The 139,435-nt window shown below is 47.9% G+C and overlaps 9 protein-coding genes and 1 pseudogene across 10 annotated transcripts; all 10 read left to right on the top strand.

Annotated features, from left to right (window-relative positions):
* The first annotated feature begins 4,748 nt into the window (after positions 1–4,748).
* Hoxd13 (homeobox D13) lies at positions 4,749–6,563 on the top strand. Its single transcript, XM_038338154.1, has 2 exons — positions 4,749–5,517; positions 6,313–6,563. The coding sequence occupies exons 1-2, from the start codon at positions 4,749–4,751 to the stop codon at positions 6,561–6,563; spliced, it is 1,020 nt and encodes a 339-aa protein (XP_038194082.1).
* A 5,007-nt stretch (positions 6,564–11,570) lies between these two features.
* On the top strand, positions 11,571–12,535 carry Hoxd12 (homeobox D12). The gene is made up of 2 exons (XM_038335638.1): positions 11,571–12,138; positions 12,297–12,535. Exons 1-2 carry the CDS (start codon positions 11,571–11,573, stop codon positions 12,533–12,535), a joined length of 807 nt encoding a protein of 268 aa, XP_038191566.1.
* A 6,400-nt stretch (positions 12,536–18,935) lies between these two features.
* On the top strand, positions 18,936–20,781 carry Hoxd11 (homeobox D11). Its single transcript, XM_038336793.1, has 2 exons — positions 18,936–19,710; positions 20,546–20,781. Exons 1-2 carry the CDS (start codon positions 18,936–18,938, stop codon positions 20,779–20,781), a joined length of 1,011 nt encoding a protein of 336 aa, XP_038192721.1.
* Positions 20,782–28,481: 7,700 nt separating this feature from the next.
* On the top strand, positions 28,482–30,903 carry Hoxd10 (homeobox D10). Its single transcript, XM_038336792.1, has 2 exons — positions 28,482–29,226; positions 30,626–30,903. Exons 1-2 carry the CDS (start codon positions 28,482–28,484, stop codon positions 30,901–30,903), a joined length of 1,023 nt encoding a protein of 340 aa, XP_038192720.1.
* Positions 30,904–34,648: 3,745 nt separating this feature from the next.
* On the top strand, positions 34,649–36,028 carry Hoxd9 (homeobox D9). The gene is made up of 2 exons (XM_038336791.1): positions 34,649–35,441; positions 35,787–36,028. The coding sequence occupies exons 1-2, from the start codon at positions 34,649–34,651 to the stop codon at positions 36,026–36,028; spliced, it is 1,035 nt and encodes a 344-aa protein (XP_038192719.1).
* A 6,064-nt stretch (positions 36,029–42,092) lies between these two features.
* Positions 42,093–43,339, top strand: Hoxd8 (homeobox D8). 2 transcript variants are annotated; one of them, XM_038336795.1, is made up of 2 exons: positions 42,093–42,663; positions 43,047–43,339. In XM_038336795.1, exons 1-2 carry the CDS (start codon positions 42,093–42,095, stop codon positions 43,337–43,339), a joined length of 864 nt encoding a protein of 287 aa, XP_038192723.1. The 2 variants fall into 2 exon arrangements, with proteins under 2 accessions (XP_038192723.1, XP_038192722.1); XM_038336794.1 differs by having other exon boundaries at positions 43,044–43,339.
* A 20,187-nt stretch (positions 43,340–63,526) lies between these two features.
* On the top strand, positions 63,527–64,837 carry Hoxd4 (homeobox D4). The gene is made up of 2 exons (XM_038336796.1): positions 63,527–63,953; positions 64,503–64,837. The coding sequence occupies exons 1-2, from the start codon at positions 63,527–63,529 to the stop codon at positions 64,835–64,837; spliced, it is 762 nt and encodes a 253-aa protein (XP_038192724.1).
* A 15,271-nt stretch (positions 64,838–80,108) lies between these two features.
* Positions 80,109–83,194, top strand: Hoxd3 (homeobox D3). The gene is made up of 2 exons (XM_038336790.1): positions 80,109–80,649; positions 82,437–83,194. Exons 1-2 carry the CDS (start codon positions 80,109–80,111, stop codon positions 83,192–83,194), a joined length of 1,299 nt encoding a protein of 432 aa, XP_038192718.1.
* A 17,287-nt stretch (positions 83,195–100,481) lies between these two features.
* Hoxd1 (homeobox D1) lies at positions 100,482–101,776 on the top strand. The gene is made up of 2 exons (XM_038335632.1): positions 100,482–101,136; positions 101,442–101,776. The coding sequence occupies exons 1-2, from the start codon at positions 100,482–100,484 to the stop codon at positions 101,774–101,776; spliced, it is 990 nt and encodes a 329-aa protein (XP_038191560.1).
* Positions 101,777–109,925: 8,149 nt separating this feature from the next.
* On the top strand, positions 109,926–112,498 carry LOC121677245 (annotated as a pseudogene).
* The last annotated feature ends 26,937 nt before the right edge of the window (positions 112,499–139,435 follow it).

Genomic DNA, 139,435 nt, shown 5'->3' with positions numbered 1-139,435 from the left:
AGGTTTCGATTTTTAGGAGAGAGTGAGGGAGGGTTGGAGTAACCAAGCCTGCCTTTGCTAGAGCGACTTCATTTTCCCATTGCTTCGCTATCAAGCCCTAGCACTGTGCCTCATCTGGTCAGCCCAGTTGCATCCGTTTTCCTTCTCTCCCCCATCCCCTGCAATTCCAGGCTACCCTAGGAAGGTTGCAGGTGAGGATTTGGGTGGGTACTCTCTTTCTAGACCCGTAGGCGGCTCAGATTTGCCGCCTGCCTGGAGTTTGTGTACAGGCAGACGAGACCCAAGAACTTGCAGAGACATCTAGCGCCAGGCGTGGGGAATTGCGGGCGCCTTTCAGGGATCCCAAGTCCCTCCACCGGCATCCTTCATCAGCCTCTCAAGCTCCTCCTACATGTTTAGGCGGTTTCCAACGTTGCCTTGCTGCTACCCATAACGTGGGTTGCCCATAGAGAACGTGAATGATTTGAAGCGGTGATAGGCTTCTATTTGACCTCATTGCTGACAGTTAGAAAAGTATGTTGCTAGAAACTCACACTTTCAAACGTGAGACAAAACAGCAAATTACAATCTGCTTCTGTTTAGAAAGAAAGCAGAAAGTTATTCGGTCCTCCAGCTCTGGCCCTATCTTCCCAGAGCCTCCATTGCAGTAAAACTCAGTGTTTCTTTGGCAGGGAAGAAGCTCCCCTCTGTTTCCTACCGTCCAAGGCTAGAGGAGTTCTCTCCATCTCAAATAAGGGCCTGCTGTACTATGGGAGGCAACCTTGGAATTTTTAAAGAATCACGTGGTATATGGAGAAGGTCTTTGTTGTTGCATGAGATTTTCCTTTAATAGAGACTAATTCTGTTTCTAAACCCAAAAGGATTCCACCTCGAGATACAGCTAATGCCCCAAACACAGGATTCTATTTTCTAATTGTTCCTAAAACCCCTTTTCTACATCAGAGGTTTTTTGTTTGGGTTTTACTTCCTACTTTGTTTGCTCTTTTGTTTTTCCCCCAGCCTGAGTGAAGTGGGTTATTAGCTGGAGAGGGGAAATAAGGTACAGCGCCAGCAGACAGGCATGGTTAAGAACACTAAGCAACCAATTCTAATCAACTTAAGACTTTGTTTCTGAATTGAGACTTTTTTTTCTACTAAATCTTTGGTTTCTCAAAAGTTAACTTACAGAGTATCCTGTATTTCCTGGTTGTGACCATCAAGGTAAACACTTTCAAAGGTAAACACTCTCCCACAACCCCATTCTGACAAGACCCTGCCATCCTGGTTGAAATAGGCAATTATGTGGTTAATTGCGCTCATTGCTACCTTGGTAAGCAGAACGCTTAAATAAGTCTAAATGCTAGTCTCTGTCCACCCATTTTCCATCCTTAAATAGACGTACAAATTAGTAAGATCTTCAAGAAAGAATAGAGGCTATGACTCCAGAACAGATTAAAATTCTCTAAAGGAATTGTTGAAATTTCCTCTTCAGGAGGGAAAGAAGGGTTAGGAACAACTGAAAGAGAAAGAAGAGTAAAGGAGCACTTGAAGCAACAAAAAACAGCACGAGTTTTTCACTAAAATCAGGAAACATATCGAAAACTTTTCACAGAGCAGTCGGTATTTGGAGACACTTGTCATTGCAAAACTCTTTTGCTTAACAAAACCTGCTTCTTGTGTTAAATTTTCACTGTGGTACACCCACACATAAATATAGGACTCACCCTGTGCTCTTGGACATCTGATGAAAATGATTATAAAGCCGGCATAGTGGCTCATACCTGTAACCCACCCCCTTTGGAATTTTGAGCCAGTCTAGACTAAAGAGTGGATCTGTGTCTCAAAAATAAAAGAAAATAAAGAATTGCAATTAAATTTTAACTTGAATAGAATTTGGACACAAGATACACAAGCTAAATTGAAAATATTTCTCCCCATTTAACCTCAGAATCCTCTCCATACCTGTCTATCATCTTATAAACTAAGAACCTTACTAGTTCACCTACAAAGCAATCCCAGCATCGTCTAGCAGCAAAACCTCAGCATGGCCCAAAAGCAGAAACTTTTCTGGAGTGCTGGGGATTTGGGGTTCTACCTATGCGACTTCTCAGAGCCTTTTCCGGGTGTAACCTGCTCCTCCTGCATACTTAACACTTAACTTGGTGGAAGTCACAGAAAACCCCAGGATAGCAAAAAGCAAAGTGCATTAATCAAAACTTCCTCTATTTCTAAATAACCTTTGAAATTGGCAGAGAAACCCCAAGTTCTATAATGGCACCACAGAGCATTATTGGGAATAAGGCCATATTGAGAGTTTCAACCTGGGTATTAATCCCAATTTTCCTCCCAGTTGAGTGCAACTTAATTTCTTGCAAGAAAAAATAAGCCAAGGTTGATGTGTGAACTGGAATCACAGAATGTGACAAACTCTTCTTTCTATCTTTTTATCTTTGTTTTAAAGATAAAATGTTTATTAAATGTATTAGCCAGAGTATATGCAGATAGTACTGAAGCCCAAAGAGCACAAAATCACTAAAATATTGAGTTTTAGGAGACCAAAAGATTGTTGGTTCCAGTTATTTCTGTTTATTCTGTTGTGTTTTTAAAATATTTCAGCAAATGTTTGAAGCCATGGGGAGAAATATCAAGATCTCCCATGTTGTTTTCTCTCTGAATAACAGAAAGGAAAACAAGGGAAAGTAAAACATTTAATTGCTAATCTCTTTTTAAAACTCAGCAACTCCACTACCTGACCCTTTAAATGCAATCTAGCTTCCATTACTAACTTTTACCTTCTCTCAAGTAATCAAAACTATCCCGATTAACAAATGGCTGCTCATCACAGATCCGCAAAGCCCTGGAGAGACTCTCCGGATTTGAATTTGACCATGAACGAGTCTAGGACTTTTAAAAGTCAAACAAATTCTCTTACTTCTCTCTTCTAGTACCTCTCTCATAACTTTCCCCCTTTATTTGAGCCTTTTATGGTTACTGTGTTTTTCGTGTCAACAGTCCCAAAGCCATCAGCCCACCCTGCAAGGTCAGACCAGACCGGGCCCAGGAAGACCAGCTCACTCTTCCTCTTCTTCTTTCTCAGAGCCTATTTTCAATCAGAGGGCAGTAGTACTGGGTGAGGAGCTAGCCCCAGTACCACACGTTTAAAGGAGTGATTTTCTTAACAGGTAAACTGGTCTGGAAGGTCGATAGAACAATACCCCAGTGGCTCACTTTGAGGCTCTTACACCCACACAGCACTTTTGACTCACCAAGTCTAGTATTGTTCCCAGGAGACCTAGATTCAACCCAGGACTCACAAGGGCGACCCGTAAGTGGTTAAGATCCCAGGATAGTTATGCTGGGACTCTGGGGCAGAAGAATGACTGGGTTGGGGTGGGAATACAGAAGGATTGGAGCTGTAGCAGATACACCCCCAAAGTTGGATTAGCTGCTCCGGTGCTGCCAGGAGAGCAAACGCTATCCCTGTGAAGTCGGACCTAGGCGTTCTGGGTGGCTTCTATCGCCAGCCCCGACTTTACTTGGGGGAAAAAAAATCCTTTTAACTTGGCACAGTCAATTCTCTGCAGTTGGCAGCCTGGAAAAGGAAGCGAAACAAAGGTCCCTGGGAAAGTGAAGTTTTCAATTAATTGGTATGAGTAACGGGCGGGGGTGGGTGGTGGCTGCAAAATGCTGGAGGCCGGTAGGCTGTGGGCAAGGCGCAGAGGATTTGTGGCAGTCTGAGTGGCTTTCTCCTCCCGCTCTGGTCACGAAGTCTTCTGCGGGTCCGGGAAGAGGCCAGCCTTCTTAGTGACTCCCGGCTGCCGGGAGGTAAGAGATGTGGAGCTGGCATCCGTAAACTTCCTAGCTGCGCAGACTGTCCAGCTTGCGACTCTGAGGTGAGTTGTAAGTCTCTGGTGCGCCTCAAGGGCGTTTTGAGAATGGTTTGTGGCCTGATGGTGTCTGTATAGCAAGTTTCTGCTCGGACTGATCTTTGTGAGAATTGCTTTTACCCCGTAGGTAAGTTCAAGGTAAGAAAACTGGGCTGTCTCGAATTTAGGGTATAGAGGTAGACTAACGAAAGATTAAGTAAGCAACAGGTTTTTTTTTTTTAAAAAAAAAATAAACAACAATAAACAGGATTGCTCTGTCTTCACATCATCTGACCACCTCTGTCCTCCACCCTCATTTTGGTGTGCAGCTCGAGGAGCCAAAGAGAGGTGGCAAAAACCGCGGTTGTGGAGATGAAGCGCAGGCCTTGGCGCCCGCCTTGCAGACAGGCCTGAGATGGGCCGCCGCGCAATCAACTCGAGGGGGTGGCTGCAGAGTAAACTCCTGGGTCGGGGGCGGGGAGGGGGAGGGCGGGAATGGGAGGTGGGCCTCCCAAAGGGCTGAGAAGGGGTGGGGGCCCTGTGGGTGGGTCCAGCCAGATCCCGGCTGGGAGCCTGGCTCGCCCGCGCCCCCACCCCCACGTGGCCGGGAGCAGCCAATGGCACAGTCCTCGGCCGGCGCCCTCGGGGCGGGAGGCGGCCCCCCGACCGGCCCAGGCCCCCTCCCAACCTGAACTTCGTTTTTATAAACGTCCCGCGATGAGCTAACCTGTTGGAGGGCGGGCGGGCGGACAGGAGGCGGGAGGCTCGCGGAGGGAGAGAGGACGGGAGGGAGAGGGCGGGTGCGAGCGCGGCGCCGAGTACAGCAAGGAGGGAGGAGGCGCGGTGCGCCATGGTGTCCTGCGCCGGGCCGAGGCCGGGGCCTGGGCCGGGCCAGGCCGGGCCATGAGCCGCTCGGGGACTTGGGACATGGACGGGCTGCGGGCGGACGGCGGGGCCGCTGGGGCGGCGCCGGCCTCCTCCTCGTCCTCTGTGGCGGCGCCGGGCCAGTGTCGCGGCTTCCTGTCGGCGCCGGTGTTCGCGGGAACACATTCCGGACGCGCGGCGGCGGCAGCGGCGGCAGCAGCTGCAGCGGCGGCAGCGGCCTCCAGCTTCGCGTACCCGGGGACCTCAGAGCGCACAGGCTCCTCCTCGTCGTCGTCATCCTCGGCTGTGATCGCCACTCGCCCCGAGGCTCCTGTGGCTAAAGAGTGTCCTGCGCCAGCGGCCGCCGCGACCGCTGCAGCACCCCCGGGCGCTCCGGCGCTGGGCTATGGCTACCACTTCGGCAACGGCTACTACAGCTGCCGCATGTCGCACGGGGTGGGCTTACAACAGAACGCTCTCAAATCGTCGCCGCACGCCTCTCTCGGAGGTTTCCCGGTGGAGAAGTACATGGACGTGTCGGGCCTGGCGAGCAGCAGCGTACCGACCAACGAGGTGCCCGCGCGAGCCAAGGAAGTGTCCTTCTACCAGGGCTACACAAGTCCCTATCAGCACGTGCCTGGGTATATCGACATGGTGTCCACTTTTGGATCCGGGGAACCCCGGCACGAGGCGTACATCTCCATGGAGGGCTATCAGTCCTGGACGCTAGCCAACGGGTGGAACAGCCAGGTGTACTGTGCCAAGGACCAGCCACAGGGGTCCCATTTTTGGAAATCGTCCTTTCCAGGTAGGAGCAACGTAGAAAAGAGAGCAACACTACGGGGGTCGGGGGCGGGGAAGAAGGAAGAAAAGAAAAGCCCCTACGGACCCGACCGGGTTTAACACACGAGAAAAGTTTGTGTCGTTTCTGTAATCTGTAACTTTCCCAATTAAAACCGCCTCTGCAATTTTTCCCTTCCCCGTGCAGCAAGGTGCATAGCCCTTTAGTTCACGATTTTTAGTTACCTTTGCTTCTCTCTCTCTCCTTTCTCCCTCCCTCCCTTCCTTCCCTCCCTCCCTCCCCCTCTCCTCCCTTTCTCAACCTCCTTACTTAAGAGGCTTTTTTTCCTAAAAGGTGTCAAAGTTGAGCCCCCAGTTTTTCAAGTGGGGTTCCAATGACCACTAAAGCTTAGAGCCCATAAATCCTCAAACACAGGAACAGAAATTAAAGCTTGAGTAAAAGATCTGAAGTGTGTGTGTGTGTGTGTGTGTGTGTGTGTGTGTAACTGGCAATTGCAGAAACTGCCCTTATGAGCTTTCCCCAATAACCAGACCATAAAATCCCAGGCTTGTTAAAATGCCGGTTTGAAAAACCGTGATGATCCATCAAATTAGCCTTTGTCTTGAAGTGCAAATAGTCTTCCTTTAATAATGTGTAAATAATATGTCTATGTAAATAATAATAAAGTATAAACAATCTAATTTTCTGTATTCTCTGCCCCTGCCCAGTACTAATGCACACACCACAGATACAGTCACTAACTCAATTTGAAGCTTTACTGGTATCTCAGTCTAATTTTTCCCACGCTGTTGTTTGTGCCAGGGGATGTGGCTTTAAATCAGCCCGACATGTGTGTCTACAGACGGGGAAGGAAGAAAAGGGTACCTTACACCAAACTGCAGCTCAAAGAACTGGAGAACGAGTACGCCATTAACAAGTTCATTAACAAGGACAAGAGGCGGCGGATCTCGGCTGCCACGAACCTATCGGAGAGACAAGTAACCATTTGGTTTCAGAATCGAAGAGTGAAAGACAAGAAAATCGTCTCCAAGCTCAAAGACACTGTCTCCTGATATGGGCCACAGACAGTTTAAAGGCTTTCAGTTGTCTCCAAAAATACCTTTGGAAAGACTTGAAAATGTATTTAATTTCCCCTTTCCCTGCCTAGGATGACAAACATTGTGAATCGGTTCTCTCTCTCTCTCTCTCTCTCTCTCTCTCTCTCTCTCTCTCTCTCTCTCTCTCTCTCTCTCTCTCTCTCTCTCTCTCTCTCTCTCTCTCTCTCTCTCTCTCTCTCTCTCTCCCTTCATCTGGCTCTAAAACTTTTTGATGCAATCTCACTTTGTAATTCTGCTTCTTTCTTGCTTATTGGTTTTGTTCTTGTCTAGGCTTGTTTTTAGGATTTTTTTTTAAAACATTGTTTCTCCCTCCAGGCCAGTATAAAAAGAAAACTTGAAGTATTTTTTCAATAATCCCCCAAAATGAATTTAAGAAGTGCCCATTGAATTTAGGGGTTTATTTTTTAATAGGATTTTATATGCATTTCCAGCACTGCCTATGCTCATAATCCATTAAGCCAGAATTGTTTTCAGCCTTTCGTACCCTGTGATTGTGTAATTGAATCATTAGCTCTCAGAAGTTGCCCCCAGGCAAGTGGAAACAGCTCCAGGCACTCAGTGAAGTAGGATCACCAGTAGAGACTGAAGCCTGGAGATTGAAGGTGCCTGGTGGCTTTAAAAGCAGCTACCTTATTAATATTGAGATGAAGACAGTCTTCCCTATCTTTGGCAATCTCATTTGGTGTTTTGTGTGTTTGTAGCGTGCCTTGTAGCTGTAATCTTTTAATCTGGAAACAGTACGCCCTCTTGAATGCCTTCATTTCTCCAACTAAAAAAGCAGCTATTTAAATACCTATAGTTGGCAACGTGTCTCCTAGATGGTATAAATTCACCGCTTTCCTTGGGCCTGTGGGAGTGGAACTGAGGCCATCTCCTCAATCCTTGGAAAGAGATTGAGCCAGGGAGGCCATGGGTGGGAACTTCTACCCAGATTCTAATGAAGAAGTTAATTGTCTGAATGCATGGGTCTCCCAGAGCTTTAAAACATCTAACGCATTTTTAAAATATGGAGCTCTAAGGACCAGCAAGAAAAAAGGTACTTCTGAAAGTGATGCTGAACTACTTTCAAAATGTTGTATGTTTATGCGACTGAGAAATTATTTTTGTAGATGCGATGTGTGTGAGCCGTGCTTCGAGCATTTAAAAAAATCACTTTTTACTCCTAGGGAGATATAAATAAAAAGAACTCTCTGTTTCCACTGAGTCTTCATACATTTGTGGTTTTCAAGGCTCTGAAGTCTCTCAAAACTGTTCTTATTTATTATAAAACCGTGCTCTGCTCGGCTTCTGTAGATGAAGGAAACACCACCGATTCTGGTCTCTGAAACTTCCATGTTCTATTTCTGCCCACCTCCCTCTAACACAAATAGTGATGTTTTAAAATGAGGATATCATCTGTCTAAAATGATCATTTTTTAATCAGACCAACTCATTAAAATCAATAAATTTTATTTCTTTCAATATTATCAGTTCATTTACCAATTTTATTTATTTTTTAATCGATGTGAATGTGGGAGCTTGGAGCAAACTCACTAGGACGTTTGAGACCTGAAAGAGGGTCCATTATAAATATCTTCACTAGAAAGATCTAGAAATATGAGAAAGCCATATCCATTTTTGGCAATCAAAACAGAAACATTTCTGACATCCCATACTGCAGGCAGCAATTGACACCTGAAATCACTATTGTACATCTTAACAGCTAGACACAAGTTTTAGGTATTGAGAACTTTTTCAAGTTCTCTTTGCCACCCAGGGCAATGGTCACAGAAACACGGGGTTCCTTCTTTTTACCACTACAGTCTAGCAGGAACTAACTTTCTGAGGCGAAAGTTAGTTAAACAAATTTCTGAAAGCTCACACAGTATGTAAAGTTTTGTGGTAGGAAGGCTCTCAGGGCTGTGGGGAGAAAACACAGGGGCTTAAGGTTGGGAAGTACTTTCGTTTTCTCAGATCCAACTTGGCTTGTTTCACATTTTACTACGAACTGCAGGGGCCAACTTCGTTTATAGAGGAGGAGATACTGGCAGAGATAGATAAGTATAAATACAGAGTGTCGTTCAATCCATGGAGGACAGACCTCTGCAAAGGGGGGAGGGGGTCCCATCATCCCGAGGTCACACTTAGGGAAGCATCACTCAATATCTTTGCTATTTTGCTCACAAGATGTGTTTCATCAAGAAAATAAGCGGCGGGGGGCGGGGGTGGACATTTGCTTTCTTCCAACCACCGTTCTCCTGGCCCCCTAGTTTCTTTTTTGTAGGTTCTAGTCTCCCACGCCACACTTCATCTCTCAGGTCCGTTTCTCAGGTTTCCTGTATCGGGTCGAGGGGATTGCCTGGAGGTTTCCCTTTCATCTGCAGTTACCCGTCAGTTTCGCTGAGCCTCAGAGAAATGGGGTTTGCTGAAGATTAAAACTGCGCTCAAATGCTCTCTGGTGGTATTTGGATTGATGGCTAAATGAGGAACAGATGAAGGCTTTGTTATTTATATGTGTGCCTTTTATATTCGGGATTGCGGGAGGAGAGCAAGGGGTAAGTGGCTGAGGCCCTGGAAGCGAGGCCCGTGGGGAGCCCGGAAGACCAAGGAAATTTGGAGAAAGGCTTTTTCTTCAGTTAGAGTCTTAGAGTTGCTCAGAAACTTGGCATATTATTAGCGATTGGGGTGGGGACCAAGATGGGCAGATGATTCGTGATTCAAGGGGTGAAAAGGGCGTTGGGACGGAGGCTGAAGGTTAAACAAAAAAACGCGGCCACAAGGCTTCCTCGCGTCAGGTCCCTTGATTTGGCTGTCTGGGTCAACTGCTGCTACAAGGCTTTCCAAGACTGTCCGTAGCGCCTTGGCAGCGGGCCGTGACAGCCAGCGCTGGCGACCCCAAGCCGGCCCTACCGCCCTTCACTGTTGATCTTGACCGTGCGGCGGCGCCTCTGCAGGCGTGGAGCACGCTCGCCATCTCCTGGGCGTTCGGCGACATTGGCAGAGTTTGCCATTCGGGTCCTCAGCCAGATGCTTTTTTTTTCCACATTCACAGTAAAGCCTCTTTCCCACCGTGCACCTTCCCTCCGGGTCTCCAGTTTTCAGCTTCAGTCACCAGCTACTCGAAAAGCCCTTTCCCTACAAGACCTGGAAAGTTATAAACTCGGGGGATGAAGTGGGGAAGGAGAAGGAGATGGAGAAGAGATGGAGAAGGAGGAGGAAATGGAGAAGGAGGAGAGAGGAGAGAGAGAGAGAGAGAGAGAGAGAGAGAGAGAGAGAGAGAGAGAGAGAGAGAGAGAGAGAGAGAGAGAGAGAGAGAGAGAGAGAGAGAGAGAGAGACAGAGAGACAGAGAGAGAGAGAGAGAATCGAACTTTCTTATCTTTCCTGGCTCACCACTTAGCCCCTTTCTGTATTTAGTTTTGAGAGGCAGACAGAACTCTAGGGCAGCCAGAGTCTAAAGATGCACTCTAAGACCTATAACTACCTAGGAATCTCTCTGTGCATAAGGCAGAGGCGCTGAGACGGCTGGGATTCTTAAAACCGAAATTTCAACCCAAGGACTCTCCAGTAAAGAAAGGAGAACTATCGGATACCTAGGGCTTGGGTTCCCCTGGGCCTCTAAAATCGGAGTTGAAATTTATGCCTTCTCCCACCTCCCAGGAAAGAACAGAGAGTCCAATGCTTGAGGGAATTAATAGTGCCCTGAAGAGCCCTAGACTTCCCCCACCCCCACCCTATCGCCCCCACACACCCACCCCACCCCCGCTCGCGCCCCAGAGCCGGAGGAAGAGGCCGATTGCGTCCTGAGAGCCACCCAATTGGTCGCCATAACTCACACAATAAAGTCTCAGCGAGGTGGTCAGTCTTGCCCTCCGGCGGCGCCTGTGTGGTCTCCTTGCCAGAGATGAGGGCCTAACTAATTCCAGCTTGGCTCAGGGACCGAGGGTCCTGCTGCAGGCTAGCGCGGGCATCCATCCCACAGTCTGGGGGAGTGGAGGGGGGAAGAAAAGGCTTAGTCCCAGAAGGGCCTGCCTCGGGGGAGTTAGACACACTACTGCACCGAAGAAGCAGCTACTCTTCCGGCTTCCCTGTTTGCCCAGCTAGTGTACCCGCAGCCTCCCGCGTGCCTGGAGGCACCGACGCATGGAACGCAGCTAGCTGGTTTTCTGGACATCTAGGAGTTCTGGCTTATGAGTTGTCACCTAGGTGAATCCCGGAGATGCAAGGAATGTACCTTTTGCACAAGTTTGGCTCCTCAAAGTATTGAATTACCTGAGGGTCCTGGATAACACCACTAAAGGCACAGTGACTGAGGACAAACACGCGGAATGGTTTGTGTCGCCTTCCTCCACTGTTTTCCTCAACCTCCTGTATTGTCTGCGACCTGGGACTCCAGGCTCATGCACTGAATGGGTCCTTGCTGCCAAACGCCTTGGGCAGAGGCCTCCTGAGAGGTTCTTTCTACTAAAGGGATTGTTGGTCTTTGGAGTGGCATTGCTCAGATCCAGGGACAGTCAGTGGCCCTGCCAGACCTTCTCCAGTCAAGTCCAGAGGTATCCTTACTGGAAAATGTATGAATTGCAACTTAAAGTTGAAAGAGGCAATTCCGGCCCAGGCTGCTGGTGGGAAATGAGCTGGCAAACCCAATCCAGGACAGGAAAACTCCCAAGAGACCTTGGGCAAAGGTACCCCCATCCCAATGTCATGGGCTTTCCTAAACAGGCCTGGAAACTCTCAAGGGCTTCGCCTTCCCTCAGCAGGCTTTGGTTCTGCTAGCAGCCTAGTCCTTCACAGTCCAACATTGCGGGTGTTATCATAATACCCTGAAGGGGGGGTGGGGACGGGTCGGGGGATGTAGGCGGTGCTGAAATGACCGGCTTTGAAGAACCTGCAGGCAAAGTTTCATCCAATCCTCTGAGCCGGGCCTCTTATTCCGGGTTGTAACTAAATACTGTTGCAAGCACAGCCCAGGCCCTTTGTCGGAGATGTGTGAGCGCAGTCTCTACAGAACTGGCTATGTGGGCTCTCTTCTGAATTTGCAGTCCCCGGACTCGTTCTACTTTTCCAACCTGCGGCCCAATGGCAGTCAGCTGGCCGCGCTTCCCCCCATTTCGTACCCTCGCGGTGCGCTGCCCTGGGCTGCTACGCCTGCTTCGTGCACCCCTGCGCAGCCTGCCACCGCCTCTGCCTTTGGGGGTTTCTCTCAACCCTACTTGACCGGCTCTGGGCCTCTTGGCCTGCAGTCTCCAGGCACCAAGGATGGACCCGAAGAACAAGTCAAGTTCTATACGTCCGATGCCGCCACCGGATCAGAGGAACGCAGCCGAACTAGGCCTCCCTTCTCCCCCGAGTCTAGTCTGGCTCACTCGGCTCTCAAAGGCACCAAGTATGACTACGCGAATGTGGGCCGGGTCGTTCCAGGCTCTGCAACCCTGCTCCAGGGGGCCCCCTGCGCCTCCAGCTTCAAGGAAGACACCAAGGGCCCACTCAACTTGAACATGACAGTGCAAGTGGCCGGGGTGGCCTCTTGCCTGCGATCTTCGCTGCCCGACGGTAAACGGTGCCCACGCTCCCCAAGCCAGTTTGGGCAGGGACGGGAGGTGGGGTGCCAGGGACAGTTGTACCGGGAGGAGAATCGCCAGCAGTGGCAAACCTCTGTGGGGCGGGAAGTTGATTTGAGCGGGCTGACATGGGTTGGGGCTCTGTTTCAGGCCTGCCGTGGGGGGCGGCCCCGGGGAGGGCCCGCAAGAAGAGGAAACCTTATACAAAGCAGCAGATTGCGGAGCTGGAGAACGAATTCCTGGTCAATGAATTCATCAATCGGCAGAAGCGTAAGGAATTGTCCAACAGGCTGAACCTCAGCGACCAGCAGGTCAAAATCTGGTTCCAGAACCGGCGCATGAAGAAGAAGCGCGTGGTGCAGCGCGAGCAGGCTCTGGCGCTCTACTAGCCGCTCAGGGGGCGGCGGCCATGCCAAGTCTGCCCTTTTGGATCTAGGCCTGGCCGTGGAGGAGGTGCTGGGGCTGGGGCTGAGGATTTTCCTACCGCTCTTCCGCTGGTCCTTGCCCTCCTCTGGCTCAGTCTGAAGCCCTAGAGGCAGGAGGAGATTTGGAGATGAGGCCAGTGGGGCACTCTTCGCCTTCAGCTCTCTTTGAGACCCTCCTAAGAGGTGTTTGGGAATTGTAATCTAACACTGGCTTTAAGCATTCAGCGTGGGGCTGTCACCTGCCCTTGTCTGTGGTGTTTACATCCAGGGCTTACTATTGAATCCTTGTATTTGGGATTTTGTCAGTTTTCTTTTTCCTTCTTTATCCAGCTCTTTCTACGTCTAACAGGAGCTAGCTAGAGCCCTGACTAGAAGAGCACACAGAAAGGCCCTGAGACACCCCCCCCCCATTGCAGAGGCTAGGGCTGCGGAGAACTCCCGCCTCTTGGCGCCTCTTTGCTGCGAGGCCTTTTGTGACTGAGCCAGGAGAGAGGAAAGGGCCTGATTCCACTACAACCCGCATCTGCCCTGAAGGATGGGAGGGGAGGGGATACCTTTGGAATCTCAGCTCTACAAAGGCTCTCCGGCTGAGTAGAATATACTAGAAGGTTTCCTTCTCAGAGACAGGATAGAGAAACTAGGATACCAGAACAAATTACAATATCCAGACAAGACTGGCAGAATTCGCCTACCCCAAGTTCACCTATCCCTGAACCAAGGCCATGCACTCTGTAACTGGACCCCTAGAACTGAGCTGTGGCAGGAAGGGAGATGCTGGCCTGTTTTGAGGCTTGGCTGCACAGGGAAGGAAGAGGAGCAAGCTAGTGCGGAGGAGATTCTGTTCTTATGCTGTAACTATGACTTTCTTCTTGAATGGATGAAAATGTCCACACATCTTTCTATCTTGAGTTACCTTAATGGGTCACCACAAGAAAAGACAAACAAGCAAACAAAACACCTCCTTGTGGAGTCTCGGGTGGGAGAAGAGACCTCAGATCCTCAGCCTGTAGCTGCTGCTCTTGAAAGGCAGAAGGAATCAGAACTTTCCTCCACCCTCTCCAGCACCCAGCAATTCCATCAAAGCTCAGCCCTTGTACCCTTTCTCTGAGACACTTGTGACCAGCTCTGGAAAAGCTTTTAAGGCCCTGAGTCCTGCCAGGTTTACCTTGAGGAGCTAGGTTTCCTGAATGGAAATTCTGATGGAATTGTTCTACATTTGTTACAGAATCCATCTAGCCGTATTCTCAGTGAATACATCCCATGCCTCCCACCACACACACACACACACACACACACAGAGAGAGAGAGAGAGAGAGAGAGAGAGAGAGAGAGAGAGAGAGATTTTGCCTCTTCTTCTATGCCTTAAGCCCCACCCCCAACCCCTAGCAAGATCCACAACACCCTAAAGGCCCAGGATTCCTCCCCAAGGTCCAAAACTTTTCTTTAGAGGTCCAGGACCACGGCCTTGCAGGCCACCTCACAAGGAGCCTTGAGCCTCACCCCAACTGACCTCAGTTGGTGTTTTAAATAATATTATTTTCTATGCTAGCTGTTGTCATGGATATTTTGTTTTGATTTTGTAAAATAACATTCCTTGTATATACTAGCTGCATAGTGAAAATAAATACCCAGGTCCCAGCCACATTGTTAGAGGGCTGTTGTTCATTTTAAAGGATGCTTTAGATTCTTTTGAAATGTTTTTCAGGCCTCCAAATTTATTTTTGTTTTTCTCTGCTTGTTGTTTCACCTCTGGTGTTTGCTGATCATTAAAGGAGAAAATGGCTTCCGAGGCAGTCAGGGAACATACACACACACACACACACACACACACACACACATCACACACATATGTGTGTGTGATGTGTGTGTGTGTAAAAGCAACTATGGACAGAATATGTGTGAACTATCTAAAAGAGGAACGTCCTTGGGCAGATGTGAGTGTATCTCAAACACAAAGAAAACTCTGAGTTTGTAGATTGAGGATTCTCCATTTTACCTAAATTCTCAAATTTGAAAGCTTGATATTATTTGGTGGGGGAAGGGGGTAGAATCATGATCTGAGACTCCTCAGATTTCAAAACAAATCCTCCCTCTGCCAAATTTTGGTCAGTCTTTTCAGGACCAAGCTAAGACTTAGGAAGATCCCCTAGGCGGTTGCACCAGGAGTTCTGCAGGCTTCCTTGGGAATTCCACCCTATGCCTCTGGAGCCTAGAGCCCAGTCAAGTAAAGCCAGGGCCTGTTTGATACTAATAGTTTTGAATCTGGGCTCCTAACTCACGGAGGTATAAAATAGCTTCTAACTAGAGAAAGAACAACCAACACCAGTCCTGTGCTGATACCGAATAGTCAACTTCCAATCCCCTTTCTGGGAAACAGATTTGATTTATACATAAAATATTTTTCAATTAAAAAATGTTGCACACAACAATTGAAATATAAGAAAGAAGAGGTTAAGGTCCTGTAGACTATTTCCCCATCTGGCTGGGCAGGGAGGGAGTGGTACTGAGCCAGATTTCTGGAGTTGAAGTCTGTATTGAGAGGTTTTCTCTTCGGAAACAACTGAACAAAGGCAGACCCCCATACTGAGACCTTGGGTCCAGAGGGCTGAGAAAGGAAGAAGAAACCAGACTTACTCATACCCAGGCCTTAAAACAAAACGTGCAGGCTTATTTTCTAGATGAATAGACATTAAAGCATCACAATTCTTCTCTGTAGCCTGGGATGGAGGAGAATATTCCTAGAAGCCAGTCCCAGAAGAAAATTAGCCTAAATACAAAATTTATCTGTTGGTCCAGCGGTGTTTTCCAAATGCATCTCCTTTACTGATCCACACAAAATCAAAGCCCACGGTGTCTCCTTCCCTAGTTGAAGTACTGGCAGAAATTTGGAACGAAGATGAGAAATAAATGCCAAAGAAGAATGATACCGAAATCTGATTACTCAGTATTCCCTCGTAGAAAGATAAATGCTTCTTCTGCAACGCGGCAGTACACGCGGCCTCTTGACTAAGAACGAGGTTTTAAAATGAACGGTTTATCCTGCTATTCAATCCGTTGAGAGCTCTGAAGGCCGAAGGGGGAAAGCTTTTAAGGCCCCAGGGTTCTCCCGTTGGTAGGCAGGCTAAGGAGGCTTCCTGGACGCGCGCTAGTGGAGGAGAAATCCAGAATCATTGTAAATATTCATGTCTGGTGGTGGGGGAGGGAGGTGTGCCCCATCCCTGGCTTCTCCCAGCTGCATCCACTCCCCTCAGTGGTGGTGGGGGGCACAGCACCCGCCCGTCTGACCGTTCTTGGACAAAGGTGATCTCCCCACGTTATTTTGTTTTCCAGCCTCCACTCAAGAAATCTTTTCCTAGGCTCTGCAGGGAAGGGACTGGCTCTGGGTGTTCCCCCCACCTCCCCTGCTTTTCTCTTCTTTCGTTTCCTAAAAGAGCATAAATAATTAAAGTTTGGCAGGGAGGAAAAGCTTTCTTGCAGAACTGTAGTGGTAATAAACGAAATGACTCAGAATCCCTTCCCCAGTCAGCTTTTACGAGAGCTGCCAGACAGTGTCTGTTCACGTTCTCCAGATACCAGGGGCGCCCTGACAAAGTTAAGGTCAAGTTAGTGTCTTATCTTGGGTGGCTCAAAATTACCGCATCGCGTCTACGCGCTGCGCAGAAAGCTGTCGTTCTCGGAGCTGCTGGCCGAGCCCCGAAGGCCGCGTGTGCTCCCTGTGTTTCGGGTAGGACTGCGTAAGCAAGGACAAGGACACAACGCCCGGGTCTTCACGGTAGGTTCTCTGGCGGAACGCGAGGGTCCAAAGGCTGTGGATTTTCCTGGTTTTTCGGGGGTGAGGACCAAGGTAGAGAGCTGGAGCTAAACAGTAAAGCGGTCTGGGCCAGGAATGTATGCACTGGGTGCTGTGTGGGGGCGACTTGCACGCTAAGGCGCGTGGGGGGGGGGGCGTCGTCCCTTCCCCAATGCGCCAGCGCGCCGCTGCAGATGGCGCACCCTCCCCTGCCTAAGAACGGCTCCCGCCGCCAGAGCTGCCGTCGCCATGTCGTTGAACTTGAATGGTTCGTCCTTTCCATTTTCCTTTTCGGCGGCCAGCCGACTTCACTTTAGGAGTAACGACGTGCCTTGCAAGCCACTCGGTGGGGTGAGCAGAGGGAAGATGCGGATTTTTTTTTTTTTTTTGCATCCCAAGATATGTGAAGGTCAGGGGCCCCGCCGCTGCCTTCCGTCCTAAGCGACCCCAGGAACAGTGTGTAGTGTCTGGGGAGCCATTTTAAGAGACAGATCCAGGGGCGTCGACCAGGAAGGGAGAGACTTGGGGCTAGGATGGAGATAGGGAGGCAGATAAAAATAGAGGGGGGCTCTGGGCTGGGAGAATGGTGCCAGCAGGAATCTAGGCGGGGGGTTGGAAGATGCAGGGAGGGGTCACATAGGACGCACAGCTAGGTGAGAGAAAGCTTGGTGAGCTTCAGCCCTCACTGCCACAGACCTGTTTGCGCAATGTGGAAGGGAGGGAAGCTGCCGTGGGAGGGGGCGGAGGAAAGAGAGGAATGGAGAAAGGAGGGAGGAGAAAAAGAGGAAGGGGCAGCGTCGACTAGAAAATAGATATTAACTCAGATCACCCGCCTTTTCTCTGTCAGTCAGCTCGGTGCGCAGAAAGCACTGGACCCGAACTGCAGCGGCCTGGGGAAGGGAGGGAACCAGCACACAGCCAGAGCTGCCTAGCCAGGGCACAGGGCTGAAGCTCGGCCTCTAAGCGGGGTTTTCCTGGGGAGAGGATTACTGAGGAACCAGACAGGCTGCTGCCTTTTGGTGCTGGGATTTGGATTTGGGGGAAAGGCTAAGGGCCTGGTAAACTGGAAGTGGGAGCCCAGGCCTCTTCTGGACTCCAGGACTCGGAGGGTTGCTGCAGCCCAAAGAGAGCGAGGCCTTAGATCAAGTAAATGGGGCCCTGAAAAGTCTAAGTCGGAGCCAGGTGATAGACTCCGGCGGGGATGGAGGGAGAGGCAGTCGACCTCACAGGGAGTTGTGACCATCAAACCCAAAGGCTCCAGAGGAGTCTTGGGGGGTGCTCAGGCCTTAGTGGGGCTCCAATATAGTGAAAGGTCGGAGGGACCTGAACACTGAAGGGGTGAAGAAGGCTGGAGCACCAAGGGTTTGTCTGTGGGCGGTGAGTAGGAAGGGCCCTTGTGCCTGTGAGGGTAGGACTTCACTTCCTTTTGTTCATCAGCCCCCCCCCCCCAGCTTTAAGGAAAGCGAGAAAGCCGAGGGGGAGGAGAGAGAGAGGAAGAGAGAGAGAGAGAGAGAGAGAGAGAGAGAGAGAGAGAGAGAGAGAGAGAGAGAGAGAAGAGAGAGGGTCTAAAGAGGATGAGGGTACTGAAAAAAGACTGGGGAAAAGAGAGAAAGCGGGTCGAGACAGTGACGATGAAAGGAAAAAAAGAGGAAGACAGGAGAGAGAAAGGAGACAAGTGAAGATTGAGAAAGAAAGAAGGGACAAGAACGGAGCGGGGTGGGGGGGGGAATCTGGAAGAGAAAGGGTAGGCACCGAGGCCCAGGCCAAGGCTAGCGCCCGGGAGTCGTTTTGCCAGGGTCTGAACACTTGTCCCTGGTGTCAGAACCCAAGAGAGTCGAATCTCTACCAGCCGGAACGCACTCCTCAGAGAAATATGTAAATCAGGGCTCTCAGCGCCCTGGAGAGTGTCGCTATTACGCCCCTTGAACAAGAAGCAACAAGCTCCCAGCCGGTGAGCTACAGAGGGTGGCTGCGTCGCGGGGGAGGGAGCGGTTGCAGGAAAGGTGGGGGGTGGGAACCTCACACCCTCACACCTAGTCCCCTGTGCCAGGGCCGGGGCTCCCCCCCCCCACCTCTCTCCGCTGCTCTCCCTTCCCCCTTCCTCCCCCTCCTTCTCCCTCCCTCCTCCTCCCCTCCGGCCTAGGTCCGGGTACTTAAAGCAGCGCGGGCGGGCTAAGGCGGGCGGGCGGCCCAGTCCGGTGGCAGCAGATGCGCCCAGCGGTGGCAGCCGCCGGCGGCGCGCAGGTGACCGGCCTGCAGCGCAGCCTGGTCAGGGAGTGCCCTGGGAGAGTTGGCAGGAGCTGGAGGCCGATCCGCCCCCAGTGTGCGCGCGTCTCGGCGCCAGGAGCCGTCCCGGGGCGTGTTGGCGAGTGCTGATATAGATATAAGGACATTTCTCTCCATGGCGTCACGTGACATAATTACCACCAGAATCAATCAAGATGAATTGCACGTCAGCGCCCGGTGGGGATTTTTGCTTAGTTGATCCTGGCCCAAGCCTCTTGTGCAATCGATGGCTCAGGTTGGAGGCGCGGGGAGCGGCCCGAGGCTTGCCGGCGTGCACGCCGCGCAGCCATGAACGACTTTGACGAGTGCGGCCCGAGCGCAGCCAGCATGTACCTGCCGGGCTGCGCCTACTACGTGGCCCCGTCGGACTTCGCCAGCAAGCCGTCGTTCCTTTCGCAGCCGTCCTCCTGCCAGATGACTTTCCCTTACTCGTCCAACCTGGCGCCGCACGTTCAGCCTGTGCGGGAGGTGGCCTTTCGCGACTATGGCCTGGAGCGCGCCAAGTGGCCATACCGAGGCGGCGGCGGTGGCGGCGCGGGGGGCGGCGGCGGGGGCGGCCCCGGCGGGGGTGGCGGTGGCTCCGGGGGATACGCTCCCTACTACGCCGCGGCGGCGGCGGCAGCGGCGGCGGCAGCAGCGGCCGAGGAAGCGGCCATGCAGCGGGATCTGCTCCCGCCAGGCGGCCGCCGGCCAGACGTGCTCTTCAAGGCTCCCGAGCCGGTGTGTGGCGCTCCCGGGCCGCCGCACGGTCCCGCGACAGCCGCCTCCAACTTCTACAGCGCCGTGGGTCGCAACGGCATCCTGCCCCAGGGCTTTGATCAGTTCTACGAGGCGGCACCAGGTCCCCCCTTCGCCGGCCCGCAGTCCCAGCCTGCGCCCGCGCCGCCTCAGCCCGAGGGCGCCGCTGACAAGGGCGACCCCAAGGCCGGGGCTGGTGGTGGCGGGGGCAGTCCCTGCGCCAAGGCGACTCCCGGTCCGGAGCCTAAGGGGGCAGCTGAAGGCGGCGGTGGCGAAGTCGAGGGCCCCCCGGGGGAGGCGGGGGCCGAGAAGAGCGGTGGCACAGGTAGGCGCCAGGCGCGGGCCGAGGGGCTGGCCCGGGGCGGTGGCGGGGGAGGGGGGTGCGGCGGGGACCTCCCTCTGCTTGCGCCGTTTTATGTGCTACTTTATAAGCATTTGAGGGGGTTTATACATCCTATAAGATTTCCCGGGTCGTTGTAAAGCGTGTTTATGATAGGAAACCAATTTAGGTGGGCTTAAGGTAGACTTCGAAGAGGACATTAATCGCTGTAGAGAGCTTTCCCTCTATTTGGGTGTGCGTGTGTGTGTGTGTGTGTGTGTGTGTGTGTGTGTGCGCGCGCGCGCGCGCGCGGGGGGGGGTGGTGGTGTTGAGGACCTTAGAGAAGAGAGTGGGAACAGGGAAGTCTCCTGCCTTTCAGGGAGGGGGTAGGTGATCTTCAAACTGGACTTAATCCAAGTGTCTGTCTGACTTTCAGCTTGGAGTTGAGCAGATGCCCCCGTGGGCGCGCTCCTGTCTCTCTTCCCTCGGGTTCCAATTTGGAGTCTGCCTTGCCCTCTTTTTCCTATCTCAATACCAGGCTGAAGTGTGTGTGTGTGTGTGTGTGTGTGTGTGTGTGTGTGTGTGTGTGTGTGGTGTATGTGTGTGGTGTGCGTATGTGGGGTGTGTGTGTGTGTGTGTGTGTGTGTCCGGGCGTGAACACATGTCCACGCCCGCACTCTCCTGTGCCCGCCCATATATCATCCCCCACGACGCAGGCAGGGCCTTTCAACGGCTGCAGGGGACGTCCCTAACCCGGCCAAGGCCTGGCCCTAGCTCAGTGGCCAGAGCGGGTGGGGGCAAGCAGCAGCCTTTCTCACCCCTTGGTCTCTTTGCCTTGCAGTGGCCCCCCAGAGGTCCCGGAAAAAGCGCTGTCCCTACACCAAGTACCAGATTCGCGAACTGGAACGCGAGTTTTTCTTTAATGTATACATAAACAAAGAGAAAAGACTCCAACTCTCTCGGATGCTCAACCTCACTGACCGGCAAGTCAAAATCTGGTTCCAGAATCGCAGGATGAAAGAAAAGAAACTGAACAGAGACCGTCTGCAGTATTTCACTGGAAACCCCTTATTTTGAGAGCTCCAAGAAGCGCCCCCTCCCCAGAGCCCCACTCACCCACCCTCCTCCCCACCAGCCTGCCCTCCGCAGGTCCAATGTCCTTGGGTTCAATGACGCCTCTTCTCTGTGGAACTTCACGATTCCTTCTCGCGGTCAACTCGGGACCTCCCAGCGACCACTGCAGCCTGAGGACGAGGCCGGGGACTTGGCCGAGCGGATCCTAATAAGGGGAAAATGGTAAATGCAATCGTCCCTTTACAATTTTACCGCCAATGTGCTCTTGTCCCTGTCTCCTGGTGGATGCGGCGGGATCTGTAGGGAGTTAGGCCAAGGGGCTGGAAGGAGTGGTGTTTGTGTTGAGTTTAAGAAATCCCTTTCTTCCCCCTCAGTGAACACTGAGATTATTTAAACTCTGGGAAATGTACCTTTGGGCATGAGTCACTGTCTTTTTGTGTGTGAATAAATGGTTTCTAGCAAAATGGAGGTTACAGCTTCAATACACTGCATGGATTTTTACTGTTTGACAAAGTTTAGTAGCTTCACAGGTTATCTCAGTGATCAGAACCCTGTTCCCCATGCAACTGAATACCCGCTGGAGCACTTTTCAGTCTCTCTGTGATAGGAGTTGTTCCTTCATACCCCCTGCAGGCTACACTGGCTTTAAAAACCAAGGTAGTGTTACATTTCTGAACTGGAGATGAGATCCAGCAATGCTGGTTGCCTTTTTTCTCCCAGGCAACAAGGTTTAAGCAGTAGGAGTCTGAGGAGCAAATTCTCACTCCACCCCCACCCCTAGTCTAATGAACTTGGAATTTTTGGAAAGACAAAAAAAGTTAAATTAATTTGAAGATCCAAATTATCTCTTAAGAAGGTCAAAGAGCCAGAGTTCCTTAAAAGAAGAAAAGCCCTCTGTGTGAGGCAAGAAGTTTTGTTAAAACGGAGTTAAGAGGTACAGGGAGCATGGGGTCCTTCTGCTGTCACAGTGAGCTTGAAGCAGAGAATAAAGCCCCCCCCCACCCCCAGCTAAGGCCAGGACTGCTCAACTGCTTCTCACCACATTTACCACTTTAAGTTAAAGAATGTGGTGAGGGTTGCACTGCACTTTATGCCACAGGACCAAGCCAGGCTGTTTACAAAACCTTGAACTGTCTAGACAACACCATAAAAGCCAAAGTTCTAAACAGCTTAATTGGGTTCTATTATACACCTTCTGGTGGGCCCAAAAGAGATTTCCGCACTGTGTAATAAACTGGAGAAGTGAGAAAAGCTTCTCCTTCTCTGAAAAGAGTGCAGTGGGTCTTATGACTCTCAACCCCTCAGAAACCCAAAGGCAAAATATAAATCCCTAAGGTGCACAGCACCCCATGCCTCCCTCACCTGAGGAAGTGTGCTTTTTGAATTATAAATTTTTTAATTGCTGAAGCTTTTGGGGGGTAAAGAAAAACATAAGTGCATAAGTGTATGCCTTTGAACTTCCAAAATGTCAAGGTCATCACCTTTAACCTCTCTGAATAATTAGGCGCCTTAAAGTTCTTCTGTGATTTCCAACCACCACCCACTCTCATAATACATGCTCACACATCCAGACCCTTGCACATATTTATGGCCATACAGCATCATACTGGGGGTTCACCATAAATCTAAGAAAATTCCTAATTTCAGGATCAATAACCTTAATTTTCCCCCCAAACACTAGAATAATTCAATAACAATTGACTTCTTAGGAAAAAAATTAAAAACACTTGTTAGATCAAAATGCCTATGAACTATTAGTAGAGTTACGATGTACTGAGAATTGAGACGCTCTTAGAAAGAGTTTCTCTTTGCTGTCATGAAGAACCGCAGTTTTTTAAAAGGCGGTTGAGAGAGTAAGTTCTCATCAGACTTACACCAACCCTTAGCATTTGAAAGCAATTTGCCATCCTGTTAAATAAACTCTGGCACTTTCTAAGATATAGAATAAAATAAAATATATTTGTACTGTTTTTAACAAATTTCTCAATTTTTGATAAAGGATACAATAGAAAAAAAGCAGATAATCAAATTATTTCGCTCAGAAAAGGATTATTTTGTTTACAATCTGAGCAGTGGTTTACATGTAAATGCCCTAATAGTAAGATATTCCTGGGAGATTAAAACTGGTTGGTTTTTTCTTCATCTTTCTATTTTTAACTGCGGCTAAATGAGCAAGCTGTGTGCCAGCCAGCATACACCAGGCGAACGCGAGAAATACTATTTTCGTTTGCAAGAACCTCTACAGCCACACGAGGGCGCGCTCACGTTCCAGAAACCTTAATTGCCAAGAGCCTGCGGTACCTTATTTTCCAATACTAGACTCTAATATGGGATCTTGGCCCACCCGTTAGAAACAGCCAGCAGTTAAGGTGTTTCTGTCTCCTTGTTCTAAGCATCCATGATTGCGAGAAGTGGTAGAAAGACAGAAAAAAGAGGCCATCAGTCTTCTGAAATAGGGGATCCCCTAATCCGTTGTCTCCTCAAAGATAAAGCCGTTGCAAAAAAAAAAAAAAATACCTTGGTACATAACCTTATGGTGTTGAGAAGATATTTTTAAAAGACAAATATCTGTGGTTTTAAATACGTCATAGCCACTGCGAGTTAATTAAATCGGAGAATGTCTATTTTCGTGTTGGTTTAAGTGTGGCCAGTGGTGACAAACGTAAGGTCCCTCCCATCTCCCCAAAACCGCACGTGTCTTGTGAGCTTTCAAAGGGCTGGGGTGATTAAAAGGCTTTTGTTTAAAACAGATTAGGGCGTTGGCAACTTAGCTAAGTGTGTGCTTAGAAAAAAAAATGGAAACTCCATGAGGACCGCGGCGTCGTTCTGGGCTGAAGATTCCAGTCCGTGCATGGCTTGGTGCTACCCCTGACTACCCAAGGGACAGAGAGGGCTAGAAGCTGGGGTGCGGGTGACAGGCTGGACTGATACGGTTTCTGGAGATAGGAGACTCTTTGCGAGGACGTTTGGATTTCAAAGTGTTGTGAACGGGAATGCATTTGGAGTAACCTGGCTTTGTACTTGACGGAACCCCGGCCACCTTTCCTGGTTGCCCGCCGACCTTGAGGTGCGCAGTTTGCTTTGGGCACAATCTCTCACAAACGGTTAAAATCGCTCCTGAGATTCACTGTCCCTGCAAAGCCCTGGGCATTGGGAAATGTCTGTGTCCCCTCCGCTTGCATCCTTTTCCGCGGTCCAAAAGTGTGAAGATGGGGATCCCGGGCGTGGGCAGCTCAAAGGGAGGATGGCAGATCCCTTTCACCCCCTAAGTTCCTTGAGAAGAGCTTGTAGGCCCCGGAATTTGCACTGACCTCTGTCTCCCTCCCTCCATTCGCCAGACCTCAGGCTTTAGGGTCCTCCTGTCCGCTAGTTCTCCAGGCCTCCAGGAGTTGGCTTTGGTTTGAGGGAGGCTGGGGCGCCGTGACTCCCGGGCTAGGCGCCAGCAAGAGGCGTGGGTGTTCCCCGCGCGGATACCCGGCTCCTCCTGTCCTGCTGCCGGTCCGGGTTAGCTCTTGTAAAGCGTCCTTTCTTAGGGCCTAACCCGGGTTTTAGTCTATGGGGGGGGGGAACCTCCCTCCCCAAATGTCGTTGTGTTCCTTTGTAGGCGGCCCCATCCACCGCGCATCTGGCTGTGCGGGGCCCCTTGGCCTTGGCTGGCGGCCGCCGCCGGCAGACCACGGCTGCTGAGCGGTGGGCAGTGTCATTTCTCCAGGCAGCGCCTGCCCAACGTGGGCCTAAAACAGGCCAGGGGGTGGGACCAGGAACCTTGGAGACTGAAAACCTCCCCTTCTTGAGCCGGCTAGGGTGTGTGGGACTCCTTGACATCGGCCACCGATCCGGAGGCGCCGAGTTCTCAGATTCTGAAGTAGAGAGAAAATGCGCCAAGTAGGAGTCTTTTGTGTCTGTAAATAGAAAGAGGCTCGGCCCTTCTCGATCCCTTTCGGTCATCTCTGTAGACCCCTTTACTGAGTCGGTGGTAGTCTCCCGGTTGCCCCTTCGATTTCTTTTCCCCTCGATGCGATGCACAGTGCAACCCAGAGGGGCGTCCTGGGGAGGCAGCTTTTAATTTGCCCGTATCCATCCCATCTCTAAAGAGTGACAGAGGCGGCTCATAGGTCTAATTTAGGGAGACTCTAGGAGCCCTTGGGTCCTCTTAGGCCCAGAGCCTCCACCCTACGCTCCCGAAGAAGACAAGAAAGTGCAAATGCAAACCACTTTATTATGATGATTATTAATTATTACAAATGCTAATTTCTTGCTAAGGCGACCTTTCAAATTTTTTTTTCTGGAAAGATCTGTGCCAGGGAGACAGGCATCTTGTTACAAATATGGGTCTACGTCTCCTTTACGATGCAATATTGACTTATTATTAATGCTAACTGCTCTAGATGATCTAAAGATGATTTTTTTTAAAATACCAGCCACTACATTAAACACTGAACAAAATAAAAGTTGCCCTTAAAGCTACTGCCTTTTCCTTCCGTTTGCTTTGTGTCGGTTCTAAGGTCTTAAGGCATAGTTTCTGTCCTCACTTATAATATTTTCATTTTGCTCAAGTATTTAAATTCTATAAATCTAACATATTGACAAATTTCCCTCTGAGGACTCAGTCTGAAGGCAGAAATTAGAAAGAGGAAAAAAATAGAATTTTGAGAGAATAGATTGCATTTTTAAATTAACATACACAATTTTTTTCTGTCTTTGAGTGGAGATCTATTTAAACCCTAATCCAATATGAGGTGACTTTGAGTTTGAAGCATTAGGGGCACTGAAACAGAAAGACCCACACACAGAGCAGGCAGATCTGCCTCTACAACTTCCCTGAAGACTTACCAGTTCAGGAAGGAATTGCTCGTTTTTTAGACTGGGTGTTTTCTTCGTGTATAAATAAAGATTATGAAAGGGCATTTGATGGGCATAAAATTCTTGATTAGATCGAACAGCCCTTCCTTGCTTGGGATTAGAAAAATTGGGCAGTTGAATTCAGTCAACTCTCCTGGCCGAGATACAAGGCAACACAATGCTAAAGCGCCAAGCTGGCGTCAGGGCGACTGCCGAGAACAGGGAGGGCAGCGGGCACTTTGTCCGACCCTGGGCACGTTTAGCTGTAGGTCAGGATTTGATCGCCACAATGTAAAAAGGGAATTTTTGAGGCGCTAATCAGTGGCTGTTAGGTTTGATCAGGATCTTAGCAACCTGGAGGCAAACGTTTCAATTTTTCCCCCTCTCCTATGCCTTACTTAACACCTCACACCCCTCCCCAGCTTAAACATAGCCACCCCGGTGGAAAGGTAACGTTTAAGTCTCCGGCTTCACCACCGGGGTGCAGCAGCCCGAGCAGTTGGAGGCGCCAGGCTTTTAACCTGACAATGATGTTGTATTTGAACAGCTGCGGAAAGGTTTAAAAGGTCTGTCTCATTGCCACCGTGGAGTTTTTTAAAAGGGGTTATTGTTTGGGCGAGGGCACTGAGAGGGGGCTAGCCAATCGGTCCCAAGGCCGAAAATAACGTTCAACGCCTGTTTTCATCAGGCCTGGAGAAATTCCTTTAGGGGAGGGAGGGGACAAAGGACTTTTAGGGGGGGAAGTGAAATGTTTTTGTGAAGGAGCAACTAGGTTTCCCCAGAATGGCTTATGCGCCTTAAGGAGCATCGAACCCCAAAGAAATTATCTGTTGAGGTGGAAACCAAATTTATCCACAAGTTCAGTCTCTGGGCCTGAAATCCAAGGCCAGTCCGTTCCTGGGTGAGTGGGAAAGAAGAGAACACAGATGTCTCCTCGGACTGAGAACTGGTTCACGGTCACAGTTTCTGGGTCCGTTTTACTTTCTTGACCGTCAGGGAAGGGGCCCCGGAAGGCCGAAGGATAGCTCCCACACACAGGCAGGGCCCCTGGTCCAGGGCAAGTCTTTGGAAATCAAGGTTAAAGTTCCCTGCTGCTGTCTTTAGGCCCCAGCTTCCGCAGGGCAGCTCGCCGCCTGCAACCAGAGAAAGAGGGAGGAAGTTGTTCAAGTTTCTCATAAAACTCTTGAGTTTCCATGGTGGTGGTGGCAGTGGTTGCTCTTTAATGAGCTGGACCACAACCCCAGACCATATCGTCGTTATAAAACTTTCCCTCGCCAGAGGAAACGGAAGACTAAGATTCTCCCATCTCATTCCCCCTCTCGTCCAAGCAAAACCTTGTCAAAGAATTTTAGGGATTGCCCAAAACTATAAAATTTAACTTGTGACAAAAGTATAGCTTTTAATATTTGACGATTTGTGTTAAAACAAAAATTGACCTTCTTGGTTAGTAGCGGAGGGGAAAAATCAATAGTATAATTTTCAATAATTCATAAAGCGAACGCCATTATGCTAAATCTTAACTATTAATCTTATCCTTTACAAAGTCTCGATTGATTTGTTAATAAAATATCTTCCCGTTTGTGGCAACAGTGGGTATAACTCTTTAAAAACCCTCAGAAGCAAGAAAATTACCAAGGAGCCCAAGAATGTAGATGAGAATTTTATTGATCGCCCTGATTCTTCTTAATATGTATTAATAAATTCCACAACCTTTTGTACCTTGCACTTGTCAGAAACCAATGCTTTTACAAAATCCATAAAAGGAAAACATATTTTTCCTTGCAGAAGCCTCAAATGACACCTTTGCTTTGCTCTCTTTTTGCTCTGGCCCGGCTTTCTAAAAACTTGTGGAGTCCGAGGGTCAGAGTTTTCCCCTTTCTTTTGAAAAAAAAATATTTTCTTTTATCCTTCCTTTCTCTCTGCCCTGTGTTATCAGGGAAAGGAAATCTCGGTTTAGCTGTCTCTGGGAGCCCGAGGAACACTTTCGCAGATAGGGAATGGCTGGCGAGGATTATCTCCATGCAACCCAGCAGCCGGCCCCTCAAAGGTCAGGGTGTGGTTACTCTGACAGTCTAGGCTCCAGGAGCTCCTGGGTGCCGAGGCGCCTCGAGTCCGGGTAGAATGGTCGAAGGAGATGGTAACTACGGGCTGGAATCTTTCTCCATGCTCCGGATTTGCCCAGCTGCGTGGCCTCTCGACCTTTCGCGGCCTTTTTCGCTAGTGTTTACCGCGACACCTTGGTGGTATCATCTTTGCAGCAGAGAGTTTTTTCCTTTGGATCCCTAGGGGGGATGTTTCAGAACCGAAGGAATCGGACTCACCTTCCCAACTGCCCAGTACTAAATTAACCAGCCCGCGCCCCTACCCCTTGCTCGGAACCGGCCCTCTTGGGAGCGTTCTGCCTGGGTGTGTGCAGGGTAAAACGCTTCTAAGAGCAGGCGCCACCGCGCTCTGACTTCCCTCAGCGCGCGTGTCCTCCCGGAGGGCCCTCGGATCAAGCCTTTCCTTCCGCCGGCGTGGCCCGGTGGCCGGGTGGGGGACTCGAGTGGGGGAGGCAGGCCGGCCAAACAAGCCCCGGGAGACCGGCTGGCTGGCCAGCAGCAGAGCCCTGGGCCGGTTGTTTCCAGCGCACTATCACCGGCGCTTAGTAGATGTCGCTGTTGTCCGTGCTTACGCGGCCGGCCAGCCGGGCTCTGAAACACGTGACCTGCAAGGAGGCTGCGGCTCAAGGCCATTTTCAAATCTCATTGGCTTGGTTGTCATGTGGTCGGCAGAGGCATCCACAATTACACCGGGAATGTTTTCCTAGAGATGTCAGCCTACAAAGGACACAATCTCTCTTCTTCAAATTCCTCCCCAAAATGTCCTTTCCCAACAGCTCTCCTGCTGCTAATACTTTTTTAGTAGATTCCTTGATCAGTGCCTGCAGGAGTGACAGTTTTTATTCGAGCAGCGCCAGCATGTACATGCCACCACCTAGCGCAGACATGGGGACCTATGGAATGCAAACCTGTGGACTGCTCCCGTCTCTGGCCAAAAGAGAAGTGAACCACCAAAATATGGGTATGAATGTGCATCCTTATATACCTCAAGTTGACAGTTGGACAGACCCGAACAGATCTTGTCGAATAGAGCAACCTGTTACACAGCAAGTCCCCACTTGCTCATTCACCGCCAACATTAAAGAAGAATCCAATTGCTGCATGTATTCTGATAAGCGCAACAAACTCATTTCTGCCGAGGTCCCTTCGTACCAGAGGCTGGTCCCTGAGTCCTGTCCCGTTGAGAACCCCGAGGTTCCTGTCCCTGGATATTTTAGACTGAGTCAGACCTACGCCACCGGGAAAACCCAAGAGTACAATAACAGCCCCGAAGGCAGCTCCACTGTCATGCTCCAGCTCAACTCTCGTGGCGCGGCCAAGCCGCAGCTCTCGGCTGCCCAGCTGCACATGGATAAGAAGATGAACGAAACCGCGAGCGGCCAGGAGCCCACCAAAGTCTCCCAAGTGGAGAGCCCCGAGGCCAAAGGCGGCCTTCCAGAAGAGAGGAGTTGCCTGGCTGAGGTCTCGGTGTCCAGTCCCGAAGTGCAGGAGAAGGAAAGCAAAGGTCGGTATGAACAGAGTTGCCACCCCAACGGGGCGCGCAGTCCGGTAAACCCTCGGAAAGGGAGCGCTCGGGTACCCAAAGCGGAGTCCAGGCAGCGGAACCCAGCGCCTGACTGGGCAGGTGCTGCTCCACCCGGCTTTTAGAGGGGAGATCTCAGCCTTGAGAAGGTCCCTGATTCTCTCCCGCTGCTCTGGCCCTCCCGGCCGGTCCTGGCCCCAAGCTGATGGCGCCTGGGTAGAGGAAAGGCTTGGCGGGTTTATCTGTCCTGAGCCAGACCCGAAAAGCAACAAAGAGCTAAAAGGAGACCAACGGCTTGTAAACAGGGCTCCAGTGGCCCCTTTTCTTTGGCTCAGATTTGAAACCCTAGTTTTGCCTTGCACCCAGGGATCATTTTAAGGTGGCCCAAGACATCGTGTTTGTGTTCAAGGGTTTGCACCCCGCATCCTGCGATCTAAGAGGGGAAGGAAATGGTTTGGCCGCTTGGTGCTTGGGTGAGGAAGCAGAGGGCGTCTTGCCTTTGCTGGGCTAGGTAACCTTGGCTTTGTCTGGGGAAAGTGCTGCACAGGCTTTGTAACCTTATACAAAGAGGGCAAAGGCGGAAGAGGGGGAGAAGGAACCTGCATTGCCCACTTAGGGCTGGGAAAAGGCAAAGAACCAGGGCTATGGGTTTCTAAGATGGAATCTTGCCCACCCCATCCCCGTAGTCTGCCCTTGAGTGTCTACCGGTGGGCCACAGTTATGTTTCTGGAGGCGTGCTTTTGTGTGAGGGCAAAGAAACATTTTTAAATTGAGGGATTTCTTGGGGGACTGCAACAATGCCCAGGCAGGGTGGAGAAGGTATTCTTGTTTATCTCTTGAAACGATGTGGCTCCCTATAAGCCTGGTTGTGGGACTCCCTGCCTGCCCAGGAAAGGTGGGTAAGAAGCGGCCGATTTGGGGCCTTGGAGCAGCAGGGAGATTGGTAAGCTCAAACTGTGACTTCTATTCCTGTCCTGTCGTGGACTGACCACTAAGAATGTTGCTGGGGAAATTCGTAAACTTTACTATTATAGTAACGTTTTGTGAAAGTCAGAGAGTTGTGTAGCAGAGAGAGAGAGAGAGAGAGAGAGAGAGAGAGAGAGAGAGAGAGAGAGAGAGAGAGAGAGAGAGAGAGAGAGAGAGAACCAGAACCCCTGGTACAGAATATCCTTCTGTATTGATTGTATTAATTTAAGTCTTTAGTTCTAATTTGGTATCAATTTAAAATCCGCTTCATGCCCCACCTTTGTGGGTAATGTTTAATACCAGCATTGTCCAAAGCAGCCTGTCTGCCAGCAGGGTCATGGCCAAGGGTATATTTGAATGGACTGAGAGAAAAAAAAATTCTTGATTATTTTTCTTCTCCCTTTAATTTTGTTAGAGGAAATCAAGTCTGATACTCCAACCAGCAATTGGCTCACTGCAAAGAGTGGCAGAAAGAAGAGGTGCCCTTACACTAAGCACCAAACGCTGGAATTAGAAAAAGAGTTCTTGTTCAATATGTACCTCACCCGCGAGCGCCGCCTAGAGATCAGTAAGAGCGTTAACCTCACCGACAGGCAGGTCAAGATTTGGTTTCAAAACCGCCGAATGAAACTCAAGAAGATGAGCCGAGAGAATCGAATCCGAGAACTGACCGCCAACCTCACCTTTTCTTAGGTCTGAGGCCCATGTGAGGCCAGGATCCGAGAGGGGGCACCGTGTTCCAGGCCAGGCTGGAGGACTGGGAAGGCGGAAACAAAACCTTCACTGCTCTTTGTTTTGTTTTGTTCTGTTCTGTTCTGTTCTGTTTTCCTGCTAGAATGTGACTTTGGGGTCATTCTGTTCGTGCTGCAAGTGATCTGTAATCCCTATGAGTATATATATATTAAAAAACTTAGCACGTGTAATTTATTTTTTTCATCGTAATGCAGGGTAACTATTACTGCGCATTTTCATTTGGGTCTTAACTTATTGGAACTATAGGATATCCATCCAACCATCCACTCATCCTCCCATCTAGCCAGCCAGCAATGTGACTTTTCCACGTTTTCCCTCACATAAAACTTCTCTGTGTGTGGTTAGCCCATGAACTCATGTCATTTTGAAAACATTCAGTACTTTAAAAAAATTACATATTATATATATTTCAAACGAATAAGAAAACCCACAAGCTTTGGGGGGAGGGGGACTTTAAAAAGCACATTACAATGTATCTCTTCACAAATGAACTTAGCAATTGTCCTTGGTGAAATGGAGTATTGATGACGTATGCCTTGTAGCCTTTCCCTTGTGGTGCATCTGTGGTTTGGTAGAAGTACAACAGCAACCTGTGCTTTCTGTGCATGTTCTGGTCGCATGTATAATGCAATAAACTCTGGAAATGAGTTTGTTCCCTCTGCTTTCTGAAATGGAAATACATACGTCATGGTCGTGGTGGAGATGAAAGCCTTTGGGAAGGGTCTTCTCTGACTAAAGTGCCTGCTTGGGGCAGTCGGGGTAGGGAAGTGGGGGTGGGCAGGAGAAAGGGGATAGGAGGGGGGGAAAGCTGGAGGGGACCTAAGGGTGCTAGACTGTGGCATTGATGGGGAGAGTTAGTCCTGAGACTCTTCCTAACTGGGAAGAGTGTCCAGTCCTCTCCCACCCTCCAATTCTGTATATATATATATATATATATATATATATATATATATATATATATATATATATATATCTGCGTTATCAATGGGACGAGCTTCCCCCTGGCCTGAGCCTGGTAAGTAAGCCTGTGCCCTGTGCTAGTTTTTACTTTCAGTTCCCCATCTCTGTGTTTTCTCCTCTTTGGTTTTTGGTTATGTTATTTTTAATGCTTCCAGTGAGCTCTTGATGACATCTGGCTGGGGAATCCGCCATCAGGGGCTGGGTTGGAACTAGTAATGCCCACCTGGAACCTGCCCGGCCTCCATTACAAGAACAAGCAACAGCCTAGCATGGCACCGGATCCAATCCCTTCCCCCCTTTCTCATTCCTACCCATCCCAAGCTCAAGACAACCAGGCCCAGTGACACCAAGGCTGGGTGAGTTCTCTCATCATACTTTACCTTGGTTCCTTTCTGAAAGGGATTATGTTCCGCCATTACCTTTCAGGGGCCCACATGGATTTTTTTTTTTAAGGAAAAAATGAAAATATTCTCCCCAGTCAAATCTCTCACTATTATAACAAAGTGCTCACTGTAGCTGAACAGTGAGACAACTGAAAGAGAATTTGCAGGTAAACGTGACTTCCCAACAAGTCCAATGGTCCTTTTACACATAGATTGGAAAATTCAAGCCAGCTTCTGTGGAATGCGCACCACTGAGCCAGATCCATCTGGTCCTGCCAGGGAAAGGGGACGAGGTTCTTGTGGGAAGAGGTGACCGAATTCGTTGCCCTAGGTCCGGCCTGTGGTTTCATCCCATCCTCAAAGACCCATCATAAAACAGGTTTGTTTTTTTTCTTTCTATTTCTTTCCTTCCTTCCTTCCTTCCTTCCTTCCTTCCTTCCTTCCTTCCTTCCCTCCTTTCGTTTTTCCTTTTTCGTTTTTTAAACACAGGCCCTGTTCCTCCCCAAGAACAATCTCTGTAGTCTCTCTCGGAACTTCGGAGCCCCCATCCAAACAGTCTCAGTACCTAGTGTTTTAAACTTTCTTCCCCAAACCCCCAATCCTCCCAAGTTCCAAGACAGATCCCCTTTGGGGCTTATTTCCTGGGGCTGGTAGAGAGAGGTGTCTGACTCAATACCAGCTTGAGAGGACTGGAATAAATTTGCCCCTGATTTACCTTGGATAGGCAAAAAAGAAGAAGAGCAATATTAACATCTGCGTTTCTCCCAGCGATGTGGGGAGTGCCATTAGTTTCTGATAGGGGGAAACCTGGGCTACAGGAAAAGGCCAGGCCCACTGAAACAAAATCAGAGAGCCATTCGTAAAGGCAATCAATCAGGCCCTAAGTAGCCATTTACCCCCTTTCTTTCCGGGGCTGGAGGTGGGCTGGGAGCCCTCCAAGGGTGCGCTGGGCAACTTGTAGAGCAAGGAATATGCCCTTCTCAATCGCCGCCGGCCTTGCGGCTTTTGTCTCGGCTCCCAGCCGGGCTTTGTACCATGGATTTGGGAGTGACAATGGGCATTTCTCTCAGATTCAAGGCTGCCCGGCCTTACCTCTGAAGGCAAGGAGGGAAAATTGAGAAGGGAGTGGCTCAAAGACCTGTCCTTTCCTCTGGATTTTGAAGACATCTTCAGAATCCGTTTGCAGGCCTCTCCATGTGAAAGGCACGCAGCGGCCCTGCCCACGGAGATGCGATTCCCGCCGGCCTCACTGAGGCAAGGCTTATTTGGCCAGTGAGAGCTGGCCTTGCTGGCGTTCGGGATTTTCCCTCTGTGGCATGTTTTTCTTCCAGGCCATTCCAGAAGGCCAGAAAAAGATGTGGCACCAAGACCATCACTGGGACTCCTTGGGACTGCAGTGCTCACCGCCCATCCGAGGGTAGAGAGAAGCCCCTCGCAGGCCGCCCCTGCAGAGACCGCACTGAGCTGGACCAGGCCAGGGAGTCCCGTTGCCCCAGCTCACCCCTTGGACCTTGGGCGTGTGCCTAGCCTCACGTCGAGGATGTCTGTGTGGCTGCACGGGGACTGTGTGAGTGTGGTAGAGGGAGGGGGCCCTTCGAGCTGCTCCATCCGTCCGTTTTATTAGGGACACATTAATCTATAATCAAATACACCTCATAAAATTTTTATTGAAAGGCATAATATCATTACAGAGGTCTTCCACCTGTTTTAAACAACACGACAAGCTGTGAGAGCGTGTGTGGGTACGTGTGGGGAGGGGTGGGCTTAGGTAAGAAAAGAGGCGAAGGGAGAACAACTCCCCTTGGGCGCCAGGGGGCCGCCCTTAAAGGCCTGCCTGTCTGGGGCAGCACCCGGCCGGCCCAGAGTCTCCGGCTGTTCCGGCCTTTGGGTAAGCGCCTAGGTGTACCATGGAAGTCTGACCCCCAGGGCTCAGAGCCCAGGAGTCAGGGAGCCAGAGCCGGGGTGGAGACTGCAAGACTCAGAGCAGCAAGAAGAGACGAACAAATAGTCCCCAGCGCCTCCTGCGGCCGCTGTGAGGCCTGTGGTCGCCGCCGCCACCCGGGCGGGCTGGGCCGGGCCAGGCCGGGCTGGCGCGTGGACCTGGGCCCGGCAGCTCTAATTGCAGAGCTCCTGTTGATGATGATTTTTTTTTTTTTTAAATCACAGCAGCCCCCAGTTTAGCGGACTGATTTACTCCGGGTATTGGTAAATATGATCACGTGGGCCGCGCGACCAATGGTGGTGGCTGCAGCCTGCGAACTAGTCGGCGGCTCGGGCGCCGGCGAAGAGCGGCTCGGCGGCGGGCAGTGTAACCTTGGGTGGGAGCGCGCGGCGCCTCAACAATGTCGTCCAGTGGCACCCTCAGCAACTACTACGTGGACTCGCTCATAGGCCATGAGGGCGACGAAGTGTTCGCCACGCGCTACGGGCCACCAGGGCCTGGGACACAGGGCCGGCCCTCAGGTGTGGCCGATGGCCCGACCGCCGCCGCCGAGTTCGCCTCGTGTAGTTTTGCCCCCAAATCGACCGTGTTCTCCGCCTCGTGGTCCGCGGTGGCCGCCCAGCCCCCGGCGGCGGCGGCGACGATGAGCGGCCTGTACCACCCGTACGTGTCCCCGCCACCCCTGGCCACCGCCGAGCCGGGTCGCTACGTGCGCTCCTGGATGGAGCCTCTGCCCAGCTTCCCTGGAGGCGCGGGCGGTGGCGGTGGCGGTGGCAGTGGTGGCGGCGGTGGCGGAGGCCCGGGTTCCGTTCCCAGTCCTGGCGGCCCAGCCAACGGGCGCCACTACGGGATTAAGCCTGAAACCGGAGCGGCCCCGGCCCCCGCTGTAGCCTCCACCTCCTCCTCCACCTCCTCGTCCTCCTCCTCCAAACGGACTGAGTGCTCCGCGGTCCGCGAGTCCCAGGGGAGCGGCGGCCCAGAATTCCCGTGCAACTCGTTCCTGCGGGACAAGGCGGGGGCAGCGGCGGCGGCGGCGGCGGGAGGGAACGGGCCCGGGGTGGGTATCGGGGCCGGGCCTGGGGCGGGAGGCTCGTCTGAGCCCTCAGCTTGCAGCGATCACCCGAGCCCGGGCTGCCCGCTGAAGGAGGAGGAGAAGCAGCAGCCGCAGCCGCCGCAGCAGCAACTTGACCCAAGTAAGTGCAAAAGAAATTGCCCCCTGATTTATTGCTGAAACCTGTAAGGCTCGAATGTGCAAAACTGATAGTTTTACTAACCTATAAAAACGTCTAGACGCCTACCCAAGCCTAGGCGAGCAACATGCATCCATAAAAAAGCTTCCCATAACCACCTACCTTGGGCGCGCGGTTTGTACGGTAAACAGAGCGCGGGCATTAGGGCTTTTTATGATAATTCCCCCCAGTTGTGAAAAGCGTCCATCCTTGGTGAAATTAATTTAACGACCTTTCTTCCCCACCCTGTGTCTCTCCCTGCTTCCCCTCCGCCCCTCGCTCCCTGTCTACAAACCCCCCTCTTCTTAGACAACCCCGCAGCGAACTGGATCCACGCTCGCTCCACCCGGAAAAAGCGCTGTCCTTACACCAAATACCAGACGCTGGAGCTGGAGAAGGAATTTCTCTTCAACATGTACCTCACCCGGGACCGGCGCTATGAGGTGGCCAGGATTCTGAACCTTACAGAGAGACAAGTCAAAATCTGGTTCCAGAACCGTAGGATGAAAATGAAGAAGATGAGCAAGGAGAAATGCCCCAAAGGAGACTGACCCAATGCAGTCCCGGCCGCAGCGGTCAAAGGCAGCGGATTTTGGTTTTGGTTTTTGTTTTTTTCCTTTGTGGGTGCTTGATTCAGCAACTCGGACTGTTTTCTTCTTTTTTAGGTAGAAGTGACTGTGTGGTTGGTCTCTGTGAGTTATTTGGGGACACTGTATTTGCTCGCATATGTGTTGGAGAAACCAAGTGGCTTTGGGGTTTTGTCCTATCCCCCTCCTTCCCTTTCCTACTCCGTTGGTTCCTTAGGAAATGATCTATTTTGTGGGTGCACGCAGGCTTGATGAAGCCCCCTCCTATGTAACTGTCCCTCATGTTTCTGAAAAGCGCTGTAGTTTAGACTCACCCCATCCAGCCTCCCAAACAGGGCCAACTATCCAATTCCGAGAATCTGAAGGCAGAGAGAGATTATGGACACCCCCGCTGAGATCCCAGCCCAAACGCAACCCAGCTGCTCACCGCAGGAAAGCCCCTTTCCTCAGAGGGCCCATGGGCTGACTTCCAGTGAGGCCTACCGAGAAGTCCTGGGCCCTGGGGCATCGCGGGGTGCGGGGAAGGCTTAGTCCTCTGAGCCCAGGAGGAACTACTCTCTCCCCAGGAGGGCTGGACTCCCTTTGAAGGCCCCCTGGTGCTGGCACTCCATGATTTTGCTTGAGGACCAGTTGTAAAATGTAACCGCTTCCAACAAATAAATGCTGATCTGAGCAAACGGAGCCCAGCCGCTGGCCCTGAACGTTGTGTGACTGCTCTCTGTGTCTTTGCAAAATAACATGACCATCAGACTGCCCCATCCCTAGGAAGGGACACATTGCTAAAAGTTGGAGGCCCTAGCACCTGGAGGGTCTCTAAGGTGTCTTGGAGCTTCCTTTTGTGTGCGCACACCTGGCCGAAGAGAACAATTTTGGAAGGTATCTGGGTGCTTCCCCTTCCGTGCTGCCAGGGCCACAGTAAATTCCAAGCCCTAGGCCCTGAGTGAGCCTCTCTGCAGAGCGCCAGGAACAGGGAACCTTATGCTAAGGTTTTGACACAGCATACCGCTGGCCTACTTCTATTCTGGAGACCCAGCCGCCAATCCCCATCTCCAAACAAGGGAATAGGCAACTCTACGCTGTGGAGTAACTCCCCCAGGCCCGTGAAGCTGGCTGACATCGGGAGGTCCCAGTCTGTTAGGCAGTGAGCATCTGCCCCTCCCCACCACAGCCCCAAAGTGACCTTAGAGGATCCAAATGGTCAAGACACTCCCCCCCATACCCTCCTCCTGCCACCCCCTTCCCTCCACCCTGCTTCTGTGTATGTTTAGCCCCCAGCTTGGCCCTCTGAGGACTCATTGAGAGGCTAAAATGAAGGTCATTGTGAGGGTTCAGTCTGATCACTGGCGTTGCAGGCCCTAGAGGAGGCCACGGCGCCGGGTAGCCTGGGATGGGCGGAAGGCGGGGGGCGATGGCAGAGATCTTGGGGATCCTGATGAAAGAGGGGGACTCCAAGAAAAAGCAGATGGGGGCTGGGAAGGAAAGCCAAGGCCCAGATCCGGCTGAAGGTGCTGCATCTCCCCCGCCCCTTAGACCGTGCGGATACCTACAGCTCTTTGAAAACAGGAAGAGCCAAGGTGTCATAAAGCCATCGAGTCGGCGAGACGTCTGGAGGTAATGAGTTTACAACAGGCCAGGCGCTTCGCTTTGAAACCATCTCATTTTGATGTTTGTGGGAGGAAAGGAAAAATGCAGACAAAACTGGGTCTTAAAATCTGGACAATAAAATATAAACAAGACTTGGACCAAGAAGGCAGGGGCTAGGAAGCCCCCCAGTGAGGTGTGAGCATCCAGAAAAGAAAAATGAGAGGTGATATATTTCTGAATTTCTTTTTAAACGGGGCGAACCTTAGAGGCAGCCTATAACCGGTGGCTCTTCAATATTTTGACTGTGGCCATGATCTATCTGGTCCTTTTAAAAAGAAAAATAAGACAATGATACCCCTCCATTACTTGAACTGGGAAGCCAGTGATCTTGAGCCATTAACTCAAGCAAGCATCTCCTGGAATGATGTCTTATGGGGAAAGGGGACATTACACGCCTCTTCACTGGCCCGTCACTCCAAATTCCCAGCAAAAATATGGAGAATTGTTCACTTTTCACAACACAGTCATTACAGCTAGATTAGCAGAAAATATTTCTGAAAATGAGAGACAGAGACAGAGACTAATTTAGAAAAAAAAACCCACCAATTTGGTAATACTTGCTTTTAAAAAAAGGACACACACACCGCTTATCCAATTCGGTTCAGTCATTTACACAATTTAAAAAATCTCATTTATTATCTGGAGAAATTAAAATAAACATAAGCCCAATAGGGACTTTCCAGACAGGCACATGGGATGCAGAAAAAAGCTTTTAATTTGACTTTAATCCGCCCCAAATTATCCAGTTTAATGGGCCCAAAACGTTAAGGTTAGAAGTTGAATTAGCAAATATACATCATTTAATGTTGAGACTAACAGCCTTTAAGAAAAAAAAAAGAACAATATTTGACTTCTAGAAAATTTTTAGCTGTCAAAGTGGCCAGTTTCTTGAAAAAACAAAAGACTCATCAATTAATATTTTTAAAGTTTTGATTTGTGTTAAACCTAGCCTATCCTACAATTGTATCTAAAAAGCACAGCTGGGAGATTACAGAAAAGGGCACTTGCCGTGTCTGGCAACCGACCTGCTGGAAGCTTTGGCAAACACACTACTTGCAAGCTCTTGTGAGCCCAAATGAGAACTTCCTCTGCATTCAGGAGCCCCCGTTTTGCTGAAATTGACTTGTTGAAAGTCGAGGAGATGAAGCATTATTAGTGTCAGCGGTCCAAGCCCAAGTCAAAACTGAAGAATTAAGATTAGAATTGGTTTGAGGGACATGAAAGGGAAATTAAACTCGGTTAGCTCGCGACGGCATTTGGCCACTAGAGGGCGCTATTGCTCCACTTTCTGATCTCGTAAAGCTAGCTTTGCGGTGGCGGAAGGTTTTGATTAAAAATATTTACAATCTTACTTTTAATCTTAAATTAGAATAAATTTAACAAAAATAAACAACGTGAACTATTAAATTTTCAAGTCGTGCTTGTCATACATAAAATTTTGGCTCACTCAGCATTTCAGAAAATCTGGACGGCTGTGTAGAAACTATAAAACGTTAAGTTTAATGCATTCCATCAAAATAGAAATGAGTAAAAGCACAGATATTTACGAAGTTAACTGCGCTCTTCTTCCTTTCGAATAACAAACGGAATGCTTAAATAAAATTGAAAAAACCCACATTATTTCATCATCAGAGGGAATGTGTTGCTGTTGTTGTTTTAATTAGGCCAGAATATGTAGAAATAACCCTGTGTTAATGGACAAACTCCCAAATATATGGAGTTTTTAAAGTGCTGGGTGTTACTGAGATGTAGGTCCTCAATTTTGGCTTTTTGCCCCATTCCATTCCCAAATCCGTGAACTTATTCAGTGTTCAAATATACCCATTTCCCATGAACGTCCATGCCAAACGGTGGAATAAAAGGGCACAATTACCAAGTTTAGCTCCAAGGTTTTATTGAAAAAAATATTTTAATTGGGTATTGCATGATTGAAGTTCAAACCCTTAATAGTCAGAATTAGCTGTTACACTTCGCAGTTGAAGGATAGTTGGAAGGAAAACAAAAAGAAAATGCCAAAACAGCCTTGCCCTTAACCACCCAATAGCAAGTTGCCCATACTCTACTGTCAGGTTTAATAACGCGGGCCTTTAGCTCTCCAGACTCGTTTGTTTACCTTCCCCACGTTCAGCTTTCCTTGTAGAAAGAATTGAGTCAGACACAACTACCAAATATGCCTTTCTGTGTCGACCTTATTTATAAAACGAGGTTCAACCCACTCGGACTGACCTCAGGATCCCGTCCACATGGGCTGAGCAAACCCACAGGGAACGGAAGGCAATCTCTGGCCTGCTGCATCCCCGAGTCCATCTGGGGGTTTTGGCATTTGTATTTGGCCGTGGAAAGTCAGCGCGGTGTGGTAAGCCAGAGTCTTTGGCGAGCTGGGGTGTATCTTCAAGGTCTGTTCTCAAGATCATAGGTGCCCGCCAGACACCGATTGTCCTGAAGGATAAACGGTTCAGCACCTAAAGCTGGAGGAAGGGAGAAAGGAGGGAAAGATGGAAAGGGGGAGGAGGAGGGAGAGAATAAATATATTTATTGGACATTCAAATAAGAGAAAAGAGATGCAGGCGTGTGGGGAAGCAGTTGGTAGTGTCTAACCACACAGCTTTTCACAGCTGCCACAATCCTGACTTTGGCCCATTCCTGAACACGCGAGCCCTGGATTTCCTCAGAAGACTCTACTTCCCTTCCTCACAAAGTAGCCTCTCCGGAGCCTTCTCCTGATTTTCTCTCTCGGGGGGGAAAAATCAAGTTTAAGCTCAGGCCTGCACCCAGTCTTGGTAGTTATTGTTCGGATTTGGTGTGTGAGCTAAAGTCGTTAGCAGAGTGCCTGCAGCAGCCTGGAACCGGCGCCATCCGAATGCCGTCCGGGAACCCGAGAGAGCCTGGCCCCCACGCTCTACCCGGGGCCACGGCCAGCCCAAGTGCGCTGGGCACCCGGGTTGGGACCCTCGGAAATGCCACCCACCCTGGCGTGAGGCCTCCTACCCACTGGGAACGTTCCTGCCGCTCTTCTCTTCACGCCCTCAGCTAATGTACCCTTCCCACACCCTCCAGCCTCACCCCCCCCCCCGCCCCGCGCCCAACCCTGCCGTCTATCAAGGGTGAAATGACGGAAACTATATTCATGGGCATGATTTCCATTAAATATCAATTAACCTGGGAGCCTCAGCCGGGCAGGCAGTGCGTGCGTCAAGGGTAAATGTACGTCTCTTTTCCACAAGGCCTGCTGGGCTGGAAAAAGCAGGACTCTGATTCGCTTTGATAAGGCCAGGATTTGGAGGCCGGATGGGGCTTTTCATCAGAACCGTGGAAATAGGCCCCAAACAAATACGAGGACCAAGCCGGCCACCTCGCCAGTCCACGTTCAGAAATGGGGAGAAAGAAAAAAAAAAAGGCCACGGCCAGTCCCTGCTGGGCACTTCCCTGAGCTGCGGGGCGACAGCGTTCCCTCCGCAGCCTCCTGGGAGTGACCTCCCCGGCTGCCCTAAGGCTAAGGTTCGGCCGCGCCCCCCCTCTCTGCCGGCCCGGGGTGGAGCCCCCAGGAACCCTTGGCAGTGCGGCTTTATGGGCCCCCTTTAAGGCTGGCGGAGGCATCCCAGGGGCCGGCGTGAGTCGTCCCGGCCCGCGCTGGGGCCGCTTCGCCGCCGGCTGGATCCCTCCGCGCGGTTATCTCGCCCCCCATCTCGCTGCCTCTCCTGGCAGCGGCGGGGTGCGAAAATGCCTCGCCGGCGCGCACCGGGGCGGCAGCCTCGGCGGCGGCGGGGGCGACGGCGGCGGCGACAGCGCCGGGAGGGGGCGGCGGGGGGTGGGGGTGGAGGTGAGAGGTGGCACCGGGCAGAGGGTGTGTTTGCTTCTCGTTTCCCTACAGAGCGGGGGCTCGTGAGAACCCGAGCCTAAGCGTCCTCCCCGCGGCTCCGCGCGCCGCACTCTTTTTCCCACCCCCCCCCCCCGTCCTGGGGTTGCGCTCGGGCCGCCCGGTGCCCGGGGAGGGACCTGGAGGCCGCAGGGCAGGTCACCGGGGGCGTCGGCGAGTAGACCGCGGCCCCGCGGGCGGGCGGGCGGGCGCGCGCCGGGGGAGAGGCCCGCAGGGCGGCGGCGCGCGGGGGCGGGCGGGAGAGGCCGCGCGGCCCGAGAGGGAGGCGGCGCGAGGCCCAGGCGGTGGCGGCGGCGGCGCCGGCGGGAGAGCCCGACATGAGCGCCCGGCAGCCGGACGGTCGGGCCTGAGGGGAAGCGCGCGCCGGGCGGGCGGGCGGCGACGAGGCCCGGCGGCCCCCGCGGCTGCAGCAGCCGCCCCAGAGGCCCCCGCGGCGGCGCGGCCGAGCCCCGGCGCGCCCCTCACCGGCTGCGCTCGCCCTCCCGCCCGCCCGCGGCCGCCGCCCCGATGAGCTCGTACTTCGTGAACCCGCTGTACTCCAAGTACAAGGCGGCGGCCGCAGCGGCGGCCGCGGCGGCCGCGGCGGCGGGCGAGGCCATCAATCCCACTTACTACGACTGTCATTTCGCGCCCGAGGTCAGCGGCCGCCACGCCGCCGCCCTGCAGCTCTATGGCAACAGCACCGCCGGCTTCCCGCACGCGCCCCCGCAGGCGCACGCGCACCCGCACCCGCACCCGTCGCCGCCGCCCGGCTGCGGCGGAGGGGGCGGCCCGGGCCCCGGTCAGGACTACTTCCACGCCGGCGCGAGCAGCCCGGCCGCTGCCTACCAGGCCGCCCCACCTCCTCCTCTGCACCCTCCGCCTCCCCCCTGCGGCGGGATTGCCTGTCACGGGGAACCCGCGAAGTTTTACGGATACGATAACTTACAGAGACAGCCGATTTTTACGACCCAGCAAGAGGCCGAGCTGGTACAATATCCTGACTGTAAATCGTCCCGTGGTAATATTGGCGAGGACCCAGACCACTTAAATCAGAGCTCGTCTCCTTCTCAAATGTTTCCCTGGATGAGACCACAAGGTTGGGATGCGCTTTTTTTTAAAGGAGGGAGAAAGGGGAGAAATCTGCTTTCATCTCACGTTCAAGCTTTAAAACTCCCCTGTCCTTTCCCTCTCCCCCTCCTTTGCCTTCTTTTGTAGCCGCTGTGACTCTTGTACATAAACTAATACGGACTTTTTTTTTAAGTATGTACAGATGATAGGGACAGAATAATTGCGAAGACCTTGTCTCTGCTTCTCTTGCCTGCACACCCTTTATCTGTATCAGAATTAAAGACAACTGTGTATTTCATCTCTTAAGTCCGGTCCAGAAACTTGCAACAGCATTCAGAGGCGTCAACCACTAAAAACCAAACAAAACACGTTGATTTTCCTCCTCTTTTTTCCCTTTGTTTTCATCAGCAGCTCCTGGTAGACGGAGAGGAAGGCAAACCTACAGCCGCTTCCAAACCCTAGAGCTGGAAAAGGAATTCCTTTTTAATCCTTATCTGACCAGGAAGAGAAGAATCGAGGTCTCCCATAGCCTGGCCCTCACGGAGAGACAGGTAAAAATCTGGTTCCAGAACCGGAGGATGAAGTGGAAAAAGGAGAACAACAAAGACAAGTTCCCCGCGTCCCGGCCGGAGGCAAAGGACGGAGAACCCAAAAAGGAAGGCCGTGAGCTGGAAGAAGATGGAGCCGAAGGCCCCACAAATTAACGTCTAAACGTTAAAAACGTACCGCAGACTCTTAAGACTAACGATCAGCCGATGCTGGTGGGCGCCACCTCCCCTCCCCCTTCCTCTTTGGGAAGGACTTTACCTGTGTTTCACGCTACCTTAAAGTCACTGCTCTTGAGGTTTCTGCGCTTTGGAAGGGATTTGGGCGGTTTTTTTTTTTTTTTTTTTGGTTTTGTTTTGTTTTAAAAAATTAGTTTGTAGCATTGCATAGAAGCAGCCCTTGAGCTGCCCCATAGAAGGGTAATTTGATACCGACCGTGTAGCTATATTTTTATAATGGTAGTTTTTAATGTCTGAGCTGGTGATTTGCCTCAACAACGTAAACTTCCTAATGATCAGCACTAAATGATCGAATATAAAATGCTTTATTAATCAAACAAGTGCACTTGAACATTTTAAATCTTTATGGTGAGATGGTGAGTAAATGAGTAAATTAAAAGAAGTCTATTGATAATTTTTTTTAAAAAAATATGCCTGCAGAATATTTACTTTATATTATTTGATTAAATGTATTATTTATATTTTTCTCTCTGCTTTTGTAACAGTGGTTCAGGTGTCTTGTGGTTTACTTCCAGGTTTCTTTGAGCATTTTGTAAATGTCTGTCAGGGTAGAGTCTGGGCCAAACATTGGAAAAGCACATTAGCTGAAGAGTGCAATGTATCTTACTGGCCAGGCTCTTGCGGCTTCTGAAACCGAGGCAAGTGTTGTGCCGGTGACAGGAGTGTAAGGATAATGTCAAAATCGACATTTGGCCGTGCTTCTGTAGTCCATGCGAAATTATGGCAATTGAAGGAATGATCTAGAGAATTAATACTTGAAAACTATTTGCAACATTTTCATTAACTTTTCACTCTGGCAAGTGGCCTTGCTTTCATTTTGAACCCTGCTTGTGAGCGCCTGGGATTTCTAGGTCTCTGTGCCCTGTGTCTCTGCCTTTTCAAGTAGGTGCCATATTTATCTGTATTCTCTTTGCACTGCTCGCATGCACCTTTCAAGCCAGCTTGCTGCGTTCATCTCCGATGTCGGTTGGTACGTCCCTCCTCTGCTGTTCTTCAGGAAAGCCATGGCCTTACCTATTTGAAACAAGCCCTGAGTATAAACGCAGGAACTGCGAGTGTAAACAGCCGCTCCAGAGCATAGCTCCTTAATAAAGAAATGGACCTTCCTAAAGAGCAGAGCTGATGTCTTTGAGCGCGTCACAAACAATGGTCAGGGCTCTCTCTCTCTCTCTCTCACACACACACACACACACACACACACACACACGAAGGCAGTGGTTTGCTCAAGCCTTGTATTTGATAAGCGGATGTGGAACATATACTCTCCAAGCTGACTAATAATAACAATAATAGTAATAATAATAATAACAAATGATGGACTGGGGCTTCCTTCCAGAGGGGGCTGACTATCCATGTGTCTTCTTGCGTTAAATAATCCTGGCATGGTACTGTGCCAGCTTTGAACTTCAGAATGATTGCAGTCGAGTCCTAGGCCTGGTGACCTAGAGTCCTGGTTACACCACAGCTTGGTTCTGTAGAATCCTAGCTGAGGCTGGCGTTTGGCATCTATTATTAACAAGATATCCATTTCCCATTTAGGGCTGCTCATGCAGCTGCCTTTTTATACAGGGTTGGGGGAGAGAAGAGGGGAAGGAAAGGAGAAATTCAAGTAAAGTCTCATTTCTTTTTGAAAAATGGAAATGCCTCAAAGTAGACATTGAGAGCTGGCTGCTTTTTGTTAGCCATGTTTGCTTTTAAAGATGTAGTTTTTGTTTTATTGTTAATTTCCAGAGTGGTTTATATTACACGGGTAAGAAAAGAAGATTCTTTAGTCTTGAGCCAGGTTCACTGCCAGGTGCTGGTGGATCTCAGGATCGGGACTGGCTGAGTTAGAGGCAAATGCCCTGCTCTCTAACCAGGGAAGACATTTGCTAACCTAAGCCCAGAAAGACAGTTCTAAGTCAGGAGTGTCCAAGGCTTAAACATTTGCACAGAGCTGACAGCTGCAAAGGCCAGAGCTGGATTTGGGGACATTTTGCTCTTGTGTACTGCTTGAATCTATGCTGGCTGGAACAGAGCAAGGGTGCCTCCGGCTGAGAGCCTGGCTGGGAAAGAACCTTAGGCATAAACTACCTGAAAACCAGTGCTAGCTAAATTCCAACAGTTTTGATTTAGGGAACTCTTTAAAATTTGTTGTCTCTGAGCTGGAGAGATGGCTCAGCAGTTATGAGCACTTGCTCTTGCAGAAGAATAGGGTTTGAGTCTCAGCATTCATGTGGTGGCTCACAGCCATCTATAACCCCAGGTCCAGGGAATCCAATGTGGTTGGTGCACATATATACATGCTGGCAAAATGTTTATACACATAGAATAAAAAACAAAGTTGCCATCTCCAACTCAAGAATGCCCCTCCAAATAGCACTCTTCAAACTGGAATTTGACAAAATTCAATTAGGAAAAGGACATACTAAGTGGATGAATGGGAGTGGAAATCAAGGATGGAAAGTAGGGTAAAAAATGCCTCTTCTTTGACATTCTGGCAATCTACACTGCTCTGGAAAAGCAGCTTTGGCCCGCTACACTGTGGTAAAATCCCAGCTCATGTTCAGACCATTGCAATAGCCAATGTGTGGAGCTTATGCATTTGTTCATATACATATTCACAATGAAGTGTTGGTAATGAATATAGAAGTGAATGCTTCCTAAGAAAGAGCACAGGTCTGTCTCCAAATAAAGACCTTGAGAATCCCTCCCCCACCCCCCTTTTCCTCCCCAGGCTCTAGACCGCCCCACCCATGATGGTGTCTTAGTAGAGGATTAGCGGTCGGGAGCGCTGCACAACATTGGCTCAGATCTGTAAACAGTGAAGTACTGAAGTGAGAAACAAACGTCTTTTTTTGCTGCATAAATTTACATAAACCTTTGGAGACCCCTTTGCAAACCCTGGGAGCTTTTCTGCCCAGAAGGGAGACTCAAGAGAGGTCTATAAAGTGATTAGGGAAAAATTAAGACCCCCTCCATGTTAACACTGACTGAAAGAGAAAAGCCGTCTGAGTGACTAGGCTGTGTAAGAGCCAGAAACACAAAACGAGGGTGTGGTTCTTACTTCTTTCTAGAGAAAAGTCAGTTCAAGGGTACCCTGTTGGAAGTCCCACAATACACTGCTTGCCTCCGCACAGCGCACAGCGGACAAACTGTGGCCTGGCCGCCTTTCTATCTGGTCCCTTCCCTCCTCCTCTAAACCACAAAGGCAGGTAACAAAGTCTGCTTTATTTGGGTGGAGGGAGATGATGCAGAGACAAATTGAGATTAGTTTCTAGAATGTTTTAGAACTGAACGATCTCTCTACCCAGTTTCACGTATACCGGGCGATGTAAACTGTTCCTGACCAGGGAAGGAACACCAGCTCGCCCATTCACGTGTGTAATAGCGTGGTGTTTAATACAGTGCACAAGATTTCACATCCAGCATCCGCCCTCCATGGTTTTGGTGCTTGCTGAATCCTCAGATGGCTAGAGGTGGAAAGGGGAAGAGAGAAAACATTTTAATGGACCAGCAAAATTAGGGCCCATTGGCCTTTTCAAGAAATAAGACTTTTGCTGACAGATGGTGGCAGAAGCCCTTTAACTAAAATTATTCAAGGTCATCAAAAACTTTCTCTTGGGTTACAAATGGCCTGCACAAAAGGATGCTGTGCATTTTCTTCTTAAATAAGTTAATACTTAATAGTTACTTACTGGGTGTGAAGATATTTCTGGCAAAGAACTTATAGTTAGAAACGTCTTGTTAGAATGTTCTGAAAAGACCGAACAGGGTAGTGACCCTTTTCAGGCAGGCTTTGACAGCTGGCTGGCAGTGCCCATGAGAGCAATGTTGGAGGTCAGCCAAGGACACTGGCTTTCAGGTGGAGTTCACCAGAGAGGTTGCCACTGACAAGGCAAAGGGAGATATGGTTCCAACCTTTGAGGAGAAATTTTTTCTAGATTGTTTTTATCATGAACAGATAAAGCCCCTCTCCTCTTCAGGAAGGTATTAAGTTTTCAATGGTCAAACACAGGGAAGAGCACAGAGGACTGGAATTAAATTCCCCAAAAGTCTTTATATCTGAGGACCTAAAGTGAGGATATTGGGGGGGGGGGCGGTCTTCCTTCCTGTGGGTCTCAGCCGTGGGTGCTCAAAATGGTATTTCGGAGAGGCAGACAAGTGTCTCGAAATATTTACCAGCCTTTGGGATGGGCGACTGCTCTCCCACCACAGAAACTCCCAGGAGGCCCGAGGGTCCCAGTTTACATTGGAGTCAAGTGCGACAGGAGCTTGTGCTTTCTTGGCCTGTGCAGCCCAATTTTCTGGGCAAGATTTGGGATGTGGCTTGCCTGAGATGAGCGGGTAAAAACGGAGAGCGCCTGGCATTCCTTCTGGACAAGTGTTTTTGTGAGGGAGTGGAGGAGAGAAGCCAAGTGACCAACGTAGGGGAGACATGATACTGGGGGGAGGCGCTGTGGGGATGACATCCCCTGAGGCTGAGCACTGCCAATACTCATTTTCCTCCCACATGGCGGCCAATTGCAAGGAGGTTTTAAGCCAAACAAAAACAAAAATGCCCAATAATTCCTAGAAAAGGTGTGTGTGTGTGTGTATGTATGTGTGTGTGTGAGAGAGTGAGAGAGAGAGAAAAAACAGAGAGAATAGAGAGAGGGAGAGAGACAGAAAGAGAGAAAGAGAAAGACACACAGAGAGAAAGAAACAGAAGAGGGATTCGAAGAGAAAGGAAAGAAAGATAAAGAGGAAAGAGGATGGGTAGTAACGAGAGAGAGAGAGAGAGAGAGAGAGAGAGAGAGAGAGAGAGAGAGAGAGAGAGAGAGAGAGAGAGGAGAAAGGAGAGGAAAAACATGGCGCTCGCGAGCTGTATGTGCAAAATCCGCAAGGAATTGCAGTAAATTCCTTTTTGTTTGAAGAAAATTTACAACTTGGTAATAGACCTTTTTATGACCTATTTGCGGTCGTCATTGGCTGCGGCTGGTCATGTGCAGGCGCCGCTCGCCTTCACGGCCTTTTTCCTGATTTCCCAGGCGAATTTGCCCCCGCATTCTGCTTTCCCAGAGCCTCACCCCCTCTTTTTTCTAACCTTTGTCTCTGCAGAGGTGGGCTCCAGTCGCCGACTGCGGGATCGCGGGGTCCGCAGCGGCCTGGGCTCCCGCCGCGTCTCCACCACAGCTCGTCCCGGGTGCGGATCCTGGCTGCCTACGGAGCCGGCGGGGAGCCCAGAAGGAGCCCAGGGCGCCGAGCCCCCCGTCGCGGCTCACACTCCTGTGGGGAGTCGCTTGCCTGCTCTACCCAGGCAACCGAGGCCGCGTGCTTCCCACCCGGTTCCTCCAGCAACATGAGCCCGAACCTGCCGCCGAGGGTGCGCGCAGCCCGGCAGCGCCCGATGGATTCCAGTCGCCGCTGGGGCCGACCGCCCGCCGCTCGGCAGCCTTCGGGTAAGAGCCGCCCTCCTGGCGCCCGAGCTGCCCGCGCCACCGCCTCGGGCAGTGGGTGCCACTTTGCCGGCGCCCTGTATTACCCAAGAACCCGGGGGTCGCACTTTGCGTCTCTATCCCTAATGCATGTCCTTTGGGGCTAAAGGTGGGGTCCTGCTGTGCTCAAAAGTGCATAGGGGACTCGTTCGTTCCCCCCCCCCCCATCCCTTGGCTTGGAAACCCTCAGATCCGGAGGCCCCCACCCCCACCCCGGAATCCACCCTGGGAAGAAGAGTGTACAGATGGCTTCAGGAAACCTCAGCTTGGCTGGCGAGGGGGGGGGGGTGTCAATAAAGGTTTCCTATAGTACAGAATACTGTGCTTCCGTGGTTTGACGGTGGTCAGGGCTACGATAGGTTAACAGGTGTTTTTCGAGGCTTGGGGCTGGGTGGGGTGGGATGGGGGTGGGGTGGGGTGGATTCTGTGTACTCAGGATGTGTTTCTTGAGTGAGGCCAATTTTTAGGGTTTATAGTTTATTGGGCCTTGTGTATGAAATGACGTCTTAGTTATTTTAAATCGTTTCTCTAATCCTGGGGGGGGGGGGACTGGTAATAACTCAAGCAAGGGTCCTCCTACATTCAATAATGTATCAGATGAATTTGACCTATTTTATGTCACAAAATGGATGTTTGTTTTGGGATGTAAGATCAGAAAATCTGGTGCAGGTTTTAGGATATACCCAATAGATATTAGAACAATGCGAGGCATTTCTCAGTTCAAACATCGCGTATGTTTCTCATTTGTCAGAGTCGTGAAAGAGTAGATTTTTTTTGCTTTCTAAATGCATTATGATGTTTTTTTCACTTACCAATGAATGCCACACAGCAACATTTCTTACTTTGAAACACGACTGAACCAATACACACACACACACACACACACACACACACACAAAACCTTTGCAGAAACTAATGCTGTTTTCCCCAACAATTTTGGATGGTGTTTGAACATGCATTTTGCATCTCCTGTTTCCTATTCCTTCATGAACACGTAGGGGAGCAGCGAAAGCTCAGGCGATCTGCCGCATTGCGCATGAGACGGCACGTGGTGGTGGACTCCAGTCCCCAAAGTGCCTATCGATAAATCCTTATCGTTTGCCCAGATATTCCAGTATAACAGTGTTGGCTGTGCAAAGTATTTGTGAGCAATAGGTGGTATATCTATAGGAATGTGTTTTTAATAATTAAGAATGGAATCACCCTCCTTTCAAAATGGAGGACTAGTTGATGCCTGTAGAATTGTCCGGGGTCAGTGACTCTGAATGCTCAGTCTAGAGTTGGATTTTTTTTTTTTAATTTGGAGTAGCTGCATCTTGTAAGCAGTTTCCTATCACACAATGACACTGAGATGATTCTCTGGTAGACAGAAGAAGCATTCCCTTTTGGAAAGCCAGGTCCTTGTTGGGTGTATAGGCCCTGTGGCAAGGTCGGTTGAAGCTGGGTGGGGCTGAGGAGGAAGACTTGCTGTTCTGAGACCGGGTGGAGCTGGGGGTAAACTGGATGTTCTGCTGGCCAGGTTGTAGGTTTGGGGTTTCAACTGCATTTTCCTGGGTTTGGTGGTCCAGTCTGCTACAGTGACTGAGATGGTCGTGATTTCACCGAGGAAGGTGACGCCATGTGCAGATATGGAGGATCCAGGCAGTCTTTGTAAGCCTCATGGTAGCATAAAAGCTTATTGGGAAGGAGTGGTTGATTGCATCCTGAGAAATGAATATTTGGCAAGTCGCACATTTTCTCTCCAACAGTGTAAGAGGCCATTGCCACCAGAGCTGCTTTCATTGTTTCTGCGAACCTAGCAACAAAAAATATAAAAGAAAAAAATGGAAAGGAAAAGAAACGAAATTTTTAAAATGTTCAGAGCCTAAACGTTTAGAGGTTTGTGGGCACAGTTCCCAGCGTCCTAGGTCCAAACCTCTATTTATAGACTTGGGAGCCAATGTCCTGGCCTTGGTGTCCTCTGATGTGGACGGGAGCTGGGAGTCAGTCTCTGGGAGAACCACGAAAAAGAGAGAGGCTGGCTATCACAAATGTAGCCAAGAACAAGGGCTAAAAACTAAGCGTGTTTTTCCTGTTATATCTTTTTTACAAATACGTATATTTTGCCAGAATTCTGTTCCCTGAGCCTGAGAGGCAGGGAAGCCCGAACAAAGACAGTATTTCACCCTGGGCTGGCAGGCAGCTGTTAGAGGTATTTACGGCCTTGTCGCAGTGCGGCAGCCAGTGAGGGTATGCGGGGGGCACAGGAAGCTGTGGAGAAGCAACCAGGAACTCGGAATTCCGATTTAAATCCAATTTAGGTGCACTTTTTCGGAAGTGATGAAAATAGATACCATTGTTTCAAAGGAAAGCATCCCCTAGACTTGATAGTTTTGCAAAACTAAAGGAGAAATGCTCTCTGAACGCAGGGTGGGGTGACACCACCCCCCATTGATAGACACTCAGGACTCAGGGGAAGCTGTACCCCAGATGTGAAAATTCTGATCCGAAAGAACGCTGAGAGTGTTCATGAACAACATGGAAATTTTGCTGATTTGATGAAACTGGACCAGCAAATTTAGAAAGGTTAGTTGAGGCGTTAATTCAGATTTTCCTGAAAAAGAAAGCTACATTGTCTGCTTCTGCAGATAGGATAGGATTTCCAAGCGCTTCTGCAGCCAGGCGCTGGAGTCGCGTGCGGTGCAGTCCAGGGTACTGTGCTCGAAGGGCATTGCTCAGAGCCTCTGTAGTGCGGGGGGGGGGGGGGGGGTTGCGCACGCATGCCCAGCGCATGTGCAGTGAAATAGCCCAGCCCAGAGATTGAACCAGCACTGCACAGATGGGGGGAGGGGGCAAAAGGAAGAGATAACCAGATCTATTACCCCTCCCTCAGGATTTGCTGCTCGTCTTTTCTTTCAGCTTTTTTTCTAAAAATAGTCGCTGACTTTACCCTTGACCACAATTGCTTTAGATCTACATCTAGACTTACCACCCCACCCAAATTTGTCTGTATGTTAGAAACAGGTTACGAATATGAGTTAGTAGTAGTAAGTAGATTTTCTCCTGGTATGCGTGCATTCCCCCACCCCACCCCACACACAGAGGAGACTCTTGGAAAATACACAGATTTTTTTTTTTCAGACTGGTGCAGTCTGCTCTGGGAAAAAGGCCTTTCTTCCTGGAGCCTGTTCAAACTACCAAACCATCCCTGGATCTGATCTCGTTTCACCAAGCCAGCCTGCCAGCACAGCAGTCCTAAGGCTCAGGCAGGCTCAGCCAAGAGCAATCAAGTAAATAAGTAAACAAATAAACGGCCAAACTGGAAGGATTTTCCTCCTGCCACGCTTCTGGGTCACAAGCTTGTTGTCTGAACTGGGGGTGGGGCTGGGAAAAGTAGCTTCGAGGACTTCTGGACTTCTTTCTGCCTCTCAAATGGACTTGGCAGGACCAACCTCTGATGCCGGGAGACCTCAGCCCCAGGAAAGGAGCGCCTGGCTTTGGGTTTTCAGGGCTGGTGGTGTCCCTGTTCGGCTATCTGGAGCTTTGTCCAGGAGGAGGCGCTGTAGGACAAGCGTCTCGCTGGCTTCGCGGTGCGGCAGATGCCCTGGGCGGGAGGGGAAGGGGAGGACACAAGAGCCACCCCTTCCTCTACTCCGCCCTCCACCTGAGCTCGCACACAATGTGCATAGCATCAGACAAGGGTGGGTTGTTGGTCACTCACCCTCCAGCTGCCCGCAGCAAAGACAGCTCTTAGGTTCTTGGAGCCTGAAGTCTGATTCTGGGGTGAAAGGCCTACCCAGAGAGGGCGTGATTTACGGTTCTCTAGGGACAGGCAACTAGAATCTTAGGGCAAGCTGTGCCTAAACCACAGGACCCCAGTGAGATGCCTTACCCTCTACACAGCCTCAGTCCCTGCCTTTCACTGTGCCCCGAATCCTGGTACCCAGAACGGGCAGTTTGAGAAAGCACAGCATGGATGGAAACCCCTCTTTAGCAAGGCAACTGACCTTCCCCTGCTTCTTTAGAACAGGGCCTGGGCCCCATGACAACTTCCTGACTCTGAAAGCCTGGGGAAATCCCACCATGCAGTGCACAGGGCTACGGTCCTGGAAACCACAGCCCCATCACCTTACCACCGTACCACCGTGCTCACTGCAGGCCTGCTGCGCGCTTTGCTGGCTGGTCCTCCTCCAAGGGCGACACCAACTTCAACTCCTCCTGCCTCACTCATCCTTTGTTGTCCCCTCCAATGTCCTGCAATGTCCCCTCTTCACTACTCCAAGGCAATGAATCTCGGCAAAGGCTCTGAACCCAAATGTCTGCATAAATTATGTTTTTAGGTTCCCCCAAAACGCACTGAATTCCAATGTCAATATGAGGTGTCTGGGCATCCTGAAATCATCCTCCACAATGCAATAAGGAGGATGTGTACTTAGGCTTGAGAGCCATGGGTCAAGAGTCTCTCTTGCTTAGCTCTTTATTCTCCTGATTCCTTCTCTAAGTGTACGCTGTACATTCCCAGAGCCCCTGGAGCTACAATCATGACTGTCTGGTTTGTTTTGTTTTTAATGTTACTACACTAGAGCTGAGTAATTTCTTCCATTTTATGGATGAATTATAGGGTCTGTGGATTCCTCACTTTGGACTTGGAGGGCTCAAAGAGAGCAGTTTTGAAGCTAAGTTCAGTTTACTTGGGTCAAAACCCATAGTCTACCACCTACTTGCTGGGTGACTTTAGGTGAAAAGAACAAAACCTCTAAGCTAAGAGCATCATCGAGGGTTCCTCTAAGAACTTTGCTTTTTTTAAAGACAGGATCTCATTATGTTACCAGACTGCCCTTGGACTTCAGGCCATCCTTCTGTCCCTGTCTCCTGGGTGCCATGGCTACAGGCGTGAGCCCACTACACCTGTCTTCATCTTTTCTTCTCTGTTAGTGCTGTATTGAGCTCAACACTGGCTGCATTAACTATACTTAATAGCTAAGTAGTTAAAATGTTGCTTTGACACATGAAAATTTAACGCTTGATCCTTGCTGTTATTGGTCCTGCTTTCTCATAAGTAACCTTGGCTTTTCCAGTCAACCAAAAGGGACAAACTGGTTTACTCACGAAAGCCTTGAATTCTAGAGAGAATGGAAGAGACCTCAACTGGACATGATGGTGCACGCCTATAGTCCCAGTACTAAGGAAACTGAGGCAGAAGGGTCAGCATTTGAGTTTGAGGCCAGCTTGTCTTTATTTGGAGTTCAAGCCCAGGCTAGAGTACTTAGCATGTCCCTATCTCAACAAAACAAAACAATAAAATTAAATAAATCTTGGTCATGTCTCATCAGCAATGACCTCTTGGGTCTCAGTGTCTAGTGTCTACACATGTCAGGGTTCTACCCAGGAGGAAAGAGCCTTTGGCTCACACTCCCAGAAGCACATTTTGAACTTCTCAGGAGGGCTTGCAGTCTCTCCTGAGCTCACTGCCAGCTCCTTCAGTCCCTTCTAGTGCCACGCTGTTCTGTGTCAGTCGTACCTACTCAGATGTCTTTCTTCTACAGTTCTGGGGCATCCTAGTCTCCTGAAATGAGAATGAGATGCAGTAGGAAAACAAACCAGGCCCCTCTCCCTCCATTAATCTCCCCGCGTCCTGTGACTTAGGCATTAGGGCTATGGTTAAATCTGAACTCCACCTTGGACCAGAGTAATGGCAAGGTCTGCTTTAGGAAGGACTTAGTCTCCTAATTTTCAAAGGCCTTTCCAGTTCTTTGAAACAAACAAGCAAGCATTTTTAAGACAGGGTCCTGTTATAAAGTTCAAACATGCCACAAATTCAGTTGTCCTGCCTCGGCCTCCCAAAGGCTAGCATTGATTGCAGGTGTGTTCCACTGGGCCTGGCTGGGAGTCTTCTCGTTTATAAAGAAGTTCATAAACAGACTTCAGGTTATAACCCACACGTATGTGCACGCTCCCCGAGACCAGGCTCCTACCTCTTTAGCTCTGACTTCCATGACTCTTGCCTACAGATTCCTCCCACCCCCACCACCCTTTTTCAAGCTACTTCTCTTGACTACACCAAGAATCTGAGTTAGATTATCTCCAGAAACATACAGAGTTTCTTCTGCTGTGCCATGTAAAGTTCTGCCCAGAGCCTCAGGGAGCAGCACGGCCGTCCAGTCATCCAATTCCCCTGTCATCTAGCTAGTTCTTTCTAGCACCTAAATACCCTTCTTGGAGACACTGGCATCTTTTCTAGCCTCTGACCCCAAGTCAGACCTCCTTCCCCAGGTTCTTTTCTGGACTGAGAGGTTCTTATCTCCTACTGAGGGCCTTTTCTTTGGGATCATCTCTTCCTTACAGGGGACTCTAAACTAGTAAAGTCATGGAAGAGCGGGGAACTTCAGTGGCATAGTGCCAGGAGGACAGAATCACATTTCTCACTTTCTTAGGAATTCCTGTTCGGTTCTTCTTTGGCTCTACGCCTAGCCTGGGTCCTTAAGCAGGAGTCCTGGGCAGACTCCTTACACCATGTGTCTTTGGCTAGGAAATTCACCCAAAGCCTTACCCCTTCTGTCCCCCGTTTTTCCATATGTTTAGTTTGAAAGCTCACATCTTCTCTAGGCAATAGGCCTCTTAGGAGACATTAGCATGATTTTCTTTAGGGTGTGCTGAAGGTTGACCTGCAGTATACTTGAAATATCTGATGCTGTCTTCTGGAACCCCTTCTCTCTCACCTTCCTGGAGCAGCTCTGGCATCTGCATTGAAGAAGACATACAGGAGACCCTATATCATGGAAGCCCACCAGGCAGAATTCTTAGAATTGGCTCTTTCTGGCTATATGAGATAAAGCAATACCCTGGGCCCTAGTTAGGAAACTAATTCCTTGCAGTTTTGAATGTTGCTTGTTTGTTTGATTGATTGATTGATTTCAAAGGCAGGGTTTCTCTGTGTAGCCCTGGCCATCCTGGAACTCACTTTGTAGATCAGGCTAGCCTCAAACTCAAGAGATTTGCTTGCCTCTGCCTCCTGAGTGCTGGTATTAAAGGCATGTGCCACCAATTACTGCCTCTTTGTTCCTTTCCTGTTTGATTACCACTACTGCCAACATTGAAAATCCTTAGTGAACAGGGTGTTGCCTGGGACTCAGAGTTTGAGACCTTGCCTGTACTTCCCAAATCCCTGCTAGGGATTTCAGTTGTGGGGGTGGGGAGGGTGAAGAACCCTGGGGAACCTGAAACAGGTTGGTACACAGGCTCAGCTTTCCCTGCTGTGGCTCACTTTCTCTCTGCCGGATTCCCACCCTCTCTTTCATTCACAAATCCTAGGAGCCTGGAGATGGATGGAATAACAAAGGAGGAGCCGAGCAGGACGCACACTTCCTCCTTAATCATTTTGCCTGTGAACTCTCAAATCAGAAAACACAGATGTCTGTCTCAATGTATTTCTTCCTCTCCCCCGCACCCCCCCCCCCCGCACCATTTTCTTATGTGCGGCCCCTTTCCTGTTACTCTCCTCTTTATCCAGAGTAGGCCGTGTCTCCCTGTGTCACCTACAGTGACATTTGCAAGCACATCTCAGACACCATTCTTCATCTTTCATAAAAAAGTCTCTCCTGATGCCCAGCGAGATACCAGGCACTGTATGTCTGTCCACACACCGTTTCCCAAGACCTGTCTTCACTCCACTTCCTTACAAAAGACCTGGAAAGCATCTACCCTTTCATTAATCTTAACCTAAAAATTAAAGCTTTTCTCTACTGCCCCAATGTTAATTATCTCTTCTAGGTGATTAACAAGGATTTATTTCAAAGCTGCTCTTCAAAACCTAGTTTCTGAAGGGTTACATCTTAAAAATATGCCACCAGTTGTGTGGGGAGGGAATCAAAAAACCAAAACCAACCAAGCAAAAAAGTCACAAGTGTCTCTTCACATGGCTGATGGGATTTTTTAAAAAGGAGAAATGAATACCCTGGTGTCTGGACTAGTAGCCCCCTGTTTTCTGGCTAGTGGGAGTCAAATCAGAAAGTGAGTTTGGAACTGCACATAGAGTGGCTGGAAATTAGCGTGCAAAGGTCTGTGTGCAAAGACTCTCTTCTCTGGGCTGTGCAGCTTTTGGATAGGAACTGTTGTAACTGCATTGGATTTAGAAAGCATAGCTCTGTGTGTGCTCTATAAATCTATGCAGCAATTCGTTATTTTATCAGAACAGAAAATAATCACATTTCCACAAGGATGGTGGCACTTCTGGAAGGGTACGGGGTCCAATTTTCTTCTTCTTCGTGCCTCCTGGGAGTTGAGGGAAATTTCCTGCATCCCCGACTCCTGTCTCTTCTGTCTCCCACATTCTCCTGTGGCATGCCCATCCCATCCCATTTCCTAGATTTCTCAGTAGAATGGGCATTTCTTTCTTTCTCAGGCTCTCCCTGTGATGGGGGGCAGCAGTGGGGAGGAGCTACTGAAGAGCCTACTCGGAGGTGGGCCTTCAGGTTCCCTTGAGCCCTGCATTGAGTGATTCTTAGGGCACACCACAGGGGATTGTGCACTTCTGACTTCCTGGGCTCAGGTTCTTTAAGGGCCTCCTGTGCTTCCTCACACCCTGGCCCTTCACACCAGGACTGTTTTATGGTTTTATAACCTTCTTTAGAGCCTAACTTGCCAGAGTCCGATGGGAGCTATTCTCCAGTTTCTCACTTCACCAAACCCCAAGTCTTGCTGTTTTAAGCAGTTTGGTCACTTGCAAAGGCCTCTCTTTCAGATCTAAGCAAATTATAAAAACCTCTCTAGGCATGTGGCTATCTTCAGCTTTCCCCAAGCCCCATCCACAACAATGCAGAGGAAACTAAGTGTTAATCCCAGCTGCCTCTCCACCCCCAAGGCCACCCAACCTCTCCCTAGCCACTCTTTCTCTATTGAAACTTGAGCAAAATCTCAAATAATTTCCAACTTTTGTGATCAGCAAGTAAGGAGTAGCCTTTGACTTTCCTATTTACCACATCTAATGCTAGAAAATGATTGAAATAAAGGAGCTGATGGTACTCACAGCGAATGCAGCCAAAGAGTCATAAGACATGCCCACCAACCAGCCTTTTCCAAATAGCACTATCCCCCAATTTAAAACAGCCTTCTCTGAAAAGATGCAAGCTGAAAAGCCTAGGGTATTGATATGACTATGACCTCTCTTGCATTCTGGATATTTGGAACTATTTAAATCCAAGGGAACAGTTGCAGGGAACCTTTATTTAGTGAATAAAAGTTTAAAGCCAAAGGTTATTTATGGTTCTGCAGGGAAGGGACCTGAGTGGCTATTTACAAGCACGTGATTCCAATAAACTTTGTTTTATGGCTTGAGAGTTGACAAGCCAAAATATAATTCCCACCATAAATTAGGTTAAGAGCGTACAAGTGCAGATGCTTCATTCCTGGAGCAGCGTTAGGAAAGTGAGAGGCTCCAGCCAGCGCCATGCTCAGAAGAAGACAGCCCTACTTGCAGCTACCCTACCCACCAGAAAGGAAAAAGAGTAAGTCACTTAGCACCTTCTCCATGATCACTGGGGGGGGGGGGGGGTCGAGCCTGGCCTTCTCTGCCTGAGGAAAGCCTATTGAAGTTATTTCTAATTTTACCCTAAACCTACTTTAATAAATAGAATGGGGACCTTGGATTCTCCCCTCCCTCTCTGTATACATGGGAAGTTAGAAATTGGGGGGCTTCAAGCCCCAAAGCAGGACCTAACCTACGCCCCCCTCCTCGCTGTGGTGGAGCAACTGCTTCAAAAGTAGAGTAAAACAATCATAGTTAGGGGTGCAGAGATGGAGGGGATAAGTGTGGAGAGAGACAGCTCTGTGATAGCTCAGAGCTCATTGCTTGCTGTTCCTAAAGGACTAAAAACTTGAAGATGAATATCAATGGCGGAGGCGGGAACAACTGCCCTGTGTGATCGCTTCATAGGTCCTCCTGCATCAAAGTTAGAAAATTAGTATAAACTAGAATTAGATCAGAGTCCAGACCATTCCTTTGAGGTCTAGATCGGTTACCTTTATAACCACACCGATTTTCCTTTCTAGCTATCCTTTGGGTCCTTCCTCCTCGTTTCCCCTTGGGAGGAAATGACTCTGGTTGGAACTGGAGACATGGAAAAGCATATCTCAGCCATGCCTGTTCCTTCTGTGATGAAGGTTTGTAGGCTGGGATGGGAATTGCTGTTTGGAATTGAGGAATTCAAAACCAACTTGAAACTGAAAAAAAAAAAAAAAAAAAAAAAAAGGAGGACTGAACTGGTCCCAGAGGGAGTAGACAGGGAATTGGAGTCGGGACAGCCAGAATATTTGCTGCTTCCCCACTGGATCCGCACCACCAGCCTGCAGCCGGAGGAGATGCACCAAGGCCCATTTTCTCCGACTTCCTAGTTCCCAGCTGGGGAAACCCTGCCTCCGGTGCTCTGAGTCAGGCCATAGAACCATTAGGGTTTTGCCCAAGGGTACATAAAGAGGGGGAGGTGACCAGGGCAGACTCCTATACTCCCAGGCTCTGCCTTTGAGGATGCCATCCATCCGTCCGGGGAGAACTGTGAGCAGCTCCTGAGGGCGGCCACCCAAAGCAAGGAGTTCTAGGTATTGGTGAAATGTCTGGGCCTTGTCACGTCTCTGCCTGTCATCTATTTCTGCGTCATTATCCGGTGGAATTTGAGTGACCCCGTTTTCATTGCAACAGGTTCCGGAGCACAAGGGGGAACCAGGGAGAGCCGCCGTAAGTACCTTCCCGTTTTTTTTTTTTTTCCTTAGTAACGAAAGAGCAATGCTAAGGGAGGCAGTAGTGGTCGTGGTCAAAGGTCCGCCCCAGCAGGGATGGGAGGGTGGTGGAGCTGTGCTGCGCCCCCCCCCCCCAGGCAGAATGACCTGGAGAGCTCTTGTGAGGGAAGGGGACGCTCCAGGTTGAGTCTTTAGGAAACATTTCTGGGGCCTAGTTCACAGTCACCTGCGCAAGTAAATGCACCGCAGGAGCCCATCCTGGTCTTCTTGGACCTCCTTGGACCTTCCAGGCCTTCCCTAGGCTTCGAAGGCTTGCACAGGTGCAGCGGTCTTGCAGCTAATTAACCGTCTACCCTTTCAAGAAAGTGCTGGGAGCATCCTCCTCAACTGCTAGAATTGACACAGTAAACACCAAGGCACCCGGGTCCCCTCCTGCAGTCCAACCTAAATTAAACCTGCCCAGTCTAACTCAGCTTTCTCTTGCTGTATCTGTAATGTATATGTTTAACTTTTAAAATCGATGTATTGCAAGCAGAAACAAACGTGGAACCCTTGAAGACCTTGGGTGTGTTGAGTTGCCTGCTTCCAGGAAAAGCTGCCAGGGTCTGAGCTTAGGTAGGCATTCCTCTCCTGTCTCTTTCTGGGTCTCAGCTCCAGCGGCATGAGTTCTAGGTTTGGGGTAGCTGCTGAACAAGAAGAGCACTTGCTTTTTCTCTTTCACCTCTGCTTCTCCTTAGCTGCAGTTGAAAAATTTCTGCTCTGGAGTCTGGTGGAATTGGGTGGGATCAGGAGCAGACTCCAGCTCTTTTGGCTCTGAAGTTTGACTCTGGGAATGCTGGGTCACCTTCAGAAGAACCTTCTCATTAGGACGGTGGTAACAGAAGGGAGGCAAGGAAATAGCAGTGGCTTGTCGCCCCCTGCAAACCCCAAGTGGTTTTATCTTATTGGAAGGGTGGATTGGCAAGGGCCACAGGGACCAGGCATCCTCCCTCTCCTATGAGATGTCTTCCCTTCAGGGTCAGAGAAGCTGGACTGGGCTCAGGGCCAGATTGCTTTGCTGGGCCCCTGGTAAGGCTGAGATCCCCCAGCTTGTAGTCTCCACTATGAAACAGGCCTGCACAAAGTGGACCTGGCTCTAAGCTTTATGATAAAAATCTGGGATCCCCAGGTTTCTCTTGGTCACTCTCTCTTTCCTTCCTGACACCCTTGGCTGTGGGTGCTTATCTCTACTGAGGCTGCTTGCTTGCCAACCCGAATCTGGCGCCTTGTAGCTGCACACAGCACAAAAAGCCGGAGAGATCAAAAGCATTTGTATGGGCAGTTGAGTGGGAGGTGAATATTTAACGCTTTTGTTCATCAATAACTTGTTGGCTTTGACCTGTCTGAACAAGTCGAGCAATAAGGTGAAATGCAGGTCACAATGTCTAACAAATATGAAAATGTGTATACTCATCTTGGTTCCAACTCAACCCATCAGGCTTACCCAATTTGTCTGGATAAAGCTTAGGTAGGCCCAGGATCCCCAGGAAAGCCGAGGGTGAAAGGGCTTGACATTAGCAGAATCTGAGGTGGGGATGTCTTTAAACAAACAGGTTCTAGTCTTTTTTAGAATTGGCACCTGGGAAATCCCTTCAAAATAGTCAAAAACGGTGCAAGTGAAAGAAGGGGCGGGAGTTAGAGGAAGAGCAAAGTGCAGAGTAAAAGTGAGCACCCAATTTTGCCAGTTTTGGTGAAGGGAGTCTCCCTGTCCCATCCCATCAAACTAAGGCCAGTCTTGAGGGCGATTTTTGAATTACTGGGGAAGGAATCAAAACAATATTTAGAAATGTGGACATCTTCAGCCTGCTATCAGGCATCCAAAAAACTCGGCTCAAACCAGGGCATCCCTCTGCCCCTGAAATCAGCCCAGCCCCAGAGTGCATCTGGGCTCTTGATGCCCTGAATTGAGGGGCAAGCCCAAGACAGCGGAGGCGCTGGGGCGGCGAAATTCGTGAACTTTTGTACTCTTCTGTGCTGCTGTCGGCAAAGCAAAAATAATGAAACTTTGTGATATGTTTGTAAATGATTTCGAATGACCCCTCGCCCTGCCCTTCACCATTAGCGCGACGGTCTCAGCCCTGGGCGACTCGGTGGCCGCAAACAGCGCCTGCCTCGGGGTCTGCAGCAGCAGCAGCAGCAGCAGCAGCAGCAGCAGCAGCAGCAGCAGCAGCAGCGGAGGCCGCCGCAGCGGGATCCGAAAGTCCAGCGGGGCTGAGGGCCCAGGAAGGTAAATGCTTGAATTCTGGGAGGACTAGCTGTGGCCAAAAACCTGGCTCAGGAATTGGTGGAGAATATCCCCGTTTGCCTTTTTCAAAACTCCCTGTCGCTGAGGGCCTTTGCTTCGTTTTGGGAAATACCACTTGATAAGGGGGCGGGAGATTTGGATTCTGGAAGGGGCAATAAAGCCTCTATCTCTGGGGTGAAGGAAAATTCCCTCTTTTTTTTTCTATTTTTAAGAAGCAGCTCCTGGTTGCTCAGCTTGCTCCATAGCCCTGATCAAGGCAACAGAATAAGGGGACTCGTTGCTGCAAATTGTCTCCGAACCTACCTGAACTGTCTCTGAAAGCCTGGCTTGGGGAGATCCTGGTGGCTGAGCTGAAGAGATCTAGGCTGGCGGCTGCCTGAGTGTCTGCTCTGGGTAGGACCTGAGGTTGTAACGTTGTCTATATATACCCTGTAGAACCGAATTTGTGTGGTACCCACATAGTCACAGATTCGATTCTAGGGGAATATATGGTCGATGCAAAAACTTCATATGTCTCCGACATAGCCAGAGACCGAGACGCCGAGAATTGGGGCTGCCGAGCCGGCCAGCCACCTCTTTCCTTTTCATTACCTTGGATTCCAGGATGATCGGCTTTGCCTGGTGACACTGTGAAGCCTTTTCTTGGAGAAGCCCTCACCTTTATCAACAGAGGTTCTGGGAAGTGCTTAAGGGGTTGTCTGAGTGCTAGGCCAAAGGGCCAGGTTTTAGGGTATTGGGGAGTGAGGTGAAAGGCCAGCAAGCTCCAGCAGCAGCTGCTCCTTCAGGAGTATATCGAGATATGATGGCCCTCAAATGGGGCTCACCTGGTTTTAGGACCCTTGTGTGGGAAGAAGACAATCTGGAAAGAAGGCCATTGGAGACCTTTAGGGTACATTTAGGCAAAGTTAAGGTCCCCTCACCACCATCCCAACCTGACCCAATCTACAGCTACCCGACCCAGAACACTGAAGGGCCTCCTGCCATTTCAGCAAGACCCAACTTCAACTAGAAACACCCAGCCTGGACATGGGCAGAAAATCATAGCCGGTTACTCATTGCCTGACTCAATTCAGATCCGCCAGATACTGGTAACTTTTGGGTGACCCTGATGAAAACAAAGCCAGGGCAGGTCTTTGTATGTCAGAGTCCAGGACTCCCGCCAGCTGGCCAGGCAGGCTGCCTGCCTGCGACACTCTCTACCCAACTCAGAGGCCACATTGCCCACACGCATTCTTCCTTATTTCGCACCCCAATAGGAGAATTCGCTCTTCCTGGAACTGTGCCCACTTCGGGGACAGCTTCAGGCGATGGTGATGAGGAGGGCATGGGAGGTTAGCAAAGTCGGTGGAAGACAAAAGCCGGGGTAACCTGCTAAGAGCAGGGGTACTGGGGATAGAATTGGAACTATATTAACATCTGTCAGGGACTCTCAAATGTGGCATGGCAAGTCACTTGATTACACGTATGTTATTTAGTTAAATTTGTTAAAATTATGAGATGCTCACAAACCCGGTGATAAACTCGCTCCCTTCCTATTGGCTGGCCTGGTCACATGGCCGCCCAACTTTATTCAGTTGACAGCAAGTAGGAGGGCCCAATGGAAGGAGAAAAAAAGACAACACGAGAAAAATTAGTATTTTCTACCTTCTGAAATTAATGGCCATGAGTTCGTATATGGTGAACTCTAAGTACGTGGACCCCAAGTTTCCTCCGTGCGAGGAATATTTGCAGGGTGGCTATCTAGGCGAGCAGGGAGCCGACTACTACGGCAGCGGCGCACAGGGCGCCGACTTCCAGCCCTCGGGGCTCTACCCACGGCCCGACTTCGGTGAGCAACCCTTCGGAGGCGGCGGGCAGGGGCCTGGCTCAGCGCTACCGGCGCGGGGTCACGGACAGGAGCCGAGTGGCCCAGGAAGTCACTACGGTGCCCCGGGAGAGCCGTGCCCAGCGCCCCCGCCTGCGCCCCTGCCTGGCGCCCGGGCCTGCAGCCAGCCCACCGGCCCCAAGCAGCCGCCCCCGGGGACAGCCCTCAAGCAGCCGGCTGTGGTCTACCCCTGGATGAAGAAGGTGCATGTGAATTCGGGTAAGGAGCGGGTGTAGGTACCTTTCAGCCCTCCCCCACCTCTACTCGCATCTTTTGGCCTGGGCCCCCTGGAGGGGGTGCGAGTGGGTGGGGGCTTGTGAAGCTTCCTTGGGCGCCACAATTACTCTCTCCATAAATTTTTATAGCTGAGGGAGCAGGCCGGGACCATGTGGCTGGCTGCTTGGCTGTGGGCGCAAAAGGGGGTGGGGATGGGGGTGGGGTGGGGGAGGACTCCATTTCCACAGCAGAGGGAACGCAGAGCAGGGAGAAGGGCATTTCCAAAATGCTGGAGATCCTGAGGCCTTGGTGGGCCAGGGAGAAAGGAGCACCTTTGAGGATATGTGAGCCTGGGGAGTGGGTGCGTGAAAGGGGTTGGGTGGGAGTGTGTGTGTTCTTAGGGAGAGGGCGGGAGGGAGGAAACAGGCAAGCTTGGAGCACTGGGAGGGCCGAGGGCTGCAGGACGCGCCAGGAAGTGAGGGCAGAGGCAAGCCGGGGGCCTAACTAGTGGCCGGGCTCTGACCTGGCTGTCCTGTCTGTTTTATCTCACAGTGAACCCCAACTACACCGGCGGGGAGCCCAAGCGTTCCCGGACAGCCTACACCAGACAGCAAGTCCTAGAACTGGAAAAGGAATTTCATTTTAACAGGTATCTGACCAGACGCCGTCGGATCGAAATCGCTCACACCCTGTGTCTGTCAGAGCGCCAGATCAAGATCTGGTTCCAAAACCGGAGGATGAAGTGGAAAAAAGACCACAAACTGCCCAACACCAAGGGCAGGTCTTCTTCTTCCTCCTCATCTTCCTGCTCCTCCTCTTCAGCTGCCCCCAGCCAGCATTTGCAGCCCATGGCCAAGGATCACCACGCGGACCTGACGACCCTATAGAAGTGGGGACCCTGGGCCCATCCCTCCCTGCACTCCAGGTTGAGGCGAAGCTGCGGGTGCAGGCGGGGCCTGCTGTCACCTCACTGGGCTCTAAGGTACTGTGGGGGTGGGCCTGGGACTCGCAGGCCGCTCTCGGACTAGGTTACCATCCTGCCCGAGGGCAGCCCCCTCCCTAAAGGGATGGGGTGGGAGGGTGGGCGGGCTTCTTTAAGTATATTATCATATGGCAGGAGCTACTGAGAACATAAAACCTTGGCGAGTCATTAAACTCATGAAAATCTCTGCTGTTGGATGTTGAATTTGCAAATGAAGGTCGAAGGCTTTACTCCAGTGGGAACCTGGACATTCTCCTCCACACCACCCCTCCAGGGAGCTGTGTGGCTTAGAAGCTGTGGGGGCAATTGAGGCAGAAGGCCAGCACCCGGTGCTAGATGCTTTCAGTGTGAACAGAAGAGCAGGGAGAGAATCTCAGAACTTTCTGAGTTATCTATAGAATTTCTGCGTGATAAAAAGAAATGCTTTGCTCCCAGTGGCCCAGGCCCAAAGAAATAAATCCAAGAAGGAAGTGGAAACGGGTTATTTTATGTTCTGATTATATTTGCTTAAATATTTATTTGTTGGGGGAATGGACTACAGAAAATACGTGGCACCCGTGTGTCAAAAACCTTAGGGTAGTGAAAAGGATCAAGCTTCAGGAGCTAAATTAGAAATCTCTGGACTCACTTCTGGCCCTATTCAGGATTTTGAGTTCCTCCCTCGCACCCATTCCCTGGAAATAAGTGTAGGAGGCCCTTAACCCTCCCAGAGGGAAGCCAAGGACCCAGGAAAACTGAGTTTTGAAAATGTATTTCCACATGTGCTTGCAAGGTGGTTGAAAGAAAGAGAAGGGGGAAAAAAGAAACAAATGGCTCAATATTTTTCTCTGGGGAAAGAAAACAAAACCTATATGCCCTAGGTCATCAGATAATTTCTAAGTTTTCTATTCCAACTGGATTCCAAATGCTCCAAGTACCTCCACATAGCAGGATTTTTATAGGAATCAGACTCAGTGTATGGCCTATGGGGGGGGGGGTGGCCCTGTGCAGTAGGGAGAAAGAGGGTAGGTAAGTAAGGAAGTCTTGTTTTAAAAAAGGAACGAATAGACTCTGGAAGTCTACAACTGTTGATCTTAAAAAGATTTCCCTGAGGTGTGTGTGTGTGTGTGTGTGTTTTCTGAAGTGTTTCTCAAGACATTAATTACAAGCAGAAATTGTTAAAGTCTCAAAGTTTTCAGGCCCACTTCTTTACTATGAAACCAGTGGCTTTAGAACAAGCTCAAACAACAGGAAGGATAGTTATTTATTTACTATTATTTCCCGTCTGGGAAGAGTTCAAATCTCATTTTCTTAAAACACTAACCCCTAACGACAAGGAAGATACGAGTCAGGTGATGACAGAGTTTATACACTCAAATGAAACAAGGTTTTGAAAGCTTGAGCCCCAAAGCTAGGGCTTCAGACAGAAACCCCTGGTTGCAGTCTCCCCCTACCCCAGTAAGAAATAGGGAGGGGTAAACTAAGTTTTAATCATAAGATCAATAGTGCTGTTACTTTTTTCAGTATTTCAGAATACTTTAGAAGGTTTCAGTGGTTGCTTTTAAAATAGATTTCAGTGGAGGAAGGAAAGGCCTGGGCTTTGGTTCTGTGTCTCCCGAGAGCTGAGAGCAAGGATTCAACTGGAGTCCCTAAACTGAAATTCTGCTTCTCTGAAGTATCTTCCAAGCCTTGGTCTTTTGTATTAGACCCTGGGGAAAGCTCTTTGTTCCTCCTTGGGGTGAGCCTGGCTCTCAGACTTGCACATGGCAATACTTGAATATCACCACGTCGGGATATTAAAGATGGATATTCCTGCATTATTTGCATCATTGTTACTATGACAAAAAGCACAGAGTTCATACATAGTCAAGATGTCTTTTTTCTGACGCCCTCACGTTGAGAAGCTGAAAAGGTATTTTACTGAAGTTGGGCTAAATTACAGAATCAGGTTCATCCAGAGGGCAAATTTTCTGTTCGATTGGTTGTATTTCAGCCGGGAGGACTGACCTCTAAACCCTTAACCTTTTGGACTGTAACTACCCTTCTCTTCTTTTCCCTGTCCCTCTAACATGGAGACAGTCTTTGGATGCTGCGTTTGAAAAGGGCAGCTAGCTATCCTTGGGCCAATTGGCAAGATGTTAAGATTTTTTCCTAAAAGCCAAATCTGAGCATATATTGAACCACAAGGCCTTGGGGCGGGGGAGTACATATTTTCACAAGAGCCAACCATATATACTTACTATGAAGATTGTTATATAGATTTTTTTCCCCCTCTCCTCAGAAGTTCTGGTTACTCCTCCAGCTTCAGACCAAATACTACCCCTCCTTCTTCCTGCCCCAAGGGAAAGCCAAAAGTACGCTTTCCAGAAGAAAACCCTGGTTCCTTCACAAACACAGCCCCACTACTTTGGAAAGTAACTTAATCCGGGAAACAACTTCTTTGTTTTTAAGTCTCCGCTCTACCACTCAGCTGGGAGGGATTGTCTTTTGAAATGCTAATGGCTCTTGCCTGGCCTAAAGAGCAGTTGCCAGTCCTGAAGTCCCATTCGAACCCTAGTGTCCATTTGGGCCCAAAAGAGTGGACCAGGAAAGGGGTAGCCCCCGCACTCCCCCCCCCCCCACCCTGGTCACCTAGGGCAGGGAAGGAACTGCTTCTCCATCTGGGAACGTGCTGTAGAGAAAGCAAGATGTAGAAAGGTCCTAGTGCCCATTTGTTGTTATTTGTTTCCAGTTTGTTCCCCCAAATATGAGCCAGAAGTGTTTATTTGGGTGTTTTAAAACCTGTGTCGGGGTCGTGACTGGGGCTGAGGAGCAGAGCGTTTGCTGAGGGCAGTGGGCCTCTGGCTCACACCTCATTTTGCCCATGGCAGCCTTTTGTTGAGAGGTGACATTGTCAGTCAGCCCCTTGGAGTCTGCTCACAAAGATGCTTTTTAAAAATAGAATTGACCATGTTTTACTGCCACCGATTAAAGTATTATTTATATTAATTGTTGCCTGTAGTTTTGATGTAATTCATTGATCTATATTTGAAATAATAAAAGGTGTAGTAAAATCTCCCTCCTGTTTGGTGCCTTGATAGAGACTCTTTGTTAAGTTTCCTAAAAGCCAGCATTCATTATAAACAATTTATCTTTTTATTTTCTGCAATAAAATTGACACCAAGTTATTTGGTGCCTATGGTGTGAAAGTTAAAAGTCATGTAAGGTCTAGCAGTTCTACATTCTCATCCACTCCCAGTCTGACTTCTATACTTTGTGAGCATTAGTAAGCCTGATGCCAGATCCAGGCTGCAAGGTGGAGGGCATTATTTGTTGAAAGAAAGAGAAACAACTGCTTGTACTAGTAGGGGGCTCCAAACAGGCTTTCTGTCTGACCAGTTCTTAGGACACCTCCCCCCCCCCCCAGGAAGTTTTCCTTGTGTGAGAAACCTTCCCACTCCCCAGAGGCTGGGTTAGTGCTTGTTCTGGGCCCAGCTGAGGCTGGCTGGCTGGTGGTTGCTCAGACCTGACCTGTCTAGCCCCCCATCTTGGACTCCTACTTTTCTGGGGCTGCTGAACCCCTTTGGGGTTACCAACACCTGCCCCCCTTCCCTGCATCCCTCTGGCCCCTCAAACAACAATAAACACTCTCTACTATAAAAAGTAGCATGCACTAGTTTAATCATGAGGGCTTTCCCACATCTTGGCCTCAGCTTTGAAGAGGGGGCCAAGACAGGAGTTCCAAAAGAGATAGGGGGTGTCTTGCTGGAGACAGGAAATGAGTAGAATACATAAAATAGAACATATGTCCTTAATATATGGAAGGGCTCGACCCAGACGCGTGGACATGTGTATTTATAAGTGCGCAGACAGAAGTTTAAATATTCAGACACATTTTATGATTGTCCTCTGCCCGTCTTCTGGTTAATGGCTCCTCCTGTGCCCACCAATACATCAATACCGCTGTGTGTATTGAATCACCGGCAGGGATGAGGAGGAAGCGAGTCCATAGCTGAGCCCGCTGAGTACAGTACAGTAACTCGGACCCTCGGCAGACGGCGCCATGTTGGGGAGCCCTCCCTGCCCCCCACGCCGGGCTGGGCGGCCGGGGCTCGGCGGCAGCCGGGGGAGGGCCGCTCATAACCCGGAGAATTTTCAAAGTGCGAGGAAGATGATAAGAATAGATTTCTACAAGTCGCGACCACGTGATTGGCGAAATAATTAATTCAGCACGTCCCTTAAGAAACACGGAGTCGTCATTAATCTGCCACGCAAAGGGCTCTCTCCGACTTGGAAAGTGCAGGGATCCCAGGAACACGGCCCGCCGAGGGGGGTCCCCCGCGCCCGCAGACCCGGCCCCGCGGCGGGTGCTGAGCGCGGCCCGCAGGTAAATATTTGGGCTACTTTTATTTCATCAGATTTCAATCCTTAATGAACTTAGCTGTCAGAGCCGCTGACTAATAGTTGCCGTTGCTTCCCTGGTTTGGAACCGCGCGCCGGCCAGAAGTTGTTAGTGGCTTGGATGGTGACCTTTGGTTCAGCGAAGCTTTGCACTTATGAAAAATTACTAAGGGCGGCCGAGTGTGTGTGTGTGTGTGTGTGTGTGTGTGTGTGTGTGTGTGTGTGTGTGTGTGAGAGAGAGAGAGAGAGAGAGAGGGTGTGGATGAGGATGCCAGGGTGTGTGAGGGGTGAGGGTGCAGGGGGTGAGGGTGCGCGCAGCCTGCTCCCCAGACAACAGGAGTTTAAAGAAAAAAAAAAAATCCCGCCGGGCTGGGGACACTCCTGGCGCACGCGGGCCGAGGTTGCCCGGTCGCCTGTGTCTACCGGGAACAATGGTCGCTGTCACCGCATCTGCCGCCTATTCTTAAACCAGCGAGAAAAGGCCCTGGCCCTCTTTTCAAGCGAGGCTCGTAAATTTTTCTTTGCGTCATAATAGAAGGCTATAAAATCGAGTTGAAATTTTACCCCAGGCAGATTTTAACCAACAGATAATGATTCCAAGCTACTTCTCTCGTTCTCCGCCTTCCTCACCCCTAGCTCAGCGGCTCATCGCTCCAGTGAGCAGTCTCGCCTTGCATCCTCTTTAGTTTCGGATTTGTATTTTTTTTTGAATATCTATCAAAAGGAAAAGAAGCCCTCCAAGTCCGGAGCAACCAAAGCAAGGGGAAGCCTTCGAGAAAGGCCCGAGGCTGTGGTGAGCCGCAAAAGCGACAGTGTCTCTTGCTCACATTTCAGTCTCTTTTCACCCCCACTCCAAGATTTGACGTCCTGAAGGCGGCTGTGCTTTGGTCCAACCCCACCCCAGCTAGCCACGGCCCTGAGATGGGGGCCAGTACCAAACATTCTCTTCTTTTAGCTGCAGGCTCTGACCCGGGATTCTCAATGGACAGTCCCTTCGTTCACTTCCCCCCACCCGCAACATCCGTGCCTCCACTGACTTTGAGGAGAATTTCAGAGAGTAGGCCCTGTGTGATTAGAGTTTAGAGTTGTGTGTATGTTTGTTTTAAAATTTTGATGTGTGTGTGTGTGTGTGTGTGTGTGTGTGTGTGTGTGTATTTCTCCGTCAGGACAGCAACAAAGTTTTCCCCGTTATGAATTATACATTCAAACAATAACACATTAATTCAATTATTCAAAGATGACAAATGTTTATGTGCTTAGCAAGTGACTCCTGCACGCAGATTCCGGGTGCTTTCTCTGCTTGCATTTTTTCTCAATGAGAATTGTCTCCCCGCTCACCCCACCCACTTCAATCCACTCAGACATCCCCTGGTAGGTTCAGAAAGGAACCCACAAAAAGGCTTCCCAGTCTCACTAGAGGTCGGGCCTCCAGCAGCCTCCCAAGGCCCGGCTTGGCGGGCACAGGCCCGGGCTATTTTATCAGTGTGACAATTGCTCGAGTTGGTGTGATAAATCATCGTAAGTAATTCCTGAAAGGGTGTGAGGCCGTTGGGGGCCGGGCGAGGACTGTAAATCTTTCCGGTTTATTGCTCTATGAACATATGCTCCGATTGAAGAAGGCTTAGATCCTTTCCTGGAGACGAATTCCCGCAAAGCAGCCCCCCTCTTTGACTGGGGAATTAACACTTGCAGTCCGCAGCGAGCCCAACCCCTGGCTGGAGGCCTGGGAGTGGGGTCCTCAGAATGGGGGTGGAGTGGGGTTAGCCTAAGGTCCATTATGACAGGCACCCCAAGTGGGTCTGAGCCCTAGCCAGGACAGGTGAACAAAAGGAGGGGACTCCCTGTTAAGTTTGGGAGAAGGATCCAGTGACCCTTTCTTTGGAACCTGCCGGGTCCTCTAGATTGGGGTTTCAAAACCTTTTTTCTTTCCCTGGAGCTCATATATAGCTTTGGGGTTCACTTTGCCTCTTAAGAGGCCATACAAGCCATGGGACATCAACTTCTTGGCAGAGCCTCTAAGAAACTGAAAAAGCCAAATTCGGGAGGGAGTTTCCCATCATATGGGGTTCTAGGGTGAAGGCGGCCTGACCAGAGGTTAGACAGGGGCTCTCTACAACCCAGGAGTGAGCCTTGACCAAGATTCGAGATTCCTTAACTCTTCTTCCTACATGCAGAATATCTACCGCCAATCTCATCTAGTCGCTTGCAGAGTGGTGAGATCGTGTTCTGATACAGTAATTCTAAAATAGAAATCTCGTTATCCCCAGGTAAGCCCGATTCAGTAGCCGCCCCCCCCCCCCCGCCCTCTTGGAGTTACCGCAGGAAGCGGGAAGCTGCCCCGGCTGTTGCTGGGCCTGCGGGATCCCGTTGGCTCTGAGCAATTCCGGAATCACACAGGATCCCGTGGGCTCTGAGCAGATCTGGACTGACACAGATCAAGGTGGGCAGGAATTCCTCGCCTAGGTGACTCCAGACCCCAAAACACTTGGGTGTAGTGCTCAGAGCGCCAAGAAAAAAGGTCTGCCAGGGCCTGCCCTGCTGCTAGGCGATTTTTTTTTCTTCTGGTTCAGTAGCGGCAGCTTGCCTGCTGGGTCCGCGAACCCCAGCCAGCGCCCCCAAGGAGTGGCGGGGGTGGCAGGGTGACAGGCCAGAATTGAGAACCAGCGGGTCCTACCTTAAGGCAGGAACGGGTGCTGTGAGACTTAAGTGCCTGGCGGGGAGTGAGGAAAGCAGACGGACAGCAGCCTGGGGGACGGGCAGGACATCTTGTCTAGGTGCGTGCAGATATGGAGTACAGAACGTTGAGGAGCTAGGGAAGCCCCGGATTTCTTTTTCATAGTCCTTTTCACAAAGGCTTCTAAGAGGAAACCTCTAAAATGTTCAATCCACTGGTAGGTCTGGCAGAAGGCCGGGCCAGGGTCAGAGGTCTTTGCCCGGAGAGACTCTCAAGTCCTCACCCCACTGCAGTCGGCCAGGCTGTGGCTGCGCTGATCCCAAGCTTCGAGGATGGAGGCTTTCCTTCTCTCCTCCACCGGGGTCTTGCCCCAGGGAAGGCGCCTGGGTCCCAAGCTTCCTGCGCCCCTCCTCCCAGCCCCCAGGCCTGGCTGCGCTCTTGGGCTGGATGGCGTGAAAGTTTCAGCCTCAATCAGTACAATCTTCCCTCGGGGTCACGTGAACAAATATGCTCGCATTTGAAGGCAGCGTCTGTATTTCCCGACTATGAGGGGGTTTCCGGGGCTCTCTCCAAATTCAGAAAGGACCACGTTTCGAAAGCAAAACAAATCCCGAGCTCTGGGGGGCCTGGGAGGGCTGGGCAGGAACCCAGGAGTGGGTGGGGGAGCAAGTGGCCTCCGCTCTGGGCCTGGGAGCGGACCAGCGGGCGGGTGGACCGACCAGCGAGCAGCGCAGGCGAAGCCAGCTTGGGGACTACAAACTCGTTCCTACAGCGTTTATTGGTAGTTGAACCTCAGCCTGGTTCCGTTCTACCGGGAATTCCGTGTGTTCGGGTATATGGCCGAGTCTGCAAGCGCACAAGACCAGGGTTGGGACACTGCTGTCTGCAGACAAAGGGGGAAGGCTAGCTCTGCCCCCCACTGGCGCCCACTCTGAGACCGAGGACACCAGGTTTATGATAAATTGGGATCCAGGTAAGCAATTGCATGACAAAATGGAAATCTTTGGGCACGGTGCTGTTTGCTGCCCTGAGCGGGATACTAAATATGATTTATTTTGTGTAATCTGTGATCTTGATTATTGCCAATTGGTGAGGCAGCCTGCAGACCTAGATGCGCGCTCCTACATATACATCGAGGACGGTGATTAATCGTAACGAGGTGTGCTTTTATGGGGACATTCCCCGCCTACCAAAAGGTTAAGAGGACACCACCTTACCAGGCTTGGAGGGTGGCCGGCAGCGTTGGGGAGGGGGTGTAGCAGTTTAAGGAGTGGGTTTGTCGAGCGGACTAGGGACTGGAGTTAGTATTTTGAGGGTAAGTGTGTAGTTATGATTATGGGCTGAAAATGGGATGAATAAAAAGAAACTTTTTTTTTTACACTGTCACTGCCAAAGTAAGATGGAACATCATATTAATTCTGCGTCTTGGGCTGCTGGGCTAGGGTGCAGGCGAGTTGATTTATACGCATTTAAAATAAACTGTGTGACCAGCCAGCTCCCTGCATTGTTCTGGTAACCACCTCCAAACACTGGCGAGCCTTTACCTCTTGCTGTTGGCTTCCCATTTTCCCCACGGGAGCAAAAATGTCCCCCAATTTGAAAAGACCCTCCCAAACTACCCTGAAGAGTTTGAGAGGCTTCTCCAGTCTCTCATCAGCATAGGCTTTGACTCTTACAATGATGAAGAGAGGTTTAGTGTTTCTGGGTCCTTCTACCCAAATAACCCTAAGTGGTAAAAGCTAAATCATATTAGGTTCCTGCATTCTACATATCCTTTTGTTGACTTGTTCCTCCTAACTTCAGCCTAGAAGTGTAGAAGACAAACTATCCCAGGTCTTTACTCCCAACCAAGGCAAGGGTGAGTGGCTTCATGAGCGGGAGTGGGCCAGATCTCACTGCACTACCCCATGGAAGGAACCCCAAATTGAGGTACACTCCCAAAATTTAAGTTGGGCCGGGCCCCACTGGGACAAGGGACTAAGCTAAGTTCCATGGCCCTTGCCTTCAAAGAGAGCAAGACAAGCTGTTTTGTCAGTCAGCTGCACTGGGCTCCATCAGAATTTGAAGTCGGTGGACGTTTTTCTTTGCTCCTTGCCTCGGAGCTGCAAGCCTGCCAGCTTAGTCAGCTGAATCCAATTACTGCGAGCAGCATTTCATTTGGCCCCGTGGAGTCCTCACTTAGAACTTCCCGAAATTTTCAATAATCCCCACCAAGGCTCCTCTCTGGCCCCCATCCTGAAGAGTTTTCCCTGGGTGCGGATGGTGGGTGGGGTATGGGGGTCGGGTTGTCTGGAGCCAGCTCTTCCCCAACAGCTAGCGGGCAGGACCCTTCTGCCTCTGAAGTTTCTGGCTGAGAAAGGGGTACTAGAACTCAGACAGGATGAGAATCCAGCCGGGTTCAGTCCACGATTTGGGGCACCCAAAAGACAAAACTTCGGTCAGTGCCGCCTGGTTTGAAGAAGAGGAGAGGAGGGAACGCAGAAGAAAGCTCTGGAGGAAAGGTGTTTTGATTGTGACCCAACTAACCAACTTGGGATCCGTTTCCCTTTCCACTTCCCAAGGCTCCCTGTGCCCAGAACTCAGAGCGCACCATTCACCATAAAAAGCCCAAGTACGAACTTACCGGGTTCCTCAGCACCTGGAAAATAATATTTAACTAGATCCTTCTTCTTCGGGAGTGATTCTACGTCTAAAAAAGCCCTTTTCAAAAATAAATAAAGATAATCGCAGGTTGATGTCTGCCCGCGCGATTGCATAATATAAAGTGATTTGAGGACCTCGGCCACGGGTTTGAGCATCCTGAGAACCCCTGCATTTCTACTGCGCCATCCTTGGGGGCCCAGTCAAGCCGGTTGGGGTGTAGTAAGCAGGCAAATGACATGCCCCCTTGGACCCAGGTCGTCTGGGAAGCTGAAGCCAGGGCGCAAAGTTAGGAATCCTACCGGGCTGGGATCTCTCTGAGGCGCTTCCGTTGGGTGTTCATTAAGGGGTGAGTTATTGCAGCGCGAGCCAAAGGTCACTTCAAAGGCTTATGGCTACGCTCTCTAGTCTTTAGAAGCGCCCTGAACGCTTTGTGTGGGGTTTTCCCGGGCGCAGTTTAGTGTTTGCAAACTACTGAGTCGACAAATTGCACAGGGCAGATCAAGAGAGAGACAGCGTCTCTTTCCTTTCACCTGACCAGGGGCCAGCGCCTGCTGGAGAGCCGCAGTGGTGAGCGGCTTGGGGAGGAGGTTTTGGGGTGGAGGTAGGGAGGGCTGTTGGTTTCTTAGGCACTTTAACAGAGTGGGTCCGCTGTCTTCAAGGCGGTTTATAGCCTAGTCCCGATCCAGAATTGAGCAACCAAGGCCCAGAACGGTTTGGGTATTCTCTGATAGACTCAGGAAAGCTAGCTGAGCCAGAGATACAATGTGCAAACCTATAGCCAGTGCCTAGCTCCGGGTTCACTCGGGTCCTTTGGGGGCAGCTCTAGGAGCATCCAGCCCAGGTGCACCTAAGTAGCTAACCTCCTTTCCTAACCCACCTCCATTCTTCCTCCCACCTCCATTCACCGCTTTCTCTGCGCTGGGCTGACCCACTTGGCTCACCCCGGGGTCCTTTCCTCACAACCAGGTTCTCTCCCCTCCCCCACTCAGGCAAGGATTTTTGCCCTCTAGTTCCCCCGGAGCCAACTGAGTCTTCATTCTGCTGGGGCCAAAGCATCTGGAATGGCTGCAGGCTCCACATACAATAGCCACATTGATTATGACACCCTTAAAGGGGGTAAAGGCTCTCCTGGTAAGGTTTGCAAGACAGAACCGGCTGTTCCTGAGTTTTCCGTTTTTTGTTCCAGATCTGCTTCCGCAGAATATCAAAGAAAACTGAAGAGCCTACAAAAAGAGTCAGAAACAAAATTCAAGACAATATACTCACACACAAAACTGTGGCACGTGGGGGTGATTTAAATAAATAATCCCCACTATATTTCCATGTTCCTTCCCATCAGCTCAAAGTAGCCATTCTAGGATTCCCACATCAAGACATAAAACAAAGGGCGGCTTTGAAGTGGATCACCTCAGTGTGAGCGGTTGCCTGTTACATGAGAACCGATCATCGGCCTTCAAATTTATGGCGCTTTAATAGAGTAGGTCCGCTGTCTTAAATGCAGGATGTGTTACTGTACTGAGTTATCCGGGCTAAACAGAAGTGATTTAGAATGGGCGCTCTGGGCTTCCCAAAGGACAGAAGAGGCTCAGGCTGAGAGGTCGGGAGAATGTGGGCAAATAGTTCTCTTCCCACCAAACCCGCTGAGGAGTGGTTTCCCAAACCTGAAGATGCAAAGCCATCAGTGAAAAGAGTGTCAACGCTCGGTCCCACTGAATTAACAAGAATGCCCAGTAAGAGTCGTGACCTCCAGGATGAGACCCGTGGGTTATTTGAAGACCCGTCTTAGGCAAAGTAAGGCATTAGATCAATTTAAACCTCTGAGACGTTTAAGAGAAGCTAACGCAAGCATCACCTCCCACTTCTGCCTTAACTGGCACCGACTGACGGTGGAAGTCCCGTTATTTACTACCGTTGCAGCCCGGTGCTGTCGGCTCCCTCCCAGCCCAGGCCTCCCTCTCCCTCGGCCTTCCCGCAGCCATGGCGGGCGAGCAAAGGCCACGCGGCCGGCTAGCAAACGCCTAGCGGGTCTCTGCGCGTCCATCGAGCCTCCCCGCGTCGGAGGCCAGGCGGGTAGCAGGTCTGTGGTCCTCGGCTGGGCTTGCGATCCTCTCTTTCCAGCTCGGGCTACCGAGCACAGCTGCTGGGCCAGGCCGGCGCCGGCCACTTTATATAATCCCGCAGCTCGCACGCAGGGTGTGTGGACGGGAAAAGTGCGGAGTAGGGGATTCTTTTGCTGCTCTGCCTCCTACGCGGAGCCTGCTTTCCACTTCTGAAAAGTGCCGGGCCTTGGGAAGTGTTTTTCTTTTCATTCCTTACTGAAGCGTTTACTGCTGCCGTGGTCGCAGTCATAAATTTTGTTACAAACCACAATGACAGGTGCATTGATATGCACCGTGAGAGCTCCAGCTGCTTAATAACCCTGTCCCCTGGCCGCTGTGAGCGCCTTTTATTTATTCGGTATCATATTAGGTATTGATCTGGGCAGAATTAAGTGCAGTGAGCAAGTATCAGGGCTCCGTTGCTTCTGAGGCTAGGCCTACTGGGCGGGCTAGCGCGGCTGGGGAACGAGGGATACGAACTCTGAGAGGGTGCCTGGCCTTCCTTCCGACTGGAAACCATTTGGCCCTGTCTTCTGGGCCTGCGGTTGGGCCTCCACGCTGGGTTGAGTAACTTGCAGTGACTTTGGAAAAGAACTAACCAGTTCAGTTAGGCGACCCTTCTCTAAGAGGAGAGGAGTGCTCCAGAGGACAAGGTGGCTGCACCGCACTGAGCTCCTCTGGCCTGGGTGCGGGTGGGGGAGGATAGATAGAAAGAGGAGGAAGGGGGAGGGGCTAGGAGGAGAGGAAAACCCGAGGACTACTCCAAAATAAGAAGTCCTGCTCAATTGCTCCTCCCCCAAATCTGTGCCCCCCCCCAAGGCATTTGGATCTTGGTGCTCAAATGAGCAAAGGTACCAAAGGGTGAGAAAAGAAAGCCTTAACGGGGAGGGGGCAGTGATCGAAAAGATGAGCCACTGAACAGTTGACCATTGTCCAAATGATTTATGACCCAGTCCCGTTTTTTTTAGGTTCAAGCAGAGTTCACAAGGAGTAGAGATTTCTGGAAAGAAATAAACTTTTTAAAATCAGTTTTGTAACAATATTTTCAGGTTGTGCTCTGGAAGCAGAGCTTCTTTAGGGCTCTGTATGGTGGGTGCTACAAAGTTGGTGAGTGTGTGTGTGTTTGTGTGTGTTTTCCCAAAAAGAAGAGCACCTTTGATTGTAAAGAAATGGACATTAGACCATGAAGTGGGCCTGGAAATTCTTTGAGACAATGTAAACAGGCAAGAGACGACTCTGGTTGTGAGGGCTATCTGTGCCTCCAAGGCCTTTCTTTATATAGAGATTTTTCTAAGAACATGCTGCAGGAGCAGAAATAATATGTAAAAGCCATCTGTCTCATAGGCTCGCTTGGTTCCTCAAGAAGCTATTTTAATGTGACTGGTCCACCTCCCAAGACAAACTTGGTCAACACGGAGGCAGAAGGGGGATGTTTTGCTTCCACAGCTGTCAAGGGAGTGACAAAGCAGCAGCAAACAAAATCAGGTGGTCCCAGAAGCCTGATGCAACCATTCAGACTTCTAGAACGGAGCAGGATCCCTGAAAAGCCCTAAAACTTAGTCAACCTAGTGTGGCAGCTTCTTTGGCCTGGGGCAAATGTATATAAATAAATGTATATAAATAAAAAAATCACAGAATAAGGATTTACTGTTCATTTGCTCTTTGGTAACTTTAATAGGGGTTGGTATTGAAAATTAATCAAAAGAATTAGTCCAGCTTTGTTAGGTGGATGTCTTAACCGTACACATTTATGGATACTAGCAGAAACAAGGCTTATGACAAAACATTTCAGTATTACTGCACCCCATTGAGAAGGACCCATCTCTCTCGTCAAGATAAATGGCATATTCACTTGTGTTCTAAGGCAAAATGGGCAACCATACTACCAAACAAAGGCTAATTTGGAGACTTTTCTTCAGTGGTTGGACTTTCTGGTGAAAATACAGGGGGAAATTAACGCAGAAGTGTTTTGGTTCCCGTGTTTAAGTCTGATGGGCCATAAGTTGCATGATGTGGTCTCTCATGATGGAGGAAGCCAGGGAGAATTTTTGGATGCACTCAAGCACTGAGGCCAGAGAGCTGACCTGTGGGTTTTCTTTATCAAACAGACAAAAGTGATTGAACGATATTAGTTATACTTTAACTCCTCAGGAGCCTTTCAGGATGGGTGGGAAGAGCACCCCCCTCAGGAAGAGTCAGAGCATACAAAAGGAGAAGAATTTTTCTTAGTTCCTTTCCATCCTTCTAAGTCTGGGTCCATCCATCATGTCAGGAGACCGTCTCCCATTGGCTATAGGTTGGGTGACAGGTGGGGCAGAATGGAAGGTCCAGAGCAGAGGTTAATATAATATTTATTTATGTAAAGATCCAAAGGAAAACGGTAAAGTTATCAGAGCATTCACCACTCACCTACACTGCATGCATTTGAAGATCTACATTTTTTCACTCATTTTTAGGGGCGCCCCTTCTAAAAGTAGCAGAAAGATAAAGTAGGGGTGTGGGAAAATGCAGATTTAAAAAAAAAAAACCTTTTCCCCCCTTTAGCTTCAAAGTAAGTTTGGGAGTCCTTAAGTCTTCCTTTTGTTTTTTTACTTCCTAGTTTTCTACACTGTAGATTTCAGAGTGCTGACCCATAGAATTAACCATATGGATTCTCAGCCTGTCATCCATGTGCACTGTCTGGGTCTTCAGAAAAGAGTGTGATTCTGAAATTAGGTGGGAAGTTCTGGAAACTCTGGGTGTGTAAGAAAGCTTCTATTAGGGCTTGGGGGTTCTTAGAGTCCCCTCACAGCATGCACAGAGCCTTGGAGTTGATCTCTAGCACCAAGCAAAACCAAACCCCAGGATTATCCAAAGACTGACTGACTGTGACCTATCCACTCATTCATCCATCAATTCAATAACCACTAGCATTGAATGCTAGAGATATATAGATAAAAAAAATCCTTCCCTTTAAGAAGTTCATCGTTTAGAGGAAGAATCAGTTAGTCATAAATGTTTTTTCATGCAGGCTCAAAAGCTGTGTTGACAATCTTGGAGAAAGACAATTCTCCAAGAGAACCTTAAGGTGGAAGGAATTTCTTCCTTAGGCTAAAGTTGAACTCAGGAAGCAAGGTCTTTTCTTACATTTAAGAGAAATACTCCAACTTTTTCAAAATTTTGTTTAAATTGAGCTTCATAAAACTCCAATCCAGAACCTTGCCCATCCTTCTACTTCAAAGTGAGTGGGAAGCTGAAAGCCTGCTCTAGTCTGTTTGTATTGATTGGTCCTGCCAATGACAGTCCTTCTAGCATCTCTCCCCTTTCTTTCTCGGCAGGTCACCTGGAACCTGGGAGCTGACCCAGCTCTCTCAAGATTCAGCAGACATTGGCCTTGGTGGTGAAGGGGAGAGTGGTAGTCAATGTTATTTGAGCAGGGTCAGGAGGCCCTGGAACTTCCTGAGTGCACCATGCAGAAGGCTGCATACTATGAGAACCCAGGACTCTTTGGAGGCTATGGTTACAGCAAAGCCACGGAGGCATATGGCTATGGTACTCCTCATCAGACCTACCCTCCCCCGGCTGCTGCCAACTCCCTGGACAGTGATTACCCAGGTTCTGCCTGCTCCATCCAGAGTTCTGCACCTCTCCGAGCCCCAGGCCATAAAGGAGCCGAACTTAATGGTAGCTGCATGCGACCTGGCACTGGGAACAGCCAGGGTGGAGCTGGTGGCAACCAGCCTCCTGGGCTGAACTCAGAGCAGCAACCACCACAGCCCCCTCCTCCACCACCCACCTTGCCCCCCTCCTCGCCCACCAACCCTGGAGGTGGAGTACCTGCCAAGAAGACCAAGGGTGGACCTAATGCTTCTAGTTCTTCCGCCACCATCAGCAAGCAGATCTTCCCCTGGATGAAAGAATCCCGACAGAACTCAAAGCAGAAGAACAGCTGTGCCACTTCAGGTAGCTCTCTGGGCATCTCTAGACTATAACCCTTCAGATTGACCTTAAGAACCAATTACCTGGAAGCCAAGAGACTCAAGTTTATAAGAGCAACCTTAGCAATAGTGTATCCAAATGTAGAAATGTCTGTCCTTTCTAGTGATTCCGATTGGGTACATACTCTTGCGGAGACAGGGCATGCTTTCCTTGCTGATGCTCTTGCTGGACTGATCTCACCCTTATTAATAGGAAGCTCTTTCTTATGCTGACGTATTATCTGCCTTCCCAGGCACTGGTCATAACTCAGCTTCCTCTTTTACCCACCAGTCCTTCAAATGTGAAGACAGACAGGGTGTAGTTTTGTACACTTGTAATTCCATCACTTGAGGATGAGGCAGGAGTATCTTGAGGTCAAGGAGAGCCTAGGAAGCGTAGTGAGTAACTGGACACCATTAAGAGATTTTTGTCTCAAAACAGAAAACCAAGTCAAGACAAATAATAACCCCAAAGAAGAAAAAGAACCAGCCCAAATAAGTTATAAACATTATTTATTTATTTTATTTAACTTTCCAAAGAACTCTTTAAAATAGACACGTGATAACACCCTCGTTTTCCCCAGATCCCCAGAACTTCAAAGTGGTGGACTTAGGTTCTAAGGAGTATGGCTTCAGGGCCTTCAAGGCAAAACTATTCGACTCAGCTCACTCTAGAGAATCCATAACAGTGAAGAGCAGGTTCTAGGGGAGAGAATAATTTGGAACAAGAGCAGCTGTGGCTTTCTTGCCCTAGGAAGGGATACTCTAGAGCTGAGGAGATTCTCTTGGTCCATTTTAAGTCTGAAGAACATGGGTCCAATGAGGAGTGGATGCCTTCTCTCTCCACCCAGGCCGTTCCTTCTTGAACGTTTCTGGCTTTGTGTTCTTGATGGGGTTGACTCTCCGGGTCTAGGGCTAGTCTGAAGCCTGGGATGCGATTTGTCATCAGGTCTCTGCTCTGCCTGACGCTCCCTGGGCAGAGGCTCTTAGGGGAAAGCGTCTTCCTGCTCCAAAGCTCCCTCCTCTGCCCCTCCCTCCTCAGCTCAGACACAGGCCCTCCCTCCCAGGAGAAATCCATTTGTCTTCCCAGTGAAGGAGTGGACAAGCAGCTGAGGGGTGGCAGGGGAGGTGAAGCCAGTGCTGAGGCTGCATTGACATATGCAGCATGCTTTCTGCCTGGCCTTGGAATCCCCTCAAACTCCAGGGCAGTATCTTGGTGTGTGTGTGTGTGGGGGGGTGTATTATCACCTCCCTGCTTTTGGGTGCACCTGGCTGGAGTCAGGTGCCAAGACCCTTCTCTCCCTCCCTATTTCTTCGCTCTTGGGAGTGCTTGACTTGTAAACAAACCAGGCAGGCTGGATCTACCTCTGACACCCCAACCTCCAGCCCTCAGTCCCCCCAGCAGCAGAGCTTGGGGGAGGTGTTCAAAGAAGCCTGGCTTTTTTGACGGGGGAGTGTTTCACGAGTTGCTCTTAGCCTCACAGTAAAGTCCTTCATGACCTGTGGGTTGAGATGAGACGGTGGGGTAGGGTAGAGAGGAAAGGAAGGGCTGGGGAAGGCAGCAGCTGCAGGTGCGACTGACAGGTAGGCCTAGAGGCACATAGATTGAGTGTTCCCTCAGACTTTGACCTCTCTAAACCTTCTACCTGACTCGAGTGGGATTGGAGGTGAGAGCAGAGGAGGAAAATGAAGACAGGAAAGCACCCCTCTCTATTCTGAGGTTCCTTATCCCTCGCTCAGCACCCTCTCTGTCTCGTCTCTACCTCTGCCCAGGAGAGAACTGCGAGGATAAGAGCCCTCCGGGCCCAGCATCCAAGCGGGTGCGCACGGCGTACACGAGCGCTCAGCTGGTGGAGCTGGAGAAGGAGTTCCACTTCAACCGCTACCTGTGCCGGCCACGCCGCGTGGAGATGGCCAACCTGCTGAACCTCACCGAGCGCCAGATCAAGATCTGGTTCCAGAACCGTCGCATGAAATACAAGAAGGACCAGAAGGCCAAGGGCATACTGCATTCTCCGGCGGGCCAGTCCCCAGAACGCAGCCCACCTCTTGGAGGAGCGGCGGGCCACGTGGCCTACTCCGGCCAGCTGCCGCCAGTGCCCGGCCTGGCCTACGACGCACCCTCGCCGCCCGCTTTCGCCAAATCGCAGCCCAACATGTACGGCCTGGCAGCCTACACGGCGCCGCTCAGCAGCTGCCTGCCGCAGCAGAAGCGCTACGCTGCGCCCGAGTTCGAGCCCCACCCCATGGCGAGCAACGGCGGCGGCTTCGCCAGCGCCAATCTGCAGGGCAGTCCGGTGTACGTGGGTGGCAACTTCGTCGACTCCATGGCGCCCGCATCCGGGCCGGTCTTCAATCTGGGCCACCTTTCACACCCGTCTTCGGCCAGCGTGGACTACAGCTGCGCCGCGCAAATCCCTGGCAACCACCACCACGGACCGTGCGACCCTCATCCCACCTACACAGATCTCTCGGCTCACCACTCGTCTCAGGGACGCCTGCCCGAGGCCCCCAAACTGACACATCTGTAGCGGTTGCCGCCGGCCTGGTAGCTCGGTGCAATTACCTCTTTGGCTTTGGTGGCAGGGGTGGTGGCAGGGCGGGGCCCGAGGGGCAGCTCGGGGCACCCCTCCTCCCCGAGCTGGTCTGGTTGCTGCCTCTCGAGTCTCCGGCTTCCAGCAGCGGCCGAGGCTGACACTACTGCGGCCGAGGCTGACACTACTGGGCCTCCCCTCCAGGCGCGTCCTCCTTTGGGTGACTCGCTATAAATCAGCCGCAAGGATCCTCCCCTGTAAACCTGACAGTGCCATATACTGCGGACCGAGGGACTCTAATCTGGTAATGGTGTCCCTAAGGTAAGTCCGAGACCCACCCGTGGCGTGTCCTGAAGAGGGACTAGAGTCTGGAGAATCCCGGGCCTGGCCCCTCCGTCTAGCTTAGTTTCAGAGACCTTAATTTATATGCTCCTTCCCCTCCTGTAAAGATTGCATCGGACTAAACAATCTGTATTTATTATTTAAAGCGAGTAATTTCGTTTCCTTGATTATTTATCCTCGTCTTAATGTATTTATGTGTATATTCGTAGAATTCTCCAGCCGGGCCTAGGTACGCGCTCCCGGGCCTTGGGGGCCACATTTCATCTCTTTAGTCCCCTTGGTCTGAACTAGTTGAGAGAGTAGTTTTGAACAGTTGTAACCGTGGCTGGTGTTTGTAGTTGATGTAAAGGATTGAGATCACAAACGGCCCTTCATGGTTAGAGTCAGGCAGCCCGGTGGTATAGCACGGCGTTTCTCAACAACCGAAGCCCTCACCACTCGACACAGCTTATTGATTTCAAATTGTCTGGTACTATTTGAACAAACATTTAGAATAAAAAAATTTTCCTCAGTTGGAAGTGTATCTGTGTTACTCACACACATTTGCAGGCAGATAACTCTGCCTTGATCCCTCTGTAAGCCCCTCCCCCAATAAAGAGGACCCTCTGAAAAATATTTTATTTATTCGGAACCTATTGCATAAATTGTCTTGGAGGGAGGCTTGACTACATTCACGCTATTGAAATTGGGTAGCAGTAACCAGAAGGTGCAAACCTGAAAATATTCTCGGTGGGGTGATTGTGGTTTTGCCAAAGCAGCACCTGCATGGCTCTTTCTACCACCTCTTTTTGGACATAATTGTTACACGGGGGGGGGGGCAGAGCTCATTTTTTCTGCATTAAATAATGAAAATTAAACTTTTGGGAAAAACCTGACAATCAAAGAAAAGACATAAGAGAAACAGGAAGGATTAAGCTATGAAAACCTAAGGTGCAGGGGTATAAAAAGAAATGACCACCCGGAGACAAGCACCCAGGCTTTTATCACTAGGAAGCGCTCAGGATTGTTTTTTTTTTTTCCTTTGTAATGGTCAGTAGTTCATTTCAAAAGAAGACAAATGTTCTCCATAAATGTAAAATAATAAAAGTTTCATGAATGGAACATCACACACATAAACACCTTGTTTACTCCTGTTTCTTTGTGCAAAATGGGCAAAAAGTCTACAACATTTGTAATTGTCTTGTAAATACTAGTGTGGCTCTGGCTAGGGCCGGGCACTTGCACCCACTTCTATAGAAGGGGGCACTTGGGAAAAGGTCCTCAGACAAGGTTCAGTTATTTTGTATTTCAGCAAAGTCCACCCACACATCTCTATTTGGTTTGGCAAACATGCCAGCCCCATGACCAGCCTGGTGACACGAGGCGGGATTCCTATTGTGTGGAAATAGCTTCTCTTTAGGTGGGACAACAATCATTTTCTATTTGGATGTTTGTGTTTCGCTCAGCAATGATGACGCAAAATAATATTTAGTTTCCTTGTTCCTCTGTGCTGTTTTTTTTTTTTTTTTTAAATGGCATGTTAGGCTGCGGGTGGGAGGGGATAGCCTTTTGCTAAATTTCACTCTATCTGAGCGAGTTTAAAGTATATATGTTGTAGAATTGTATCAACAGAATAAATGACTTCAACTGAAGGCATATTTTACCCACTCTCAAGGCTTAACATTGTTTTCTATGAAACTTGCATAGACAGAATCTATAACGGCAAGAAATTATTTTTTTAAGCTCTTAAGGAAATCAAAGAAGAGCTAGCTGCATTTTAGGAAATCACAGCTACCTTTCTTATCTGGCTAAATATTAAATAGGTGAATTGTCAAGCTGTTTAGATTCAGCCCGGTTTCTTTCATCTCCTCTTCCTATCATAAATAATAATAAAAATACATAATGCATCATGGCTTCAGGCATTTCCCAGCGCGGTGGGTTACCGCAGGAGTATCTGCTGAGTCTGCGGGTGTCTGTAAAACCCCAAGTGTCATCTGTGGCTTAGGGTTTCATGGATTAGACTTTAAACAGTGTCTAGCCCGGTTGACATCAGCTTCCTCTCACACATGGGCTCTAAGGAAGTGTCAGGTTGGGGGCTCCATCTGTAGGCAGCGGCAGCCTCCCAGGCCTTGTGGTGGAGAAAGGATGTTGGGAGAAGGGGAGGGGGTCGCTTCGACCAAATCTTTGGCCTTCTCTCAGATCCCGAAGTTCTAGAGACAGCAGAGAATTGCTTGGTTTCTTTCCTGCCACTGACGTGAATCACGTGATGGACACACTCGCTCCTAGCGTGGGTGGGGGCTGCGGCGAGTTCTGGGAGGGCGCACTCCCACGCGGCCGCCCGCCGGAGAGAGCTGGGCCCGCGGCACAACCATTTAAAACTTCATAAATTATAAACAAGCCGCCTTGGCCTTCGCCATAAATTCCGCTCCTCTTGAGCCTGCAATTAGTGTTAGGAAGCACCCAAGTCTAAACACAACCAAACGCCTTCTGAAGGGCCCAACTGCCCGAGGTTGCAAGCCTTTATTTATTTCCCGGTGCCACCCCCTCTGCACCCGAGGTTTGCACACAGTCACCTCCTCCCCCGCCACCGCGGGCAGTACACACTCCGCTGGGTTCCCGCTCAGCCTAGGAAGGTCACAATAGCAGCTCTATCCTCAGAGGCGCCTGCCGCCTCCTCCCTCCCGGGTCTCAGAGAAGCAAAGAAAGAAGAGTGGGGGAGGGGAGCCTGGGCAGCAATGGCGCCCCGGTCTCAGGCCTCCGCTCTAGCTTCAAGACCCCTGGCAGGACACTATGCGGGAAATTGGCAAGGGAAGGGAATCACCACCCTAGTTTGTCTTTCTCCCACGACGCACGCCGTGGGGCAGAGGAGCACCGACCCTCATCGCCAGGTTGAGGATGCCCAGAAGCCGACAAGTCTACTGAAGCACATTCTGCCAGCGGCTTCCTTTGCAGACCGTTGCAGAGAAGGCCTTAGCCACAACAGGGGGTTATTCCAGATGCACCCGGGCCTCTCCTGAGAGTGTTGGTCTTGTGAGGTCTACCTCTTTTGCTGTAGGCGAAGGATGGCTTAGTTCAGGCCTTGACCAGCCCTCTTTTATTCTCCATAGCGGTTTTTCTTTTTTGGCGGGGGGTGGTGTCAGGAAGGTTGTAGATCTCTGTTAGATTTGAAAAACTTTAGATCTGAAGGAAAGAAGTCAGGTTCTTGAGCCTGGCTCATGAATGGCAGTCATTTGGGCATCCCTGGTTGTTCTGTCCAGAGAAGCAAATGCAGGTTGAAGTAGGATGACGATCAGGTCTAACAGGGTAGGGCCCTGCTGCAAAATGGAGGTGGAGGCAGAGGAAGAAGGGAAGTTTTCCCTGCAATCTGGGAAACCTCGGGATACATTCTGTTGTGGAGCCAGCCAGGTGATGGGAAGTTCCACGGAAAGCCTTGGAGAGTAGCCCTGGCCACTGGCTACTGCGCTAAGGAGATAAGAGGGGGCGATCAAGTACATATTCTGCCTTCTGGCTTTCAGAACACAATTTCATCCAGGGATGTGACAGAGAAAAATCCGCCTCTGATGGAATCATTAAGTTAACCATCCATTTGTACCATTTCTTTGTACAGGCTTTCAAAGGGGAGAGAGGAAGAGAATTCAGAGCTAGTACTCTCCTTTGGTCCCGACCAGAGACACATCAGCCAAATTGGTTTCTGAGGCCCCAGAGGCTGCTAACCTTGCTGAACAAGATCTTTTGAATTTCTGGCTCTAAGAAGTATTAACCGGTAGTGAGCACCTATACTAGCTACCCCCTTTCTCCTTCCTCACCCTGTACCACACCAACAGCCCTGGAGTGAAGAGCTCTTCTCAGCCTGCAGCCTTAGAAGTCCAGGCTGTCCTTTGTTGAGGGTTTTCAGTAGGGAGGGCATAGTGAGTGGGTGTGTGTTTGAATAACAAAGAACTTAACTCTTCCTTCTAATAACAGTGCGGGGGAGGCACGCGCTTGTTTACACCTTCAGTATTCATGTCCTGGGTCTGTCTTGACTTCACCAGGAGAATTGACTGAAACTTCCTTCTGAAGTCAAGAATTGGGTAATCCCAGTTTAGAGGTCTAGGGAGGTCTTCTTCATCTGGGAGTTCTTGACAAAACTTCCGTCCTTCTTTCAGAAACTCAACGAAAATCACAATGCAAGTTTACACGGATGCAAGAGAGGCAGGAGGCCCTTACCCCCAGATTTAGTCTTGTTACTCTTGGGCACTGCAGTTCCCCAGGCAGGGTATATATAGAACCTTGGTCAACAGACCCTTGGGCACCAGGAAGCTGAGACTGCATCGTCCCCAGCCAAGCCTTACCTAACCCATACCTTTGAGCTCTTTTAGATTTCTCTCTCAGAAGGCTCAAGTGGATAGCAAAAGACTGGGTGAGAGAATCCTCTACCCTTACAGCTAGGCTCCTGCTGAAGGGAGGGGTGGCTGGAGAGGACCGTCTCCTTGTTACCTTGTTTTCTACTCCACTACAAAAGTTCTTGCCTCTGGGGTCCAAGGCTGGTGTCAAATGGACTTAGAAACCTGACTGAAGTCTTTTCTTAAACACTTCCCTTGAGTCTCTCATCCTCTCTGTCAAGTTGCAAAGTTCAAAGACAATCCAGTGTCAGGTCCAGTGTGAAGCAAACTGACTTCCCACAAGGGGAAAAGCCCAGGGTAGGTACCAGGATGCCCAGTCCCTGCAGTAGAAGAGAGAGATGAATGCCACCATGCCTCCCCATCCGCTCCAGTCTGTGGGGTTGGAGCCATTGCATGTGTCTTGTTCTACATCTTGTGCTAACTACATTTTAAAACAACCTGGGAGCAGCTGAACCTATGGTAAATATGGAAGATGGCAAATATTCACCCCCATAGCCAAGGGCGGAATACCTTTTGGCCAATCTGGCTCATTCTTCAATAAGGTCTGGAATAATTACCAAAGTGGGGCTTAGCATTAGAGAGGACTAGAGGAAGAGACGATCCCCATATGAATTAAGATTCACGAAGAGCTTTGGTACAAGATATAAATGATGGGCGCGAAGAGCTTTGGTACAAGATATAAATGATGGGCGCGGGAGGCAGAGACTTAAACCAGGCCGGGAGGGCCTGTTGACAAGGACCTTTCTTAAGAGAGAGAGAGAGAGAGAGAGAGAGAGAGAGAGAGAGAGAGAGAGAGAGAGAGAGAGAGAGAGAGAGAGAGAGAGAGAGAGACTGGTAGGTCTTTTAATGGCTCTATTGTTCACTTCCTTGGCCTGCAAATACTTTGTCCCTCCCCACCTTTTTCTCAGGACCGCGCGGGAAATGGGTCACAGGAGGAGAGCTCTAGGGAGTTGGTCCCAGTGTCCCTCATTCCTGTCTGCCATTCCTTAGAGCAGCGCCGACGCCATCCCGTGGCTGGCAGAGAACACAAAGGAAGCCCCGACTCAGCCCGGGACCTAGGGTCACTGTAAGCAGGAGGCTGGTGTGGTTTTCAGTCTCAGCGTCCCGGTTGCCCTCGGGAACAATAGCTGCTGCCAGCCCGGGAGGTCGGGCGCTCAGCACAAAGCCGGCTTGGTCCACGCCGCCCTGAGACGCGAGCGCTGACCCGGCTGCCGCCGCCCTCCGGTGTTCCCGCATCCACCTAGAACTCTCTAGGAAAGACAAACGGTGAGTTAATCACCCTACCGGCTGGCGGCCGCGTCTTCTGCGCCCGCCTTGGAGGCGGGATAGGGAGTGGGGTTCCTCTGTGTGTGTCTGGGGTGGGGGGCGGGAAAGGTTAGTCCTATTAAGAGTTCATCAATCACCCGGTGTGCACTTTTCGCTCGACAGCGGTTCCTCCTACTTTAGAGCAAGTCTGGGCCAGCTGGGAGCCGACCAGAAACCGTGAGCCGTGGAGACGCTGATGCTCTTGGTGAGCTCTAAGAGAGGTGCGACGCAAGTCCCGCGTCCTCTGCGCAGCAGCTAGCACTGCGCTCCAGACGCGCCTGGGGAGGGGGAGGGTCACCACCAAGCTCTAACCGCAGCTCACCAGAAGAACCTCGAACTTCGCAGCAAGCCAGCACCCACGCTAGCCCCTGACCCGTTGTGATCTGGCATTACCCCCACCACACACACCTACCCCAGTGACACTCACACAGGTCCTTCTATTCCCAGAAAGGGACACCTCTTCCCTGAAGGCAGGGCAAGAAAAAGTGCCGATGGATCAAGGTTTCTTGCTGACCCCAAATCTCTGCCTGCAGGCCTCTTTGCGTGGGAGTAAGTAGGTCAAGGCTGCTATTGAAGTAAACTTGAATGCCATTTAAAGTTACAATAAAAGCATGTCTAAGCACTGTCCACCACATCCTTCCTGTCTACTGTAGCGGCAAAACTTATGTACTTTTACTTCAGCTTTTTGGGGGGTTCATTTTAGTACTATCATAAAGGAAAGATTGGAAATTTCTAGAGACAGCCAGGAGCCTTGGAGTTGTTTCCAGCAGGGTGGTTTGGGTGAAATGGGTGGTGACAACATTCCTGTACCCCTTCTGGAGTGGCCAATGCTCTCTGTAAATGCCCCAAGCTTTGACCTAGACCCCCCCCCCCCAGAGCCTTTTTTTCCCTCTGGGTGGCATGGGCTGGAATGGTTCTTTTTTTTTTTTAAAGATTTATTTATTTATTATGTATACAACATTCTGTCTTGATGTATGCCCGCACGCCAGAGGAGGGCATCAGATCTCAGTACAGATGGTTGTGAGCCACCATGTGGTTGCTGGGAATTGAACTCAGGACCTCTGGAAGAGCAACCAGTGCTCTTAACCTCTGAGCCATCTCTTCAGCCCCCTGGAATGGTCCTTAAGTTAGCTAGGCTGCACTGCTTAGCCCTCATCCTTCCTCCCCCAGCGTTCTTTGACCTCATTATTTTTGCATGGAAACTAACTTATTTTGGAAAAATGTCCTACTCCCATTTTACTTCAGACAGTAGGTGAGTCACTGAAGCCTCACGCAGTACCCCAACCCATGGAGCAATAAAAACACTAAGCCTGGTTTTCTGTTTCCCTGCTCCCTGCCTTCCACCAATCCACTGAGCAATCCATGTGTGCACTGTGTTGTGTTGTGGAACACAGGCTGAGTAGCTAACAGGTTGTGCCCTTCAGTCTAGTGAGGGAGAAAAAACAACCTGATAGTGCTGTAACATGTTTACAGTGTTCTTGGAATAAAGAAGAGAGCCCTGCCGTGGTGGCACATGGCTTCAATTCCAGCACTCTGGAGGCAGAGGCAGGAGGATCTTTGTGAGTTCAAGGCCAGCCTGGTCTACAGAGCTAGTTACAGGATAGCGACAGTCAGGGTTACATATAGAACCCCTGACTTGAAAACTACACACACACACACACACACACACACACACACACACACACACACAGAGAGAGAGAGAGAGAGAGAGAGAGAGAGAGAGAGAGAGAGAGAGAGAGTAGCCATACTGTAGTGTCAAAACAGATACTCAGGTGATTTGGGGCTCCTGAAAAGAGTTAAGAGTTTTTCAGGCCAAAGGAAGAAAGAACATGCCAGGCAGAGAAACAACTTGTGCAAAAGATGAAAAAGAAAGGAAGAGCAGGGGGAGTAGTTTGGAGTAGGGCACCATGGCTGGGGAGAAAGTTTCCACAAGGTTTGCCTGGAGAGTCTGGACCTCTCATGCAGGCAGTATCTGCTGTAACTGCTGAATCAGGTCTTAAGCTGAGACAAGTGGGCTCATTATCTGGCTGGAAAACTAACTCTGTATTTAACTGGAGAAAGGAGAAAAAGTCAAGTTAGAGAAAGTAGCAATAAGGTTGAGGAGAAAGGGTATTTAAGAGGAACTCCCAGAACTTGGTGGTAAGCTGGGTCTGTAGGAGAGAAGTGGTGGCATTAATCGTTTGGAGGATCTGAGTGGGAGTCAAGCCATTAACTGCAATGAGGAGAAGAGGTAGAGCCTGGAGGGGAATCTAATGTGTTCAGTTCAGGTCTACACTGTGTTTTCCCCTTTGCTGCGGATACACTGCAAGACCCTAAGTGATCCACTTAATCTTTCAGAACTTCACTTTCATCAGTGAAACAGTCAATAAAGATATCTCCCTCATAGGTTTATCATCAGAGCAGGGTGTGTGTGTGTGTGTGTGTGTGTGTGTGTGTGTGTGTGTGTAGTTGCTATCTTCACCAGGGCCAAATAAATGTGTGTATATAAAATAGCTAAAACCTAGGGGAAATATACTCCCACCCTCCCCATGTTGATCAATACTTAGATCCTGGGTGGCCACAGAGAAATAAATCCCATGGAAATTAAAAACAACAACACCCGCCGCTTCCCAGATATTGAACCCAAGCTAATGCAAAGGGCGAGGTCAGATCAGATTGCTAATCAGAGCCCTCTGCTTCCAGATGGGTGATCTCAGGAGGATTCCCATGGAAATGTGGTCTAGGTACCAGACCACTAAAGAGGAGGTCTCTTAGCAGATGTCAAGACGTTTTCTTCTTCTTCTTCTTCTTCTTCTTCTTCTTCTTCTTCTTCTTCTTCTTCTTCTTCTTCTCCTTCTCCTTCTCCTTCTCCTTCTCCTTCTTCTTCTTCTTCTTCTTTTTCTTTTTTAAATATCATATGTCTATCAGAGGATGCTTAAGTTCCATACCCTCACTGAGGAACGGTGTAGTATAGGAAAAGCACTGGGTCTCTGACCTTGACTATTTACAGGGATGTGGACACCAGCTGCTTGTCTTTTCTGTACCAGTTTTCATCTGTTAAATAGTCAGACAAGGAAAAAAGTGACATATTATGGTAGGTTGTAAGGGCCAATAAAAGATGAAATTTTCTATTTGTCAGATTGTTAAAAGCAAACAAACAAAAAACCCTTTAATATTCCGATGGTTGGGGAAGGCTGTCAGGAAACGGGAGCTCTGGTAAGTTACTGGTAAATGAGTTTTTGTTTCGTGTGAGATAAACAAACAGGGTCTTTCTCAATGGCCCAGACTGCCTTGTGCACTTTCTTTTTAAAATAATTTATTTTATTGTATGTGTGTCATAGCTATGTTTGCCATGGGTATTTGTGCACCACAGTGTGCATGGTGTCTCAGGCGTGTGGAAGGAGGGATCAGATCCCTGTGACGTGTAGCTGAAGACAGTTGTTGGCTGATGCGTGGGTGCTGGGGTCCCCTGGAAGAGCAGGGCCTGTTAATACAGCCTCTGGAATGTACTTTTTTTTTTGTTTTGTTTTGTTCTGTTTTTAGTTTTTCGAGATGGGGTTTCTTGGTGTAATCCTAGCTGTCCTGGAACTCATGTTGTAGACCAGGCTGACCCTGAACTCACAAAGATCTGCCTGCCTCTGCTTCCCAAATGCTGGAATTAGAGGCGTGCGCCACTACTGCCCCACACTGGATTGCACTCTTGAGTTCTGGAATTCCAAGCTTGTCTAGCCACACTTCTATATCTTGTTTCACTTTTATAAAGAGCAATTTAGCAAAACGTATTTAAGATGTCAGCCCATATATTCTTTGTCTTAGTAATTCTGCTTCAAGAAATTTCTTTATGGGTAAAAACTTGTGTATTTTACTAGGAAAAGTTTTTTAATTAATTAAAAATTTTCATTTTTACATCCTGATAGCAGTTTCCCCTCCCTCCTCTCCGCCTGTTTCTCCCCACCTCCCATCTACCCCTCCTTCTCCATTTCTGTTCGAAAAGGGGCAGGCCTCCTGTTTGTGTGTCAATAAAGCATGGCACGTCAAATCACAGCTCTTCCCCCTGTATCAAGGCTGGCTGAAGCAGCCCGGCATGGGGAATAGGTTCCTAAAAGCCAGCTCAAGTGCCCGGGATAGGTCTTTATCCCACTGCTAGGAGCTCCACAGACAGAGCTACACGACCGTCACATTCATGCCTATGTCGCCTGTGTCTTTCCCATGCAGGCTTCCTAGTTATCAGTCCAGTCTGTGAGCTCCCAGGAACTCAGGTTGGCTGTCACTGTGGGTTCTCCCATCATGCTTTTGAGCTCTCTGTCTCTTATAATCCCTCCTCCCTCTCTTCAACAGGACTCCCAGAGCTCAGCCCAATGCTTGTCTGGGGATCTCTGCATTTATTTCCATCAGTTTCTGGATGAAGACTCTCTGATGACAATTAGGGTAGTCACCAACCAGATAAAGGAGATGGCTAGTTCAGGCACCCTCTTAATTTTTGCTAGCAAAAGTTCGGAACAGGTGAAAGACCCATTAGCTGAACCTGTAACATCAATTTAGTAAGTGTACATAGTAGAGCAGTGTGAAGTTGAACAGTTGGCTAAGTGGTGCTAGGTATTTTGTATGGGAAGATCTTAAGATGCAACAGAAAAAAACACAGTGCCGTACAGCCGATCTAGCATGCTACCACTGGGCTAAAAATGTGGGGAAACATGAACTGTTCATGCATAAAGTATCTCTGAAAAATATTCGTCACGTGAATAAAACTGGTTTTGGGTGCAGAGGGAATACATGGCAGAGGCAAGGGTAGGAGGAAGAGGCCACTCATACCCCTTTCAATCTTGAGTCACACACTTGTCGATTATGACTCATTTAAAGGACAAAGCGATAAATTATCATTGTTATTATTATAAGTGCTGGGGATGGAACCCCAGGGCTTTGTGAATGCTTGGCAAATACAACTGAGCTCCATTGAGGGCTCCTCAGTTAAGAGCATTGGCTGCTCTCCCAAAGAACCTGGATTTGATTCCCAGCACCCACATAACAGCTCACAACTGTGTGTCTCCAGCTCCAGGAGATATGATGCCCGTAGCCTCTGTGGGCACTGCACCCATGTGGTACACATATATACATACAGGCAAAATATCTATATACATAAGAACAATTTTAATAAATTGTATGTGGTTAGGGCATGTGTATCAAATTGGCATATGCCTGTGTGTATTTATACATATCTTTTCTGTTTTGTTTTGTTTTTTGAGACAAGGTTTTTCTATGTTACAGTTCTAGCTGCCCTGGAACTGGTTCATGTAGACCAGGTTGGTCTCTGCCTCCCGAATGTTGGGATTAAAAACATGCACTACCTCCGCCTGGCTCATACATAGCTTTTAAAATATGAATACAACATAGGAGAGTAGAAGGCTTCTATAAATACTGTACCAAAGACAGAAACCAGAAGTAGATTTGAAAATATAAGAAGCCACCTTCTAGATGTCAAACAAATAAGAAGAGAATGGTATGCTGAGGGTTTTTTTTTTGTGTGTGTGTGTGCTGGAATCAAACCCATTGCCTTATGCATGCTACACAAGCACTCTACTATCAAACACACCCAACCCTTTTGCTAAGAAAATCTATAGCACATGGCAAAGGGTTAACACACAAAGGGCTTATTAACTAATAAAGAAAAGACACAAACCTTTTAATAAAAATATTAAGCCAAAACAGGTAATTTCATATGTGTTCCTTTTTGTACTTGCTCTATGCAATAAAATTAGCTTAGGGTCATTGCTTATGGCCCTTCCAGGCTCCTGAAGACAGTCACCCTCTTGGGGATCCTTTACCCTTGCAGGTGGTGGTGGTGAGGACCAGGTTGATCTCAGCATATTCTTGTTAGGGAATCAGGGTGGAGCTACACAAGTCTGAGGTGGGATTCCTCTCTGTATGCTGTGAATACCATTGGTTAATAAAGAGCCTGTCTTGGGCCTGTGCAGGACAGAATAGAGGTAGGCAGGGAAAACTAAGCTGAATGCTGGGAGAAAGAAGGTGGAGTCAGGAGATGTCATGGAGCCGCCGGAGGGGAAAGACTCAAGCTGTTAGCTGGAACCTTGCCAGTAGGCCACAACCCTCATGGTAAAATATAAAATAATGGAAATGGGTTAATTCTAGATGTCAGAGCTAGCAAGCAATATGCTTAAGCTATTGGCCAAACAGTATTGCAATTAATACAGATTTCTTTATGATTATTTTGAGTCTGGGAAGCTGGGAACAAGTAGTATCCTATAATACAAGTCTAGTTCGTAGGTTTAGCAAACATGTTTCAAAGGGAGAGATGTGCTCCTAGAAACGAAGGCACCTCCTTCAACACTGTTCTGCCTGCTCAGGACTGAGGCTGTCCTCATGACAGTGCCAGGGAAGGGCTGCCTTAGTTCTTCCTTTGTCCAGGCTGTAGGAAGGCAATGGATTGTGGGAAACTGAGTTCCATCATTTTTGCTAGGATGGCATTCTTTTTCAACTCTTGAGTTAAGCAACTTCCTCCCCCAAAACAAGAGTTTCACCCAGTCTGTGGCTAAGGTGCTTTCCAGCTTTGCTGTCTCACACTGTGGCTGACTGTCCTTTAGCCAGAGAAAGTTAGGTCAAGGCACGTTTTACCCCTTCTGGATTCCTGAGGTTCAAATGCACCCACCAGATAATTTGGGAGATGGAAGGAAATGAGAGTTAAGAACCCATCCTAACTCCTTTCCTTATAAGGTTGCTTCAGAACCACTCCTGGGTTTCTTGAAGAAATGGAAGAAACAAATCTCACTTTTTATCCATCCAAGGCAAACTAATGAAATAACCAGACACTGGAAAACACTAATTGGCCGCTAACACGTGCGATTTTCCTACTGACCACTTCTTCCAGATTTATTTATTTTTATAGTTATTTGTTATGTGTATGTTTATGTCTGTGTCCTTGTAAGCACAAATGTGTGTGGGTGTCCAGGGAAGCCAGAGAAAGGCATTAGATCCTCTGGAGCTGGAGTTAGAGGTCATTGTCAGCTCTCCAGTGTGACTGGTGGCAACTGAACTCAGGTCTACAAGAGCAGCAAGCATTCTTAACCGTTGAGCTCCCTGGCCCCAATTAGCCACATCTCTAAGACGTTTTCTGGAGTTGGAGACGACTGACCTTGACCCTGACTTCTCTGCACTGCTACTCAACATGCTAATAAACTCTGTTCAGGTTTATTTCTGTGTGAGCTTGCCAAGCCACACTCTCTTCCACTCTACTCGTCCACTGTCCCCGACCACTCTGTTCCCCCAATACCAACTTCCAAAGCAGAAATTTTCAAAGTGTAGTTTGGAATACCTGCTGTAAGATCACCCAAGAAGCTTGTTAAAAAAAAAAAAAAAAAAAAAAGATAGGGGCCAGGTGTCGGTGGCTCACGCCTTTAATCTCAGGAGGAGAGGCAGGCAGACCTCTGTGAGTTGGAGGCTAGCCTGCTCTGTAGAGGGAGCCCCATGGGGCTGGAGAGATGGCTCAGTGACTAAGAGAACTGGCTGCTCTTCCAGAGGACCTGGGTTCAATTCCCAGCACCCACATGGCAGCTACCAGCTGTCTGTAGCTTCGGTTTCTGGGTACCTGATACCCTCATGCAGGCATACATGTAGGCAAAATACCAATACATGTAAAATAAAAATAAATAATTAAGAAAAAGAAAACTATAGTGAGCTCCAGGACAGCCATGGCCACATAGAGAAACCCTGTCTCAAAGAGATAAAAATAAGTAAAGCAAATGAAAATAACAAAACAAACAGACAAAGATTCCTAAGTCAGACTTGAAATTTCTGGAAGTGACCAATAAAACTGTACCTTTAAGCAAACCTCTATGGTGATTCCAATAAATCAAAGTGCTTTTGAGTGTCAATAATCTGAAGATCCTCTTAAACTAGCACCAAACAATGGTAGAGTATACCACTGCTTCTCTTATTCAGTTCTGACCAACAGACATTTATTAAATACCTACCATGTGTCAAAAACTGACTTGGCCCATGAGTCTCTCATCTGCAAGACTTAAGAGAGAACAGTATTGAACTGTTTCCTTAGGGAGGCCCCTGTTATCAGACTGCTAAAGGTTTAAAATACCTATCTTTAGGATACCTCTTCCTTTGTACTTACTTCTAGCCTTTGATGGCTGGAGATGCTTGAGAGAACTGTATCCTAATCTCCTTTCTCTTAGTCTGGTGTAAGAGAACACATCTTGACTGTCTTTTACTCCCACAGGTTAAGAGATCTTCTCTGCTTTGGATCTGCAGATCCAAGAGTTCGATTTCACTTATTTATCTCCGAGGGTTAGCACAGTGGGGCTTATGGGAGATAGTGCCCTGATGTTTCTTAAGGTCAACTTTACATCACAGAAGACAAGGCCACCAGGAATGACCACTTCTATCAGAAAACAAGCTTGTTATTAGAATGGGAGAGAAAGACAGCGGGGGTGGGGAGGGGGTCGGGTGGGGTAGGGTGGCTGCTGTGGTAAGCAGACAGGCTGTTTCAAAGTATTCCTACATCAAGCTCACCTGGCCATCAGGCCCCTCCGCTTTCACCTCCCATGGAGAACTCACAGCACCAAGACAGAGGGGCCAGTGGCCCTTGAGGATTCATGACTCAAACAATTATTAAAATTGGTAAGACATTTCCCCATATTTTGTGAACATTGGAGACAAACTGGATAGTTACTAAAACTAATCTCTATTTGCTTATTTTTATTCATGTTTTCCCTAATAATATCTTCCACTCTCTCCCCAGAGAATCGTAAGATTATTCTGGAGTATGAGCTGGGGTACAGTGGCAGAGCACTTGCGTAGCCTGTGTGAGGTTTGGGGGTGTGATTCTGTATGCTTGTGCATGCCTGTTCATGACCCAGAATGAATGTAGTCAGCAATGAATCTTGTTCCTTTGGTTTGAGAACATCTTTTTCTAGGCATAATAAAGTGTTCTTACCTAGAACAGGTGGTGAACATCTGGTGAGTTTGGGCATGGTGTGACTAGAGGCTTGACTCTCAACAAACATTAAGTAAACTAACTCAAGAGCTGAGTGTGTGGTTCAGTAGTAGAGTGCTCACTTAGCACGGGTCTGGCCCTGGGCTGGATGCTCAGCTCATCAAGACCAAAATAAAAGAACCAGACTCTGAGCCATCTGAGTTCCTAAGCCTAGGATGCCCCGAGGACTCCAGTACTAGAAGAATGAAGGAGATGCAGACCATAGCTCTCTGGATGGGTTCATCAGGGAACTAGGACTAAGTCTGAACAATCAAACCCTACTCCAGCCCGTACTTCTGATGCCCACTCTCAATACAATCGTGAACACAAAACAATACTAATAAAAATAGGGGGCTGGGAGATGGATTAGCAGTTTAGAGCACTGACTGCTCTTCCAAGGACCTGGGTTCAATTCCCAGCACCCACATGGTAACTCACACCTGTCTGTAGTTCCAGTTCCAGGGGATCCAACACCCTCACACAGACACACACACAGACAGGACACCAATGTACATAAAATAACAATAAATCATTAAAGAATAAAAATAAGAAAAATAACAACAACTACCCCATTTAATTTTAGCACATTTCCTATTTCAAGCAAAGTCAAAAGTCTCCAAAAATTTGCTTCAGGGGAAGTGAATAATGGACAGTTCTAGGTGGGAGGTCTACATTCAATGGGAGGATTCCAGCTTGTGTACAGTCACATATCATCCCTTCCATTCCTAACTCTGGGTCCTTCAGCCCCTCTGGCTCAGACTCACCAGCAGGGCACAATTCAGCATACTTTGTTTATTTACAAGGGATTCGCTACCTGGGCTTTGGGGCCAAAGAGTGGAACTTTAGGCAAGGGCTCACTCACACTTTTATGACCAGTGGATCCGTAAAACAATAACAAAACCTTACGCACTATAACTTAGAGGCTGTAACAGATCAAGCTTTCAGGGCACTTGAATAGACTAAGAGCAGACCCTTTAGAATCTTCACTACACAGGCTTTTAGGAAACCACCTTCATTTACTTATGGCGGTGTGTAAATAACCTGTATTTATTTAACTTGGTATTCCTACAGCCCTAAGGAGGAAAACATACAAAGAGATGCTTAAGGGAGTTGGAAAGTTTGTCAATGCAAAGCCCGTCTGTACAACCCTTCTACTCTTCGTTTCCTGTGCCAATTGCACTTTTATTTCCCGTCTCTCTACACTCAGTAAACAAAACCATATTATCAAGGGAAAGACGTGAGCCCATTAACATCGTGAGCCCTCAGATTTCACTCGCAAGACACAACGCAGCACTTATCTGATGGAACAGAAGCTTAATTGCTTTAAGGTACAAGCCAGTCCAAACCTCTGAGATCTGACCAGTCCCCAGGATGCCTTTGCGCCCTCCAGCCAAGAGTCTCATTGAAATCGTGTGCAGCGTTGGTGGGTGTGCCAGCCTCTCAGACAGTACACAAGGGGCCTTCCGCCACAGGGTGGATTCTTTATTTTGATGACCTCGTCGGAGGAGAAAATCCGGCTCCTTCCACAGGACACAGAAACTTATTTTCTGTCCAAATCAACATTGACATTGTAAACATGTCGCCACAGATTGGAAGGGATGCCAAAGGAAATGTTGTGAGGGATGTTGCAAAGAAAAGCTAGTAAAAGTGATTTCATCCCCGGTCCCAGGAGTTGTCTGTGAGGCAGAAAAGAGGGAAAAGCCAACATCTGCTCTAGGTTTAGGACAGGCGTGGCTCCAGAGCCACGAAAACCCGAATGCACCCAGGAAAAGGCGACAGGAGTAACTTGACCTTCCCAGAGTGACAGCTGAGTAGAGTACCCGCTGGGCAAAGGCAATTCTCCCTCTAGCCTCCTTCAAGGCTACCCTACCAGTCCCGGGGGAGTAGCCCGCAGGGTCCTGAGAGGGACCTGCGTCAATCGCCCTCCTCGTCTTTCTAATGCAATACCTGTCCAGGGAGCTGGTGCCTCGGGCTCTCGCCCCGCCCTTCCCTTGGCCACCCAGGGTTGGCGCCACTCTCCCCGGGGTGCTGGGCGGAGGCCCCCGGCTGCTCTGGCTAAGTTGGCAGCCGGGCAGGCTTGAGGAACCGCGCTCCAGTCGGGACCGGGCCAGTGCGGGGAAGGCGCCGATTGGCCGGCGGGCACCACGTGGCCGCCGCCGCCGGTATATGAGGCCACTATTTACCTCGGAGCTCTCTGGTTATGGCTTGGCGAGGGCAGCGGGGATAGCGGGAAGGCGGAGCTGCGCAGACCTGCAGGGTGCAGTGGTTGGGCCGGGGCTTGTGCCCGACGGATCCAGCCATGAGTTCCTACCTGGAATATGTGTCGTGCGCCGGCGGCAGCAACGGAGGGGTAGGCGGCGACGTGCTCGGCTTTGCACCCAAGTTCTGCCGCGCCGACGCGCGTCCCGTGGCCCTGCAGCCCGCCATCCCCCTGGGCAGCGGTGACGGCGCCTTCGTGAGTTGCTTGCCCCTGGCCGCCGCCCGGCCCGCGCCGTCGCCCCCCGCAACCTCGGCTCAGCCTCCGGGACCACAGTCCTCCACGCCCCGGTACGCGCCCTGCACCCTGGAGGGCTCCTACGAGCGGGGCACCGCACCTGCCTCTGTGCCTGCCACCGACTACGGCTTCCTAGGGTCTGGGTCGGCGTTCGATTTCCCGGGCGCTCTCGGGAGAGCGGCGGACGACGGCGGGGCGCACGTCCACTATGCCACCTCGGCGGTCTTCTCCGGGGGAGGATCGTTCCTGCTCAGCGGCCAGGTGGACTTCGCTGCCTTTGGCGAGCCTGGTCCCTTCCCCGCGTGTCTCAAGGAGCCAGCAGACCGCCACCCCGGACCCTTCCAGACTGCGTCCCCGGCTCCCGGCGCCTGTCCTAAGCCCGCCTCTCCCACCTCCGGTCTCCCGGCGGCCTTCAGCACTTTCGAGTGGATGAAAGTGAAGAGGAACGCCCCCAAGAAAAGTAAGCAGACAGGCGCTGGAGGGAGGCACCTGGGATGGGGAAAGCAGCCTTCTCCGTGCTTAGCCGGGAGCGTGACCGCTATTTCCTTGGATAGAGTTTCTGCCCCTAAGCGGGCAGAGTCTAGGGTCAGAAATGCCCCAGGCGCTGAGAAAATTAGGGCAGAGCCCTCGTTGGAGCGCTTTGTCTGGAGCAGCTGAGCCCATCACTTTGGAGGGCCGCGCTGTGACTTTGGTCCTAACTCTTAGCCCCCACTGAATAGTCTCAGCATCCCCTCGCCCCACTGACGCCCTGTCTTTATGTTGCAGGCAAACTCTCAGAATATGGAGCCGCAAGCCCCTCCAGCGCCATCCGCACGAATTTCAGCACCAAGCAACTGACAGAACTGGAGAAAGAGTTTCATTTCAATAAGTACCTAACTAGAGCCCGACGCATCGAGATAGCCAACTGCTTGCAGCTGAACGACACCCAGGTCAAAATCTGGTTCCAGAACCGTAGGATGAAACAGAAGAAAAGGGAACGAGAGGGGCTTCTGGCCACAGCTGCCTCTGTGGCCTCTCTTCAGCTTTCTCGGTCAGAAACAAGTCCCACTAAATCTGGCCAGAACCTAGGAAGCCCTTCTCAGGCTCAAGAGCCTTCCTGAGGTCCACTTTTGAGGCCGAGGATCTTTGGTCTACAGAAGTCACAGACTGCCCCACCTTTGTATAGACTTAGGAGCTCAGTTTGGGTGTGGGCAGAAATTAGTAAGGATTTGACTTGGCAAAAGAATTGTCGAAATTGGCTTCTGAGTTCCAGCGGCTGGGTACAGAGATATTATTTTGATATCTCTTATTTGCATATCATTTCTGCCTCATCAGGGAAATGGTGTCTAGCTGCCAGCCTGAGCGCTGCCACGCACAGTTCCTGGGTGGAGAGAGGCAGGCCTTTATAGTCGAATTCTGTCAACCCTCTGACGCAGTCAGAGAAGCACCTCTCTGAAGTTATTTCAGTTTCCGATTCAAGGACAGCCTAGATATATTCAGCTTCCTGAGATAACCAAAGCTAGTTCGGGTCTCCTTGATGTAGCTAAGCTGCTTCAATGATGATCTTCACATTGCACTCCAGTTCGTTAGTTGGTTAAGTGGCTTTCTACCTCTTCGTGTGCCTGAGTGAGGATACAATCACTGTTTAGTTAGTAGCTGAGCAAATCCACAGGGTGGCAAAGGATTAGATCCCGGATTATACCTTGACATCAGTTACTCAAACTTGAATGTAAATATATACACTATGTATATTTTTGAAAGATTTGCTTGCAGTGAACATATATATGACATTTAATGTCATACATAGCATGTAAAGGTTTTGACCTTTGTTGGGCAATAAAAGTTACAGAATCTACTTTTCTTCGCCTTTTCTTACATCCTTTTCATTGATTCCCTAGGATGATTCAGTTCCTCCGTTTGGAACTGTTTGACTGTAATATGGAAACTTGTTTACATCGGCAACCTGAAAGTAATAACACCTCTTCTTCTTCTTTGTTGTTTTTGTTGTTGTTGTTGCTTTGCTTTGTTCTGTTTTTCTTTTGAGACAGTTTCCCTGAGTAGCCCTGGCTGCCCTGGAACTCACTCTGTAGACCAGGCTGGCCTTGAACCCAGAGATCTGCCTGCCTCTGCCTCCTGAGTGCTGGGAATAAAACAGCACCTCCTAGACGTTTTACACACACACACACACACATATGCATGAGCACACGCACGCATGCACGCACAGCAATATTGTTCATTATTATCTGCACAAATCAGGCAGAGAACTACTCCACTAAATATAAAATATGTAAGGAAATAGTTCCCTTGCCTTAGTTTTTATGGTGGACATACACATTAACTCAAGGGCTTGGTGCCTGCTGTGGGGACGCTGAAAACCCAGAGATGCCCCGAGAGACCTGCTTTTTCTTGTTTCTCTTATCCTCACCAAAGGAAGAGTGAAGGTCACCCCAAGACTTGGTTTCTTTATCCTTCTGTTGAAAGTCATTGCTGCTCATTGAAAAGTCCCCAGTTGCCTGTTTCTGATCCAAAGCCAAGCGTCACAACAGAGGCTGGGAGAGCAGGAAAAGCATCCTCTCCTAATAACCTAGACTAAGCTCTGCTGAGAACCCAGTGTACTTGTTCCGTTTTAACAGTGGAGTGTTTTCAGATTAATTTCTTAGGATAGGTACAATTTGAAATCTGGCAAGAGGGCAGTTTAAAATCAAATGAAGCACAAACCCCTCTGCTCTTCTTTCCGCTCAGCCTCCTTCCCATGAAGATGCCACAGCCAATGAGGCTCTTGTGTTATCTCATGTTAATATAAGTATGAGGAAAATTACAAGCCGGGCGGTGGTGGCGCACGCCTTTAATCCCAGCACTCGGGAGGCAGAGGCAGGCGGATCTCTGTGAGTTTGAGACCAGCCTGGTCTACAAGAGCTAGTTCCAGGACAGGCTCCAAAGCCACAGAGAAACCCTGTCTCGAAAAACCAAAAAAAAAAAAAAATTACAATATAAACATATAAAGGCAAGTGAGTGCACCATAGGATTATCTAGTCATCCCCCTTACTTTATCTCCACTTCTTTAAGATCTCCAGATCGGTCAACAGAAGGGTTTAAAGATACAAATGAGCCCCACAAGAACCCTACTCCATTTTATTTCTCGACTTCAGTATACACCCTCCAACTCCAGCAATTTCAGAGTCTAAACAACAGTGGAACATTACTCTTTTTGATACCCAGCAGTGTGATCGCTGTGTTAGGCATTTGAAATTGAACTTTAATGCTTGTTCTTTGTGCCTACCATTTAATGGAGTTGAAACAATACTAGGTCTATCAATCTCAGCTGATCTGGAGGAGGAGAAAATCACTTTAAAGGTTTAAAATCATTGCTATTCTTAGGCTTTATCATTTGCCCCTCAATAGCTTGAAGCTGAGCAGATCTTGCTTCAAACAGCTGCCTCCTCTCTGAGCTCTTCCGCTATTTGCAAAGACTTTGTTACAAATCCTACTTATCTCTCCTTCTTAGTCCCGGCTAGTGAATTTCCTCCTGCGGGCTTTGACATGGCAATGTTTCCTTTCTGACAAGCGTTGAAATACCTAAACAGAAACTAATGCCGCACTTGGTCATTTCCTTAATCTACCACCCTTTCTCTGAGAAAGTGGAGCGTTTCCCTGCGAAGCTGGCCCTGGCTCTTAACAGCCCTGATGGATGTCTTCCTTGATGAAGGTGGCTATTTTGACATTCGTACAATGCTGTTCTATGAATCAGGCCAATATTAGCTATTTTTTGACCAACCCCAGGGATCTTTAAAAGCTTTCTTAATGCAGATCACTATACAGCTATATTCAGTATTAAGGACAGTCCTGGCTGAAGGTGGGGCCGAACTAGGTGACCTTTGGAGATCTCTTCCAGTAAGGAAAATGCTACAGAAAATTCTACAATTCAATGACTTTTACATATTTATTTATTTATTTATTTATTTTTGGTTTTTCAAGACAGGGTTTTCCTGTAGTTTCTAGAGCCTGTCCTGGAACTAGCTCTTGTAGACCAGGCTGGCCTCGAACTCAGAGATCCGCCTGCCTCTGCCTCCTGAGTGCTGGGATTAAAGGCGTGCGCCACCACCACCCGGCTACATATTTAATTTTAAGACTGCCATGGGGAGAGAGTTTGTGTCCAGGGAAGCGAGTGTAGTCTGTAGGATTACAGTGATATTGTGGGAAAACAGAAAAAGTGGATCTCAGATCTCATCAAACATATCATGTGACTCCCTTATAGAACATCCTTCTTCTCATTACTCAGAGCCTTGTGTTATTTTACACCAGCTATCTTTGTAGATAGTTCAAGGCTGCCACACCAACGTTAGCCGCTAAAACAATCCCATTTCTACCCTACAAGATTCTGAACTAAATATGCTAAGGCACCCTCCAGTGATCTATTATAAGAACGAATACACAGTGGACAGTTCTGGCTGTTGTATAATTAGCCATTCAATGTTCCTTTGTCTTCACATAATGACTTGAGTGTCTACTTTTCTGGATTCAGGGTAATTGGGAGGGAAAAGAAAGCATTTAATAACATAAAATCTCCTAACTTGACTGCTGGCAAAGGCAGCCCTTGCGAATGTAAAAACCTAAAGCAATGTCACCTAGATTGTCAAAAGATTAATTATGTGTGATTTAGCCCGTCTCAAACCTATGTATGACAAGGCCTGATACCAGAGGAGGTTTTGTCTGATTAGCATGCCATCATAAAAAAAAAAAAAAAAAAAAAAAAAAAAACGGGCTCAGGCAAGTTACCTCAGCTCCGAAGTTCTTAATTATTTCTTATGACCAAAGAAGCGCTCTGTCTCTGTGGAATATTGAATTTGAAAACCTCAGGATCTAATCAGGTTCTGTGAGATGTTTAGTCTGACCACAGACCTCTCAAAAAGAAAAATGCCCACTGTTAAAACTTTATTTGTGGTTTGAAAGTAAAACCGTGGTGGACATATCTCACAAATAATGATAAATCTCTATCTAAATAGAAATCAAGATTTCATAGTTTTTTACTTCTATCTTGTTTCCAAGATATGAAAATGCAATAAATATGCAAAACAGCTCTATTGAATAGCTCATTTGTAATTGCTTCTTAAATTATCCTTGTTGCTCAGGAATATAATTTCAATAGAAACTGTTAAATTAAATTCAATAATAAACTAAGAGGAAAGTGATCCTAAATATTCATGTGGGAGAGACTGTCTATCACTTAGCTTGTAGACGTTTCGAGATTATCTCTTCAGCTTCGAACACTATTATTGATACCATTCGGAAAGGAGGGCCAGAAACTGGTCATTTGGTCCTGCTGATGAAGCAGGCCACTGACACTGCTGAGCGCATCCTATCGTCAGAAACCCCATTCAGAAGACAAATACAAAATTATGAACGGAAAACTTATATATAAGTTTTATATTATAAAACTTGCATGGGATCAGAAAGGGTCCAGATGAATGATGCTTAGATTTTGTTAGGTTCATGCCAGATTCTTCTGCCTCTTCCTGGAACTGGTAGCTTTAAGTCATTGGCGAGTTGTCGCCTGTGTTGACAATCATTGTTGCCTTTTCCCAACTTCCAGGAGGCATAACCATTGTTCACTTCCTTCAAATGCATCAGCTGGCAAATAAGGGGAGGAAAAGGCTCATCGGTGCTCTATTGTACTCTCAAAGCATCCCTCGCCCCTGGGCTCTTCTGGACCACTGGACTGCCTACCTCAGTCCACACAATGGGGATTTCATCTCCGCTTGCAGGTCCACTGCTGTGTGCTTCAGCTTCGGAGGCTAACAGAGAGGTCTAGATGGATACAACAGAGTTTGATTGTTAGCTTCCCAGATGGATGGAATCACCGAGGCTGCTGTCAATGCTCGATGATGAACACGAACACTACCGGAAGGGAGGAAACCTGGAGTTTATCAAAAGTTATGTCTCATAACCAAAAGAAAGAACTAACTACTCTGGTCTCAGCTTCTCCTAGAAAACAAAGGTGATTGCCCTGGGTAATCATTAGCTATCCTATGAGCTTTGGTTATCATTGAAAAGACTACATAATGTTGCTAAGTTTTATAGATTCTTATCAACAAGGGATTGGTTTCAAGTTGATTTCTGAAGCTTTAGAAACCGTACTATCTGGCTTTAGAACTCTGTATCTGTGAAAGTATATGTACGCACTATGTAGTGTTTCTCACTGCTATTGACTTGAATAAGAAGCTACCAATGACAGGCCTGCCAGAAGTTGCCACTGCCTCTTGAATACACAAACTGGGATCCAATGAGAGATTTTTCAAATGGAGGTAAACACTCTGCCTTCAGAATCGAAAACTCCTTTCCTTATTTTTATCTTTCAGCTTTGATAACTTTCAGAAGAGCAGAGACCTTGAGTCCTTCCCCTTTCTTTAAGATGTCCGAGACACCAAGTGAATGGATGTGTAGATAATCCAACCTCTCCACCTTTCCATTTGCCACCACCAGGTTCCTTCTGCTTTCACGTCACAATGTCTTGGGCCGTTTCCCCTCCTCCACTGGCTCAGGCTTGTAACCTGATGGTTTCCTTGACTCCAGCCTTCACTCAAGGTGACTCATCTGAAGTCCTGTCTGTGGTTGAGGGCATGCCCTTGAAGGGAGTTTGGTGCTCATATCTCTTCTCTTCTGTCTTGGCTCAAAGGGCGAGCTCTGTTGCTCCATGTACTCACTCCCCTTCCCCCCATGACGTATTTGCCTTGCTGCAGGACGAAAGACATGGGGCCAATAGGACAGGGACTGAAATCTTCCAAACTGTGAGCCAAAACAAACCTTCCCTCTTTTTAAGTTCGGTACTTTATTACATTAATTGGACAGTTGCTAAAACAATACTTATAACAGCTGCACATGTTGAAGTAAGGGTCTGAGATTTAAGGAGAAGCCTGGAAGTAATAAGAGATGACCATTAAATATTTTCTGGCTCATCTCAGGTGACGGTGAAGCTAAGTCTGTCATACAGCTCTTCAATTTTCTCTTATCCACAGTAACATATGAATTCACATACATAGTATTTTGGGGGCTATGCATCCTGAATTTAGAATGAGGTAGTTATTTGCTTTGCTACATTGTGGAATGCATCCCAGGGTTGAATTTATCACTCTTTCCCTTAAAAACATTTATCTTAATTTTTAAGAATCTCATATGATTCTTTCTGCCACATTTCCACCAAACACTATTCCCCATCCAACTTCTCCTATGCTCCCCTCTCCCCCTCAACTTCACGACCTTTTTTCTTTATTATTCTTACATATATCTATCCACCCATCCATCTGCCTGCCTGCCTGCCTATCTATGTATCTATTTACATATGTGTATATTGATACAACATGCTGAGTCCCTTTAGTGTTGCTCAGATGTTCATGTTACTAGTGCTGACCTCTTGGGACTAAATAACCTATCAGCGTGCATGGCTCCAGAGAAGACTGATTCCTATCCTTAGCAGCCATCGCTCTTTAAATAGCCATGGGGCCTTGTGAGATTTTGCCATCCCTGTTGGGATGTCAGTTAGTGTTGTCATTGTCTAGGTCTTGTTTAGTGACTATATTGTCTCTATTTCATGCAACTTCCTGTTGTCTATAGAGGACATAATTTTGTAGTAGTCCAGACCCTCCGGCTCTTAGAACGTCTTCATCCCTTCTTCTGTGGGCCTTACTCACAGGAGCTGTATTGTAGCTACATCTGTCAGAATGCACTCAGTCAGTTGTTCCCTGTAGTTTGATCAGTTACGGATTTATGTGATGGACTCCATCTGTTTTTAAAAACGAGGGATAGGGACTGGAGAGATTGCTCAGCAGTTAAGAGCATTGGCTGCTCTTCCAGAATACCTGGGTTTAATTCCCAACATCCACATGCCAGCCCAAAACTGTTTATAACAGTTCCGAGGGATCTGACACCCTCACACAGACAAGCATGCAGGAAAAACACCAATGCACAAACAATAAAAATAAATAAATCTTTAAAAAACAAAGGAGGGATAAAAACACTAAAAATGATTGTAAAAGCCAAAGGGAAACAATTGTTTTATGTTTACTCAAAAATACACACATACACACACACACACACAATGTGTGTGTGCATACATATATAAACAATATAAATGAAGTTATGCCACTTGGGATGATGATGATCCCCTAAAGAACTACAGATTATTTAACAAAATCCTAGTGCCAGGCATGGGAAAGCCTTTGAGTTGTTGGTCAGGGGAAACAAAAGATTCCCCAAACAATATAGGCTGTTGCGATTGCCCATGGTTGCCTTATAGGCATGGGAAGTAAGATTCTATTAATGAGGATGTTACACATTTCTTTTTCTTTTATATTTTGGTTTTTCGAGACAGGGTTTCTCTGCAGCTTTAGAGCCTGTCCTGGAGCTAGCTCTTGTAGACCAGGCTGGTCTCGAACTCACAGAGATCCGCCTGCCTCTGCCTCCCGAGTGCTGGGATTAAAGGCGTGCGCCACCACCGCCCGGCTGTTACACATTTCTTACCCAGGACTTAGGTCTACCACTGCCCTGGAAACCTTTCCCCCGAGGGCTGCTTCCCATAGCTTGCAAACAGGATAGCAGGCTGCCAAGGGAGCAAAGCCACCAGCGTCCCACTGAGCTCTGAAGCCTGTAAACTACAATAATAACCAGCAAGCAAGACATACCCAAGGCTGTAATGGTGGCACTTACATCTTGGTGGTAACCAGCAGCCACCTCATTGGACTTAGGGACTGTTGACTAGGAGGGAATTTATGGCTAGTACTGCAATCCTAACCAACTGCCTGTGGTTGATGAGGTCACAAACTCTGAAGAACATATTACTGCAATGTTCATACGCCAGTATAATTCCCAACTGTATTAGAAATACTTATAGCCACAGGATAGCTGTCCTCCATCATTAAAGGAGCTTTTTTTTTTTTTTTTTTTTTTTTTCAGAAGACAGGATTTACTATCTGTCTCTCTGTCTGCCTGCTTGCCTGCCTGCCTGCCCTCATATATATTTATTTTAGACAGTCTAACTTTGTAGCATGGAACTTAGTATGTAGACCAAGGTGGCCTTGAACTCACAGAGATCTACCTGCCTCCGGTGCCTCTTCAAGCACTGGAATTAAATGTATGTCCTACTTTGTCTGGCTATTTTTAAAATTTATTATTTTGTTTTATGCATATGAGTATTTTAGCTGCATGCATACCCGTGTATCACATGATGCTTAAGAAAACCAGAAGAGGGTATTGGAGCCCCTGCAACTGGAGTTGTGAATGGATGTGAGCACCATGTGGGTGTTGGGAATCAAATCAAGGTCCTCTGGAAAAATACCCAGTGCTCTTATCTGCTAAATCATCTCTCTAGCCTCTGCCTGGCTATTTTGTAAACCAGGGAGTGGGATTGGGTGATACAGGCCTTTAATCCCAGCACTGGGGAGTCAGAGGTAGATGGATTTCTATATCAAGGCCAATCTGGTCTATATAGTAAGTATATATCAAACAGAATGACACAGTGAGACCCTATCTCCTCCCATGTCCCCCCAAAATAAAACCTTTTTTATTTTATTCAGTTGCTATAGTCTAAAGACAATGAAGTTAAGAAACAACCTACCAGGGCTGGAGAGATGGTTCAAAGGTTAAGAGCCCTGGCTGCTCTTCCAGAGGTCTTGAGTTCAATTCCCAGCACCCACATGGTGGCTTACAACCATCTATAATGAGATCTGGTGCTCTCTTCTGGCCTGCAGGGACATATGTAGGCATTGTATACATATAAACAAATAAACATAATAAACAAATAAATCTTTAAAAAAAGAAAAAAGAAACGACCAACCACTCACATTCTTGACTCTGTTGATGCAGAAAGAAGAAATTTGATCTACTTTAGAAGTGGGGGACTAAATTTTCTTAACCGTATACAAAGTTATTTCTACTACAGGTTTATTAAAATCTGACCTTAAAATGAAACAAACAAACAAATGAAAATGAACAGGAAAGGACACTTTGAAGTCTAATAAATGTGTAGAGTAATGTTTTGCGTAAATAAAACTGCTTATTTTTCCTAACTGCTTATGACGTAATTGTCAGAATAGAGTCATTTACTAGACTATGTGAGTGACAACTTCATACATACACAGCTGTTTCCACGCCCTCTTACATTTGAAACCTGGGCCGTATTTCAGCCGAAATGTGGATCTCGGGTGAAATGTGCAATATGTGAACAGCTTAAGAAAAGAAACTTCTGATTTCTCCTCAGCCACGCCGAGCCTTTGTGTGGGGCTTGTTTCTACGCCAGGGCCCACAAAGAGACGATGATGCTGGCGCAGAAGGTGGAGAGGGCTTCGTGGTGAGGGTCCGGGGCTTGCCCTGGTCTTACTCCGCCGATGAAGCGCAGCGCTTTTTTTCTGACTGTAAAATTCAAAATGGGGCCCAAGGTATTCGTTTCATCTACACCAGAGAAGGCAGACGGAGTGGCAAGGCTTTTGTTGAACTTGAACCGGAAGATGAAGTCAAATTGGCCTTGAAAAACGACAGAGAAGCCGGGCGGTGGTGGCGCACGCCTTTAATCCCAACACTGGGGAGGCAGAGGCAGGCGGATCTCTGAGTTCAAGGCCAGCCTGGTCTACAAGAGCTAGTTCCAGGACAGGCTCTAGAAACTACAGGGAAACCCTGTCTCGAAAAACCAAAAAAAAAAAAAAAAAAAAAAAAAAAGACAGAGAAACTATGGGAGACACAGATATGTTGAAGTATTCAAGTCAAACAACGTTGAAATGGATTGGTGTTGAAGCATATTGGTCCAAATAGTCCTGACACGGCCAAAGATGGCTGTGTATGGCTTAGAGGACTCCCTTTTGGATGTAGCAAGAAGGAAATTGTTCAGTTTTTCTTAGGGTTGGAAATCGTACCAAATGGAATAACGTTGCTGGTTTTCCCGGGAGGAGTACAGGGGAGGCCTTCGTGCAGTTTGCTTCACAGGAAATAGCTGAAAAGGCTCTAAAGAAACACAAGGAAAAGAATAGGGCACAGGTATATTGAAATATTTAAGAGCAGTCGAGCTGAAGTTAGAACTCATTATGATCCACCACGAAAACTTACGGCCATGCAGTGGCCAGGTCCCTATGACAGACCTGGAGCTGGCAGAGGGTAGAGCAGCATTGGCAGAGGAGCTGGTTTTGGAAGGATGAGGCGTGGTGCTCACGGCGGAGGCCATGGAGGCGATGATGATTTCAATGGCTATGGATTTGGTTCGGAGAGATTTGGAAGAGGAATGTCTGACCACAGATACGGGGATGGTGGCTCTACTTTCCAAAGTACAACAGGACACTGTGTACGCATGCGGGGATCACCATACAGAGCTACTGAGAATGACATTTATAAGTTTTTTTCACCACACAACCCTGTGAGAGTACATATTGAGATTGGCCCTGATGGCAGAGTGAGGCAGATGTCGAGTTTGCAACCCAGGAAGATGCTGCTGAAGCTATGTCAAAAGATAAAGCAAATATGCCACACAGATATGTAGACCTCTTCTTGAATTCTGCAGCAGGAGCAAGCGCTGGTGCTTACGGTAGGCAATGGGCTTGTCACACCAGTCCAGTTACCGTGGGCCCTCCAGCCAGCAGCTGAGGGGTGGGTTTGGAGGTGGCTACGGCGGCCAGAGCGGCATGAGTGGATATGACCAAGTTTTATAGGAAAACTCCAGTGATTTTTCAATCAAACATTGCAGAGGTAGCCAAGGAGCGGTGAACAGCAGCTACTACAGCGGCGGCGGAAGCCGTGCATCTATGGGTGTGACTGGAATGGGAGGGATGTCTCGCATGTCCAGTAGGAGTGGTGGATGGGGAATGTGATAGGATTTTGATCACTGACTCTTGGTCATTTTTTTTTTAAAAAAAAAGAAAACAAAACCCTTCAGTTTAACAATCCATCCTGGTGATTTTTGCCTACTTTCTTTAAGTGAGCATTGGCATCCCTCAGAGGACTAAGGTCCGATGTTAAGCACAGTCACCTAGGATGATACAGTAAAGTGGAGTAACTGTGACTGTTAAACAGTTCTCAGCTTTTCTCTAGTTATTGTAGGATGTATGTAAGTAGTAAGCGTATTGAGGGTAAAGCAGTTGAATTATGTTAAATGTTGCTCTTATACATACATTACATTGAACACTGTTGACACATGTTGAAAAGACATGCTTTTTTTTTTTTTTGTAAAACTCAATATAGAAGCTGCACCTAAAAGTGAAATATTTGGCATGTTTGTTCTAATTTTATTTGATAACCTGTAAGGCACATGAGTTTTTTTTTTTTTTTTTTTTTTAAGTTAATGGAGAAATTTTGAGACGCAATACCATTACTTTAGGATTTTTGGTCTTGGTGTTTGCATGAAATTCTGAGGCCTTGATTTAAGTCTTTCATTATATTGTGATTTCCTTTTAGGTGTACTGAGCTAAGTGAACCTTGTCGAATAAATCTTTTAAATCTTTTAAAAGCAAAAAAAAGAAAAGAAAATGAAAAGAAAAGAAATAAAGAGAAAAGAAACTTCTGGCTTATGAAAAGTTTGTAGCTAAGATAGATTCAATGTCAATAAATAAAGTGAGCTCCAAAGGACAAATTAAAGCTATAGCATTTTTCATTCAGACGAGGACAGTATACTATTTGTCCCTAAAACTCTCAAATCAACTTGGAAAGCAAATTAGCAAGACAGCCAATTTGTTCTTCTGTTTTGACCGCAAATAAAAGTGCACTTGCAGAAGAATAATCTATTTTTTTTTCTAGGAGCATATGGTTCCTCAGATTTTAAAAACAGCTGTGTTTGTCACGTGGGAAAAATACATGAGAATTTTTGAGTGTGTTTTTAGGGAAGTTTTGGTGTGCTTGGTTTTGATAATTTTGTAAGGGTCTTTACATGGTTGTAGGTCTTAACTTGATTCCACATAAAAACGCGCACTCACAACACATATATTTTGGCCCACCACTGAGCTTACTCTAAAGGGACACCTGTAAATAAAAATGTTAACACCTCTTCCTGACACCACAGCGACCAGGGTGGCTCCAGGTTATATGAAATAAGGAATGAAGGTTTCAGATTTTCTAAACCTGCCCCTTCCGGTTGAGGCTGCAAACCGGTATTATCTTTTTTAATGACGGTCACATTGAGTTAGCTTGAGACTATTTCATTAAAGGTTCTGTAGCTTGAGGAGCCTCTTAGAAATTTCAAAACATTTGGGTTGTTAAACAACAAAGGAACAAGCAAACTGCCAAACATCCCCTTTCCTCTTAGAAGGCTTTTTCTTTCCTTGCTCCTCTCTTAGTGAAGAAGACAGTGCTATCTGTTAGTCTCATCTGTTTCTGTCCCTTGCTAAATGTAAGTAAAGGTAAGCTCCATATTTTTATTTAAAAATGACAGGCAACGATTGAGCCTGCAGGTTCATCATCCCTCCTCTCAGCTCCCAGATGTCAGGAAAGAAATGTATCAACTGTTTGGGATGGTAACTTCTATGTAGTAGGGGTGTTTGATACATTGTTCCTGATGGTTTGATACATTTTGATACATTGTTACTGATTTGATACCTGTTACTGATGGCTACTTCTAAGTAGTAGGGTTTTCTTGGTATTTTTTTCTTTGCAGGGCTTTTCTGTATTAAAGTTTTCAAAATAGTGACTCATTAAGTGTAGAGATAATAAAGTCATTACTTTCAAATATAAGAAAAAATGCAGTTGATGGCCACACTCTTTGCATCTACTTTTCCTAGTGGAGAGCCCCAGAAGAATTAGGCAGTGCCAACACTGTGTCAATTCTTGAATAATTAAATAAAAATGTCTGTAATGTACATGTGCATATACATGAATCAAATAAATGATAGATAAGGTCTATCATTCATTTCTTCAGCAGGGAATTAGCATTTGGATGCCACATATGTTCAATTTCCTTCTTATTTTTTGTGAGGGACGGGAAAGGGTTTATTTGGCTTACACTTCCATATTCATCATCAAAGGAAGTCAGGACAGTAACTCAAACCTGGAGGCAGAGGCTGATGCAGAGGCTTTAGAGGGGTGTTGCTTGATGGTTTGCTCCCTTTGGCTTCCTTAGCCTGCTTTCTTACAGAAAGAAACCAACCCAGGGATGGCACCACCCACAACAGACTGGGCCCTTCCCCATCATTCACTAATTAAGAAAATACCTTACATATGCCCCCCACACACACCTGTTTTAAAAACATTTTTTCAAGACAAGTTTTCTCTGTGTAACATCTTTGGCTATCCTAGAGTTCACTTTATAGACCAGGCTGGCCTTGAACTCACAAAGAGCCTTTGCTTCCCAAGTGCTGGGATTAAGGGCCTGTGCTGCCGCCGCTACCCAGCCACAGCTGGATATTATGAAGGCATTTTCTCAGTGGAGGCGCCCTCCTTTTAGGTAACTCTAGTGTGTGCTCAAGTTGACATAAGACCAGCCAGCACAACAACCTAAGGCGGCTCTCCCCAGGCACTACCCTCCTTGTCTCCCCTGGCTTTCTAGCCAGCAAGCCCCTGGGATCTGTTGCCTCTGCCTTCTCAGCTTTGGGATTACAAACACTGCCACCATCACCCTTGCTTTTCAAATGTGGGGTCTGGGGACAATTTTCTTCTCACCTGTTGGAAATAAGTTCTGAATTGTGTTGATAAAATCAGAATTCATTAGGAAGGGAGATGATGGCTTAGTGTAGTAATGAGATGAGCAGGCCTGCTTTTCGTCCTGCCTGGCTTCCGCACGGCTAGCTTAAAACCCGAAATAACAACACACAAACTGTATTCATTTAAAAACTGCCTGGCCCATTAGTTTCAGCTTTTTATTAGCTAATTCTCACATCTTGCTTTAACCCATATTTAGTAATGTATGTAGCACCATGAGGTGGTGTCTTACCGGGAAAGATTCAGCATGTCTGACCTGGTGGCTGGCTCCAGAGCGTGTGTCTCACTGAGAAGAGGCATGGCATCTGCCCAAGGCATCTGCCTCACTCCCAGCAACCTGTTCTGTCTACTCCACCCACCTATGGGCTGGCCTATCAAATAGGCCAAGGCAGTTTCTTTATTAACCAATGAAATCAACACAAACAGAAGACTCTCCCACATCAGCTTAGCAGTTAAGAGCAAGTACTGACCAGAGTTTGGCTCTCAGAACCCATCCCAGGCAGTTCACCACAGCCTGTAACTCCAGTTTTGGAGGATCCAAATGTTTCTGGCCTTCTCAGGTAGCCCCACACACCTGCACAGATACATACAGACAACAAAAAAATTAATCTCTAAAAATATCTACCTTAGGAAAAATTGAGAAACAAAGAAATATGGTAATCATATTTATGACAACCATTTTCTATATTCATAAAGCAAAACTAAAAAAAGACAAATTTTAGTGTTAGGAGCAAGTTGCTATATACATAGCCACGTTTGTGTTTCCTTTTGTAGTGCTGGGAATTAAACCCTTGGCCTCATAGATACCAGGCAAGCATTCTGAAAATGAGCTACATCTCCAAACTTTGGCTTTTTGAGACAGGTGATCTCAAATTTCTTATGCAGCCCAGGATGCCTCTAATCCAGTTTTTCGTGCCCCTGCCTCCTAAGTGCTGGGACTGTAGTGGTGTGTTACCACCTTGGTCCGAATATACGTTTGTAAGTAAGCTTTGCATTTTTCTGGAGGGTCCTTCTCCAAATGTTCTTTCATTTCTGTTATGCAGATTTGAAAAATTTGCTGGTAGTCCATGAGTTAAGCTTGGAGGAAGTTAGTATGGATTAAATAACTACAATGAGAAATGGTTTTATTTCGAAGACGGCTTATTTTCTAGTAACTGGGTGCCTCTAGGTATGGGTGAGGAGACTGGAAAAGGGCATTTATTTATTTATTTATTTACCCACTTATCCATTTATTTATTTAGTCATCCTTTTCCTACCTGTGTTCTCAGTTTGTCTAGAATTATGTACATTTTGGGGAACGTATTTTTCACAGCCACCATTGTTTTGATCCGTTCACTTCTTCCTCTAACAGCCCCTCAGGTAGCTGGTGGGAAAAGAAGGGCTGGTTCTTGTGGTCACAGGATGTGATTCGAGCACGGAGGCCTGTCAGAGTCCTATTCTAGATGGTAGTGGGGTTGAAGCCTAGTTCCCCGGTTCTCCTACACACATGTATACTGTCCTGCGTTTAGGGGTTCCTGTGTTTGTTGCTCAGAACCTAGTGCCATGCCCTCCAGAAACTCATAAACCTGGTAGTAAGGGACACAGGATAAGTCCCCCCAGTGATATTAAATGCTTTAGGGAGCTTCTGATTCTTTTTTTCTTTTTGAGACAGGGTTTCTCTGTGGCTTTGGAGCCTGTCCTGGAACTAGCTCTTGTAGACCAGGCTGGCCTCGAACTCACAGAGATCCACCTGCCTCTGCCTCCCGAGTGCTGGGATTAAAGGCATGCGCCACCACCGCCCGGCTTTAGGGAGCTTCTGATGTGTGGGACTGTGTCTACGCAGCACAAAGCCAAGTGGCAGTCTGGCCGGCATCCAGGTGCTTTAACAAATTTGGCAGCCCACTGAATTCATAAGACTTCAGAGTTTACCAGGAGCTCTCTGGAGTGGGGAATCCCACAACTCCCACTGGTGGCTCCCTGCTGGTTGTCTCTGCTGGTTGTTTCACAGACTATAGTGATGGAGGGCAGGATCAGCTTTCTCTCTCTGCTCTTTTTGGTTCTCGAGAAGCTTCTTTCTTAGATTAAAGTGGGCATGTTAGACTAGACCCCTAAATCTATTTCTTTTGGCTTTGTTTCATGATTTGATTGGTATTATTCATAATCTGATCCTCCCTTCCTCTTTCTTTTTTCTTTTCTTTCTTTTTCTCCCTCCCTCCCTCCCTCCCTCCCTCCCTCCCTCCCTCCCTCCCTTCCTTCCTTCCTTCCTTCCTTCTTAGACAAGTTCAGGTTCTGTAGCCCACACTAACCTGAAACTCTCTATTCTCAGCCTTGTGAGTTCTGGATTACGGCGTGCACTTTCACATTCAGCTTGGTTTTGTTCTTTAAATGTTTTTTTCCCCTGGCCTGCATTATGGTTTGTACACATCTTTGTTATAAAAGGGCTGCTATTTATTGCCATAACAGCACCACGGCCAGATCTAATAATACATGATTTATGACATATAATATATAACATATTTATCTTCACTCTAATTCTCCTGCCATTTCCTTTTCATTCTGTCTAGGATTATGCCAATTTTAATTTTTAAAATTTTTATTTATTTATTTGTTTATTTCTTTTTGAGACAGGGTTTTTCTGTAGCTTTGGAGTCTGTCCTGGAACTAGCTCTTTATACCCGTCTGGCATCGAACTCACAGAGATCTGCCTGCCTCTGCCTCCTGAGTGCAAGGATTAAAGGTGTGTGCCCCCAATGCCTGGCTGGATTATACCAATTTTATATAAATACTTCAAAGATTTTTTTTCTTTTTCCTTTTGGTTTTTTGATACAGGGTTTCTCTGTGTATCCCTTGCTGTCCTGCAACTCATTCTGTAGATCAGGCTGGCCTCAAACTCAGAGATCCACCTGCCTCTGTCCCGAGTGCTGGGATTTTAAGTGTGTGCCCCCGCACCCAGTTAGATTTTGTTTCTTGAAGTATTGCCCATGTGTTCCACTCTGGTCCTGCTAGAAGGTGCTTCACTTTGTGCTTGGGTCACTACTTCCCACAGGGCCTCCCCCTACCGCCCCATTGGTAGTGAATTAAGTTAGTGGGAAGTCCTAGCCAGCCAAAAGAAAGTGAACTAATGTGCATGTATGAATAGTTCGCTCTTAAACACACACGGTTCCTTCTGCATGGAAGACTAGGCTGTTTCGGTATGTGCTGAGCATCTCCTAAGGGCAAGAGTGAGACACGGAGACCAGAAGCATTAAACAGACTGCAGAGGGGGAGGCAGGGGTCACTCCAGCCACTCAGGGGTTAATTTTAATGGCTTTGATCGAGATGATGAAGACTTGAGGCAACAGAAAAAACAAAGTAGATACTTTGGAGGAAAATGGGATGAGTTAAAGACGGGGGTAAAAGAGGAGGCTAAAACTAGGTAAACACGATGGGAATTAAAATGACTTACACAATAACTTGTTTTCAACACAGAAAGGACCATGGATTAAAGCAATACATTACTCCTTTATCCTTTGCAAGCATAAAATGTAGCGGCGTTAGGTGTGCCCACACTGTTACACAGCCATCAACGTCACACGAAGCTGACACTCTGGACCCACTGAACAGAGACGCCCCCTCCGCTTCCCCAGGCCTCATGCCGCCAATCTACATTTAATCTTTGTGACTCAGACTGTCCTAGGCCTCGTAGAAATGCAATGGTACAATATTTGCTCTTTTGTATCTGGCCTAGTTCAGTAAACATTAAGTTTCCAAGAGAGAAATCATGTGCTATACCTGACCTCTCTCACAAATCACTCAAAATTTCTTTTTTAAAAAAAGATACCACATTACATATATGCATAAGTAAAAGTGGGTCATTTCTATTATCTAAACCACAGAGTCGGTCCTGGATAATTGAAGTTAAACTTTTCTTTCTGTTTCTGTGTTGCGGCCTAGGTCTGATCATCATCATCCTCTCTCTCTCTCTCTCTCTCTCTCTCTCTCTCTCTCTCTCTCTCTCTCTCTCTCTCTCTCTCTCTCTCTCTCTCTCTCTCTCTCTTTCTGTGTGTGTGTGTGTGTGTGTGTGTGTACGCACGTGTAAGTAGGGAATCTTGGCTCACCTGTTGCATACTTCTCAACAATTAAAGCGCCTCCAATAGGAAGTGCAATCACTTGAAAATGAGTTTTGTCAACTTCTCCCTGGACAGAGGGCCTGAAAGACAGCTTGAATCAGGGAGATTCAGAGCCCGTAAACAAACCTGCTCTAAAGAACAACTGATAACATGATTCTTAGTGTAAGTAAACTGGGCACAACTTGGAAACTCTTAAAGGATTTTCTAGTAATCGCCGTTATTTGGCTGGGCTGTGAAGTGGAGGCTGCTGCTCTAAGCAACTTGCTCTGTACGAAACACATTGTCTGCTCATGTCTCGCTGTCTGCATCCTTAGAATAGCTTAGGCAATATTAACTCAGCGGTGTTGTTTTGAAAAACAGGTTATCATTACAAATATGCCACATATTTATGTTATGTGTTATTATTTTTCTTAAAAATATTCACTTGTCTGTTTAAAAGACTAAGATCTTCCTAGATAAATTAATCAAGATACTTACTCACTCATCTTGCTTTATATTTTACTTTTCAAAAACACCCAAAGGCTACATCCATTACAGGGTAATGAACTGCAAAATCTTACTTAATTACAATGAACATATTTATTGGAGTTACAGAAATATGTGTGTGTGTGTGTACACATACATACATATATGTATGTATATGTATATGTAATGTCTATCAAGCAAGAAATCCTGGGCCAGAGCATCTTTGTGTGTTCTAAAGGCCATGGAGACTATAGCCAAGAACTTGTGTCTCAGAACTCTTGGGAGATGGCTGCAGCCAACACACTCCTAGGTTGACTCTGATACCTATTGCCAGGCAGTTTCCAGATCTTTCCTTCTCTGTAGGCTGTGAGTGTTTAACAGGTAGATGATACTGACAGACGGCCTCGAGCCCTGAGTTACCTGGGCACATTTCATGTTTGTCTCTAAGATGGTGTCCACATTCTTTTTCGCCCTTAATTAAAACAAATAGTCTCATTTGTGATTCTTGAGTGACAAAATAACAGGTCCTGATGTCATTACAAAGAGAACAATATCTAATTCAGTCTAAGAGGGTTCCCTAATTCCAGCTGAATTCTCTTGCCATGCATTTCTGTTTCCTTGGGGGATTCTAGGAAGAATCTCAGGAAATTCCTTGCTGATTGGGGAGATAGTAGAGTGGACCATATGGTCCACACATGTCACCAGGATTCCTCTAAGGAAGAATGCAGAGGATTATATTTAGAACACAGGCTATGTGTTCAGTGGTTCAGCTGACCCAGGGGATTATTAGATTCTTCTTACGGAATTTTTCTATAGTTAAAAGACGACTCTGGAATTATGACCGTGTGGTGGACACTGGAACCGATCTGTAACTCCGTAGTATTGAGATCTGCGAAGCTCTCACTATTACACAGTGTTTTGAAAGCTATTCATTCTTATCTTCAGAGGAGACTTGATGGTCTCAGGATCTCACAGACATCTTTTAAAATTTATCTATTTATGTATATAGGTGTTTTGCCATGTATGCACGCATGAATGTATGTATACCATGTGCATGCCTGATTACTGAGAAGTTGAGAAGACGACTTTGGATCTATCTCCTGGAACTGGAATTGCAGATAGTTGTGAGTCATCATCTGGGAATGGAACACAGGTCCCCGGGAAGAGGCCAGTGCTCTTAGCCACGGAACCATCTCTCTGACTCAGATCACAAGTGCTGAGTCAGCTACTTTTCTGTTGCTGAGATAAATTAAAACACCATGACCAAAGGCAACTTACAGAAGGAAAGATGTCTTTGGGTTTGTGGTTCCGCGGGAATAAGAGTTCATTACCATCGTGGTGGGTAAGTGTGGCAGCAGGTAGGCATGGCAGTAGGACCAGAAAATTGAGGCTTCACATCCTGAACCACAACCTAAAAACAGGGAACTCATTGGAAGTAACACAGGGCTTTTGAAAATCCAAAGCCCGCCCCAGCGAGTCACTTCCTTCAGCAAGGCCACGCCCCCTACCAACCCAGAGAGCTCCACTGAGAACCAACTATTTAAACGGCTGAACCTATGGGGGGGATGGGGGAGGGGGTAATCTCATTCAAACCTCCACACCGCAAGTACCTTCTGAAGTTGAAACAAAAAGCCATTCATTAGTGATACATAATTGATGTCCAGATAAAATGAATTGAACGTATAGCAGAATTGCCCAATGAAGTTTTAAAATGAGCATGGGCTGCAAACAAATTGCATTCTTTTAGCCTCATTTGTTTTTGGTTTTGCTTTTTTTTTTTTTTTTTCCCTAAGACAGGGTTGCCCTGTAGCCCTGACTGTACTGGAGCCTGCTCTTTAAACCAGGCTGGCCTCAAACTCAGAGAATCAGCTGTTTCTGCCTCCCAGCGTGCTGGGATTAAGGTGTGCTCCACCACTGTCCAGCTTGAAACTGGATTTTAAACTTTGGTTTGATTTTTAACTTGAAATTAAGTGGGCAAAAATTCAGAGGTAGTGGGGAAGCCAGAGTCAAGAGACGGACTAGATTTTGTATCACCTAGCATGGGGCTCAGTAGATGTGCCAACTAACACTGGTCCCTGAAGTCTTTTCTTTGGTAAGGAGCAGGAAGTCTGAGGCTTGAGAGTCATGCTCACCAGTGCCCCACAGCTCTGTTGCCAACACTGGATGAATAGTTCAGTTCTATTTGCTAATGTGATACTAAACTCCCAAGCAAGTTTAAAGACTGCAGTTCTAACTGTGTGCAGCTTCAGGGATAGGAAATGTGCAAATTAGCAAAGTGATCTATTAGATCACCTTTGCTCCGCAGCGGAGGAGAGGGACCACCGGATCTCTTTGTTAGTTACTTTAAAAAGCAATTTTATTATCTTATGGCTTTGGGTATTTTGCCTGCATGTATGTCTGTGCACTGTGTCTGTGCCTGATGCTCATGGAACCCAGAAGAGGGCACTGGATCCCCTGGAACTGCAGTTACAGATGGTTGTAAGCTGCTATGTAGGTGCTGGGAACGGACCCCAGATCCTGTGGGACTGGAATTCCTGGTGAGTTGTTTGGCACCATGCAGGTGTTAGGAGACAAAACGGAAGAGCAGACAGGGCTCTTAATGGCTGAACCTTATTTCTGCCCTTTTGTTGTTGCAGACAGGGTCTCTCTCCATAGTCCTGGCTGCCCTGAAACTCACTGTGTAGACCAGGCTGGCCTTGAACTCACACAGATCCCCCAAGGTGTGCACCATGCCTGGGCTCCATTATACATACTTTTTAAGATTAACTAAAGTCTCTTTTTTTCTTCTGGATATTTAAAAATAAATACAAATTCTAAACATATATCTAGAATTCTACCCATTTGAGTAATTTTAAGGCAAAGAACTACTTACTCAGATGACGTTCTAGCTGTGTTTTTGCAATAATAATTCAGTACCCCACTAGGCTGGGCATTAGATAAGCAGAGTGTAAGTGATATACGGAAGTATCTTACTGAGGGACTTCGTGATGGAGAAATTCTGTCTTCTGTTGTATTGGTTGGAACACTGACTGGTTGTGTTTGTAATAAAAAGATGACTTTTGGCCAGTGTTTTATTTTTCCCTCATCGGGATGAAAGTAGTGTCAGAGAATTCTCTTCAGACCATGAAGAATAAAAGCCCTATTATTCCATCAGTGACCTTTGGCAGGCGGCTGATCCCTTGAACTGCTTTTGCCTCTGGAGTGTCCAACGACGGTTTCTCCTGGTCAAGCCATCGACCATCCAAATGTCAAACAACAGTGTGGCCATTTTTCATCTCAAGATAAATGCTTTTCTAATAAGGTGATCAATTAGTCATATTCACATTACGACATGCCCCTTCATGCGTTTTATGTTATATGAAGATCTCCGTAGTCCTATTACCTTCTTATTAAAAAACCTCTTCATTTAGATTTCAGGCTATTAGAACACATAATCAATCCAAATGCACCTCAAATATGACCTCATATATTGACATTTTCATTATTTCAATACATTTGCCAGAGGTGGTAATATGGGGAAAAAAATCTCTGCCTCAAGAAAAACGAAACAATTCAAAGTTTGGTTGTATTTCATACGGGATGATCCACCCTGGATAGAAGTAATGTTCTAGAGTGGTCCTTTTGCTGAAGCAGAACTTATATTTTATTGCCTTTCTTTTAGCATTTCTTTTTTCAGTTGAAAACAAGGTATTTTTTTTTTTATGGAATTCTGTCCAACACAAAGTCTAAAGTTTGTTTTTTGCTAGAAAGACAATCCAGTGTGGGGGACAGTGTGTGCTCATTCAGAGGCTCCTCCTGCCTAAATATACTTGTATGCAGTTTTAAAGATGAGCTTCTAGGTTTATTCGTATTTATTTTGAGACAAGGTCCTATGTAGCTGGAGGTCCTTTGACTCAGTCCTCCTCTGTCTCCTGCCTCTAGCTCCCCTGTGTGACTACTGACATGTGCACCACGTCCAGCTCCCCTGTGTGATGACTGATATGTGCACCACGTCCAGCTCCCCTGTGTGATACTGACATGTGCACCACATCCAGCTCCCCTGCGTGATGATGACTGACATGTGCACCACGTCCAGCTCCCCTGTGGATGACTGACATGTGCACCATGTCCAGCTCTGTTGTACTTCTGGTTTTAAATTCTTCTTAGGTAACACCATCTTACACCCATTTTCTTGGAATTATTTTTATTACAGTTGCAGTTTGCAAAGGGCAGCTTAAGAGAGAGCTACGAACCCCGCCATTCTCCTAGATCTCTTTATTGTAATTGAGCAGAATGTGGCTGGGCTGTGCCTCTGCTGGAGGGAGCATGCATAGCACACGCAGGGCTTTGGGTGCAAACTCTGGCACTGAATTAATGAAGTTTAAAAAGACCCTTTTAAAAGACGTGCATTGGGTGCTCAGCAGCCTCGGTCCTTAGAATAGAAATTGTTTCTACTCTATTTTGGAAATGTACTAGATTATAGTACTAGATAGGTATATTTCTAGTGAAAGAAAAAAATAGTTCCATGTCAATGTTTCTGTAACTAATCAGAAATAAGAAATATTCAGGATACTTAAATAATCTGGCCGAAAATTTCTTTTTTAAAATGTGGGGGAGAATTTCCAATTAGCACTATAAATAAAGTAACCTTCGTGGAGTCAATTATTTATTGGAGTATTCATCCCCCTTTCCTTTTGGATAGTCAGTGACATGCACCTATTCTGGGCCAGGGATTGTACCAGGCACCAGAGACACAAAAGATAAATGACGCTCGGCCCTTCTGGAGACTTTTTCCTCCTGGAGTTTTAATGTTTAATTCAATCAGTGCTTTTCTTAGGAAGGCAGACAACGAGAGAGAGAGAGAGAGAGAGAGAGAGAGAGAGAGAGAGAGAGAGAGAGAGAGAGAGAGAGAGGGAGAGAGGGAGGGAGGGAAAGGATGGTGTGAAGATGGCATGGAAGCCTGACTCAGAGGGAAGTGAAGGTCTGAAGACGATATGGAAGAGTCAAAAGCTCCTTAGCTTTTCTTCAGAGGTTTGGAGACCATTCTGTTATTATAACGAGGCCACTCCATTACTTTTCCAACTGGAATGAAAGACAGAGCCCTGTTCCCCCAGGACAGGTGAGGGTTAACAGAGAAAGGCTCTGTGCACAGACTGATAAGCTTGGCTGCAGTCTTGGGCCTGGTACTGGCTCAGTTATCCCTTTGTGTAATTGTCTTAATTAGTCCCTTCATCAATTGGTTTCCTCATAGCAAAATGACAACAAAAACATCAACGTTTCCTCATAGCAAGATGACAACAAGAATATCCACATGATGGTTTAGGGCTGTCATTCTAGGACTTTGGGGCTGAGTTAGGAGGATCCAGACCTTGTGGCTAGCCTGAACCGATTATTTTTCTTTTTATCATTCTCCCCCCAACAATAGAAAGTCACTGTGATCCACACAAAAAGTCATGAAATCTTGGAATTGTTTTGGGTGCTACATAGCACCACTGCTAGCCTTAATGCTTTATAAGATGTTGGAGTAAATACATTCCATCCACCTCCCCCCTATTCCTTGGTCTGGCTATGCGTTTTTGGCATTGTTCCCAGACTAAATATAGCAAGTCTTGTTTCTTGGGTCAATATAATTTCTAATCCCTAGGTTGACTGAGCAAACCTTTTCAGACAAGATTTACTTCCCAAATGCATTTAGGTAGACATTGGATATGCCTAACAGCACATCAGAACCCAGGTCATCAGCATTAGCGTGGCTAACTGAAGAGAAGCTTGCATTAGGAAGCCAGCAATCTCACCAGCAAACTCTGTGGGGAATCGGCTAAACATAACTGTTAATTGAAAAAAATTAAAACGGGAGCAGTGGAAATATACCCTCCCTCTGAAATTTGCCCACAATTCCCCTAAGTGTTAATGGAAGCTCAGCGGAGTGCATCACGCAAAGAACATGCCTCTTAACGCCCATGCTCACCTGTCACTCCTCTTCCATTCCATGGGCTCACGCGGGGGTGGGGAAGTCTGAAGGCACTGGAAGAAGCAGGAGCCCTTCCCCACGTCCTCACTAGCTCTTCGCACCTGTCTTTCCTTAACAGGGCCCAACTGCTTGGAAACACAAGTTCCCACGCCTATGGGAGGACTTGCTGTTTGTCTTTCTAGGAAAGATTGCCTGGCTTTCATCTCATTTATCCTATGAAGGACAAGGCTTATAAAGTCCAGATCTGGCTAGGAGTGATAGAGTATGCCTACAGTCTGAGCACCCAAGGGCGTTGGGGCAGGAGAATGCCCAGTTCCAAGTCAGTCTAGACTACATAGTAAACTGGAGGCCTCGGAGGCCATCCTGAGCTATATCGTGACACTGTCAAAAGCAAAAACAAAAACAAAAAACAAGATTAATCCCCTTATGTGGACATTAACGGACATTTCTTTTTATTATTATTGTTGTTATTTTGTTTTTTGGCATTGGTTGGAATGTCGTTTCTGAGTACTGAGCTAACAGAAAGCTGTGAATAGATTTTGTGCTCTGCGTCTTAGTAAAAGAGAAATTTTTAAAAAATATTTATTTATTTATTATGTATACAATGTTCTGTCTGTGTGTATGCCGGTAGGCCAGACCTCATTACAGATGGTTGTGAGCCACCATGTGGTTGCTGGGAATTGAACTCAGGACCTTTGGAAGAGCAGGCAATGCTCTTAACCGCTGAGCCATCTCTCCACCCCAAAGAGAAATATTTTTATCTTTCCATTCATTTTGATTGAAATAATCAAGCCTGCATCTTTTAATGACTACGTAGCTGAAATCAGTTTCTTCAGTGGATCCAAGTTACTATCAGGGCTCTGGGTGAAAAGTCAAGGAGGGATTTGAGACTGCTGGGTCTCTGCTCGCCATGAATGAGCTCGCCGGGTGACACAGGTGTTTTTTGCAGGTCTCCGACGCATGCCCAGCGAAGCAACCACGCAGTCGGAACCAGACGAACTCCACTTCAGCAACTGGTCTCAGTTTGGGCCTTGTGTTTGCTTCCTGCGGCTGTCTTATCAAGACGCAGCAAACTGGGGTGAATGACGACTTGAATGCAGATGTCTGCCACATTTAAAGACTTCTCATTCTAGGTGCCGGGAAGGCGCTCAGGGGTTAAGGCACTTGCTATACAAGCGTGAGGACGGGAGTTGGGAGCCTCAGAATCCATGCAAATCCCTGGTAGGCTGGCCTGAGCCACTCCTGTCACCCTTCCTTCCTCACCGTGAACACCCCTGGAATCATGAGCTCCAGTGAACCTTTCCGTCCTTGTTTCTGTCAGGTATTTGGTGGCAGTAACACAGATTCAGCTGTTCTACAAAGTGGGGATAATGATGGCACCTAATGCCCAACTGGTTTACAGCCCTTCCAGTGTCCTAACTTCCTCCCAAAGGCCCCCTCCTCTTAAAGGATCTGCTCTTTCCCCCAATGAACCAGCACAGATCCGTGACAGTCCTTAGCAATTAGTGCATGTGTAAGGTACTTCGTGGGGTATCTGGCACATAGTGAATATTCGCTAATTAGTAAAAAAAATCAAGTAACATATATAACATGTAAGTAACATGTAACACGTAAACATTTGTTGTCTGCTGTTGTCATCGTGTTAATCAGCTTTCTGTTGCCATGACAAGATAAACAACTTATGGAAAGGTGGCTTAACTTCGGCTTACTTACCTGTGGCTCCCAACCATCTGCAATTCCAGTTCCAGGGAATCTCATGCCCTCCTCTGTACTCTGTGGGTACCAGACCCACACACGTGGTGCACAGACATGCATGGAAGCACCCGCACACACACATAATTTAAAAAATCTTAAAGGAGTAAAAATGAGAGAGACATTAATTTATTTTTAATTATGTGTATGCCTGTGTGGGAGTATGAGCACACACACAAGTTCCTGTGTCCTCAGAGGCCAGAAGAGGGCGTCAGATCCCCTGGGGCTGGAGTTAAAGGTGGTTGCGAGCACCCTGATGTGGGTGCTGGGAATCAAACTCAGGCCATTGGGAAAAGTGGTGAGTGCTCTTAACCAGTAAGTCATTGTTCCAGTCCAAGAATTTTTAGGCTATAGAAAAAAAAAGATGTAAGCATTAAAACTAGATTCACTTAGGTAATGAACCAGGAATTGATAGCAATCTGTTATTAGTTGAAATTAGACCTGGCTACAAGAGCCAGGATAGAGCATCATTTTTCTTTCTTGTAGAAGTCTAGAGGCAGGTAGTAACTGAAGCCGTCAGGGAGCTGGGGGTCTGCTGTCTTCCTATTATTCAATCTTTAGTGTTTTATCTCCTGATCCAATGTAGCCACTGAAGGTCTAGCTGTCATGACCGCCACCTAACCAACAAGGAATAGGATATTATGTGCGTATTTTTTTGTATTCCATAAAGTATAGACATAAAACACAGGCCATCCTGTAAGCTAAGAAATGTCAGCTAGTGTTGAGCTGTCTCTCAGTTAAGGGTCAGGTTTCTTGCTAGCCTCAGAATAACTTCCTCAATCAAAATATCTCTTTCCTTGCTCTCATCTCGACTATCCTGTTTCCTCAATTTCTCCTCCCCACGCCTCTTCTCCCCTCCTCTTCCCCTTTCACCCTCCCTTCTCCCCCCACCCCCATGCTCCCAATTTTGTCAGGTGATCTTGTCTATTTCCCCTTTCCAGGTGGATCGATATAAGTTTTTCTTAGGGTTTGATTCTCTTTGGATGGATACCCTTGCTCAGCCTAGATGTAGTAGGGAGGGCATTGGAGCTTCCCCAAAGCAATGTGCCTTACCCTCTCTGAGGAATGGATGGGGATGGGGAGGAAGGTGGAGGGTATGGGAGGAGGAGAGGGAGTGGGAACTTGGATTGGTATGTAAAATGAAAAAGATAGTTCGTTTTCTTTTTAAAAAAAAATAAAATAAAAGAATCAGGAGCACCACTTTGAGGTGGAAGAAAATTACAGAGGAGCCTGTAGCAACTGGAGACAGCTAGCAGTAAACCCCTGCAAGGTTCTCGGGAAAACGAGTCCCTCAGAATTTGTCTTCCAACATGGAATGGCTTTAAATACACGTTAAATCATTTTTAGGAACGTTTTTTATAATCAGAGCAAATGCATGACTCTCAGGAGCCTGGTATTGGAGCTCATCACAAGTGCTCTTCATGTTGGTGCTGGGAATGAAGAGGGAATGAAAGTTGAGAGTGAAGGACCTCGGGGGGGAGGGATGAGTGGACTCCGGAGCCCAGCAGCAGCCCGACACAACATGAGCAGTGGTTTTGATCATTGTCAGTGGAATTGCCCCAAATCACAGATTTGGAACTTGGGGCCCTTCATCTTGGTCCGGTTCTGCTAAATAGCACCTCTGCACTTGGTTTTATAACCCAGGAAAACTGAAATTCAACTCCAAAGAATAACAGTTTCTTCTTTTTTACCAAAGGAGCATTTCTCCTTCCAAATGAGTCACTTTCGATCCCTTCCTGCCGTTTCCTGCAGCAATAATGTGTTCTTCCAGTGGTGCTTCAAGTTAACGGGCTCAGTCTGCCATTAGGGAGTGATTTATGTCCCATGAAAACACAGCTTTTCTAGTATGTGTGGAAAGAACCACCAAAGAACTCTCCCTGCGAACCAGCCGGCCATCACATTTTGACCACATGAAAATTCTCTCCGGATGACCATCCGACTTCACCCTCTAGAAAGTAAGGACTCTTTCTACTGCACATTGTCTCCAGTGCCTGGCACAGTCGTTCACATAGATAGAACTGGTGCCCCCATATTTATTCAGAAACTCTGAAGCTGGTGCAGACACAATGTCAAGACAACTAACAACAATTCACAGCGACTTCTGGTTAGTCTGTCAATTCCTCTGGCTCCTAGAGAAAAAGGAAGTCCTCAGTCAGGCAGCACCGTCGAGTCTGGCACTTTCCTAAGAAGCAAGAAGGGAAAATATTTACGGTATTTGACAACTGCTACAGTGTGAGAAATCTACAGCTGGGAACCAGAGAGAAGCAAAGGAAGCCGGCTGCGGGCCTAAGCATTTTACCACACCAGCTCCGAGGATGCATTGCTGTTCCTTTTGCTGCTTCTGTTGCTAGTTCTGCCCATTTGCCAAAATAAAGATGTTTTTCGGGCAGCCAGACCTCAGCTGCCAGGACAGACTAATGACTTCAGGATGGGTGGCTGGGGCTTCCTGCAGGATTCCCTGGACAGACTAGAACAATACGTCAGGGTCTGTGAGGTTCCTGTTTAAATATACTGGGAAAGTAACTTAAGAGTACTGAAATATAAAGTTTTGGAAATTTTTATTCCAGCGTTTCACTTGACTTATGGTGTTTTCTTTTCCTTCCTTCCTTCCTCCCTCCCTCCCTCCCTCCCTCCCTCCCTCCCTCCCTCCCTCCCTCCCTCCCTTTCTCCCTTCCTTCCTTCCTTTCTTCCTTCCTTCCCCTTTCTCAATCTTTCTCTTTCTTCTTTTCTTTCCTTTCCTTTCCTTCCTTCCCCCCCCCACCTTTTTTGTTGTTGTTGTTGCAGCAAACCAAGCGTGGGTCTATTGTAGACACTGGGTCCTATGTTCCTGGGCAGGACAGGTACTCACAGAGCCAGCCTGGTGTATGGAACCAAGTAACAAAGTAGCCTTTCTTCCTCTTCCTCTTCACAATTTGAAACTCATAAGCACATGCTGGCTGGGAGCAGTAGCTCAGTGGTTAGGAGGGCTTGCTGTGCCCAGAGGATCCAAGCTTGGTTCCTAGCACCCAACTTGGGAAGTTCACAATCACCTAACCTCCAACATCATTGGATTGCAATAGCTTCCGGCCTCTGGGCACTTGCATGCATGTGACACATACAGACACACACACATACATCCAAACACAAAAATTAAAAAAAAATGCTAATGAAAGCAGCACTAAAAATAACATGGTGAGCTAAGGAAATAGTTCAGTTCATGAAGTAATCTCTAGCATTCTTGAGGACCTGGTTTTGATCATCATCATCATCATCATCATCATCATCATTATAAAATCAGAATAAAACCAAATAAATCAGGCTTGGTGATAGACTCCTGTAATCTGAGCGCCCGAGGAGTAGATGCAGTTTAAGATGAAGCTCAGAAATTCAAGGTCATTCTCTGTTACACAGTGAGTTTAAGGTTAGCCTGATACTACATGATACTCCATCTGAGAAAGATGGAAGGAAGGAGGGGAGAAGGGAAGGAGGAAAGGAGGAAGGGAGGAAGGGATGAGAGGAAGGGGGATGGTAAAGTCAGGTTTGGTTGCATACACCTGTAATCCTACCATTTGGAAGGTTGAAGCAGGAGTATTGAAGTTTGAAACTGTAGTGGGGTTTGAGTGAGACCGGACCCCATAAGTTCACGTTTGAATGCTTGGTCCCCAGTTAGTGAAACTATTAGGCAAGGATTAGGAGGTGCAGCCTTATTGAAGGAAGTGTGTCACTGGGGGTGGGCTCTGAGGTTACAAAAGCCCATGCCAGGCCTCTTGTCTCCAATGCCTTCTCTCTATATGTCAGGATACAGAACTCTCAGCCTGATGTCTACCTGCTCGCTGTCATGCTCCCCACCATGATGACCATAAAGTGACCCCTCTGAAACTAAATAAGCCCCCAATTAAATGCTTTCTTCTCAAAGTTGCCTTGGTCATGGCTTCTCCTAGAAATAGAGCAATAGAATAGGAACTAAGACAGAGACCTTCATAATAAATTGTTCAAGGCCACCTTGGGCAATACAGAAAAAAACGGCAGAGCAAAAGAAAAACACATTGTAGCTGACTCAAGCTTTAGATGTGTCTGAAATGCTAGAAGGGATACAAACAGAAGGGACTACTAGCAAAGGTTGAAATTGTCCTGCCGAAAATTAGCAAGTTCAGTTTTTAGAGACTGAAGCATACCAGCCGTTGCCCCAAACCTTAAAACTTCTGAAAAATGAAGGTTAAAAGTTACAGAGAGGTGGTGTTAAAAACCTGTCACAACTTTAATATATTTTGAAAAATTTGCTGCATATGCCTACAGCATAACTGTTTCTACTTCTATCTCGAGCAGATGATACGAGAATAAGGAAAGACACCAATCTTGATTTTATTTTTATTTTCATGCTCTGAAACTCTGTATTCCTTTGTGGTTGTGAGACAGCACTGTAATGGCCCCAAAGGAAAATCTATCTAAGCAATTTCAATTTGAAAGGTTTAAATAAACAATGATGAATAAGCTATTAGCTTGTTTTTATTTTAATGTCTTTTTTATATTGGGTGAAAAATTCAGTTATATTTTCAAACAATCGATAAAAAACCCCTACAAGTATATTAGGGTGGCATGAGAAATCCTGGTAAAAGGGCTGCGATTAAGCTGTGTGCTTTCTGGTAAACACATGTTGCTATCAAATGAAGATTTAACTCATATTCATCAATGATGATTTCTAATAAAATTAAACAAAAGCCAGATCATCCTGTACTTACTCAAGTACTCTTTTAAAATGTCCCACATGTCTACCCATATGACCAAACCTTCTGAGTATACACTCAAGAACGTGACAAATGAAGCCAGGTGTGGTGGCTCTGTGCCTGTAATCCCAGAACTCGGGAGGTGAGGTAGGAGGAGGAGAAGTTCAAGACCAGCTTCAGCTACATAGCAAGTTTGAGGACTGCCTAGGCTGCATGGGACCCTGTCTCAGAACAAAACAAAGCAAACAACAAACAAACAAACAAATGAAAGAAAAAAAGAGAGAGACTATATAAAGAGAGAGATCAGGTATTCAGAGGGAGAACTTTTGCTTTTTTGCCTTCATTCCAAATTTTGAACTATTTGAACTTTTCTCTTCCTTCCTTCCTTCCTTCCTTCCTTCCTTCCTTCCTTCCTTCCTTCCTTCCTTCCTTCCTTCCTTCCTTCTTTCTGTTTTTCTCTTTTTGGCCACCAACATTATTTTATTTGAATAATTTAAAAGTTTGGCTAATTACCAGCTGAAGTCATTAAAGAGGTGTGCTGTACTGTTATAATCCTTAGCTGTCAAATTAAGTTACCTAGGAGAGGGAACCTCATTTCCTAATTGATGTAGGAGGGCCTGCCAACATCCTGAGCGGTATCATTCTTAGGCAGGTGGGTCTGGTCTGCATGAAAGAGATAGCTGACCATGAGCCTGAATGCAAACCTAATTACCATACCAATCCGAATAAAAGTCTTCTGGTGGTGAGAACATGTGAAATGTACCAGCAATTTTGAAATGATAACATGCTATTACTATCTATAGTCATTCTGTCATGGAGTGGATCTGGAGAAACCTCATTCCTCGCATCTAACTGAGGGTTGTGCTTTTGTGACACCCTTCTCCTTGTTCCCCTGTCAAAACTCCGAGCCAGGCGGTGGTGGCACACTCCTTTAATCCCAGCACTCGGGAGGCAGAGGCAGGCGGATGTCTGTGAGTTCGAGGCCAGCCTGGTCTACAAGAGCTAGCTCCAGGACAGGCTCTAAAGCTGCAGAGAAACCCTGTCTCGAAAAACAAAAAACAAAAAACAAAACAAAACAAAACAAAAAAACTCCGGCTACTCATTCTGCTCTCTGCTTCTATAAGCCCAGCTGTGTGAGGTTTTTTTGTTTGCTTGCTTTTTAACAATCAAAGTTTTCTTCACTAAGGTTTCTTATTAACCTCTAACAGTTGTATATATCTCAGGGCTATAATGTGATAATTCAATATATACTGTGTATAGTAATCAGCACTTCCTTCTCCCTCAGTGTCTTTCCTTATTTTCCTCTCCTTCTCTCACTCTCCTCTCTTTCTCCTTCCCTCCTTTCCTTCCTGCTTTCATCCATCTTTCTTTCCTCCCTCCTTCCCTCCCTCCCTCCCTTCCTTTCCTTCCTGCTTCCTTCCTTCCTCTTCCATCAACACTGGGGATTAATCCTGGGGTTTCATGCATGCCAGGCAAGTGTTCACTACTGAGCTATCTCTTCTACCCCCTCATTTTAGTTTTTATTTTGAGACAGGGTCTCATTAAGATGCCCCAGCTGGCCTTGAACTTGTTATCTTCCTCCCTCAAACCTCCAGAGCAGCTGGTATTATTGACCCAGGTTAAAACCCATTTATTAAAAAAAAAAGTGGAAAACTAAAAACATATGTAAAAGTAGAGAGTGAGGCTAATATCGCCAAGCCTTGGGTTCTTATCAACCGACTTCAAATAATTATCAATTCACGTCCAATTTTGCCCTGTTTATACTCCCACCTACTTCCCACCAAGTGGATTATTGTGAAGGAAATAAAAGTGTGTTTTTTCACTTAGAAGTATTTACTGCATATTTCTAGAAGAACTAAAAGATAAGTAGCTAGAACACCTTGTCACGTCTTTCTTAAAACAGCTATTGGTTTCTTAGTGTTGTCAATATGAAGTCATGACTCTGTCTTCATTAACTGCTCAGAAATGCATTTCTTTCAAGACAGATGAGTTTTCTAGTGATCATAATCTGCTTTTCAGTTGACCCATTACTTCTTTAGTTTGTTCTTTGCTTTCCTCTTATCAGTTTAAGAACAGACATTTATCTGTAGTCTTTCTTCTCTCCATCCCTCCCTTCCTTCCTCAAACTTTCTCCCCTATTTTGTTATTTATGTTTATGGGTGTTTTGCCTGCATGCACGTCTGTGCACAACACACATGCCCAATGCTGAGGAGGCCAGTAAAGTGTGTCTGATCCCTTGCTACTGGCAGTACAGACACTGGAAGCTGCCATGTGGGTTCTGAGAATCCAACCCAGGTCCTCTAGAAAAGCAGCCAAATGCTCTTAAACTTCTGAGCCATCTCTCCACGGATCTTTCTTTATTTTCTATTGTTTTTAATGCTTTTCTTTCTGTGGTGGGAATTGAACCCAGGTCTTCACATATGTAGCTCTACTGCTGGGTTATATTCCCCTGCCCTATAGGGTTTTTTCAGCCTGTGTAGAGGGAAGTTTCTGTTCCACCCAGTCCCACAGTTGTTCAGTCCCAAATAAACACAGAGGCTTATATTAATTATAAACTGTTTGGCCTATTGCTCAGGCTTATTACTAACTGGCTCTTACAATTTAAATTAACCCACAATTCTTATCTATGTTTAGCCAAATGGCTTGGTACCTTTTCTTAGTAAGGCATTCTCACCTTGCTTCCTCTGCAACTGGCTGGTGACTGCATCTCTGCCTTTCCTCTTCCCAAAATCCTCTTAGTCTGGTTTCCCTGACTATACTTCCTGCCTGGCTGCATTTTATTAAACCAATATGAGTGACAAATCTTTACAGTATACAAGAACATTATCCCATAACAAGCCTGCATTTTGGTGATTTTGCTATGCCTTATAATTGTTTAATATGCTTTGTGCCCCCCATGTTTCCTATAATTTAGTAGGTAGACGTGAATACTTAAGCTAAACAGCTTCTGTTTCCAGGAAAGGCCGTTTTCCAAGTGGTGGAGTGTACTCTGTGCATGTCACTCTGGAAGACATCTTATGCTCATTGCTCCCCCCTACACACACACCTTTTTTGGGGGGAGGGTATATTAGCACGGGTGGATCACTTAGGGGATGTCAGCATAACATACTGCAGACTTCCCTTTGTGGCTTTCTCTTCCCTGTGTTTGCATTTCATCAATTGGCTGCTCTTTGTGTCGGGTCTGAGCTGAATGACGTCTGTGCGGTTCTGCTGGTCTTGGCCTGGGATTAGCTGTTTGATGTCTCAGGATGCAGCTAGGACCCACGCAGCTGCTGTGCCACGTCAGACAGCCTCCACCGGGACAGCCATCTGCTCCTTCTTCTCCTTCTTCAACAGGCATATCCAGCCGTGATCATCGGCAGTCATAGGAGCCAAGCGCCTTCCATATTGAGAGCATCTGAGTCATTATAAGATTGTTCATTCTTAGTAAATTCTTCATTAAACTTCCAATTAGTTTCCAGTATGAGATTCAATACGGATACAATGCGTGATAGATCTGACCTTTCTGAAGCGTGGCAGTTCATTTTGTCTCTTGTGAAACAGGACAGACTTTATTACTAACATTTTCTAGTCCTTGCACTTACACAGTTTTATAGACTTTCTGACGTGATTAAAGGTCTTTATCATTTTGTTCTTCAGCTTGTCAGTTCAATCCATACCAGAATTCTTTATTTCCCCTAATTTGTCTCATTGGCTCCTCTACTTCCTGAATAATTTTTCTTCTCTTCTTTCTTTTGACATCCCAACTGGATTGACAGCCGGTCCTGTTTTCACTTGTCTTGGGGGCCTTCAGGAGAAACCTGGGGGACTTAGTATTTATAAGTTTTGTGGTATTTGCTTAACAAAGGCACCTTGAAGAGATCGAGGTCGCCACTGACTAAGTTAAGAAATAGGAAAACAGAGGGATGCGAGGCACCTGCAGCTGGAAGAGTTTCTCTGGGATTGCTATAATTTACAGTAGTTCTTGCCTTTTAATTGTACAAACTATATTTATGTGATTTTCCTCCTTGGCATGACCAAACATAATAGTGTATATTTTATTTAACATCTCATATTCTGCAAACTATTTAAAAATATTAATTTGCCTAGTACTAATAAAATCTTGTGGGCTACCCTGAGAAGCCTTGAACTTAATTTATAGAGGTGAATATGATTACAGTACATTATACATGTATGGAAATCTCATAATGAAACCCATTATTTTGTACAATGAATGTATGCTAATAAAAATGTCTAAAAATTTAATTTATAGATTAAAAAATGCTGAAGTCAAGAAGGTGGTTTTCCTCTAACCAGTGGCAAAGCATAGTACCAACTATATAGCCTAACTCTGCACCAGAGGGACTCCATTACTCCTTACCCAAGAGTAAGATGACTCCCAAAAGAAGTTACATAACAACTCTCTGTGATGGTTGAGTTTCACCACCAACTTGAGCAGATTTGCAATTATATAGGAGACAAACCTCCAGGTGTCTGTGATGATGCTTTGAAGAAGATGTAATTGCGTCAGGAAGCCCTGCTCTGAATATGGACAGATGCCATGGACTCAGGTCCTGGACCAGAGGGAAAGGGGAGAACAGGACTGGAGAGATGCTCTGTGGTTAAGAGCACTTGTTACTCTCCCAGAGGACCCAGCACCCACATGGCGGCTCACAACCATCTACACTCCAGTTCCAAGGGATCCAATGCCCTCTTCTGGCCTCTGCATCAACAGGTATGTGTGTAGTACACAGACATACTCACAGGCAAAACATTCATACATGTAATAAAATATTTAAAGAGAAGGGGGATGAGGAGTTCATGTGTGTACTGCTTTCTTACTGGGGAGTTGATGTGACCAGACACATCATGCGTTGGCCTTCCCACAACTTTGGGAAACTTTCTTTCCTTTCTTAAAACACAAACCAAAATAATTCTTTCGTCTCTTAAGTTGATTCTATCAGGAGTTTTGTTACAATAAGAAGAAAAGTACTAATATACCCCCTTAGCTATAAGACATATAAAGTATTTTGCTTGGAAATTAAAACATGAAGACACTGGATGAATTTTGTTAAGCAACAAGATGATCTCTAGATATCAAAGACACAGCAAATAAAAGAAAAATGTCCTTTTTCCCTCCAGAATGTGGGACATACCTTATATGGAGCAAGTGTAACAATAATGAAAACCTATTAAGGACCCAAGAGTCTTGTATTGCACATCTTTATAATCTGTTTTGAAACTACAAAAGCCATGCCGGGGAGGGTGAATCTGAGCAAAGTACTTGACACGCGCGTGTGAAAATGTCAGTAAAATGCATCATTTTGTAAATCTATATGTAAGCTAACTAAAAATGCTTTCTTGCACACCGTCAGCAGTAACCGTGCAAACGTGTCAGTTTTGCACTAATAACAACCCGAACACTATCAGTTTAAGTATAGTTCTTCAATGTCTTAACACTAAATTCAAAAATATTTTCAAAGAATGTAGATGGAGAGAAAATTTGTCCTAATAACTTTTTTTCGGGGGACAGAATTTCCCTGTACAACCCAGGCCATCTTGAAACTCACAATCCCCTGGCTTCAGCCTCCTGAGTGCTATGATAACAGATGTACTACAATATAAAATTCTAGTAACTTCAAAAAAATTCCCATTTATTTCCTGTTTCTTATTGTGTATGTATGCATGGCAATGGGGATGATGTGTGTTCACGCACATGACATGGTGACCATGTGGGGGTTCAGTCCTCTCCATCCACCTCTCATGGGTTCCAAGGGCTGAACTTGGGTTGCTGGGCTTTCATGGCAAATGTCTTTGTTTACCCACTGACCCATCTTGCTAACCCCACCCCCAGTAACTTAAAATTCATGTTTTAGACGTATCTATTGTACGTGTCTGAGTGTTTTGTGTGCACGAGTGACTCACATAATGTCCATGAAGTACCTAGAGAGGTCAGAAGAAGGTGTCTGGTTTCCTGGAGTCATGGGCAGCTGTGAGTACCCACATGGGTGCTGGGAACTGAACATGGGCCTTCTGCAAGAGCAGCAGATGTTCTTAACCACTGAGCCATCGCTCCAGTATCCCCTCAAGTAACATTTAAAGTGGCCAGATTCTAACTGTAGATTCTCAAAAGAACAATTTATTCATTTTATTTTATGTGTGTGAGAGTTTTGCCTACAAATATGTACACATACCATGTGCAAGGCTGGTGCCCAGGGAAGTCAGGTGAGGACACTGGAATCCTTGGAACTGGATTGAGTTAAAGATGGTTGAAGGGGAGAGGAGAGGCAGGGGGTGGAGCAGAGAAAATGTAAAGCTCAATAAAAATCAATTAAAAAAGGGTTGTTAGTCACTGTGTGGGTGCTGGGAACTGAATCTAGGTTTCCTATAAGAGCAACAAATCCTCTTAACCCCTGAGCCATCTCTACAGTTCCCGATTATATCTTCTTAAAGATCTTTTGAAGGCTATGTGTTATTTTTTCCTTGGAAAATGAGCATCAGGCACAAGCTTAGCATCCCAGATTGAAGTGTGAGGTTTTACGGGTCCTCTGGAAGAGCAGTCCGTGCTCTTACCTGATGAGCCATCTCTCCAGTCCCCCAGTTCCCAAAGGGCCTTTTTGATGCAAGTGGTGTAGGTGAAAAATCTGCTGCAGGTGGAGCAAGAGACAAGTTGAGGGGAGAACTGAGTTGGCTAGTCTTAAAGAATTTGGGGGGAAAGATGGAGATGTAATAACAGCATCACTGTGTTTGGATGGGATTGATGCAGGGAAGAAGGCGTGATGACGTCAGAGTGAGAACTTGGGACAACGAGCTAAGGGAAGAGAGAGGGGAGGAAGGGATTTATTGATATTATCCTATCAATAAATATGATAAAGTGGATTGGGAAAGGCTCATGAAACCCCAACCCTCCGCAAAGATCTACAGGCAACCAAGGGATGCTGAGAGTGGGAGAAATAGTCTTCCTCAGGGCAAGAGCACACCACGTGGTTATCCAGTATCAAAGGGTCGACTTTTAAAACAGACACACAAGCAACATTGTATAGACTGAGAAGGTGTATTTATGTATTTAGGGACATGTATGTATATACAAATGCATACACGTATGTAACAATAATGAGAAAAGAGGCCATGGTTTTGAAAAAAGACCAAGGATGAGTATATGGGAGGGTTTGGAGGGAAAAAAGG

This window comes from Arvicola amphibius, chromosome 7 (assembly GCF_903992535.2).
Source record: "Arvicola amphibius chromosome 7, mArvAmp1.2, whole genome shotgun sequence".
NCBI classification, from domain to species: Eukaryota; Metazoa; Chordata; class Mammalia; order Rodentia; family Cricetidae; genus Arvicola; species Arvicola amphibius.
Note: the sequence above shows the minus strand (reverse complement) of the source record. Positions and strands in the feature narration are given on the sequence as shown.

Excerpts from the sequence above, each read along its gene's own strand:
- Hoxd13 (XM_038338154.1), top strand. The coding sequence starts at position 4,749 with ATGAGCCGCTCGGGGACTTGGGACATGGACGGGCTGCGGGCGGACGGC. Across the intron at positions 5,518-6,312 it reads TTGGAAATCGTCCTTTCCAG|GGGATGTGGCTTTAAATCAG; the intron begins GTAGGAGCAACG and ends TGTTTGTGCCAG.
- Hoxd12 (XM_038335638.1), top strand. The coding sequence starts at position 11,571 with ATGTGTGAGCGCAGTCTCTACAGAACTGGCTATGTGGGCTCTCTTCTG. Across the intron at positions 12,139-12,296 it reads GCGATCTTCGCTGCCCGACG|GCCTGCCGTGGGGGGCGGCC; the intron begins GTAAACGGTGCC and ends GCTCTGTTTCAG.
- Hoxd11 (XM_038336793.1), top strand. The coding sequence starts at position 18,936 with ATGAACGACTTTGACGAGTGCGGCCCGAGCGCAGCCAGCATGTACCTG. Across the intron at positions 19,711-20,545 it reads CGAGAAGAGCGGTGGCACAG|TGGCCCCCCAGAGGTCCCGG; the intron begins GTAGGCGCCAGG and ends TTTGCCTTGCAG.
- Hoxd10 (XM_038336792.1), top strand. The coding sequence starts at position 28,482 with ATGTCCTTTCCCAACAGCTCTCCTGCTGCTAATACTTTTTTAGTAGAT. Across the intron at positions 29,227-30,625 it reads GCAGGAGAAGGAAAGCAAAG|AGGAAATCAAGTCTGATACT; the intron begins GTCGGTATGAAC and ends TAATTTTGTTAG.
- Hoxd9 (XM_038336791.1), top strand. The coding sequence starts at position 34,649 with ATGTCGTCCAGTGGCACCCTCAGCAACTACTACGTGGACTCGCTCATA. Across the intron at positions 35,442-35,786 it reads GCAGCAGCAACTTGACCCAA|ACAACCCCGCAGCGAACTGG; the intron begins GTAAGTGCAAAA and ends CCCTCTTCTTAG.
- Hoxd8 (XM_038336794.1), top strand. The coding sequence starts at position 42,093 with ATGAGCTCGTACTTCGTGAACCCGCTGTACTCCAAGTACAAGGCGGCG. Across the intron at positions 42,664-43,043 it reads TCCCTGGATGAGACCACAAG|CAGCTCCTGGTAGACGGAGA; the intron begins GTTGGGATGCGC and ends TGTTTTCATCAG.
- Hoxd4 (XM_038336796.1), top strand. The coding sequence starts at position 63,527 with ATGGCCATGAGTTCGTATATGGTGAACTCTAAGTACGTGGACCCCAAG. Across the intron at positions 63,954-64,502 it reads GAAGGTGCATGTGAATTCGG|TGAACCCCAACTACACCGGC; the intron begins GTAAGGAGCGGG and ends TTTATCTCACAG.
- Hoxd3 (XM_038336790.1), top strand. The coding sequence starts at position 80,109 with ATGTTATTTGAGCAGGGTCAGGAGGCCCTGGAACTTCCTGAGTGCACC. Across the intron at positions 80,650-82,436 it reads GAACAGCTGTGCCACTTCAG|GAGAGAACTGCGAGGATAAG; the intron begins GTAGCTCTCTGG and ends ACCTCTGCCCAG.
- Hoxd1 (XM_038335632.1), top strand. The coding sequence starts at position 100,482 with ATGAGTTCCTACCTGGAATATGTGTCGTGCGCCGGCGGCAGCAACGGA. Across the intron at positions 101,137-101,441 it reads GAGGAACGCCCCCAAGAAAA|GCAAACTCTCAGAATATGGA; the intron begins GTAAGCAGACAG and ends TTTATGTTGCAG.